At 45.2% G+C, this 144,179-nt stretch overlaps 2 protein-coding genes and 1 long non-coding RNA gene across 3 annotated transcripts; 2 read left to right on the top strand and 1 right to left on the bottom strand.

Moving 5' to 3' along the window:
* Positions 1 to 17,315: 17,315 nt before the first annotated feature.
* LOC149467196 (uncharacterized) lies at positions 17,316 to 17,945 on the top strand. Its single transcript, XR_016312002.1, has 3 exons — positions 17,316 to 17,376; positions 17,471 to 17,566; positions 17,672 to 17,945. It is a non-coding gene; the product is annotated as an uncharacterized LOC149467196 (long non-coding RNA).
* Positions 17,946 to 66,769: 48,824 nt separating this feature from the next.
* Positions 66,770 to 73,859, top strand: TMEM229A (transmembrane protein 229A). The gene has a single exon (XM_089672150.1). It carries the CDS (start codon positions 67,034 to 67,036, stop codon positions 67,976 to 67,978), a length of 945 nt encoding a protein of 314 aa, XP_089528276.1. The 5' UTR covers positions 66,770 to 67,033; the 3' UTR covers positions 67,979 to 73,859.
* A 10,985-nt stretch (positions 73,860 to 84,844) lies between these two features.
* On the bottom strand, positions 84,845 to 135,672 carry LOC149467194 (ADP-ribosylation factor-like protein 8B-A). The gene is made up of 7 exons (XM_089672149.1): positions 135,349 to 135,672; positions 118,337 to 118,417; positions 104,130 to 104,203; positions 102,882 to 102,975; positions 94,802 to 94,869; positions 89,601 to 89,671; positions 84,845 to 86,333 (listed from the first exon to the last, which is right to left on the bottom strand). Exons 1-7 carry the CDS (start codon positions 135,469 to 135,471, stop codon positions 86,284 to 86,286), a joined length of 561 nt encoding a protein of 186 aa, XP_089528275.1. The 5' UTR covers positions 135,472 to 135,672; the 3' UTR covers positions 84,845 to 86,283.
* Positions 135,673 to 144,179: the final 8,507 nt, after the last annotated feature.

Genomic DNA, 144,179 nt, shown 5'->3' with positions numbered 1-144,179 from the left:
CCGTACACCCATACACTGATTCCTGCTCTTTTAGGGTAATAACGGGTAAGGTGTGGTAGCTTAGTTGTGCCCGCCAGTAGGTAAATTACTACACCTTCTACCTTCATCCATCAGGAGGCGCCGTGCTGTGCAGCACAAGGGTCTCAGCCTTTGGGCTGGGTGTATGTAAATTTACTGTATGTTCTCAGCATTTGTGGTTGTGTTTATTTGCAACATCTAAGTAAAATTCTATTGTGGCAAAAGCTGGTGTTGGGGTTGCTTTCCTTGTTCGTGACTTCACGGTATCCTGGGGAGCCCACCCCGGTACATAAGGATGCCCCATCGTTTGATGGGAATGAAAATTATCAACCTACAGGAGGACTGAGTTCAAAGACCGAAAATCAAAGTGCAAAAATGATGCAGCAGGCTAGTTAATTTTGCTGAAATTTCATTGCAGCAACTCAAAATGGTACTCAGTAGTTTGTAAAGCCTCCACATGCTTGTATGCATGCCTAACAACGTCGGGGCATGCTCCTAATGAGATGATGGATGGTGTCCTGGGGTATTTCCTCCCAGATCTGGACCAGGGCATCACTGAGCTCCTGGACAGTCTGAGGTACAACCTGGCGGTGTCGGATGGCCTGAACATGATATCCCAGAGGTGTTCTAATGGATTTTGGCAAGGCGAGGTCCATTCAATGGTATCAATTCCTTCAACCTCCAGGAACTGCCTGCATACTCTCTCCACATGAGGCCAGGCATTGTCGAACACCAGGAGGAACGCACCAGCGTAGGGTCTGACAATGGGTCCAAGGATTTCATCCCGATATTTAATGACAGTCAGGATGCCATTGTCTAGCCTGTAGAGGTCTGTGTGTCCCTCCATGGATATGACTCCCTAGACCATCACTGACCCACCACCAAAACGGTCATGCTGAATGATGTTACAGGCAGCATAACATTCTCCATGGCTTCTCCAGACCCTTTCACGTCTGTCACATGTGCTCAGTGTGAACCTGCTTTCATCTGTGAAAAGCACAGGGTGCTAGTGGCAGACCTGCCAATTCTCGTGTTCAATGGCAAATGCCAATCAAGCTCTATTGTCAGGAATCAAGGAGTGACCAGAAAGGTGTGGACTGACACAGGGAAACGCAGGTTTCAGGTATAGTATAATACAGGTTATTATTAGCCACCCAGATATATATATATATATATATATATATATATATATATATAAACGCACAGTGAGCAAACTAACCTTCCACTAATCTTAGGAGGTGCAGGAACACAGGCGTAGTCAGGGCTGGAGAGGTGGAATGGTCGGGCCGGCCGTAGGGTTCTGTAACGACTGCCTGGTGGTACCTCTAGCGGTCCTCAGGGCAGGATTCCCCAGGGCGCGGAGTCTAAGTCCCAGTCTGCTATTCACCAGGGCCCCTGATGGTGGGGATGGACTTGGAGCAGACAGGAACCAGGTCACGGCCCCTGAGTACACCTGCTAGTGATAGAGGGATCCGCCAGAGGTATGTGCAGGTACAGCTGGATCCGTGCAGGATGGATGGATGGCAGAGTAGTGAGCGTGGTCAGACGGGCCAAGTCAGCAACGTGCGGGCAGCAAGGTATCAAAGGAGCAGGCAGAGAATGGTCAAGGTCACAAGCCGGGTTCAGTAACTCACGGACAGCGCAGTACAGAGGATCAGGCAGAAGGATGGTCAGGGATGAGCCAGTAGTCAGAACAGGAGACGGTCAACAGGAATCAGAATCAGGCAGGGTCGGCAACAAGGTATCTTCTCACAGGAACAGGATACAGGGGCTCATGGGGAAACATACACCAAGGCCCAGAGCACAGGCCTGGTCATGCCTTATATACACCTTTCTGTAATCAGCCCCAGGTTTGGCTGATTGTGAGCTTCTGGCTGCTAAGAGCACCCGCTGGTCAGCTCTGGTACTGCAGCCCACACGGCAGGAGAGTCCCACCACCAGTGCTGAGAGCACCCGCTGGTCAGCTCTGGTACTGCAGCCCACACGGCAGGAGAGTCCCACCACCAGTGCTGAGAGCACCCGCTGGTCAGCTCTGGTACTGCAGCCCACACGGCAGGAGAGTCCCACCACCAGTGCTGAGAGCACCCGCTGGTCAGCTCTGGTACTGCAGCCCACACGGCAGGAGAGTCCCACCACCAGTGCTGAATCCATTCCTGACATCTATAGTGCTAAGCAGTGAGAACAGGACCCATTAGAGGATGTTGGTCCTTCAGGTCACCCTCATGAAGTCTGTTTCTGATTGCTTAATCTGAGACATTCACATCAGTCGCCTGCTGGAGGTCATTTTGTAGGGCTCTGGCAGTGCTCATCCTGTTTCTCCTTGCACAAATGAGCGATACTGGTCCTGCTGATGGGTTAAGGACCTTCTATGGCCCTGTCCAGCTCTCCTAGAGTAACTGCCTGCCTCCTGGAATCTCCTCCATGCTCTTGAGACTGTTCTGGGAGACACAGCAAACCTTCTGGCAATGGCTCATATTGATGTGCCATCCTGGAGGAGTTGGACTGCCTGTGCAACCAGGTATTGCCTCATGCCACCAGTAGTGACACTGACCCTAACCAAATGCAAAACTAGTGAAAAACAGTCAGAAATCATGAATAGGGAAAAAAATGCCAGTGGCCTCCACCTAGGGCTTTAGATAATGGGGTGGGGGGGGTCAGGGGGGTCTGAACCCCACCAGAGGAGAGTTGACAACCATCCCTGCAGGCTGCAGCCCTCAAAATTTCCACTCCCCAGCAAGTGGAAATAAGGGGGTGGCGAGCAGTGCCGGGACTAGGGGTGTGTGGGAGGGGTAGCGGTGGGGGCAGTGACAAGCAGCTATCTCCTGTACAGCTTTCAATGAAGCTTCTCCTCCTCTCCCTCCCGCTGTTTCCAGCTGCTTTATTGAAAGCCATACAGGAAATCGCTGCTTGTCACTGCCCCCACCGCTGCACAGAACGGTTCAGTTTTCTTTCTGCCCCCCTCCCTCCCACTACCTCTGTGTTCTTCTCACTGCCCAGCCCCTCCATCCTCCGCATCAATAGGAGAGGAGGGGAGAGAGTGTGGATCTGCTCTGCCTCCCCCCTGTGCCCACACACACTCCAGTCTGTGCAGCTTCAGAGAATGTGTGGGCGGAAAATTGAACACAGCAGTTGACAGCTCTGATGCTTCTGAAGTAAGTCATGGTAGGTCTGTCCTAACCTTCCTTCTTTCCACCCACCCCTTCCTTTCTTCCACCCACCCCTCCCTTCCTTCCAATCACCCCTTCCATGCTCCCTTCCTTCCACCCTTCCCTCACTTCCTCCCTTCCTTCCTTCCTTCCTTCAACCTACCCCTCCCTCACTTCCTTCCAATCACCCCTCCCTTCCTTTCACTCACTCTTCCCTCTCTTCCTTCTACCCGCCCCTCTCTTCCTTCCACCCATTCCACATTTCCTTTCTCCCACCCTTCCTTCCACCTACCCCTCCATCCCTTCCTTCCACCCACCTCTTTATTCTTTCCACCCCTCCCATCCTTCCTTCCAGCCTCCCTTCCTTCCACCCACCCCACCCTTCCACCCACCCCTTCCTTCCACCCACCCCTTCCTTCCCTTCCTTCCACCCACCCCTTCCTTCTTTCCATCCACCCCTTCCTTCCTTCCACCCACCCCTTCTTTCCTTCCTTCCATCCACTTTTTCCTTCAGCCTTCAACCCACCCCTTCCTTCCTTCCACCCACCCTTCCAACCACCCCTCCCTTCCTTCCATCCACCCCTTCCTTCCACTCACCCTTCCATCCATCCACCCTTTCCTTCCATCCAGCCACCCCTTCCTTCCACCCACCCCTTCTTTCCTTCTGTCACGTACCTGATTAGAGACTGAAATGCCGAGGTCGGCCTCACTTGTGTCACTAGCCCTGACCCCACTGGAAGTGGAACAGAAGGTATCTAGGGACCAGGGGGACAAGAGTGCCAGCAGATGTTGTTTGCAGCTCTTGCAGCTGGAGACTTTGGAAGACAGATGAACCTCCGATTCAGGATCAGTAGTGATATGCAGAGCTGGTATGGTAGATCATCAGGTGTGCACCAGAGCAAGGCAGGAAGTTGGGATGGGAGACAGGACCAATGTCATAGGAATAGCCAGGGTCATCAATGGGCGGACAGCAAGGTACCAAATCATAAGCAAGCCGAACTCAGGAACAAGTATCAAGCAGGAGAGTAATCAGAGTCAGGTCAGGAACAAGCCGGGTCAGCAACAAGGAAATCACACAGAAATGAGCAGGAAACAGGGAACAGCTGAAGACCAGTCAGCACTCAGCACAGGCAGAGGCACCTTTTAAATAGTACGTCTGGCGCAAATCTTCACTCTGTGTGTGCGTGTGAGCAATCGTGCATTTCTGTGCATGCGCACGTCTATTCGCCAGCCGTCTCACGGGAATTCCCTTACACCTTCCTTCAAGTGGGAGAAGTGGGGGGGGGGTGTAAAAATGCAGCTCAGCTGTGAGCTGAACGCCCCTAGAAAAAAAATATCTATAGCCCTGCCTCCACGTGTAAAACCATTCCTGTTGGGGGTCGTCTCATTGTTGCCCATCTAGTACACCTGTTTTTAATGTCATTACCACCAAAGCAGCTGAAACTGATTAACAACCCCCTCAGCTACTTAACTGACCAGATCAATATCGCAGGAGTTTAATTGACTTGATGCTATACTCTGATTAAAAGGTGTTCCTTTAATTTTTTGAGCAGTGTATTAACACTCCACTTCCAGCATGCATGCTATTGTGGGAAAAAAAATAAAGTCATTCCATGGTACAACTTTTAGCAATATACTGTGTATCTACTTCCATAAAGAAGTAAAACAATATTATATAGTAAATCCAGCACCTCTGGCGGGCGTGATGATGTCAATGGAGGTGAAGTGTTGGTACAATATGCCTGCTGATGTGTCCTGTGGTTCCTAAGTGTATTTGAAGCATCTTGCTGCTATGATCCTTACTGATGTCCCTGATGGTCTCTGAGCTTTGGGTGGATGATCCCTGATACAGAGTGCTATTTTAGACCACCTGTACTTTGGGGTCTACCCAACTGGTAAGAGGCTGCATGTTTTAGTGGTGGTAAAGCTCACTGAAGTACTGCTACTAATTACATGTGGAGGATACACAGTTCGCAGTTGTGGAGGAGTGTTGGAACTCTCCTGTATTCACAAGCTTTATATTTGTATCTAAACTTTATTTGATACATGGAACCTACTGACTGTATGTTTATTATGTACTTAGCAATGGTATTTTTACTGCACTGTTGAAATAGTGGTGAGACCCACTGGGTTATATATTGCTGTATTAGCCTTATTCAGGGAATTATAGCAAAAGTGGTGGCACTCACATTTATTTTTATTTTGTTTGATGTGATTTGTAAATTTTAAAAACACAGTTCAATATTATGTTGCATTTCATTTATTATGCACTAGTGTTTAGATGTGTCTGAATGCAGCTGTGGAAAGTATTTATCTTTTACCACGAGTAGCACAGCCTTTTTGTTTTTAATATTGCCATTTGCTTATACCCATGTAAGGTAGGTCACATTGTATACTGTACACTGGAGTTTGAAGAAATTCATTGTCACTGACTGTGGTAACCAGCGTGGTCTGATGAATCTCAACAGATGCCGAATGAATGAAACGAGAACAAACAATTCTGTGTCCTTGTTTTGAGTTCAGCTATAAACTGAATCCTAATGAACCCACTCATGGACTTGTGCTGTAACTTGACTTGTTTCATCTCAGTAATGGTTACTGGGATTGAGCACAAAAAAGGCAGAGACACCAAACTGTGGGTAAAAAAGAAATGAAAAGCTTAGGACTTGGAGTGATGCCACCTAGTAACTGCATAAGACAAAAGGACTCAGAAGAATGACCTGAGTTATAGGACTAAATGTTTACACATTACAAGCATCTGCTGGACTAAACCACCACTATTCTAGGTTTTATTTCTTTATCTAGCAAACATTATTACTGAAAAGTAACAAAAGAACAACATTCGCATACCAAAGCAAACCTCTTAAAGGCTAAGTTCACTTAAAAAAAATTAAGTGCATAGTTTTTGCAGGTAAAAAATTTGCCTTTATTATTTTATTTTATCAATGGAGCCTTCAGAGCATTGCACCCTTGACCACCAGATTGCGGGTGCAATGCCAAGCTACTGCAGACTCTCAGTATAGCTCTTACTGAAGTCCAGTTACTGAAGCTACAAGTCATCTGTAGTGTTAGTCTACATGTTCGAGTGCACCCTTACAGTGCATGGTGATTGGCCAAAGCATAGCACCTGACCATAGATCAGGTGCTATGCTTTGGCCAATCACAGGGCATGATGACATCACAAGGGGTGGGGGCAATCCAGCCCCCTTGTGATGTCATCATCCTATTTAAGAACTGTCATCCCAACACAGCTGTCATACAGCGGGAGCCAGCGTGGAGGGCAGAGTGGGTTTTTTTCTTTTTCTTTTTCCAGGTAGCGGCACATTGTGTTTGATCTACTTCAGGGGATATTTTTATTATTTAATAAAGGACTTGTCAAAGACTGTCTCCTGTAATTTTTTACACTACACTTTCTTTTTTTTGTGAATGGGTAGCGATACCATATACCCCATACTCATTCACATGGGGGAGGGGAGGGCGGGATATGGGGGCCCCCTTGTTAAAGGGGGCTTCAAGATTCCGATAAGCCCCCCTGCCTGCAGAAACCCAAAACCACCGGCCAGGGTTGTGGAGAAGAGGCCCTTGACCTCATCGGCATGAGGACACTGTCCCAATGCCAACAGCACGTGGCCTTGTAAGGCCCGGGGGGGGGTGCTCACTGTCCCCCCCCACGTTTCTGTGTTCAGATCAAGGGTCTAGTAGGAATTTGGGGGAAACTCACACTATTTTCCCCCCAGTTTTGGGGGAGTGGGGATTCCCTTAAAAGTCCTACCAGGACTAAAGGACCTGGTGTGGCTTTTAGGGGGAACCCCATGCACTTTTTTTAAATTTTGTACTGTGGGGTCCCTCCTAACCTTCCTACCAGACCTAAAGGATCTTGTATAGATAAGGGAGGGGGAGGGGATCCCACCCTGTTTTTTGTTTCGTTTTAATGAAAATTTCATTTTTTTTTTCTAAATGTCAGTCCTGCTGCAGCAGGTTCTATACATCGCACAGGTGGGCAACTTTGCAGGTAGTTTAAGGGACCCCCCGGCATGATATTTAACCACATGCCGCCCAGCCACTGTAGAAATATGGCGGCAGGGCGGCATGGCTGGGCGAAACCACGTTTTAAAAACGTGTGTTTTCAAAAAAACAATTAAAAATCCCAGTATCTTTCCCGCCATTTGTAAACGCTATAACTTTCACGTAAACCAATTAATTTACACGTATTGGGTTTTTTGTAGCAAGACATGTCGCAGAATGCATTTTGGCAGAAATGACTAAATTTGATTTTTACATTTTTTTTTACTGGACATGTTTCATAGCAAAAAGTCCAAAATATTGTTTTTTTCCTCAAAATTGTCAGCCTTTTTTTTTATAGCACAAAAAAAAAAAAAAACGCACAGGCGATCAAATACCACCGAAAGAAAGCTCAATTTGTGGGGATTGCATGACCGCGCAATTGTCCGTTAAACTAGCGCAGTGCTGTATAGCAAAAAAAGGGTGTAAATTGCAGTATCTATACCATAGTTTGTAGACACTATAACTTTCACACAAAGCAATCAATATACACATATTAGGATTTTTTTTTACCAAAAACATGGAGCAGAATGCATTTTGGCCTAAATTTATAACTAACTTTGAGTTTACTATATATTTTTTATAGCTGAAAGTAAAAAATATCATTTTTCTTCAAAATTTTTGGTCTTTTTTTGTTTATAGCGTGAAAAATAAAAAGTGCACAGGTGATCAAAGGACGTAAATTTTGTTTGGAAGCAGCATTGCATGACCGCGCAATTATTAGTTGAATTAGTGCAGCGCCGAGTAGCAAAAAGAGGCCTGGTCTTTAAGGGGGGTAAATCCTCAGGAGGGCAAGTGGTTAAGGGTACAAAGAAAGCAATTGTTTCTTCTATGCCCCGTTCACACCAGAACAAAACAGTGATGTGCAGTGTGGTGGCCTGCAAAAAATGTGGACGTGCTGCAGCACATCGCACAACACCACTTGTGACCACACTGCAGCACAATGCGCTGCAGCGTACATACTTCAATGAAGTGACAGTTTGTGACACTTAAAAATTGTTTTATTTTTAAAGAAACAGTGCGATGCACTGAAAAAAAGTGCACTGCATGGTCCCTCACTGGACTTCACAGGAACAGTGGTCCAGATGCTAAACCACAGCATCTTAGTGTGTAGCAAAGTGTAAACAAGCCTTAGACAAAAAATTGCTAAGCATACCATCATTGATATACACCGTTTCAAATTATTATGCAAATTATATTTTTCTCATTTACCTAAATAATTGATGTAAATAACAGTCAGCATAATTCTCATGTTATCAACTATTAAGAGTACAATTCAAATTTTATTGAACAAACCTCCTAATGATAACAGTATTTTTTTTTAAACATAAAACACTTACAATGCACTGTTCCAAATTATTACCCACAGTAAGTTTCAAAACACTTTATAGGTTGTAAAGAACTGAAAATTGTCATTTGTTGTGTTTGCAGCATATTTACTGAAATCAAAAGCTATTTCAATCAAACTTTAAACAACATTTTAACTTTTTAAACATTTTAACAGATCACGTTACATTTTAACATAGGACCCCTTATTTGATAGCAGCTTCACAAGTCTTACATCCATTGAACTTGTGAGTTTTGGACAGTTTCTTCTTGAATTTGTTTGCAAGATGTCAGAATAGCCTCCCAGAGCTCTGGTCGAGTCAGGAGGAGTTGAAGCCTCCTATTCTGTTAATAAAAAGCACTGATACTGTACTAATGACACTGAAGACTCATAGGGTTAACTGTGTGCTGTTGTTTACACACAGGTCTCTCCCTGTCAGCTACTCGGCGATCTGTGGGTGCCGGCTGGGAATCTCCGGTGATTGACATCCCTAGTGGTGGCGGCATGGGTAGGGTGCGCGCCCCCCCGACCTGGAAATGCAAATCATGTATGTATGTATATATATATAAGCTCTAACGAGCAGGGCCCTCTGTTTCCTCTTGTACAAAATTGTATTGTAACCAAGGGTGGACTGACCATTTGGAAACTCGGGCACTGCTGAGGGCCCGGGGTCAGTAGGGGGCCCCGTGAGATGCCCCTGGTACCTTTTTCATAGGCTTTTTTGAGTTTGGGCAAGGACACAGGGGCCCCATGATCCCCTATTGCCCGGGGGCCCCATGAGTTGTCAGTCCGCCCCTGATTGTAACTGTAATGGCTACCTTCATTTTGTAAAGTGCTGTGCAAACTGTTGGTGCTATATAAATCCTGTATAATATATATAAAGGGTAAAGTTTAAAATTGTGAATTAACCGCTTGCCCGACACCCTATAGTAGAACTACTGCTACAGGGTGGCAGGGCTGCACAAAATCATATTTGTGTACACACACACACACACAATTTTGTGGCAGCCCTGCCGCCCTGTAGCAGTAGTTCTACTATAGGGTGGCTGGCAAGTGGTTAATTCACAATTTTAACCTTTACCCTTCACTCCAATTCACACCTGAGCGATCTGTTGCTCATATCCAGAGAGCACGATAATGCTCAACATGAAAATTCCCATTATATTCGATACATAAGCTTTTTCTGGCAGAATTTCATGTTTTGGTCCCATAGACTTTAATGACAGCACTTGAAAATTTGTGACTCAGATATTTTACCGTATTTTTGCATTTTGTGGGGGACCCAACCACTGCTTTTCTCTTTCTAGCAACTTCAGGCCAGTGAACAAAGTAGGGGATTCAGGAGTGCCCATGTTGGATGTGGAAACTTTCATCCATCTGGTGAGAGCCCAGAAGAACCTCTGTGACCCCAGTGACAAGAACCGTGGTAAGCGGTAAGGGGCCTGAGAAGAAACTGGCATAGCGGACATGGCTCAAGAGCTGTAATAGCAAAAGACACCACAAGACCAGGAAGTACTGTATATGATGCCACAGATAACACTGCTATTCCGTGACTAAAACTAACATTCCTGAAGCTTGAACACACATGATAAACATTTCAAAAATGCAAGGTTGTGAAAAAATAATGCACAGAAGAATCTTTAAAAATGACCTGAAAACGCCTCAAGGTTTCTTGGTCTTTCTGCAGTCAATAAAATAGTTTAGTGCAAGCATTACAAAAGCTGGGTAAGCTGCAGTAGGTGATCGCAGTTTACTGAAAAACGTAAGAATGTGAAAACTGGGACACAGTCAGGTTCTCATTCATTCAGTGTCTGCTTCAGCCAGTCTTTACTTCAGTAAGGCTACGTTCACACTAGCCTTGTGTGCAGGCGGCAGAGAGGCGTTTGGGAAGCGTTTTTACTGCTTCCCAAACGCCTCTGCCAATTCTGCACATTACAGCACATGGTGCTGTTCTAACAGGAGCGTTTGCGTCGCGGCAAAACGGACGCCTCTGGTCGAGTCAGGAGGCTTTGAAGCCTCCTATTCTCGTCTATGGTGCCGCTCCGCAAACGCCCGGCCGGCGTTTGCGGTGCGGTTGCGGGGCGTTTGCGGAGCGGTAACACCACTCAAATGCATTATAGGCGTTTGTGGGGCGTTATTAACGCTCGGCAAATGCCTAGCAACCGCCGCTAAACCGCGCATGCGGCGTTTGCGGAGCGTTTGCTGAGCATTAAAAACGCTCCGCAAACACCGGACCAACGCTTGCCAAACGTTATAGGGGCGTTTGGCAAGCGTTGGCAAAACAGCCTAGTGTGAACGAGCCCTAAGATACTGTATTTTGTTGTGTAAAAATGGCCATTAAAAATATCTGTTTATATAGACTCCAATGTATTCCTAAATCCGCTGGATATAAAGAGCTATATATTTATTGGAAATTGCTCCAAATATAACCAAGTAATACTGCGGCCCATGCCACAATGGTCACCATATAATTTATGTTGTAAGTGATCACCATAGTGACATTTTTCTTTTCCTTTTTATACCCTTTCTGCTTTTCAAAGGCTTGTATGCTGGTAATTTGTTTATTTAGCAAGGCCATCCTGTGGCAAGGTAGTTTATTGTATTCTGCTGCTTAGCCATAGGGCAAAAGTGTTTACATCTGTGTGTGTTTTACAAAAGCGCTTTTATACCCAGTATGCAAAGACTATGCGTATTACTTCTGTGCTATTGACAGACCGCAGTGTAAATGTTTACCAGTGTTTACTTATTCCATTTATGCTGGCTGGTGATGACAAGGCTTCAGCTAGCTAATGTTCCGAAACTTTCTCTACAGATTAATCCTATAATTAGATAGCCATAAATGGGAATATTTTAGACCGGTTTATTTAGAATTTTACAAAATGTATTGTACCTGTATCAGGGGCAGACTGACAACTCATGGGGCCCCCGGGCAATAGGGCCCCTGTATCCTTGTCCAAACTAAAAAAAAGCCTATGAAAAAGGTACCAGGGGAATCTCATGGGGCCCCCTACTGACCCCGGGCCCTCAGGCACTGCCCGAGTTTCCAAATGGTCAGTCCGCCCCTGACCTGTATAACACTTTATATAGAAATGAGACAGAGGAACTTTATTTCAGCTTTGCCTTTTTTTGTTTTCTGTGTATAACAGGATTCATTAAAGCTGAATTCCAGGTATATTTTTCATATAATCCATCTGCTGATAGTACAGAGCCCTAGGAGTCACTCTGCACATGCTCAGTTTAGTGTGTATGGTTAGAGAGATTTTTTTCCTTTGGGAGCGTGCATGTGATCAGCACAGGGCCAATCAACACTGTCCAGACAGAGGGTTAGGGGGCATGTATTATTTAAAGAAAAACAGAAAAGAGGGTTACTTATAATCAGTTTAGCCTACTCACTTGTTAAGTGTTGCCGGAATAACCAAAACTAGCATACAAAAAAAAATATCCTAACCAGAAGAAGATAAAGCCCCCTGGGCAGGCGAAGAGGTTACATTACCGGCAAACAAGGCTTTTAAAAAAAGGCAAAAGCCTTGTTTGTCGGTAATGTAACCTCTTCGCCTACCCAGGGGGCTTTATCTTCTGGTTAGGATATTTTTTGTATATCAGGGGTCATATAGCCTCATAGGACAGTCAGAGCAGAACGAAAACCCCTCCTACAAGATTAACCATTAATTGCATTTCCATGTTCTGTGTTTTGTGGGAATGCAGGGTTCTGGGTTTAGTAACACTGTAATGTCTTCCAAATCCCATGCTGAGCAGCTGCCCTTCTTCACAGAAAACACAGGTGGTTGGTCACTACACAGGTGCCATTCAGAAAACACATTGTAATTCTCAATGACAGCAAGGCATTTTCTGATTGGTCTAGGTGGACATCATGAAGTCACCTTTCCACCTCTGCACCTGCTCCAATCAGATAATGCTTTGCTTTCATTGAGAAATGCAAACCATTCTCTAAATGGTGTCTGTGCCAAGTGAGTGACCCCCTGTGTTCACTATGCAGGAGGGCAGCTGCATGGTATGCGATCTGGAAGACAGCAAGGATCACTGTGGTGGTGGCTGCTACAGTGATTCTAAGCTTCCACAGGAGTCAGCTAGGTATGGAATATGGTTACTTTTTCCAGGTTGGACCAATGTAACTATGCAAAAATAACCGTATTCAGGCAAACTGTTTTCAGAGGGACATGTCTGTGTGCTTCTTTCATGCTCAGAAGATACATAAATTTAGAAACTGAGCCTGATTGAGAAATCTACTAGCATCATGTGAAAACTATGCACTGTCAAGTTAAAAAAATTACTTAGGTGAAGTGCTAGCATGATGGAATTGCTTCAGTGTGTGAGTCAGTGCCCCTCATGACCAGAGGCCAAAACTACTATGCCCGGTCCAGAACTGGGAACTTTTTTTATCACTTGCCAGGGCCACTTATCCCAGCACTAACTACAGTTATTTTGAGTGAAATAGCATTGAACACCGATTTTCCTCCACCAGCCTTTTTACACATTACACATCACACTACACTTCAGTCCAAAGGCATGGAGGGAAGCTGTTGTATACTTCATGAGTCCTTGCATATCCATGGTCCAGGTGCAGTCTATAGGAGTGTTCCTTTATGCAGTAGGCCCTAATACAGGGACCCTGCCATTTAAAAGAGTAGACCATACAGCCAACAGTCCAACCCTCTGATGGACCCTCCGTCAACGAGTTGGCTGCTCCTCCATTTTACTACTGGCTCTCCATCACCCTGAGATTAATATCCCCATTCACTGAAGGACCTCACTTCCACTTTCTGTTCAGAGTAACTCCAACCAGTCATTTTTAGTTAACCACTTCCCATCCGGCCGCTGTATATAAACGGCCGGACGGTGGCAGTCCAGAGGAGGGTTGCCGTTCATAAACGGCGCCCGCCATTTTGGACTGTGCGCGATCCCTGGGAGCGCACAGCACCGCGATCCAGTGCCCGCTGTGTCCTCTGGACACAGTAGAACACAGATCGTCATACAGGACCTCTGTGCGAGGTCCCGATCATGTGATCACTGATTGGCCAATCAGTGAGCACATGCAGAGTAGTAAGCAAGATGTCACTTCTGACATCATTGCTTACTACGTGTGAAATCTGTGAATGATCACAGAGGTCACATGGTACAAGGCTATTCACAACAGCCTTGTACCATGTGACAAACTGTGACCAATCACAGCTCACACAGTATTTCTCAATGGCTGCAAGAATGCAGCCAGAGAGAAGGAGAAATGATTGCTTTTACAGCCTTTATGGGTGTAAAAGCAATGAGTGTAAAAAAAAAAATCTTCATCACCCCCCACAAGTAGTACAGTGTCACCATGGTTACACTGTACTGTTAGGGTGACAGTATGTAAAAAAAAAAACATAATAATATAGAAAAACAGATAAAAATGTAAAAAAAAATGTGAAATTATAATTATTTTTGGTTATAAACTAATTTGGGTTATTTTTTTTTTTTACTAAAAAGATAACTGAATACATTTTGGCCAAGATTTATGAAGAAATATTATTTATTTGCAAAATTGTATAGGAAAAAAACACCTTTTTTCAAAATGTTTGGACTTTTTCATTTACATAGCAAAAAAAAATAAAAATCCCAGTGGTGAATAAATACCAAAATAAAGCTTTATCTGTCTCAAAAAAATGCTGAAAAATTCATATGGGTACAGTGTTGCATGACCGTGCAATTGTCATTCAAAGTGTGATAGCACTGAAAGCTGAAAGTTGACCTGGACAGGAAGGGGGTGAAAGTCTCCGGACTTGAAGTGGTTAATCAAAACTCTCTTTACTTGAATAAAGGCAACAAGTAACAGTTCCTTTTCATCTCCACATTACAGTTAACATTAGTCTCATAACCAATGTTACAGTTTAACAAACGTGGTGTTCCTTGTTTCCCTTTTTATATACTAAGCTGGACTTGGGCTATGAGGTGGTGTTCCCATCTATAACTTGTAGTAATTTCCAACCAATGGTGCATTGTTTCAGGGTCCCACTAAGAGGCAACATCTCGACATGTATTGTTCTTCTCACTTCCATGTCCAGCCAACCGACCCTGGCCCAACCCCTTCCTGTTTAAATATCCCCAAGTACAGGAAGCCCCACAGGCCAAAAGGCAGATGTTAATTTTAAAGTCATCAGACATTAACCCCATAAGAGACAATCAAAAATTAGCATTCTAGGCACTTGCCTACAAATGCTATCCCACTGCAAGGTCATTACAAGCCTTACTGCCAAGGAAGCTCTTGAATTGCCCTAGTTACAATCGATAAGACGTGTCCCTTGTGAATGCCCCCACCCTCTCCACACTCCTGAAAACAGAGGGAAGTTTGCTTATATTGAAGCAGGAAGTTGGTTAGTAGGGCCACACAGAGCCTGAAGGCCCATAAGGGCAGAAAAAACACTCTATGTTGCCAAGGGATGTTGTTAGGGACACAGTTTTCACTTGAATGAGCTTATCCACCAGCTCCATAATAAAAGATCCATGTCAAAAATGAATAACACTAAACGCATTTACAGCAATTACGTCTTTGTTTTCAAGACAGTAAAAAAAGAAGTACATTTGCCAAATTCATGTACAGTACATATTAATGTGTGCCTCTTTTATACTGAAATGAGAATATAATGAAATGTGGGCCCATCGCATACTTACGTATGAACCTAAATCAAGCCCCGCCTGCAGAAACTTCAGAATGTGACAGATTTGTGAAGATCCCAGTGTAAAACGTTGATCAGCAGCAATCCTGTGAATTTATATCATATTCTACTAAAGACACTGTTAGTGCTGTTCTTCTTTGCTTTCATAAGAGTATTCACAACCTTTCTAGAGAACTCAAGAACTATTAGCCTCTGCCTCTCAAGACCCAAGCCATGAGCTTGAGTCTGTCAGGTGCTGGATGAATGGGACTTTAGGGAAGATCCGATCTTACCAGCAGAGGGAGTGGAGAGTGGATCCTTGACACTCATTAGGAGGGGCAGAGGGTACCAAGGCCCCTTCGACCAATCTGGGATCACCACCAGAACTATCACATTCCCCTGCCACAGCTTCAGCAGGAAGCTGAGAATCAGAGGGAGAGGATGAAAGGTATAAGCTGTCCTGGAGATCCACTCTGCGATCAGCAGCTCCACCCAGATTGCTTGTGGATGCTGGACCCTGGAATAGAAGTTCAGCAACTTGGTGTTGACTGGGGATGTGAACAAGTCTACCTCTGGAAGAGATTATCAAGCCCCTTTGTTCTCAAAAGACTTACAGTGGTCTGGACCATTCATTGTCGTCCAGGGTTGACCTGGACAAATTTTTGCCTAAAGATTCTTCCGACCGGGTACACAGGCCGCAGATAGCTGCAGGATATTGACTTTGGCAAACTCTAGAATCAGAGAAACCTCCTTTAGGAGGGAGACACTGAGTGCCCCCTTGTTTCCAGATGAAGGTAACAGTCTGTGTGCTGTCTAACATCACCAGGACAGGTCCACCCTGGATGAGGTGACTGAAGGCTAGGAGAGCCTGAAATTACATTCTTAACTCCAGGATTTTGGACACGATCTTGGACTCTTCAAAAAGGCCATTTGTCCTGAGCCCATTTCTCCTGAATTAGGGCTCTCCAACTATTTTGCTGGTGTCTTACTGCATCAGCAGCCACTTGGTAATCAGATGGAAATAACATTGCAGAAGATTCAGCTTCTCCAACCACAAGTTTAGGTTCGCTTTCATACAGGGCGTAATCCATATCTTCTGACCTAGACCCTCTGACTGCTACCAGTCCAGAAACCCGACTTGAAAGGAGGTGAGAGTTCAACTGAACTATGAAATATGAATCTAACTATGCAATCTTCTCTATTCCTTTTGGGTGGTGAGCATGATAATAATAGGACTGATATTTGAGATCCTGGTGGCTGGACCTGGTCTTGATGTTTCCCAGTGTGAACAAGAAATATGTTTATAATAATCTCCTTTTTATTATCCTCTTAGAGGATGATTTGATCTATAGCAATTAGGCTCCTCTTGTATATCCAGCAATCATTCTTTTAAAATTCAAGATATGTGTTTTAATTCACTTTGGATATTCTCAGTGTAGTGATATTCTTTCAACACAAGATGGCGAGGTGGAGACTACTTGGTATGCAATTAGTGCACCATATAAGGCGAAGGATTGAAGTCCCCTCCCAGTTCTGACGAAGTCTGCGGTGATTGGCGGACGAAACGCGTCAACGTATTGACGTCACTACGCTCGGCGTCTTCACTGGGTGCGGCGCCCACGAGGCGGGAAGGAACGGCGGTGTCACAGCTCCCTGCTAGGAAGGCCCAAGACCCTCTGAGAACTACCACTGGGCTACTATTACAGCGGTTCGCAAAACGGCAATCCCTCAGGGAAACATACCTTCCACCGGTGGCAAGTTATTTAAAGCTTACGGCTGTTGAGATTTATAGAGCCTATATGGTGGCAATAGGGCATGTTTTATGGGCCTAATTTACCCTGTATACTCGGGGAATTTTTTGGAAACCCTCTTTGGAGGATAATCTACATGTATATATTATACGCTATCCTATTCAGGCATTTTTTGCTGTGACATAGCCACATCCTTATAAAACCGCAATAACCTTCTCTAATTGAGCAATTTTTGGAAACCCTGTATTGGGTATATTAAACTCAGGTATCTACGGCCTGCTATATGCTACATACACACTATATATGTGTTTGGAATCCACGCACTGTGACTACCTGGCTCCTCACCCCCATATGCATTTTTGTAAAAGCATCAAGGACCTGATCCTATTTCAAGTTGACAGGAGTCTTCTTGATCTTTATTGATGGTAATATATCCACATTTTGTGTGTGTTTTGTTTTCGGGGTCACTTGATGCCTATGATCTATATATTTATCATTTTTCTCTATATATATCCTCAGAATCATTTGGTACTGTGGACCTTGTTTTACTTGGGGTGGCTATCCAGGAAGTCCCTACATTTGAGAAGCGGGCATGATAGTCTCATTATTGAGAAGGTAATAGTAGTATCCATTGACTAATGTGGAGGGAGGCCTGGTGATTTTTGGATGTGAATTGGTTTTCATATTCCTATACATACATTATGTATTTTTGTGTTCCAGCTCTTACATTCCAGGAGGTCCCTGACATATATGGGGAACACATCTGTTGAACACATGGTTTACTCGAATTTAAGTGGGAAACCCACGGAAATCCAGGATAACTATCGCATCATTACACAACTCTGCCTTATATGGTGCTCTATTTGCTAAGATGACCCTAAATTGAAGACGCTAAGTGTTTTTTAACATGATTTTATTTTTTTCATATGTACACCGTGCTTATGTTTAACCTCCCTATGATCTATGTGATCAAATAAAGTATTGTTAAAATTCTTTTGAATTCATATTACTCCGCGTGGATCATCTAGTAACCTGCTTTTTTAGGTAGGGGTGTTCTTGTCACACTACCATATTGTTTAGTATGTAGTTTTTGGGTTTTTGTATCCACACTTATACAAGTGAGTCGGAGATATGCTAATGACACCGGTAATTTGTGTCATTTTTGGTGGCCTGTTTTTGCTTTATTGTTGTGAGAGTTCAACTGAGCCTAACTGGCCTGCTGGAGTGAGGTGATTTATGCAGCCAATCTAAGACGGACATGCAGAATGAAAGATCTCCCAAATATTTCCTGAAATGCACGACTTGAGTGACCATGTGTCCATCACCAAAGCTGTAACTATGTCCAAAGAGGAGCCACCAAGTGCCCATAAGACATATATGGATAGCACAATGCCCAAAATACCAGCAAGCATCCTGATATGAAGCTCTTTGCTGACTTCTTGGATTATGTGCTTGTTTTTTCTACCAGCCAGAAATGCAGAAGCCACCCTCTCTGGAGTGAGCGTGGAAACTGACTCTTGAACTTCAGTCTTCTTTAACTCAACAGATGTTCATCTTGAGGCAGGAAACCAAACTGAGCACTATTAATTTAAGCTTCACCTTCTAAGATCAAGAACAATATGGTGATTGAGTAACTCCTTGAAGGCCACAGCATCTTCTAGCAGTAAAGTCACGTATCTGGCCAGTTCGATAAGGGGCACACTGACCAAAGGGATGATTCAAACCTCTTGACATCCTGCTGTGACAACATGCTCCAATCTTGTAGAATGAGCACTTGATTCAGTCTCCATAAAGGTAGTTGTCAAGCCATCCTCTGGAGGCACTTGAAATACTTCCATAGCTTTGCTTCTATTTAATAATTTAATCAACCTTACAATAGGAGGAGTCAAAAATCTGGACAAAGGTCACCCTCAAATTCTTGTTCAGAAGGGACGGAAGATGATTTATTGGCTTGAGAAGACTCTGAGACCAGTTATAATGGTCCTAAAAGGAAGACTGGACATTGCCAGAATGGATGGCCCTTGCGGAAGGATAATTCAGCAATTCCTTTAAAGTGTCTTGACCACATGCTTAATGAATTGTGACAATTTGGTCACTATCATCCTAACCACTGTCTACTTGAACAAAGCAGGAATCAGACAGTCATGTTCATCCACATGTTCTTTGGATGAATCTGGCAAGGGCTGATTTGCCTGAGAAGGTTCTGAGACTGCTGATTGGCAAAATAGATGACCCCTTCACAAGGTGAGAGGAAGCAACTCATTTAGAATGTATTGACCACATGGTCGATGAATTTGATAACTTGTTAGGTGTCAACTTCTTTATCCCTGGCTGTTTGAACCAGCAGGGCCCATACAATCATGCTCTTCTGATTCTTTTGGAAGAGTCTAAAAAGGATTGTTTGCCAGGAAGGCCAGGAGACTGCGCATTGATAGAATAGATAACCCCTTCAAAGTGTGAGTGCAAACATTCCTTTAGATTGTATTAGCTCCATGTGACAACCTGTTAGGTGTCATCATCTTTATCCTTGGTTGCTTGAACAAAGCAGTACTCATGCAGTCATGTCCAACCGCATCATCCTCTGTGGAAACTATCAAGAGGGATTTTTTGCTTGGGAAGGCTAGGCCGCTTCTCATTGCCAAAGCAGATAACCCTTTCAAAGGGTAAGTGGAAATTAATCCTTTAGAGTGTACTGACAATTTTTTTATTGAATGTGACATCCTGTTAGGTGTCATCATCTCTATCCCTGGCTGCTTAAACCAGCAGGATACATACAGTTATGCCTGTCTGCATCTTCCTGGTCATAGAGTCTGAAGAGGCTGTCTTGCCTGCACTGCTGAGACTTCTAACTGCCAGAACATTTAACCCTTTCACAGGGTGAGTGGAAACAACTCCTTTTGAGTGTACTGGCTACCTGTTTAATGAATGTGACAACAAGTTAGGTGTCATCATCCTCATTTCTGGTTGCTTGAACAAGCAAGATTCATACCATCATGTTCATCTGTCTCTTCCCCTCTGGAGAGTCTGAAGAGGCTGTTTTGCCTTGGAAAGGCTATGAGACTGCTCATTGCTAGAACATATAGCACCTTTACAGGGTGAGTGAAACACCTACTTTATTGTTCATCATACAGTCATATTCATCTGTGTCATCTTTTTTAAAAGTCTGAAGAGGGTTGTTTTGTTTGGGAAAGCTCTGAGACTGCACATTGCCAAACTAGATAATCCTTTCACAGCGTTTTGCCTGACACTTAAGAAGCTAAAGAAAAACAAAATAGTAATAATGTAAAGAAGTAGAAAATAGCTTGCTTAGTAACAAACCCTAAAAGGTTAACAACTGCTAGATGGTGGTTGATACTGCAGCTTACAAACACAGCCAGATTTCATTAGTTGGTTAATGAACCAAACTTTGCCCTGCTAGAGGCAAGGTAATGAAAATGTTGTTAAGAAGAGCAACAAAAGGTAGGAATATGCAACAGTATTACAATAATATTCTGCAATGTACACAAACCATCCAAGGGAATTGTTGACATCAACTTCTGGCTACAGTAGTCATCTACAGGTGACTCCTCTAACTTCTCTGGGAATGCTGGTCTTTTCAGGGGGTTGGCATAATGGCACAACAGTAAAGCAAACAAGAGAAAGAGAAGGCTCCAACAGTATTATTTTGTGCACCTGTTATGCAGAGTACTCTGTGGAGGAGCTCAGGGTATGCAAAGCAGCTGCAGGGAGCAAGGCATAACAATACCTAGCAATGCAGTATTCATTTGGATACAAAGCATTTTTAAATTTAGCTCACCCAACCTCCGACATCCGACTGTAAACACTGGTACTGTGTGGGTGTACATGCCTAGGGGAGATTCTGCTGACACCACTGCCCTCTTCACATGGACCCAACAGACCCCAGACAAGGCTGTTAGCCATGGTAAAAGACACCCTGAAGATCAGCAGCGGGGCTCCCTGGATTATGAGTCATTTTGCTGGTAAACCAGGGACCAATTCCAGCTGAAACCCACGTGCATGGATGGACAGCTAGCCCTTTAGACCAGCTAGGTAGAGGAGAACGCCTAGGTCCTGTAAATGGGAGGAAAAAAAAGAGGAACACTGAGGCTGCAGGTGGGCTCAAATTTATGAGTTAGGTCCTGGAAGCATGGGGGGGCAGGGCCAGGGGCGGACTGACAACTCATCGGGCCCCCGGGCAATAGGGGATCATGGGGCCCCTGTGTCCTTGCCCAAACTCAAAAAAGCCTATGAAAAAGGTACCAGGGGCATCTCATGGGGCCCCCTACTGACCCCGGGCCCTCGGGCAGTGCCCAAGTTTCCAAATGGTCAGTCCGCCCCTGGGCAGGGCCCTTACCCAGCTGTGCTGACATGGAGCTCTCAGGAAACTGGCTATCACATTTGGAGAGAGCCTAACATTCTGGAAAGTTTACAGTTAAAAAAAGGTAAAAAGAACCCACAAATAAAAAAAAAAAACTAAAAAACAAAAATAGTTGTCATTTTATTGAGTTACTGTTTCATTATTAAACATAGAAAAGTGAAAAAAGAACAAGTGGGAGTGGTCCATTGAGTCTGTCCGTGTTTTTTTTTCTTTTTGGGGGGGGGGGGGGGGAGTTGTTTTTTTTTGTTAACTTTTGTCTGAGTATAGATCTATGCTTGCCCCAAGCATGTTTGAAACTATTTATTGTTGACTGGCTAACTACCTCTGATTAGTTTAGAGAAGTTTAATCTCAGAAAGTACTATTTTACTGAAAGAGTAGTTGATGCCTGAAATACTTTCCTCCAGTTAACCATTGTTGTTTTCTTTGCAGGAATGCCATCCAGCTGCAGCACCAATCTGTTTATTCTAACTGCAACAGGGTGTGCTCCCACAATATACATCAATGTGTGTGTCAGGGCTCCCGGGTATGACCAGAGGTGTGTGACTGACGCAGGGAAACGCAGACTTCAGATATGTTATAAACAATATAATTTATTAACACTAACAATACAAACATAAACGCAGTGCAATACTAAAACATAACACAGTGCAAACAAACCAAACCAACCACCCACAGATGACAGTACATACAATGCAAGCGTCGTCAGGCAGGCCGGGTCAATATCAATCGGGCAGGTAGGTACAGGGGGAGCAAGCGGAGAATGGTCGGGGTCACAAGCCAGGTTCAGCAGGTAGCGGGCAGCGTGGTAAAGAGGGTCAGGCAGAGGAGAATGGTCAGACAAGCCAGGGATCAGGAGCAGGAGAATGGTCAGACAAAGCCAGGGATCAGAGCAGGGTCAGCAACGAATCAGACAGGAACAAGGAGCAGGAACAGGATACAGGGCCCAGGAGAAACACACACCAAGGCAGAGTCTGCAGGTCTGGCCATCCCTTAAATACACCAGTATAATCAGTTCCAGGTGTTTGACTGGCTGCAAGGTTGAGTCTCTGATTGCTGGGAGCACCCGCTGGCCAGCCCTGGTACTGCAGCTCATAAGGCAGGTGAGTCCCACCATTGCTGGCCAGTCCATTCCTGACAGTACCCCCCCCCTCAGGACGCTCCAAACAGTCCTAGCTGGGCAAAATGTTCCACCGCCCGGGTCTGGTAACTGGCGGGATATCAAAGACTGGCACACCGGGCAGGACTCCGGGCAGCGGTACACCGGGCAGGGGCACACCGGGCAGAGCACACCGGGCTGGACTCCGGGCAGAGGCACACCGGGATGGACTCCGGGCAGAGGCACATCGGGATGGACTCCGGGCAGAGGCACATCGGGCTGGACCCTGGGCAGAGGCACATCGGGCTGGACTCCGGGCAGAGGCACATCGGGCTGGACTCCGGGCAGAGGCACATCGGATTACCAGGCGAAGCAGCAGGCAGTGGGCCACCAGGCGGAGCAGCAGGCACCGGGCCACCAGGCGGAGCAGCAGGCACTGGGCCCCCGGGCGGGGCGACAGGCGCCGGGCCCCCAGGCGGAGCAACAGGTCTCGGGCCCCCAGGCAGAGCGGCGGGCGCCGGACCCCCAGGCGAAGCGACAGGTCTCGGGCCCCCAGGCGGAGCGGCGGGCGCCGGACCCCCAGGCGGAGCGACAGGTCTCGGGCCCCCAGGCAGGGCGACAGGCATCGGGCCCCCAGGCGGGGCAACAGGCATCGGGCCCCCAGGCGGAGCGGCGGGCGCCGGACCCCCAGGCGGAGCGACAGGTCTCGGACCCCCAGGCGGAGCGGCGGGCGCCGGACCCCCAGGCGGAGCGACAGGTCTCGGGCCCCCAGGTGGAGCGGCGGGCGCTGGACCCCCAGGCGGAGCGACAGGTCTCAGGCCCCCAGGCGGAGCGACAGGTCTCAGGCCCCCAGGCGGAGCGGCGGGCGCCAGACCCCCAGGCGGAGCGACAGGTCTCGGGTCCCCAGGCGGAGCGGCGGGCGCCGGACCCCCAGGCGAGCGACAGGTCTCGGGCCCCCAGGCGGAGTGGCGGGCGCCGGACCCCCAGGCGAAGCGACAGGTCTCGGGCCCCCGGGCGGGGCGACAGGCATCGGGCCCCCAGGAGGGGCGACAGGCATCGGGCCCCCAGGCGGGGCGACAGGCATCGAGCCCCCAGGCGGGGCGACAGGCATCGGGCCCCCAGGCGGGGCAACAGGCATCGGGCCCCCAGGTGGAGCAGCGGGCCCCGGACCCCCAGGCGGAGCGGCGGGCGCCGGACCCCCAGGCGGAGCGGCGGGCGCCGGACCCCCAGGCGGAGCAACAGGTCTCGGGCCCCCAGGCGGGGCGACAGGCATCGGGCCCCCAGGCGGGGCAACAGGCATTGGGCCCCCAGGCGGAGCGGCGGGCGCCGGACCCCCAGGCGGAGCGACAGGTCTCGGACCCCCAGGCGGAGCGGCGGGCGCTGGACCCCCAGGCGGAGCGACAGGTCTCAGGCCCCCAGGCGGAGCGACAGGTCTCAGGCCCCCAGGCGGAGCGGCGGGCGCCAGACCCCCAGGCGGAGCGACAGGTCTCGGGCCCCCAGGTGGAGCGGCGGGCGCCGGACCCCCAGGCGGAGCGGCGGGCGCCGGACCCCCAGGCGGAGCGGCGGGCGCCGGACCCCAGGCGAAGCGACAGGTCTCGGGCCCCCAGGCGGGGCGACAGGCATCGGGCCCCCAGGAGGGGCGACAGGCATCGGGCCCCCAGGTGGGGCGACAGGCATCGGGCCCCCAGGCGGGGCGACAGGCATCGGGCCCCCAGGCGGGGCGACAGGCATCGGGCCCCAGGCGGGGCGACAGGCATCGGGCCCCCAGGCGGAGCGACAGGTCTCGGGCCCCCAGGCGGAGCGACAGGTCTCGGGCCCCCAGGCGGAGCGACAGGTCTCAGGCCCCCAGGCGGAGCGACAGGTCTCAGGCCCCCAGGCGGAGCGGCGGGCACTGGACCCCCAGGCGGAACGACAGGTCTCGGGCCCCCAGGCGGAGCGGCGGGTACCGAGTCACCAGGCACGACAGTGGGCTCCGAGTCAACTGGCATGACCGCTGGCACTGGGTCAGACATTGGATCGTCTGGCTGGACAGCGGGCATCGGGTCACCCGGCATCAGGTCATTTGGCTCGACAGCAGGCACCGCGTCATCTGGCAAGGCAGTGGGCTCCGAGTCAACTGGTATGACCGCGGGCACTGGGTCAGACATTGGATCGTCTGGCTGGACAGCGGGCATCGGGTCACCAGGCATCAGGTCATGTGGCTCGACAGCGGGCACCGCGTCATCTGGCAAGACAGTGGGCACCAAGTCACCAGGCACGACAGTGGGCTCTGAGTCAATTGGCACGACAGCGGGCACCGGGTCATCAGGTACCGGATTGTCTGGCTCGACAGCGGGCATCGGGTCACCAGGTATGACAGCGGGCACTGGGTCACCAGGCATCAGGTCATTTGGCTTGCCAGCGGGCACCGCGTCATCTGGCAAGGCAGTGGGCACCGGGTCACCAGGCATTGGATCGTCTGGCTCGACAGCGGGCATCGGGTCACCAGGCATCAGGTCATTTGGCTCGACAGCGGGTACCGCGTCATCGGGCAAGGCAGTGGGCTCCGAGTCAACTGGTATGACCGCTGGCACTGGGTCAGACATTGGATCGTCTGGCTGGACAGCGGGCATCGGGTCACCAGGCATCAGGTCATTTGGCTCAACAGCGGGCACCACGTCATCTGGCAAGGCAGTGGGCACCGGGTCACCAGGCATTGGATCGTCTGGCTCGACAGCGGGCATTGGGTCACCAGGTATGACAGCGGGCACTGGGTCACCAGGCATCAGGTCATGTGGCTCGCCAGCGGGCACCGCGTCATCTGGCAAGGCAGTGGGCACCGAGTCACCAGGTACGACAGCGGGCTCTGAGTCAATTGGCACGACAGCGGGCACCGGATCAGGTACCGGATTATCTGGATCAACAGCGGGCATCGAGTCAACTGGCCTAATAGGATCATCAGGCTGGATCAGTTCATCATGCTGGGTAGAGGCATCAGGCTGAGTGGAGGCATCAGGCTGAGTAGAGGCATCAGGCTGAAGAGAGGCATTAGGCTGAAGAGAGGCATCAGGCTGAAGAGAGGCATCAGGCTGAAGACAGGCATCAGGCTGAAGACAGGCATCAGGCTGGGTACAGGCATCAGGCTGGGTACAGGCATCAGGCTGGGTAAAGACCTCAGGCTGAAGTGCGGGTGCCGAGGCACCAGGCTGAACCACGGAAGGCAGGTTCTCAGATGGCAGGCTGACCGGTTTGGATACTGGCAGGATGGTATTGGTTGGAAAGAATTTTCGCTTTTTTCTGGTTTTAACTACTGGAGCACTGCAAGTAAACGCAGGTCTGCAAACGAATGGAGCAGCTGGAGACAGAGAAGAGCTGGAGGATGGAACAGAGGAGGGAGCAGTTGCTACAGAGGGCTTTTTTATAGGGTTAAAGGCAGGATAGGTGCAGCGAGTGGGAACAGGGTACTGACATGCGGTAGATAGCAGGGCAGGAGGAGCTGTTGGGAATGCAGGAATAGAGCTTTGAGGAAATAGATTAGAAGCAGGACTGGGTTTTTGTAGGCTGACTGAGGCTGGGTGCAACAAATCTGTCCATGTCTGCAGTATGGGTTGAACAAAGCTGAGCTTACACAAAGCCTGTCTGACCAAAGACTGCACTGCGTTTATACAATCTCTTAGTATCTGTGGTGAACATGCAGCATAATGCTCCAAGAAGCAATCCACATCATCCTCTAATAACCATACCAGGGACTCTACCTGGTCAGCACTAAATGGCGGCAAAAATTCATCCCTGCTTTCGGGGGTACCAGATGAAACCAACTCCGCACAAATCTGAATCAATGGCTGCACCTCAGAGAATTCTGTGCCCTGATCTACTAGAACATGAGCGAGCCGTATACATTCTAGCAGTTCATCCCGGGGATACTCCTTCAGAGTTTGATAAGCATACTCTCTGTCATCAAACACTAGCAGATATAAATACACAACCTCATCAAGATCCATCCTTCCCATCAACAAACCAAGATGGCTTCCCTGTGCAGCCACTTCTGGTCAGGATTGGCCTTGGTGTAATGTCAGGGCTCCCGGGTATGACCAGAGGTGTGTGACTGACGCAGGGAAACGCAGACTTCAGATATGTTATAAACAATGTAATTTATTAACACTAACCATACAAACATAAACGCAGTGCAATACTAAAACATAACACAGTGCAAACAAACCAACCAACCACCCACAGATAACAGTACATACAATGCAAGCGTCGTCAGGCAGGCCGGGTCAATATCAATCGGGCAGGTAGGTACAGGGGGAGCAAGCGGAGAATGGTCGGGGTCACAAGCCAGGTTCAGCAGGTAGCGGGCAGTGTGGTACAGAGGGTCAGGCAGAGGAGAATGGTCAGACAAGCCAGGGATCAGGAGCAGGAGAATGGTCAGACAAAGCCAGGGATCAGAGCAGGGTCAGCAACGAATCAGACAGGAACAGGAACAGGAAGCAGGAACAGGATACAGGGCCCAGGAGAAACACACACCAAGGCAGAGTCTGCAGGTCTGGCCATCCCTTAAATACACCAGTATAATCAGTTCCAGGTGTTTGACTTGCTGCAAGGTTGAGTCTCTGATTGCTGGGAGCACCCGCTGGCCAGCCCTGGTACTGCAGCTCATAAGGCAGGTGAGTCCCACCATTGCTGGCCAGTCCATTCCTGACAGTGTGCAGCGCTGCTGGATGAGATTTTGAATCCAGTTAAAAAAGAACATATATGCCCAAGCATAGGGGACTGGGTAGGTCGGTGGGTGGATCGCTCCTATGCTCCTATATTTAAAAATTTAAAAAATTTTGGCAGCAATTTCTCCATCCACATCGATCGATGTGCCTAGAAGAATCTGTTGGGTTCATACATTTCATGTATGCCCAACATTAGAAGTGGGTGGATGCAGGGTGATATGTTCGAATGGTGGGTGTACCACACACTTTTTCTGGCAGACATTTCTTCTTTTTTTTTTCAATCATGCCTTCAAAATTTGAATTTTGAATAGAATGAATTTGAACAGAATATATTAGAATAAAATATAAAATGATAGAAAAGAGTAGAAAAGATTAGAAAAGACTAAAATACTTTACAAAAAATTGTGAGCTGGGCTATGGTGACGTCAGTAGTGATCAACAAAGGCACTGTGAAAATTTAGCTGAAATAGAAATTTCCAATATGGTCATGCAACTTTTCATATAGCCCATATACCATCAAAAGCACATATGGATTGTGAATTGGAACGTTGGAATTATTATCGAATCTATTAGAATTCTTTTCAAATCCATTGGAATTATTTTCGAATCCATTTGAAATTTCGAACTCAGTCAAATTTGAATAAATGAAACGAATTCCGAAAAATGAATTAAATTAATTTAACTAATCAGACGAAACAAAGTTAGTCAAACAACGAATCAAAATAAAACAAAAACATTTTTTCATTTTGCACATGTCTATATAACACACTCGCCTCAGTATAGTTCTCCAGCGTCATCCAATAAGCCCCGCCCCTACGCATTTTGTTGCCAATTACGTGACTTCCAAAGGAACTAGGTGAGAGCAACCCTTGATCTGTCTGATCACACAAGAGCACACAGTATTTTAAGAGACATTTATTTCAATTGGTGGAACATATAACACACTGTCAGGAATGGACTTGCCAGTAATGGTGGAACTCACCTGCCTTGTGGGCTGCAGTACCAGGGCTGGCCAGCGGGTGCTCTCAGCAATCAGAGACTCAACCCTGCAGCCAGCCAAACACCTGAAACTGATTATGCAGGTGTATTTAAGGGATGACCAGACCTGCAGTCTGGGCCTTGGTGTGTGCTTTTCTATGGGCCCCTGTTCCTGTTCCTGTTCCTGTCTGACTGATTCGTTGCTGACCCTGCCTGATCCGGACCTCTGCTGACTTCTCCTGTTTGATCCCTGGCTTGTGACCCCGACCATTCTCTGCCTGACCCCCTGTACCTACCTGCCCGTTAGTTGCTGTACCCGGCTTGTGACCTGACTACTCTCTGCCTGATCCTTCTGTTCCTACCTGCCCGATTGTTATTGACCCGGCCGGCCTGACTACGCTCGCACTGTATGTTTTGTTATCTGTGGGTGGTTTGGTTCGTTTGCACTGTGTTATGTTTTAGTATTGCACTGCGTTTATGTTTGTATTGTTAGTCTTTAATAAATTATATTGTTTATAACTTATCTGAAGCCTGCATTTCCCTGCGTCAGTTCACATACCTCTGGTCATACCCGGAGCCCTGACATTACACCAAGGCCAATCCTGACCAGAAGTGGCTGCACAGGGAAGCCATCTTGGCTTGTTGCTGGGAAGGATGGATCTGGATGAGGTTGTGTATTTATATCTGCTAGTGTTTGATGACAGAGAGTATGCTTATCAGACTCTGAAGGAGTATCCCCGGGATCAACTACTAGAGTGTATACGGATCGCTCATGTTCTAGTAGATCAGGGCACAGAATTCTCTGAGGTGCAGCCATTTATTCAGGTTTGTGCTGAGTTGGTTTCATCTGGTACCCCCGAATGCAGGGATGAATTTTTGCCGCCATTTAGTGCCGACCAGGTAGAGTCCCTGGTATGGTTATTAGAGGATGATGTGGATTACTTTCTGGAGCGTTATTCTGCATGTTCACCACAGGCACTAAGAGATTGTATAAACGCAGTGCAGTCTTTGACCAGACAGGCTTTGTGTAAGCGGAGCTTTGTTCAACCCATACTGCAGACATGGTCAGACTTGTTGCACCCAGCCTCAGTCAGCTTACAACATCATTCCTCCACTCAAGGCACTCTTCCTGCATCCCCGACAGCACCCCCAGTGATGGCCCAGTATACTCTAACTACCACATACCAGTCCTCTGCTCCCACTCGCTGCACCTATCCTTTCTTTAACCCGGTAAAGAAGTCCTCTGTAGCAACTGCTCCCTCCTCTGTTCCATCTTCCAGCTCTTCTCTGTCCTCAGCTGCTTCATTCGTTTGCAGACCTGCGTTTACTTGCAGTGCCCCAGTAGTTAAAACCAGAAAAAAGTGGAAATTCTTTCCAACCAGTACCATCCTGCCAGTATCCAAACCGGTGAGCCTGCCGTCTGAGAACCTGCCTTCCGTGGTTCAGCCTGGTGCCTCGGCACCCGCACTTCAGCCTGATGTCTGTACCCAGCCTGATGTCTGTACCCAGCCTGATGAACTGATCCAGGCTGATGATCCTATCACGCCTGATGACCCAGTGCCCGCTGTCGATCCAGACGATCCGGTACCTGATGACCCAGTGCCTGCTGTCATGCCTGGTGACCCGATGCCCGCTGTAGAGCCAGACGATCCAGCGCCAGATGACCCGGTGCCCGCTGTCGTGCCAATTGACTCAGAGCCCACTGTTGTGCCTGGTGACTCGGTGCCCACTGCCTTGCCAGATGACGCGGTGCCCGCTGTCGAGCCAAATGACCTGATGCCTGGTGACCCGATGCCCGCTGTCGAGCCAGACGATCCAATGTCTGACCCAGTGCCTGCGGTCATGCCTGGTGACTCGGAGCCAACTGTCATACCTGGTGACCTGATGCCCGCTGTCGAGCCAGACAATCCAATGCCTGATGACCCAGTGCCCGCTGTCATGCCTGGTGACCCGATGCCCGCTGTTGAGCCAGACGATCCAGCGCCAGATGACCCGGTGCCTGCTGTCAAGCCAGACGATCCGGTACCTGATGATCCGGTGCCCACTGCCGTGCCAATTGACTCAGAGCCCACTGTCGTGCCTGGTGACTCGGTGCCCACTGCCTTGCCAGATGACGCGGTGCCCGCTGTCGAGCCAAATGACCTGATGCCTGGTGACCCGATGCCCGCTGTCGAGCCAGACGATCCAATGTCTGACCCAGTGCCCGCGGTCATGCCAGTTGACTCGGAGCCCACTGTCGTGCCTGGTGACTCGGTGCCCACTGCCTTGCCAGATGACGCGGTGCCCACTGGCGAGCCAAATGACCTGATGCCTGGTGACCCGATGCCCGTTGTCGTGCCTGATGACCCGGGGCCCGCCGCTCCGCCTGGGGGCCCGGTGTCTGCCGTCCCTCCTGGGGGCCCGGTGCCTGCCGTCCCTCCTGGGGGCCCGGTGCCTGCCGCCCCTCCTGGGGGCCCGGTGCCTGCCGCCCTGCCTGAGGGCCCAATGCCCGCCGCTCCGCCTGGGGGCCCGGCGCCCTGCCTGGGGGCCCGATGCCTGTCACTCCGCCTTGGGGCCCGATGCCTGTCGCCCCGCCTGGGGGCCCGATGCCTGTCGCCCCTCCTGGGGGCCCGGCACCCGCCGCTCCACCTGGGGGCCCGGCGCCCGACGCCCCGCCTGGGGGCCCGATGCCTGTCGCCCCTCCTGGGGGCCTGGCGCCCGCCGCTCCGCCTGGGGGCCCGGCGCCCCGCCTAAGGGCCCGATGCCTGTCACCCCGCCTGGGGGCCCAATGCCTGTCGCCCCGCCTGGGGGCCCGATGCCTGTCGCCCCTCCTGGGGGCCCGGTGCCTGCCGCTCCGCCTGGGGGCCCGGCGCCCGCCGCCCCGCCTGGGGGCCCGATGCCTGTCGCTCCACCTGGTGGCCCGGTGCCTGCTGCCCCGCCGTGGAACCCGGCGCCCGCCGCTCCGCCTGGGGGCCTGGCGCCCGCTGCTCCGCCTGGTGGCCCGTGCCCGCTGCTCCGCCTGGTGGCCGGTGCCTGCTGCTCCGCCTGGTGGCCCGGTCCCTGCTGCTCCGCCTGGTGATCTGGTGTCCAGCCCAATGTGCCGCTGTCCGGAGTCCTGCCCGATGTGCCGCTGCCCGGAGTCCTGCCCGATGTGCCGCTGCCCGGAGTCCTGCCCGATGTGCCAGTCTTTGATATCCCGCCAATTACCAGACCCGGGCGGTGGAACATTTTGCCCAGCTAGGACTGTTTGGAGCGTCCTGAGGCCGCTCCTTGAGGGGGGGGGGGGTACTGTCAGGAATGGACTTGCCAGTAATGGTGGGACTCACCTGCCTTGTGGGCTGCAGTACCAGGGCTGGCCAGCGGGTGCTCTCAGCAATCAGAGACTCAACCCTGCAGCCAGCCAAACACCTGAAACTGATTATGCAGGTGTATTTAAGGGATGACCAGACCTGCAGTCTGGGCCTTGGTGTGTGCTTTTCTATGGGCCCCTGTTCCTGTCTGACTGATTCGTTGCTGACCCTGCCTGATCCGGACCTCTGCTGACTTCTCCTGTTTGATCCCTGGCTTGTGACCCCGACCATTCTCTGCCTGACCCCCTGTACCTACCTGCCCGTTAGTTGCTGTACCCGGCTTGTGACCTGACTACTCTCTGCCTGATCCTTCTGTTCCTACCTGCCCGATTGTTATTGACCCGGCCGGCCTGACTACGCTCGCACTGTATGTTTTGTTATCTGTGGGTGTTTTGGTTTGGTTCGTTTGCACTGTGTTATGTTTTAGTATTGCACTGCGTTTATGTTTTGTATTGTTAGTCTTTAATAAATTATATTGTTTATAACTTATCTGAAGCCTGCGTTTCCCTGCGTCAGTTCACATACCTCTGGTCATACCCGGAGCCCTGACACACACACAGTTTTCTGTTTGTTATATAGCGCTGCACTATTTGTTGGTAATATGGTATTGGAGCGTGAGAGTGTGTTAGGGTGATAGCAGCTGTACATAGGGGCAATCATTAGCAGCTCACAAGATACACATTGATATAGGTTCATAATAAATTATTGTTTGTATAGCTATTATAATGCTGCTGTTACTTTATAACAAATTAGTTTTCACTTTTAGTCACTTTATTTTTACAGTTGACAATTGTCTGTTTTGGAAAATATTTATCTGTAAATATTTCTTGAATGCATTTTTGTTTTTTTGAGGAATTTTTGGGGTATGAACTGAAATAATAGCCGAGAGTTACAGACATATGCCCTGAGTAAATAGCATAAACTGTGATTTCCATTTGGATCAGACCATCTTGTACAGATCACATGATAAAGTGTGAACAAGCAAGATCCACTAAGGTGATGCACAATAATACCTGATGCTACGTTTTCATACATTGTAAACATAAGGAAAGAATAAGGACAGGAACTGAAGTCAGGATGAAGGGAGAGGGGAATTGTACAGAGTAGTCTGGTTAGGAGGCAGGGCAAGTGGGGATACGGCTAGCTGGTTAGGTTAAATAAAGGGGGGGTGGATAGTATGGGGGGCTAGAGAGAGGTGCCAGATTCCTCATCTTAGGGTAGAACAGGAGGAGGAGAGGGGGCGGAATGTAAGGCTGAGAGTGCAATATGTCACAATTGTCCTTGAGGGTTGTCTGGTAACATGATTAAATGATCAGCTTCTTTGAAGGTCCTCTTCACAAACTTAATTCAAAGGATTGGAGAAAGGGGATATTTGCTGGGGGTATTGCTTGGGGGAGGGGTTTGCTAAGGGGAGGATATTTGCAGAATGGGCCAGTTTTGGTCTGTTTGTCTGTACAGACCCGTGGCTGATGCTGGAACCAGAAGTGATTCATTTACCAGCAGTATTACTACCGCCACTAATGAATCACTCCTTGGTCTGACCACTGGCTTGTTTCACATAGTAAACAAGCCAGCTTGGAGATCCCTTGTAATATCAGTGACCACATCCACCATTTAGGACAGCACAACGTTTTTGACATTGCAGTGCCCAAGGGTGCCCCAGGTCCTATGTGCCTAGGGCTGCACATTACTGCACAGGAAGAGTATACCCCAGGCTTACATATAGCAGTTTAGCAAGAGTCATATGAGTGTATGCCTGCTTGTGAGTGTATGAGTGTCCAGATCAGAAAATGTTTCTGTATGCCCTATACTCATTCTGTGTGTGGGGCACATTCAATGTAACTCTTGCTGCAAACTGCTATATAGAAGATGTCACGGACTGCCAGTGCCTCTCTCATCCCCCGCCATATTCCTTCACCCCTCCCTTCCCCCTTATACATTAGAAGGTCTGTGGGGCTTCCATGGACAGGGCTGGGCCAGCCGTTGCCGAGGCAACCTAGCCGCGTCCCACATGATCTTCAAGAGACCCACACAGGAAGCAGCCTTCCTTTTTGTTCCTGGCCATGTGAGTAGAATCATCCTGCTCCCAGAAAGATGCTGGGAGGCTCGGGTGAGGGGGACCGAGTCTCCCCAGCCATCCCCCCTGCGCGCTCTGCAGACCCCCAAAAGGTCAGGACTGTAGCCCTCTGCAATACCTCGGGGTTGGGAGTCTCCACAGCTCTGCATGAGCCTTCTCCTCAAAGGTCAGACCCCACAACTGAGACCCTGCCAGTCTGTAAGCCTGTCTACTGAGCACCCTTGCACCCTGTCTGCTGCTGAGTGCCCTGGGAGTTGTTGCTGAGGGGGCCTGCATACTATCCGTGGCTGCGTGTCCCTGGAGGCTGTCTTCTGCTGAGTGCCCTGGGAGCTACTACTGTCTGCTGATCGCTGGTTGTCCCTGGAACGCTGACCGCTGGTCATCCCTGTCTGGAGCCGCCTGCCGCTGAGGGTCTGCAAGCTGCTTACCGTGAATGCCCTGAACTGTTCCTGTTGTGCGCACTGACCACCTGTGTCCTGAACTGTTCCTGTTGTGCGCACTGACTACCTGTGTCCTGAACTGTTCCTGTTGTGCGCACTGACCACCCGTGTCCTGAATTGTCCCCGCTGGGTGCACTGACCACCTGTGTCCTGAACTGTTCCTGTTGCGTGCACTGACCACCCGTGTCCTGAACTGTTCCTGTTGTGCGCACTGACCACCCGTGTCCTGAACTGTTCCTGTTGTGCGCACTGACCACCCGTGTCCTGAACTGTCCCCGCTGTGTGCACTGACCACCTGTGTCCTGAACTGTTCCTGTTGCGTGCACTGACCACCCGTGTCCTGAACTGTTCCTGCTGTGTGCACTGACCACCCGTGTCCTGAACTGTCCCCGATGTGTGCACCGACCACCCGTGTTCCGAACCGCCCCGCTGTGTGTGCACTGACCACCCGTGTCCTGATGGCATGCCCAGAGTATAGCTACCTGTGGTGCCCCTGAGTGCTTGAGCCATCGCTACCTGTTGAGTCCCCGTGAACCCAATGACCCTAGAAAGCTGGGTGGGAGCTGTGCTGTGGCCAGCCTCCACAGCTAGAGTCCCGTTGAGTCCCCGAGGCCCCTGCCCAGTGGTAGGTTGCTGTCTGTTGCCCGAGGCCCCTGCCCAGTGGTAGGTTGCTGTCTGTTGCCCGAGCCCCTGTTGAGGGGTAGATTGCTGTCTGTTGCCCGAGCCCCTGCCCAGTGGTAGGTTGCTGGCTGTTGCCCGAGGCCCCTGCCCAGTGGTAGGTTGCCGTCTGTTGCCCGAGGCCCCTGCCCAGTGGTAGGTTGCTGTCTGTTGCCCGAGCCCCTGCCCAGGGGTAGATTGCCGCCTGTTGCCCGAGGCCCCTGCCCAGTGGTAGGTTGCCGTCTGTTGCCCGAGGCCCCTGCCCAGTGGTAGGTTGCTGTCTGTTGCCCGAGGCCCCTGCCCAGTGGTAGGTTGCCGTCTGTTGCCCGAGCCCCTGTTGAGGGGTAGATTGCCTTCTGTTGCCCGAGGCCCCTGCCCAGTGGTAGGTTGCCGTCTGTTGCCCGAGGCCCCTGCCCAGTGGTAGGTTGCCGTCTGTTGCCCGAGCCCCTGTTGAGGGGTAGATTGCCTTCTGTTGCCCGAGGCCCCTGCCCAGTGGTAGGTTGCCGTCTGTTGCCCGAGCCCCTGCCCAGGGGTAGATTGTCGCCTATTGCCCGAGTCTCCAATCCGCTGTCCAGTCACGGAGGGAGCCCGGCTGAGGCCCCAAGCCTAAAGGGGGGAGATTGCCTGAAGACCCCCCTGTGCCTGGAATTGTCCCTGGTTTGCGCACACATCACCCCTCCCTGCCATTTCCCTATTGAGTGTCTGTCAATTTGTTGTTTCAATAAAGTTTTGTGTGTTCCCCATCTTCTCCGTGTGCTCTGTCCTGCCTACGCTTCCGTTACAGAAGACTTATGTATGCTTTTTCTGTAAAGCAAGGCAGCATCCAGTCTTGGGAATGAGTTGCATGGAAGCCACAAAACATAGAGTGTGCTCAAAATAAAAATATGGACCAGGTCAGCAGCAGCACTGTGTTGTTTTTATATATATATATTTTTTTATAATAATTTATATAGCGCCAACAGTTTGCTCAGCGCTTTACAATTTAAAGGGAGACAATACAGCAACAATACAGTTCAATACAAGAGGGTTAGGAGGGCCCTGCTCCTTGGAGCTAACAATCTAAGAGGAAGGGGCTGGTGGTAGTCAGATATATTGGAGTAGAGAGTTCCAGAGGATGGGGGAGGCTCTGGAGAAGTCCTGGAGACGAGCATGGGAGGAGGAGACAAGGGAGCTAGAGAGGAGGAGGTCGTTGGAGGAGCGGAGAGTACAGTTTTGGGTGATATTTGGAGACAAGATTGGTGATGTAATTTGGGGCAGAGTTATAAATGGCTTTATATGTTATTGTTAATATTTGAATTTTATTCGTTGGGCAATAGGAAGCAAGTGGAGGGATTGGCAGAGAGGGATGACATATATATATAAAAACTGAAGCTCAGCACCTCGTGCTGTAAGGGCTCTTTACATGGCAGCCAGGGGTGGTAAAAACAGGCAGTGGTCATGCTGATATCATGATGCTTTGCTTTAAGGTCACAGCATTTATAACTCGCCTGGTACCATGGCACCTCCTTTCAAATTCATCCATTGAGCTCAATGGGGCCACATTAAGGGTAGGTTCACACCTATGCAGGTTGCGTTTTGAGCCATTCTGCATTGCATTTTTGCACCTGCATTTGACACATTTTTGCCGTGTTTTTTGATGCGTTTTGCAGGGGGGTTTCATTTTATTTTCCTTGTTGCTAGGCAGATTTAAAATTCAAGAATGCAGCAAAAACGCAGCAAAAACACACTACATGCTTTTCAGCAGCATTTCCATTGAAGTCTATAGAACCAAAAACGCAACTTTTTGCGTTCAAAAAAGACCCTGACCCTTTCCAAAAAAAACGCGTCGGGTGAAAACACTGTGATGTGAATGTGTCCCATAGGAAATCATGTTAAATGGACTGTAGTGTGTTTCTGCAAAATGCAGAACACTGCAGAAAACATTTGGGTGTGAACCTAGGGTAAGGCTGGGTTCACACCTATGCAGGTTGTGTTTGAGACGTTTCTGCATTGTGTTTGCACCTGCGTTTTTGACACGTTTTTGCCGCGTTTTGCATTTTTTTAAAATTAATTTTCCTTGTTGCTAGGCAAATTTAAAACGCATCATGAATGCAGTAAAAACATACTACCTGCTTTTCTGCAGCATTTCCATTGCAGTCTATAGAACCAAAAACAACTTTTTGCGTTCAAAAAAGTCCCTGACCCTTTCCAAAAAATGCACTGGGTGAAAACATTGAGAAGTGAACGTGTCCCATAGGACATCATGTTAAATTGACTGTAGTGCATGTGCAAAATGCTTAGGTGTGAACCTATTCTAGTAGCGTGTTTGGGTCTCTGTTCTGACCTGTATTGACAAGTCCCACCTGAGATGTTAATGGCTGCAGGAGCAGCAGGGTGCTCAGAGAGATAATGCTCCAATAGGCTGAAAGCCTTGTATAGCCCAAGCTGGGCATCGCTATAGCTAAGGGGCTAAATAATGATGTTATTCTGGTTACTTTGTGGTGGGTGATGGTAGGAACACTGCAAGGGTAACCCTTTGTAGAAGAATTTCTGCCATTCAATAAATGTGGGTGGAAGGCCCTTAAATTCTAACTGATAAGTGGATTAAGTCATTGAAGGTAAAATCACACTATATATACAGTGTGTATATGTATATATATATATATATATATATATATATATATATAAAATTTGGAATGATGAAAGCATCTTTGCATGCAGTGCATAGGCTGTGACTTGGTGTTACTTCCACGTTTATTAGCAAGAACTTCTATTATAAAACCGTATGAAGCTAAGGGAAACATTTGTTTTAACATACTTCCCCTTTTATTATGAAGCAACCATGGAGTCCATTTCAATAGTGAAAGAAGAAGCAAACTGTTCTACTCATATCCTTATATATGGGATATCTATTACCAAATGGCTGGAACTGACTCTGTGATTAGCTGATGCTCATGCAGGCACAGATGAAATAGCTGACAGCTCAGTATTAACAATACCATTTTCCTCCGGCAGATCACATTTGAACTTTAGTACTCATGCACACGGGACGCTTTGATAATGCTGGTAACGTTAGCTGTGTAAAGTCACATTAAGCTTTTTTAAGCTTTTTTGCATTAGCGTTTAGCGCCGTTGTCCCTCATTTGCATTTTAGCATTTTTTTACCCTAAAAAATTTTTTTTTTGGCAAAAAAATGGCCAAACACGCCGGTTTGCAGAGGTTTACCGTGTTTTGCTGCAGTTTTCAGCGTTAGAGCGTTTTTTACAGCTAAAAAACTCCTTTAGAAACCCACTAGTCCTGGGTTTTCTTTCCAGCCAAAAAACATCCCAGCAAAAAACCTTGATTACAGTCTATGTGTGCATGGACACATAGGATAACATGCTGGGGGGATTACTAGCTGTAGAAAAAAACATCAAAAGTCAAAACCAGCCGCTGTAAAAACGTCAAGTGTGCATGAGGACTTAATGCTACTATGGCAGATACACAGTATTTTCCAGTCACTCTTTTTAGGCCACCTTAAAAAAAATAAATAAAAGTTAGCAGTTACAAAAACTGTAGCTGCTGACTTTAAAAATACAGTCACTTACCTGTCCCTCGGTCCAGCGGTGTCCTCACCACCGTGGGTTTCACCAGCCATCTTCTCTCCCTGGTGCCGGCATCTTCAGTGTGGGCACCCAGCTGTGACAGCTTGCGGCTTCACTGCCAGGTGCCCACTGTGCATGCGCGAGAAGCGCTGTGTTTTGTGAATGGCCCCATAGTCTTCTGGGACCTGTCACGTCTCCCAGAAGACTATGAGGAGGGAGGGGGGAGGACAGCTTCCACTTCCGATTGCCTAGGCGATCGCAGAGAAAGTGGGAGCGGGTACCTGTCAAATTCGGGTACCCGCTCCCCAAAAGTGCCAATCCTTAATGGGGAGCGGGGGACAAAGGCTTAAAGAGGAACCGACCCTTTTGTGTGGAGCTCCGCTTTAAGTATAGGAGGGGGGGAGGCTGGGCTCATCCTGTGGCACAGAAGGGTTTTTTTTCACCCTAATGCAGAGAATGCATTAAAGTATAACTAAGCAAAACTTTTTTTGAGAGATGGATTATAACACTTGTTAGTTTTTATTGTTGTCTGTGCCCCCGTAGGATATTCACCCCATTTGTCCTGTTTACCATTATCGTTGAAAGTGAAAGTAAAAGAAAATCCCCAATTTTGGGTTGCCCCCAGAAAAGTAATAGAGAGGAAATCTTCCAATAGGGACACTAGTTAAAGTATCTTTTAAACTTGCGGTGTTTAGGACATATTCACACTGGATGCCACCAGTAATGTCACCAGCACATGCACTCTCAAGGGATGGTATACTCATGCCATCCCTTCAGATCTCTGTGTCGTAAACTGTGACTTCCATGCAAATGCGCGGGAGCTAAGGTAAACTGAATCCCTATGACTACGAGCCATAGCTCGAAACGCGTCAGAGTATAGCTACAGCTGATTGACACTACACCGCCGGCACCACGAGGAGTCCCGGCGGCCATACTGATTGTCAGTATTACTCTTTTATACCCATCTGCCTGAACTTTGGAATAAATATCCTTGACATACTACACTATTGGCTTCCTCTGTTTTTTGAGCCCCTGTGGGAGCTCATCATGATTGCAGAGCATATGCTATTGGAGTATGCATTATGAAGCAGTGGAGGCTACATGACCAGATCTGACCAGACCTATGTGAGGGCGTCTGATGCGTTTTTATGAGATACAAATGCGCATAAAGATTGCGTATCTGGTGAGTGTGCAATCTTTACCTTATTTTCTCACCTTTTTCACATTTCCGGTTATTGGACGCCTGAAGATCATCAGCGATCTTGTTCACATTTTTTGGACTCATTTAGATCTTGTACATCTGGTTATAGATCTTTCATGATATTAGCCACATAATATAGTGGCTAGAGATGAGCGAATCGAAGTATCCGAAGTGGAATTCGAGTCGAATATCGGAAAAATTTCGATTCGTGCCGAATCCGAAAAACAGCCTAATTCGGACGCGCGAATCGAAATTTTTCCGAAAATGGCGGCTGACATGTGCGGCGACGGAGCGGGGATGTCGGGGAAGGCGCGCAGACAAGGCGCGCTGCCCCATAATGCATTCCTCAACGACATGTGATCGCATCAGCCAATCAGCAGCCAGCCAGCCAGCACTGTGTAATGGTCGAGGTATATATAGCGGCCATTTTGGAAATCTTCATTTGCCTGCAGTCATTGAACAGAGGCAGACCGCTCTGTACTAGGGACAGGGACAGAGTTAGGGCCACAGAAACGAGAATTGGGGACAGAGAGAAGTTACTTAGGGACAGAGAACCATTACTCAGGGACACAGACTTGTTAATGAGGGCCACAGAATCGTTATTTAGGGACAAAGAAACGCTAGTTAGGGCCACAGAATTCATACTCAGGGACAGACAGAATTGTTACTCAGTGCCAGAGAATTGTTACTTAGGGCCACAGAAACGTTATTAGGGCCACAGAATTTTTACTCAGGGACAGACAGAATTGTTACTGAGTGCCAGAGAATTGTTACTCAGGGACAGACAGAATTGTTACTGAGTGCCAGAGAATTCTTAGGGCCACAGAATTCATTCTCAGGGACAGACAGAATTGTTACTCAGGGACAGACAGAATTGTTACTGAGTGCCAGAGAATTGTTACTCAGGGACAGACAGAATTGTTACTGAGTGCCAGAGAATTGTTACTCAGGGACAGACAGAATTGTTACTGAGTGCCAGAGAATTGTTACTCAGGGACAGACAGAATTGTTACTGAGTGCCAGAGAATTGTTACTCAGGGACAGACAGAATTGTTACTGAGTGCCAGAGAATTGTTACTCAGGGACAGACAGAATTGTTACTGAGTGCCAGAGAATTGTTACTCAGGGACAGACAGAATTGTTACTGAGTGCCAGAGAATTGTTACTCAGGGACAGACAGAATTGTTACTGAGTGCCAGAGAATTGTTACTCGCACAGACACAAAATTGTTACTTGCACAGACAGAATTGTTACTCGCACAGACACAGAATTGTTACTCAGGGCCACAGAATTCATACTCAGGGACAGACAGAATTGTTACTGAGTGCCAGAGAATTGTTACTCAGGGACAGACAGAATTGTTACTGAGTGCCAGAGAATTGTTACTCAGGGACAGACAGAATTGTTACTGAGTGCCAGAGAATTGTTACTCGCACAGACACAAAATTGTTACTTGCACAGACACAGAATTGTTACTCGCACAGACACAGAATTGTTACTCAGGGCCACAGAATTCATACTCAGGGACAGACAGAATTGTTACTGAGTGCCAGAGAATTGTTACTCAGGGACAGACAGAATTGTTACTGAGTGCCAGAGAATTGTTACTCAGGGACAGACAGAATTGTTACTGAGTGCCAGAGAATTGTTACTCGCACAGACACAAAATTGTTACTTGCACAGACACAGAATTGTTACTCGCACAGACACAGAATTGTTACTCAGGGCCACAGAATTCATACTCAGGGATAGACAGAATTGTTACTGAGTGCCAGAGAATTGTTACTCAGGGACAGACAGAATTGTTACTGAGTGCCAGAGAATTGTTACTCAGGGACAGACAGAATTGTTACTGAGTGCCAGAGAATTGTTACTCGCACAGACACAAAATTGTTACTTGCACAGACACAGAATTGTTACTCGCACAGACACAGAATTGTTACTCAGGGCCACAGAATTCATACTCAGGGACAGACAGAATTGTTACTGAGTGCCAGAGAATTGTTACTCAGGGACAGACAGAATTGTTACTGAGTGCCAGAGAATTGTTACTCAGGGACAGACAGAATTGTTACTGAGTGCCAGAGATTTGTTACTCGCACAGACACAAAATTGTTACTTGCACAGACACAGAATTGTTACTCGCACAGACACAGAATTGTTACTCAGGGCCACAGAATTCATACTCAGGGACAGACAGAATTGTTACTGAGTGCCAGAGAATTGTTACTCAGGGACAGACAGAATTGTTACTGAGTGCCAGAGAATTGTTACTCAGGGACAGACAGAATTGTTACTGAGTGCCAGAGAATTGTTACTCAGGGACAGACAGAATTGTTACTGAGTGCCAGAGAATTGTTACTCAGGGACAGACAGAATTGTTACTGAGTGCCAGAGAATTGTTACTCGCACAGACACAAAATTGTTACTTGCACAGACACAGAATTGTTACTCGCACAGACACAGAATTGTTACTCAGGGCCACAGAATTCATACTCAGGGATAGACAGAATTGTTACTGAGTGCCAGAGAATTGTTACTCAGGGACAGACAGAATTGTTACTGAGTGCCAGAGAATTGTTACTCAGGGACAGACAGAATTGTTACTGAGTGCCAGAGAATTGTTACTCGCACAGACACAAAATTGTTACTTGCACAGACACAGAATTGTTACTCGCACAGACACAGAATTGTTACTCAGGGCCACAGAATTCATACTCAGGGATAGACAGAATTGTTACTGAGTGCCAGAGAATTGTTACTCAGGGACAGACAGAATTGTTACTGAGTGCCAGAGAATTGTTACTCAGGGACAGACAGAATTGTTACTGAGTGCCAGAGAATTGTTACTCGCACAGACACAAAATTGTTACTTGCACAGACACAGAATTGTTACTCGCACAGACACAGAATTGTTACTCAGGGCCACAGAATTCATACTCAGGGACAGACAGAATTGTTACTGAGTGCCAGAGAATTGTTACTCAGGGACAGACAGAATTGTTACTGAGTGCCAGAGAATTGTTACTCAGGGACAGACAGAATTGTTACTGAGTGCCAGAGAATTGTTACTCGCACAGACACAAAATTGTTACTTGCACAGACACAGAATTGTTACTCGCACAGACACAGAATTGTTACTCAGGGCCACAGAATTCATACTCAGGGACAGACAGAATTGTTACTGAGTGCCAGAGAATTGTTACTCAGGGACAGACAGAATTGTTACTGAGTGCCAGAGAATTGTTACTCAGGGACAGACAGAATTGTTACTGAGTGCCAGAGAATTGTTACTCGCACAGACACAAAATTGTTACTTGCACAGACACAGAATTGTTACTCGCACAGACACAGAATTGTTACTCAGGGCCACAGAATTCATACTCAGGGATAGACAGAATTGTTACTGAGTGCCAGAGAATTGTTACTCAGGGACAGACAGAATTGTTACTGAGTGCCAGAGAATTGTTACTCAGGGACAGACAGAATTGTTACTGAGTGCCAGAGAATTGTTACTCGCACAGACACAAAATTGTTACTTGCACAGACACAGAATTGTTACTCGCACAGACACAGAATTGTTACTCAGGGCCACAGAATTCATACTCAGGGACAGACAGAATTGTTACTGAGTGCCAGAGAATTGTTACTCAGGGACAGACAGAATTGTTACTGAGTGCCAGAGAATTGTTACTCAGGGACAGACAGAATTGTTACTGAGTGCCAGAGATTTGTTACTCGCACAGACACAAAATTGTTACTTGCACAGACACAGAATTGTTACTCGCACAGACACAGAATTGTTACTCAGGGCCACAGAATTCATACTCAGGGACAGACAGAATTGTTACTGAGTGCCAGAGAATTGTTACTCAGGGACAGACAGAATTGTTACTGAGTGCCAGAGAATTGTTACTCAGGGACAGACAGAATTGTTACTGAGTGCCAGAGAATTGTTACTCAGGGACAGACAGAATTGTTACTGAGTGCCAGAGAATTGTTACTCAGGGACAGACAGAATTGTTACTGAGTGCCAGAGAATTGTTACTCGCACAGACACAAAATTGTTACTTGCACAGACACAGAATTGTTACTCGCACAGACACAGAATTGTTACTCAGGGCCACAGAATTCATACTCAGGGATAGACAGAATTGTTACTGAGTGCCAGAGAATTGTTACTCAGGGACAGACAGAATTGTTACTGAGTGCCAGAGAATTGTTACTCAGGGACAGACAGAATTGTTACTGAGTGCCAGAGAATTGTTACTCGCACAGACACAAAATTGTTACTTGCACAGACACAGAATTGTTACTCGCACAGACACAGAATTGTTACTCAGGGCCACAGAATTCATACTCAGGGATAGACAGAATTGTTACTGAGTGCCAGAGAATTGTTACTCAGGGACAGACAGAATTGTTACTGAGTGCCAGAGAATTGTTACTCAGGGACAGACAGAATTGTTACTGAGTGCCAGAGAATTGTTACTCGCACAGACACAAAATTGTTACTTGCACAGACACAGAATTGTTACTCGCACAGACACAGAATTGTTACTCAGGGCCACAGAATTCATACTCAGGGACAGACAGAATTGTTACTGAGTGCCAGAGAATTGTTACTCAGGGACAGACAGAATTGTTACTGAGTGCCAGAGAATTGTTACTCAGGGACAGACAGAATTGTTACTGAGTGCCAGAGAATTGTTACTCGCACAGACACAAAATTGTTACTTGCACAGACACAGAATTGTTACTCGCACAGACACAGAATTGTTACTCAGGGCCACAGAATTCATACTCAGGGACAGACAGAATTGTTACTGAGTGCCAGAGAATTGTTACTCAGGGACAGACAGAATTGTTACTGAGTGCCAGAGAATTGTTACTCGCACAGACACAAAATTGTTACTTGCACAGACACAGAATTGTTACTCGCACAGACACAGAATTGTTACTCAGGGCCACAGAATTCATACTCAGGGACAGACAGAATTGTTACTGAGTGCCAGAGAATTGTTACTCAGGGACAGACAGAATTGTTACTGAGTGCCAGAGAATTGTTACTCGCACAGACACAAAATTGTTACTTGCACAGACACAGAATTGTTACTCGCACAGACACAGAATTGTTACTCGCACAGACACATAATTGTTACTCAGGGCCACAGAATTCATACTCAGGGACAGACAGAATTGTTACTGAGTGCCAGAGAATTGTTACTCAGGGACACCTAATCGTTGAATTAAATAGTATGTCAGACAACATGCAGAGGAGTGGCAGAGGAGGCAATGTTTTAGGAGCGAGCAGACGTGGCAGCAGAGGAAGGGGTCGAGGCAGCAGTATTCGCAGCCAGAGGCCAGTGCTCCCGGTGTCATCCAGCGGTCGTGTCTCCACCGACAACCCTGCCGTCATTGATTGGTTGGCTCGGTCGTCTTCCTCTTCCCAGGTCACCTCTGACACCTACAGCCAACGGTCGGTGGGTACGTCAGACACAACCGTTAGTTGGCATGGCCCGGGACCAAGCCCACTGAAATCACGTGTCCTCTACCTGCCCCTGTCCTTTGCTGTTCCCTCACCAAGCGAAGTATCGCATGCTGTGGGCTCAGCCCCACTGTACAGTGAGGAAGAGCTAACAGAGGGCGGTCAGGAACGGGGGGAGACATCGGCCTTTTCAGCAGCCAAGCGAACAAGTACTGGCGAGGAGAGTGGCTCGGTAGCCGGTCTAGAGACAGGTCTGTCTCCTGACCCAGACGCAGCCGAGGGGGCTAGTAGTGAGGCGGAGACCCTACTTGATGATGAGGAGGTTGATCGCACTTGGCAGCCTCGTCGTCATCAGGCAATTTCTTCCGCATCATCAGGAGAAGAGGGTGGCAGCTTGGCAGCGAGCAAAACAGTCGGTGGGTTGCCCAGGAGACAGCAGCAGGGTCGCATCAGTGTCAGTGGAGCCAAACGTCCACGGAGTAGAGCACCAGCTCCACTGCAGCCTACCACCACGGCCAGTAGTGGTGCCGTTGCGCACGGAGGAAGTAGCAGTCAGCCAGTGAAGAGTAGCGGGGGCAAAGTTTCCTACTCGGTGGTGTGGCAATTTTTCCTCAAGCCGCCCGAGGAAGTAAACGTAGCCGTATGTCGACTATGTGGCCAGAAATGCAAGCGTGGCCAGGGGGCCCATGTTGGGACTACAGCGTTGCGTCAGCATATGCAGCGTCACCATTCGGTGGCCTGGGAAAACCGTGATAAACATACGGCGGTTCTGCCTGCCCCAGCCCCCGCTCCATCACCCGCTCCGTTACTTGCTCCGTCACCCGACGTCGTCAATCGCCCTCTATCAGCCAGTCAAGGCTCCAACACCTCTGCTGAGGGGAGTTGTCGCTCATTGGCATCTTCCGCTCGTTCAGATGCTCCTTCTCCTGCTACTCCTCTTCTCGGATTCCGTCAACAGTCTTTCTTGGAATCCGTATCCAAGAGACAACAGTTTGCGAGCACGCACCCGACGGTGCAAAAGCTGAACGTCCTCCTGTCCAAGTTGCTGGTGCTGCAGTCCCTCCCTTTCCAACTGGTGGACTCAGCACCTTTCCGAGAAATGATGGCTTGTGCCGCGCCGCGGTGGAGAGTGCCAAGCCGTCATTTCTTTGCCCAAAAGGCAGTGCCAGCCCTGCATTCACATGTAGAAGAGATGGTGGGCCAGTCTTTGAGCATGTCGGTCTCTGCCAAAGTGCACGGCAGCGCCGACGTGTGGAGCTGTAACTACGGTCAGGGACAGTACATGTCATTTACGGCCCACTGGGTGAACGTGGTGCCGGCACAGCCGCACCAGCAACTTGGACAGGTCACGACGCTTTTGCCTCCACGTTTGCACGTCCTTGGTCCAGCAAGCATGTCCGCCTCTACCACCTCTTTTTCCGCCGTGTCCTCAGCCGCCACCCCCGTGCCAAGTCCCATTACCCGACCGGCATATCACATGTGCAGGGCGCAACGGTGTCACGCTGTGCTGCACCTGGTATGCCTTGGCGAACGTAGTCACACAGGGGAGGAACTGCTGAGTGTAATGAACAGAGAAATCGACAGATGGCTGTCTCCGCGCAAACTAAAAATCGGAACCATGTTGACTGACAACGGAAAGAACATGGTGTCTGCTCTGCGTCAAGGAAGGTTGTGCCATGCGCCATGCATGGCTCACGTGTTCAATCTGGTTGTCAAGCGGTTCCTAAAATCCACCATCCCACTGCAAGACATCCTTAAAATGTCACGTAAACTGTGCATGCATTTCAGCCATTCCTACACCGCAAAGAACACCCTCATTGAGCTGCAGCGGCAGAACGGAATTCCACAGCATCGCCTGATCTGCGACGTTGCAACAAGGTGGAATTCAACCCTACACATGTTAGACCGCCTTTACGAGCAGCGAAAGGCCATCACCGATTTCCTGATGTTACAAGCGGATAAAGGTACTCCCCTGTGTAACTTAGATGTCAGCCATTGGCAGCTCATGCGTGACACCTGCCGCTTGCTCAGGCCCTTTGAGGAGGCCACGCTATTCGTGAGTCGGCAGGACTATGGGATGAACGACGTCATTCCTCTGTTGCACGTCCTGGAACAAATGCTGTTAACAATGGCTGGTCAGGGTGCGGTAGACGTGGCGCACAGATCTCAACGCCACATGACCCCTGTGGGGGCAGGACAGGAAGAAGAGGAGGAGGTAGAGGAGGACATTTGTGCTCAGGAATTATTGAGTGAAATGGGTGGTTTTTCCACTCAGCGGACAGGAGTGGAGGAGCAGGAGCATCTGGTAGAGGAGGAGGAGGAGGAGACAGAGGACCCAGACGCACCGTGGCAGTATGCTGTGGAGATGGAGGCAGGGAGTCCCTCGCATTCCTTGGCACAAATGGCCCATAGCATGCTCGGTTGCTTGCGTAGCGACAGCCGAATAATAACCATCAGACAGAGGGATGACTTTTGGCTGTCCACCTTGTTGGACCCTCGCTACCGGTCCAAAATGGTGGCCTTTTTCACACCTGCTGAGAGGGAGGCCAAAATTACGTACTATAAAAACCACCTATGTAGTCAGTTGGTCTCTGCCTTTGTGCGCCAACGTCCATCCTCAGACACTGTGGGCCCTGTGCGCTCGCGTTCCGCTGGCATGGCAGCAGGGGAGGGGTGGGGTGGTAGGAGCAGTGGCAGCTCCACCAGCAGTGGCTGCCTCAGTCTGCAGTCGATGATGAGTAGCTTTCTTCACCAGCGCAGTGAGGAAACTACTAACCAGCCGCAGCAGCAGCAGCAGCATCAGGTGGACCTGGAGCAGGAGCTCAAACAACAGGCTTGGGCCTACTTGGACAGCACCCTGCCAACCGAGGTAGACAATCCCCTTGACTACTGGGCAACGAAACTTGACCTTTGGCCCCAACTAGCTGAATTTGCCCTTGAAAGGCTGTCATGCCCGGCCAGTAGCGTGGCATCGGAGCGCGTGTTTAGTGCGGCAGGAGGTATTGTAACTCCGCGGAGGACACGACTGTCCACCCAAAGTGTGGAGAGACTCACGTTTGTGAAAATGAATCAGGCGTGGATTAGTCTGGATTTCAAACCACCAGTTCCTGACACAACTGACTAAATCCGCCATGAATCATGCCTCAAACATGTGCCACTTTCAGGTCTCCTCACACTGCTGGTGTGTTTAATTTTTTGACATAGGGTGCTGGCAGATTACGGGCCTCCTATAGCTGCTGCCAGGCCCCTAATCTGCCATGGGCCCCTATATACCGCCTCCTCATGCTGCTGCCAAGTCCAGAGTCTGTCATGGGTCCCTGTATGGCCTCCCATTGCTGCTGTCTCCATCGCCACACTCTGCTGCCATGTGCCACTTTCAGGTCTCTTCACACTGCTGGTGTGTTAAATTTTTTGACATAGGGTGCAGGCAGATTACGGGCCTCACATAGCTGCTGCCAGGCCCCTAATCTGCCATGGGCCCCTATATACCGCCTCCTCATGCTGCTGCCAAGTCTAGAGTCTGTCATGGGTCCCTGTACGGCCTCCCATTGCTGCTGTCTCCATCGCCACACTCTGCTGCCATGTGCCACTTTCAGGTCTCCTCACACTGCTGGTGTGTAGAATTTTTTGACATAGGGTGCTGGCAGATTATGGGCCTCCTATAGCTGCTGCCAGGCCCCTAATCTGCCATAGGCCCCTATATACCGCCTCCTCATGCTGCTGCCAGGTCCAGAGTCTCTCATGGGTCCCTGTACGGCCTCCCATTGCTGCTGTCTCCATCGCCACACTCTGCCATGTGCCACTTTCAGGTCTCCTCACACACTGCTGGTGTGTAGAATTTTTTGACATAGGGTGCTGGCAGATTATGGGCCTCCTATAGCTGCTGCCAGGCCCCTAATCTGCCATAGGCCCCTATATACCGCTTCCTCATGCTGCTGCCAGGTCCAGAGTCTCTCATGGGTCCCTGTACGGCCTCCCATTGCTGCTGTCTCCATCGCCACACTCTGCTGCCATGTGCCACTTTCAGGTCTCTTCACACTGCTGGTGTGTTAAATTTTTTGACATAGGGTGCAGGCAGATTACGGGCCTCACATAGCTGCTGCCAGGCCCCTAATCTGCCATGGGCCCCTATATACCGCCTCCTCATGCTGCTGCCAAGTCCAGAGTCTGTCATGGGTCCCTGTATGGCCTCCCATTGCTGCTGTCTCCATCGCCACACTCTGCTGCCATGTGCCACTTTCAGGTCTCTTCACACTGCTGGTGTGTTAAATTTTTTGACATAGGGTGCAGGCAGATTACGGGCCTCACATAGCTGCTGCCAGGCCCCTAATCTGCCATGGGCCCCTATATACCGCCTCCTCATGCTGCTGCCAAGTCTAGAGTCTGTCATGGGTCCCTGTACGGCCTCCCATTGCTGCTGTCTCCATCGCCACACTCTGCTGCCATGTGCCACTTTCAGGTCTCCTCACACTGCTGGTGTGTAGAATTTTTTGACATAGGGTGCTGGCAGATTATGGGCCTCCTATAGCTGCTGCCAGGCCCCTAATCTGCCATGGGCCCCTATATACCGCCTCCTCATGCTGCTGCCAAGTCTAGAGTCTCTCATGGGTCCCTGTACGGCCTCCCATTGCTGCTGTCTCCATCGCCACACTCTGCTGCCATGTGCCACTTTCAGGTCTCTTCACACTGCTGGTGTGTTAAATTTTTTGACATAGGGTGCAGGCAGATTACGGGCCTCACATAGCTGCTGCCAGGCCCCTAATCTGCCATGGGCCCCTATATACCGCCTCCTCATGCTGCTGCCAAGTCTAGAGTCTCTCATGGGTCCCTGTACGGCCTCCCATTGCTGCTGTCTCCATCGCCACACTCTGCTGCCATGTGCCACTTTCAGGTCTCTTCACACTGCTGGTGTGTTAAATTTTTTGACATAGGGTGCAGGCAGATTACGAGCCTCACATAGCTGCTGCCAGGCCCCTAATCTGCCATGGGCCCCTATATACCGCCTCCTCATGCTGCTGCCAAGTCCAGAGTCTGTCATGGGTCCCTGTATGGCCTCCCATTGCTGCTGTCTCCATCGCCACACTCTGCTGCCATGTGCCACTTTCAGGTCTCTTCACACTGCTGGTGTGTTAAATTTTTTGACATAGGGTGCAGGCAGATTACGGGCCTCACATAGCTGCTGCCAGGCCCCTAATCTGCCATGGGCCCCTATATACCGCCTCCTCATGCTGCTGCCAAGTCTAGAGTCTGTCATGGGTCCCTGTACGGCCTCCCATTGCTGCTGTCTCCATCGCCACACTCTGCTGCCATGTGCCACTTTCAGGTCTCCTCACACTGCTGGTGTGTAGAATTTTTTGACATAAGGTGCTGGCAGATTATGGGCCTCCTATAGCTGCTGCCAGGCCCCTAATCTGCCATGGGCCCCTATATACCGCCTCCTCATGCTGCTGCCAAGTCTAGAGTCTCTCATGGGTCCCTGTACGGCCTCCCATTGCTGCTGTCTCCATCGCCACACTCTGCTGCCATGTGCCACTTTCAGGTCTCTTCACACTGCTGGTGTGTTAAATTTTTTGACATAGGGTGCAGGCAGATTACGGGCCTCACATAGCTGCTGCCAGGCCCCTAATCTGCCATGGGCCCCTATATACCGCCTCCTCATGCTGCTGCCAAGTCTAGAGTCTGTCATGGGTCCCTGTACGGCCTCCCATTGCTGCTGTCTCCATCGCCACACTCTGCTGCCATGTGCCACTTTCAGGTCTCTTCACACTGCTGGTGTGTTAAATTTTTTGACATAGGGTGCAGGCAGATTACGGGCCTCACATAGCTGCTGCCAGGCCCCTAATCTGCCATGGGCCCCTATATACCGCCTCCTCATGCTGCTGCCAAGTCCAGAGTCTGTCATGGGTCCCTGTATGGCCTCCCATTGCTGCTGTCTCCATCGCCACACTCTGCTGCCATGTGCCACTTTCAGGTCTCTTCACACTGCTGGTGTGTTAAATTTTTTGACATAGGGTGCAGGCAGATTACGGGCCTCACATAGCTGCTGCCAGGCCCCTAATCTGCCATGGGCCCCTATATACCGCCTCCTCATGCTGCTGCCAAGTCTAGAGTCTGTCATGGGTCCCTGTACGGCCTCCCATTGCTGCTGTCTCCATCGCCACACTCTGCTGCCATGTGCCACTTTCAGGTCTCCTCACACTGCTGGTGTGTAGAATTTTTTGACATAGGGTGCTGGCAGATTATGGGCCTCCTATAGCTGCTGCCAGGCCCCTAATCTGCCATAGGCCCCTATATACCGCCTCCTCATGCTGCTGCCAGGTCCAGAGTCTCTCATGGGTCCCTGTACGGCCTCCCATTGCTGCTGTCTCCATCGCCACACTCTGCCATGTGCCACTTTCAGGTCTCCTCACACACTGCTGGTGTGTAGAATTTTTTGACATAGGGTGCTGGCAGATTATGGGCCTCCTATAGCTGCTGCCAGGCCCCTAATCTGCCATAGGCCCCTATATACCGCTTCCTCATGCTGCTGCCAGGTCCAGAGTCTCTCATGGGTCCCTGTACGGCCTCCCATTGCTGCTGTCTCCATCGCCACACTCTGCTGCCATGTGCCACTTTCAGGTCTCTTCACACTGCTGGTGTGTTAAATTTTTTGACATAGGGTGCAGGCAGATTACGGGCCTCACATAGCTGCTGCCAGGCCCCTAATCTGCCATGGGCCCCTATATACCGCCTCCTCATGCTGCTGCCAAGTCCAGAGTCTGTCATGGGTCCCTGTATGGCCTCCCATTGCTGCTGTCTCCATCGCCACACTCTGCTGCCATGTGCCACTTTCAGGTCTCTTCACACTGCTGGTGTGTTAAATTTTTTGACATAGGGTGCAGGCAGATTACGGGCCTCACATAGCTGCTGCCAGGCCCCTAATCTGCCATGGGCCCCTATATACCGCCTCCTCATGCTGCTGCCAAGTCTAGAGTCTGTCATGGGTCCCTGTACGGCCTCCCATTGCTGCTGTCTCCATCGCCACACTCTGCTGCCATGTGCCACTTTCAGGTCTCCTCACACTGCTGGTGTGTAGAATTTTTTGACATAGGGTGCTGGCAGATTATGGGCCTCCTATAGCTGCTGCCAGGCCCCTAATCTGCCATGGGCCCCTATATACCGCCTCCTCATGCTGCTGCCAAGTCTAGAGTCTCTCATGGGTCCCTGTACGGCCTCCCATTGCTGCTGTCTCCATCGCCACACTCTGCTGCCATGTGCCACTTTCAGGTCTCTTCACACTGCTGGTGTGTTAAATTTTTTGACATAGGGTGCAGGCAGATTACGGGCCTCACATAGCTGCTGCCAGGCCCCTAATCTGCCATGGGCCCCTATATACCGCCTCCTCATGCTGCTGCCAAGTCTAGAGTCTCTCATGGGTCCCTGTACGGCCTCCCATTGCTGCTGTCTCCATCGCCACACTCTGCTGCCATGTGCCACTTTCAGGTCTCTTCACACTGCTGGTGTGTTAAATTTTTTGACATAGGGTGCAGGCAGATTACGGGCCTCACATAGCTGCTGCCAGGCCCCTAATCTGCCATGGGCCCCTATATACCGCCTCCTCATGCTGCTGCCAAGTCCAGAGTCTGTCATGGGTCCCTGTATGGCCTCCCATTGCTGCTGTCTCCATCGCCACACTCTGCTGCCATGTGCCACTTTCAGGTCTCTTCACACTGCTGGTGTGTTAAATTTTTTGACATAGGGTGCAGGCAGATTACGGGCCTCACATAGCTGCTGCCAGGCCCCTAATCTGCCATGGGCCCCTATATACCGCCTCCTCATGCTGCTGCCAAGTCTAGAGTCTCTCATGGGTCCCTGTACGGCCTCCCATTGCTGCTGTCTCCATCGCCACACTCTGCTGCCATGTGCCACTTTCAGGTCTCTTCACACTGCTGGTGTGTTAAATTTTTTGACATAGGGTGCAGGCAGATTACGGGCCTCACATAGCTGCTGCCAGGCCCCTAATCTGCCATGGGCCCCTATATACCGCCTCCTCATGCTGCTGCCAAGTCCAGAGTCTGTCATGGGTCCCTGTATGGCCTCCCATTGCTGCTGTCTCCATCGCCACACTCTGCTGCCATGTGCCACTTTCAGGTCTCTTCACACTGCTGGTGTGTTAAATTTTTTGACATAGGGTGCAGGCAGATTACGGGCCTCACATAGCTGCTGCCAGGCCCCTAATCTGCCATGGGCCCCTATATACCGCCTCCTCATGCTGCTGCCAAGTCTAGAGTCTCTCATGGGTCCCTGTACGGCCTCCCATTGCTGCTGTCTCCATCGCCACACTCTGCTGCCATGTGCCACTTTCAGGTCTCTTCACACTGCTGGTGTGTTAAATTTTTTGACATAGGGTGCAGGCAGATTACGGGCCTCACATAGCTGCTGCCAGGCCCCTAATCTGCCATGGGCCCCTATATACCGCCTCCTCATGCTGCTGCCAAGTCCAGAGTCTGTCATGGGTCCCTGTATGGCCTCCCATTGCTGCTGTCTCCATCGCCACACTCTGCTGCCATGTGCCACTTTCAGGTCTCTTCACACTGCTGGTGTGTTAAATTTTTTGACATAGGGTGCAGGCAGATTACGGGCCTCACATAGCTGCTGCCAGGCCCCTAATCTGCCATGGGCCCCTATATACCGCCTCCTCATGCTGCTGCCAAGTCTAGAGTCTGTCATGGGTCCCTGTACGGCCTCCCATTGCTGCTGTCTCCATCGCCACACTCTGCTGCCATGTGCCACTTTCAGGTCTCCTCACACTGCTGGTGTGTAGAATTTTTTGACATAGGGTGCTGGCAGATTATGGGCCTCCTATAGCTGCTGCCAGGCCCCTAATCTGCCATAGGCCCCTATATACCGCCTCCTCATGCTGCTGCCAGGTCCAGAGTCTCTCATGGGTCCCTGTACGGCCTCCCATTGCTGCTGTCTCCATCGCCACACTCTGCCATGTGCCACTTTCAGGTCTCCTCACACACTGCTGGTGTGTAGAATTTTTTGACATAGGGTGCTGGCAGATTATGGGCCTCCTATAGCTGCTGCCAGGCCCCTAATCTGCCATAGGCCCCTATATACCGCTTCCTCATGCTGCTGTCAGGTCCAGAGTCTCTCATGGGTCCCTGTACGGCCTCCCATTGCTGCTGTCTCCATCGCCACACTCTGCCATGTGCCACTTTCAGGTCTCCTCACACACTGCTGGTGTGTTAAATTTTTTGACATAGGGTGCAGGCAGATTACGGGCCTCACATAGCTGCTGCAAGGCCCCTAATCTGCCATGGGCCCCTATATACCGCCTCCTCATGCTGCTGCCAAGTCTAGAGTCTCTCATGGGTCCCTGTACGGCCTCCCATTGCTGCTGTCTCCATCGCCACACTCTGCTGCCATGTGCCACTTTCAGGTCTCTTCACACTGCTGGTGTGTTAAATTTTTTGACATAGGGTGCAGGCAGATTACGGGCCTCACATAGCTGCTGCCAGGCCCCTAATCTGCCATGGGCCCCTATATACCGCCTCCTCATGCTGCTGCCAAGTCCAGAGTCTGTCATGGGTCCCTGTATGGCCTCCCATTGCTGCTGTCTCCATCGCCACACTCTGCTGCCATGTGCCACTTTCAGGTCTCTTCACACTGCTGGTGTGTTAAATTTTTTGACATAGGGTGCAGGCAGATTACGGGCCTCACATAGCTGCTGCCAGGCCCCTAATCTGCCATGGGCCCCTATATACCGCCTCCTCATGCTGCTGCCAAGTCTAGAGTCTCTCATGGGTCCCTGTACGGCCTCCCATTGCTGCTGTCTCCATCGCCACACTCTGCTGCCATGTGCCACTTTCAGGTCTCTTCACACTGCTGGTGTGTTAAATTTTTTGACATAGGGTGCAGGCAGATTACGGGCCTCACATAGCTGCTGCCAGACATGTAATCTGCCATGGGCCCCCGTACCGACTCCTCATGCTGTGACGTTGCAACAAGGTGGAATTCAACCCTACATATGTTAGACCGCCTTTACGAACAGCTAAAGGCCATCACAGATTTCCTGATGTTAAAAGCGGATAAAGGTACTCCCTGTGTAACTTAGATGTCAGCCATTGGCAGCTCATGTGTGACACCTGCGCTTGCTCAGGCCCTTTGAGGAGGCCACGCTATTCGTGAGTCGGCAGGACTATGGGATGAATGAGGTCAAATCGGCCATGGGCCCCCGTACCGCCTGTTCACGCTGATGCTGGTCCCACAGTGTGACCTGGGTCCCTGTACGGCCTTCCATTGCTTCCACTCTGCCATGTGCCACTTTGAAATCTCCTCACACTCCTGCGGTTGTCCATTTTGTCATAGGTTGCTGGCAGATTACAGGCCTTCCATAGGTGCCACCAAGCCCCATATCGGCCATGGGCCCCCGTACCGCCTGGTCACGCTGCTGCTGGGCCCATAGTGTGACCTGGGTCCCTGTACCGCCTCCCATTGCTCCCACTCTGCCATGTGCCACTTTCAGGTCTCCTCACGCTCCTGCTGGTTTCCATTTTGTCATAGGTTGCTGTATGGCCTCCCATTGCTGCTGCCTCCACCGCCACACTGTGGCTCCAAACACTGGTTTTGGCCCCGTGACTGGCCAAAGGAGTGAAGTGTGCAGTGATTCTAAGATCGACGGCACTCATCTGCATGTCATACTGACAGACAGTATTATTTCTCTTCCCCAGCAGACTCCAAGGGCATTTAAATTAAAGGTACAGTGTTCTGCACTAATATTAAGTCTCTCTGAAGCCTAGAAACACCCTTTTTTAAGTTAAATTCACAGCGAATTTATTCGACTCGAATCGAATATTGTCCACGAATTCGCCGAATCAGTCGAATCGAATTTTTCATTTCTTCGCTCATCTCTAATAGTGGCATATATGCTTGCACAATGTCACCTTACTTATCTATTTATATACGAGGCTCATTAATTTGTGGACATCTATGCGTCCGTCTGTGATTTCAACCACACTGTCACCTTTTGGTATGCTCAAAATTTTATTTTTTTTATTTATTTTTTTTTTTTGTTTTGCAATATTAGTCACAGATTTTAGTTGCATATGAATTTGCACAATGTCACCTTATTGATGATTAATTATCTATTTATGAATTTAGCATATATACATTATATTTGTGATTTTTACCAGCGCTGAACCCTTTTAGTATATTAATGATGAGACTTTTAGTTCACCAACAGCTGGAGGGCCACAGTTGCCCACCCCTGCCTTATGCTGTTGCCTTGCAGGGGATTTTTTTTTTTTATATATTCCCAGTTTACTACCGCTTTAAGGTGAAAAAATTATTCCACTCATAACAATTAGAGAAAACATCTCAATAATAACTCAAAATATGTGCTTATTTAAGTTTACTATATTTCCCCTTAACTGCTGACTTACCTGCTTAAACTTTTTCTAGTGCTAATGTAGTATAAATAAAGATTGGTGTAAAAGGGGTGATCAGTCTCTTTTTGCTGCTATAACCCCTGTTCCTGCATTCTGAATATCCTATGCATTCTGAAATGAAATACTTCTGCTACATAGTTAGTCTGGCTGAAAAAAGACAAAAGTCCATCTAGTTCAACAATAAAAAAAAATTTTAAAAAAAGGTTATATTTCCTATACCAACAGTTGATCCAGAGGAAGGCAAAAAAAACAGCAAAGCATGATCCAATCTGCTCCTGCTGGGAAAAACTTCCTTCCTGATCCCCTGAGAGATCAACTTGACTTATAAATGTTAGTATCCAGTTATATTCTGTGTATCTAGGAAAGAATCCAGGCCTTTTTTAAAGCCATCCACTGAGCTGGCCAGAACCAACTTTTGAGGGAGTCCATTCCACATTTTCACAGCTCTTACTGTGCTATGCTATCATTTTTTCATTAGTTCTTTCCTGTAATATGCTGTCACCATATGAAGAATAGATCCTAATGATCTAAAAAGAGGTCACACCAGTGTCAGTGAACTGAATCCCTATTTATACACTGGTTCTATGCAAATACTATTTCCTACTAAATTTATCAGCCCTGAACATAAATAAAGTCTTATTTCTAAAAGTGACAGTAGATCTTTAAATTGTAACAATGTCTCCTTTTTCAAAACATCAATTATTGCAACTTTTCTCCTCCTATCACTTATTTAAATCTCTTAAAATGAAAATGCTGTTTAGTTACAAAGGTACAAGACATGAGCTCAAATATAACTAAAGAAACCACAGCCTGTGTCCATGGCTAGAATCAATTGCCAGAACACAGTCAATGCACTGCTTGTTAATCTTCTGAGCAAAGATATTGGCCTAGTTTCATTAAAGAGTAAGCATTAACACTCCTTATTCCCCAAAGGGAGAGCAACTGAGTGCCTAGATTTAGCATGATTTAATAAATCTAGGCCACTGCTCTTGCATGTCTTTGAATAGGAGAAAACCAGTACACTGGTCATTACTGTACTTTAATGTAAATCCTAACCATTGTATTAATTCCATTTACATTTGAAAGAATATTGAAGTTGAACACTATGCACCTTTTCACTTTATATGCACAATAGGTATTATAATAAAAATTGTATGATTTGTCCAAATAAAGAATAACTAAACAGACATTTGTTTGGTATGACTCCATAGAACTCTTTTACTTGATTGCCATCATGCCCCTTCCTTGATTATGGCCAGATTTAGACTTTGAGGCACCCGGGGCATTTCTGGGGGGGGGCTGATTCACAGAGTTGGCTTACATTCTCAATGAAAGTTTTAAAATGTCATTCTGAGGTCACGTATGCGCACACACACGCAGTCATAGGCCACTTTCCTTAAGAATGTAAGTGATCTATGTGTGGTTTGCTTGAGCTGTCAAAATTTGTTTTTAAAAACAATACAATATCCCAGTCCAGAGTAAAAACATTTTTACAGATGTTGGGAACCAAAATATTCCCAAGATTTAATTTTTTTTTATTAAATATTTAATTATTTTATATAATGTTTTAATATTGTTTATATTATTTTGTATAGGAGGCCCCCCTCTGTCAGGGGGCCCAGAACAGTTTCCCCTTTTGCCTCCTAGAAATTCAGCCCTCCCTGTGATGATGCTTTCTTTTCTATAAATGAACAATCATCTATCTGTACTCTGCAGAATGAGAGGAGCACCTGCACACCATGTCCCAGTCTACTGTAGGGTCATTCCACTATGTCATCAAAGCTACTTTCTACAGGACCCAAATTGTTCAGCATGGGAATACTGCAGTGGGCAGCATAATGTCATTTCAGCATACCGGTATGTCCAATTAAAGGAAAGGCCAACTTTGCCAGAGTCACTATTGAATCCTGATCCTTGGAAGAGTCACAAGACCCAGGTTTGCATGTGTTTATTAAAGTTGAACTCCAGGCAAGTTGAAAAAAAAGTGTATTTGGTACCCTCTTCCCACATCCTATACCAATCTGACATTTTTCTTTTGAAAATTATCACTAACAGCCCAATTTTCTAACCTGAGTATGTAGTCACATAACCATCAGCAGTTTAATTTTCTTCTTTTGATCCAAAGACAGTGACACGGGTACTATGGATATGGATCCATAGGCAATGACATTAGTGCTAGCCACCATACTACATATCCTATGGTGCATCACAGTAGCTTTATTTTGTAGATACCTCCATAGGCTGATAGGTGAGTTTGCAGACAGACTTATGCCCTGTACACACGATAAGAAAATTGTATGAAACATTTTGCGGAACCACTGATCGAAAAATTTTCTCTTTGTTGATGAGCAGGATGATTTAACCGATAACGATATTGTGAACGAAAAAAATCGTGTTGAACAACAGTGAAAAATGTTGTCGTTTCGCATACGAATGACTGATTTTCTATGTGGTGGTATGACGGTCGTACGAAAAAAATCTATCAAGCGCTATCACGCATGAGCGGAAACAGAAGATGACTCGGATATTTATGTCCAAGGAATCTTCGTAAACATGAACGAAAAATCCAAATGTTAAAAGTAGATTGGCCTAATGAGATAATGAAACCAGAATTCTGCATATTATATTTTTATGTATCACTGTTTATGTATATAGTTAATGTAATAAACTATATTATACTCATTGTTGTTAATTGTTGTGTATATCACTTACATAGGTAATGTATATAGTAATGTAATAAACTATATTATACTCATTGTTGTTAATTGTTGTGTATATCACTTATATAGGTAATGTATATAGTAATGTAATAAACTATATTATACTCATTGTTGTTAATTGTTGTGTATATCACTTATATAGGTAATGTATATAGTAATGTAATAAACTATATTATACTCATTGTTGTTAATTGTTGTGTATATCACTTATATAGGTAATGTATATAGGTAATGTAATAAACTATATTATATTCATTGCTGTTAATTGTTGTGTATATTGCTCGTTCTGGCCAGAAGGGTGTGGATACAAGGTCACACGCACACTGCATCACTTCCACTTGTACGGAAGACGTCAACACTACGAATTGCCCGACGAACGATTTTTTTTAGATTGGTTAATGTGGACCACGATTTCAAGCAATGAACGAATGCCTCTCGGTCATCGGATGACCGATCAGTCGATTTTCTAATCGTGTATTTTTTTAAAAGTATCACCGTCATTCCTTCCATCTGTGGGCAGATATTGAAAGGTGTCCTGCTGGTGGGGAGTAAGCAGGGAAGTTTTTCACTGCTTTATCGCTGATTCATGCAACTTCTCAGGTAGCTCTGTGTGACACTGTCACCTCCATAGTAGATGGGGAAGCTGAGAGTCATTCAGCAGTATTATCCCTACAAAACACAGCAAATGTAAATGAAATTCTACTTTACAAGTAATAGTAAAAGTTCTTGGACACATGCATTATATATGGCAACATGGCACTCCCCTGACTTAAAGCTGAACTCCATGTCATTTTTTGTCCCAAGCAGTGGGGCTGTGCCCGCACTGCATGGGTTAACAGCTTGTTTAGTCCAGGGGGCCCTCAAAAGGCTATACTTACCTTGTCATTCGAACCTCCCCAAAACAGCGCTCACCCACGTCCAGCAGTGGACTGTTCCTGCCGTTCTCATGCCTGGAGTAGGTCTATGGGAGTGATGCCAGGAACAGTCTATTCACAAGACCGCTCGCGTGGGGGGGGGGGGTAGAAGCTGCAGGGACTGGTCTTGCGCTCGGAGGATCGGTGGAATAGGTAAGTATATCTTTGCTCTTGTCACCCCTAGACACAAACGAGCAGTTAACCCATGCATTGCAGGCACAGCCCTACTGGATGGTACAAATTTTTTAATTCTGCTTTAAAGATTTAAAAGTCTCCTTCTGATAGGGGGGGGGAGGGCCTCTGAAGATAGTCTCTCTGATAACAGGGCAATCCATACTTGTTGTGACTCCTGGTATAATGGTTACACATTGATGTAACATGCAGCAATTTTTGTACATGGCACACTCTCTTGTAACATAGCAGCACTCTCTGATAACAAATTGGACCATCTCTCATTTACCAGGTGCATATGTAGAAATGTTCTACTTTCTTGCCGTTTATGGAACCAAATACCTTAAAGTTGGCAATGCATACCGTAAAGTAAGATTGTATTATTATTATAATAAAGGATTTATCTAGCGCCAACAGTTTGCACAGTGTTTTACAACGTGAAGGCCGATATTACAGTTACAATACAATTCAATGTAGGGGGAATCAGATGGCCCTGCTCATTAGAGCTTCCAATCTAACATGGAGGGTCAAGTGATACAAAAAGGTAATAACTGTGGAGGATGAGCTGATGGAGAAAATAAAAGTACAGTTGTTAGGTGGGACAGGATCGGCCTCTCTGAAGAGATGGGTTTATGTTGTGGTTCTTAGAAAACATTTTGCATTGTACCTTAATTAGAGTTGGGTTCACATTTTAGACCTTGACCTTGGGCAGCAGCATAGCTAGGAACAGCCATAGAACAAGCTAGAACTAGCTAAGTGCTGACATTCGAATTCATCTTTAGCTCTTCTGGTGAAGTTACATTCTTTAACTAATGCATAGTGAAACTTACACACAAGGGAGATCCCCCTTCTGCATATATGCTGGTATTTGCAAAGCATCTCTTAAGACCACTATAATGCTTTCTATTTTTTAAGCAGACTCATCTGTGAATTGCTGAATGACAAGAAATTCTTAAAATGATTCTCACCATTTCTTTAGCTACACCATCAAAAAGTGCACGTGACTATAAGATTTTGTGAGTTCCTTATTGCTCTCTCTTATGTCACAACCCTCTAGCAATCCCTAGATGGCAGCTGTAAAAATGGACTTTACCATTGGCTGTAATTGTATAATTCTTTTTTTTTTTTTTATTTTATTGGCTGACCTCAGTAAATAGGGAAAAACTGCAAGCTGAAAGGAAAGCAGGGGTTGTGTTATTGTATTCAGGCCGATTCAGATATATATTGTTTATATATACAGTGTGTGTGATTGATATATATATATATAGTTTGTATATTTTTTTTTTTTTACTGAAGGGTACACCCATGACACCAACATCACAAGCATTATATTATTATGCTGATCTCCTCCGGCCTTTTTGCAGTCACTTAATATCTACTAGGGATAAGCTGGGGTTCAATACAAACCCATTTCAGCTGAACCTAAATGGAAGCTCTCAATGCTGACCCAATCTGAAGGAAGCTGTCAGTGCCAGCCCACAACTGACTGGGCTGATAATGTCCATTTGGGTTCAGCCAAACATTGGTTTAGAACAATCCTTAACTGCTCTCTACTATCTAGAACACATACCTGCACTCCAACAACTGATGCATGTCATTTGTTAGGGCAGGTTCTCTTATGGTGACAAAGTGATTCATGCCTATGCAACGTGAATCATCATGGCTGCTTGTAGACTCCAGTGGATTGCATGACAGGGTGACAACACAGCAGCAGAATTGGGAGGTGGACATAGCATTGTCACCCTAAGACAGGACGTACCTGCACAAGGACTGTCTTGGCAGGATCACTAGAACAATATAGAAAATTCCTTTTGAAATCACTTTAACATGTTAAATCCTACACGAGTATAGGTGATATTTAAGCGATTGAGCCTAATTGAGCGATTGACCAGCCAAGCATAATTCATTCAAGTGAATGAGGCCCCTCTGCAAGTGCCCTGCAACCTTGTGCAGTACAGCAAACAAGGGGTTAAACAGGCAGTGGTATGTCGCTTTCTCACCACCTACTTTAACCCCTTGGACCCTGCAGAAGCATACAGTTGTGGGGTGCCCGCAGAGTGACCCCCTTTACTTGAATGGATTATGAATGTCAGGCAGTAGCACCCACCAAAAGCAACAGGGGGGTGTAATTCCTGCTATGGCATGTGCACACCTTTTGCTGTTGCCCCAGCAGCTAAAGGAGGTAGGGACTGGGGGCAGTAAAACCATGACTCAACAGTGAATGCAACTTAGGGCTCATTCACAAGTGAAGTAGGCACTGCTGCTCCTCTGAAAAGCAATCCGAGTGTGTTTGGCAGCTGGTGAGGAGGAGATATGTTGCCTCCTTACCACTTGATGTAAACTCCTGATTGCCCTGCAATGCACGTGATAGTGACAAGGCAATTAGAGATATCAATCAAGTGTGAGGAGGCAACACTGTCCCCGCTGATCTTTTCTCATGGTAGATCTCCACCTTGTTAAGGTTGCCTACTCCTGAATTAAGCCATGTGAGTCCTCATGCACACTGGACGTTATTACTGATGTTTTTGGACTTTTTCTGACAAAAAAAGTTTTTTTTTGTTAAAAAAGCCCGCAAACGTGGTAAAACGCCACAAAATGTAGTAAAACGCTAATGCAAAAACGCTAAAAAAAAGCTGAAAACATGACTTTACACAGCTAACGTTACCAGCGTTATCAAAACACCCAGTGTGCATGGAGACTTAGAATGCCTCCACTCTGGGTGAAGGAGCACAGCGGCACATTTGAAAAGCAGCATTGTCAGTCTGGAGGTGTTAGATGTACTAGCAGATTTAGATACACTAAACAAATTGATGCCAAACTCCAGCTAATATATTATAAGCAGTTGTTTGGAGGGATAAAAGTGTTATATAAATAAAAGATGATCATTGTAAGCACCCCTGTCAGTGGTAAATGCAGGGCCCGATCTAGCCTGTCAGAAGGGAGGTGCAGTAAAAAATGTCAGGGGGACAGAGGATGGGAGGTCAGCAGGGCAGTGTACAGGGGTTCAGCAGGGCAGAGGACAGAGGGCAGCCAGGCAGTGTACAGGGAGTCAGCAGGGCAAAAGATGGAAGGTCAGCAAAGGACAAGCAGGATGGAGGACAGGTGGTCAGTGCTGCAGGGCAGAGGACAGGGATCACCACTGGAGAGACAGATGACAGGGATTTCTGCTAGAGAAGCATACCAAAGGGATCACCACTGGCAAGGCACAGGGCAGGGATCACCAATGGAGAGGCAAAGGACAGGGATCACCCTTGGAGAGTCAGAGGACAGGGATCACCGCTGGGGAGTAAGAAGACAGGGATTGCTGCTGGAGAGTCAGAGGACAGGGATCACCAATGGAGAGACAGATGACAGGGATCACTGCTGGAGAAGCATAGCACAGGGATCACCACTGGCAAGGCAGAGGGCAGGGATCACCACTGGAGAGGCAAAGGAGAGGGATCACCAATAGAGAGGAAGAGGACAGGGATTACAGCTGGCGAGGGAGAGGAGAGGGATCACCCCCAGAGAGTCAGAGGACAGGAATCACTGCTGACAAGGCACTTTGCAGAGCTCCTTTCCCATCTTAGCACTGTAAACAGCTCCTACTCCCCACACTACAGAGCTGAAATCACATTCTTTTACACACAGCCAGTCAACCACAATCTTCACAGGGTGTAGGTGGCTGCTATGTTGCCATTCTGACCTGTGAAATTCCCTGGTCAGAACAGCAGTGTAGCTGCAGTAGCCACCTACACCCTATGAAGATCATGGCTGTGTGTAAAGAAATGTGATTTCAGCTCTTTGTAGTGAGGGGAGGAGGATCTGTGTACAGTGCTAACATGGGAAAGGAGCTCAGTGGCCAGGAAAATCTCCCAGGGTGGAGGGGAGGGGGCTTGTAAGGGGGCTCTGGGGGGGGGGGGGGGCACCTGCTGAGATCTGGAGGGGCGCAGCCCACCCTAGCACCCCCCCCCCCCCAGATCCATAAATGGGTAATTTGTCTCAACGCTCTAACTGCTACATCTTTAGAACCACTTGTTCTGTTGAAAAACAACAGACTTACTTGCTAGATCACCAGGTGAAAATAAATGAAGCCACCACATCTAAAAATGAGATAGCTGTGTGATGCCCCCCCCCCCCCTTCCTTTTCTTCCCTTCTCTGCTCCCTTTCTTCCTCTTTGCAGCTGCAGCTCTTCTGTAACTTTATGTTTAAAACTTGAAGGAGCCTTGGCACACCATATTGGTATCTTCCTGACTCATTAATACATTGTAACATTTTCACCATCTAGTAGAAGCTGATTATTCTGTACGGTTGGACCGCACTATTCTTGTGTCTGTCTTTTAATGGCTCTGTACTACTTGCTTTCAAAATAAAAACTTTTGAACAGAACAAATTGGTAAGCTGCAAAATAATAAATGTTGCTTTAGGGGTTAATACCGCCTGAAGCTTTAAAGCTGACTGGCTGCATAAGCAAACATTGTTTACATACAAGAGTCATGTGTAGGTGTCTCCAGATCGGTGCAGTAATGTGAAACTTTGAAAGGTAACATCTGGGTTTGCAATAACATTTGGTCCACGTGAAGTGGATTTACATCCATTGTAGCTATTAAGGATCATAGTTTCATGAGGGTTGTTTTTCCCGAAGTAGAGCTTTAATACTACTTTAAATGTGAAGGTTTATCTGTACAATCCAATCAAAGCAAAGTTGCCTACAGCAATGAATTTTCAGCAAAAAAAAAAAATCTGATTTGTATGAAGGAGCACAGGAGCAACGTGGGGAAAGGGGGATGTTAGGTGTATTAGCAGATTTAGATACACTAACAAATTGAAGTCCAACTCCAGCTATTACTGCAGTTACAGCAACAGATTTTTTTTTTATCTTTGTAAGCACCCCCACTTAGAAAGAAAAGAAAAAGAGAACTTATACAGCTATCACATCTAAGAATTGGTAAGCTGCAGTGTCTGCTCTTGGATTTAATACCATGTTCATACTACTTGAAGGTTTATCTGTACAATCCAATCAAAGAAAATAGTCCATAGCAATGATATTTCAGAGAAAATGTAATCAGATTTGTTGGCATGTTACTGATCTTTGTGTTTGAAAATATATTCTGTATTCCTTCCTAAGCTTGTCAAGACACTTTCATATCAAGTCTAGTATGTAATGGTCTGTACACCAGGTCAGTGACCATATGGAGTTCAGCAGACTATTATTGGTCAGGTCCATCTCCCAGGTCCAGAAACCATTATTGGTCAGGTCCATCTCCCAGGTCCAGAAACCATTATTGGTCAGGTCCATCTCCTAGGTACAGGACCATTATTGGTCAGGTCCACATCCCAGGTCCAGGATCATTATTGGTCAGGTCCATCTTCTAGGTACAGGACCATTATTGGTCAGGTCCATCTCCCAGGTCCAGGATCATTATTGGTCAGGTCCATTTCCCAGGTACAGGACCATTATTAGTCAGGTCCATTTCCCAGATCCAGGACCACAATTGTTCATGTCCATCTCCTATGTCCAGGATCTTTATCGGTCAGGTCCATCTCCCAGATCCAGGACCATTATCAGTCAGGTCCATTATTGTGTAGGTCCATCTTCTAGGTACAGGACTAATATTGTTCATGTCCAACTCCTAGGTCCAAGACCATTATTGGTCAGGTCCATCTTCTAGGTACAGGACCATTATCAGTCAGGTCCATCTCCCAGGTGACCATTATTGGTCATGTCCACCTATTAGGTACAGGATCATTATTGGTCATATCCACTTATTAGGTACAGGACCATTATTGTTCATGTCCACATATTAGGTACAGGAGCATTATTGGTCATGTCCACTTATTAGATACATGACCATTATTGGTCAGGTCCACCTCTTAGGTACAGGACCATTATTGGTCAGGTCCACCTCTTAGGTACAGGACCATTATTGGTCAGGTCCACCTCTTAGGTACAGGACCATTAATGGTCAGGTCCACCTCTTAGGTACAGGACCATTATTGGTCAGGTCCACCTCTTAGGTACAGGACCATTATTGGTCAGGTCCACCTCTTAGGTACAGGACCATTAATGGTCAGGTCCACCTCTTAGGTACAGGACCAATATTGGTCAGGTCCATCTCCTAGGTCCAGGACCATTATTGGTCAGGTCCATCTCCTAGGTCCAGGATCATTATTGGTCAGGTCCATCTCCTAGGTCCAGTATAATTTTTGGTCAGGTCCATCTCCCAGGTCCAGGACCATTATTGTTCATGTCCATTTCCTAGGTCCAGTATCATTATTGGTCAGGTCCAGGACCATTATTGGTCAGGTCCATCTCCCAGGTACAGGACTAGTATTGTTCATGTCCATTTCCTAGGTCCAGAATCATTATTGGTCAGGTCCATCTCCTAGGTACAGGACCATTATTGGTCAGGTCCATCTCCCAGGTCCAGGATCATTTTTGGTCAGGTCCATTTCCCAGATCCAGGACCACAATTGTTCATGTCCATCTCCTAGGTACAGGACTAGTATTGTTCATGTCCATCTCCTAGGTCCGGTATCATTATCGGTCAGGTCCTTCTCCCAGGTCCAGGACCATTATTGTGTCGGTCCATCTCCCAGATCCTCCTGCCTCCTTGTACGTACAGAGTCTCCAGTGCGTGCCAAGCCCTGGTGATGTACTCCGCCAGTGTCCTGGCTCAGTAAACCGTTCAGTTGGGTGATTAGTGAAGTGGAGGCAGCGATTGGCTGCGCAGAGCTTTCTAATCCAGAGAAGCTGAAAGTCTGGGCTTGGACTACAAAGGCTGGTTGCATGGGGAGAAGGGAGTTGAGGTGAATGGGGTGGGGGTGTTGTCTTCTCCTGACAAGTACGGTGCACACAAGGAGGGGCGCTGGATGCAGTGCCAGGCGCCGGTCCTGCTCAGGACCACAACCCAAAGGGGAGCACTATGCGGCTCTGACAGCTGCCAATAGGGCGATATGGGCAGGAATCAGGGCGCCTGGAGACGTCCGCTTGGCAGAGCCCGCATCAAGGCTCCATCGGTGGCCGTTTGGCAGCCCCTTCCCGTCTGGATGAGACTGTATTTCTACGGCATGCATGGCCTGACCCTGGACGTGGTGAGCTCGTCCCTCCGGCGCCTCCCGACCAGCCCGGACTACAGCCTGCTGGGCTTCTCATCGCCCTACCGCTGCCTGCTGCACGCCCTGGCCCACCTGGCCCTGGAGAAGATCTACCTGCAGAAGAAGAGCTTCCCGGACAATGGCTTGGCGTTCCACTTCGTCTTCTACCCGTCCGTGTTCGTGGGCCTGCAGATCCTGCTCCGGAAGACGCTGCTGCAGTGCTGCCCCCACGAGCGGCCGCTGAGTGCGGCGGAGCTGGGGCTGCAGTACGGACTGGCCGTCTATTACTGCCAAGGCTTTCTCCGGAGCTTCCTCCGACTCCACTACAGCCCCAACCTGGAGGGACCCGGAGCCGCCGACTGTGCCAGCGCCGGACACCGGCTGCCTCTGCTGCTGCGCTTCGTCTTCTTCGGCATGCACGGCTTCCTGGACGAAGTGTTCTTCACGTCCGTCTTCAATGTGATGGAGAATGCGGGCCAACCTCTGAGCGGACACACGTCCCTCTGGTCCTTCTTCATCTACGGCAGCTGCAGCCTGGTGGTGGAGAAGCTCTACTTCTACCTGGGTTCCAGCAGAGGATGGGGCGCCTGGAGGAGGCTGCCGGTCTACATCGTCTTTGTCTACACCTGGGAGTTCTCCTGGGGCTTGGGACTGCGGACATGGAACGCCTGTTCCTGGGATTACTCGCACTACCCTTTGAATTTTATGGGGCTGGTGACCCTCATGTACCTACCGGGCTGGATATTTCTGAGCTTTTACCAGGACCTGCTGTCCAAGGTGCTGATGAGGATACGCTACGTGTAGGATGTGCTGGGGTGGATGTGCTGGGACTTCTGCAGTCATCACACCGATAAATAGGGACTGCAACCATTTCTACAGCCAGGAAAGGGACGACTAGAACCCTACAGAACGATTCTTAGCTGAAGCCAGGCCAACCTTAAATCATGTCTCCAGGCAAAACCTTTTATTTGAAGTTTTGGTAGTATGGGGAAGGGTTCTTTCAGACAAGTGGTGTCCCTTCCAGGCAGCAGAGGATTCGGAACAGATCATCTGCTGAATGGATGGGACTTCTGTGTTCCTTCAGTTTATTCCTGCATCCTATAACAGACCCAGGTTAAAGCAGAGTTCCAGCTGGAAACAAAAAATAAAAGTCAGCAGCTACAAAAACTGTAGCTGCTGACTTGTTAAATACAGCCAGTCACCTGTCCCTCGGTCCAGCGGTGTCCTCACCATCGCTGGTTTCACCGGCCGTCTTCTCTCCCTGGTGCCGGCATCTTTAGTGTGGGCACCCGGCTGTGACAGCTTGCGGCTTCATAGCCGGGTGCCCACTGTGCATGCACGAGAAGTGCTGCGCTTTGTGAATGGCCCCGTAGTCTTCTGGGACCTGTCACGTGTCCCAGAAGACTATGGGGAGGGAGGGGGGAGGACAGCTTCTGCGTCCGATCTCCTAGGCGATCGCAGTGGAAGTGGGAACCTGTCAAGTTTGGGTACCCGTTCCCCGAAGGTGCCAATCCTCAATGGGGAGCGGGGGACAAAGCATTAGAGGAACTTCTTTTGGGTGGAGCTCCGCTTTAAAGAGGACCACTATCCCCCCTCCCCCCCTAGAATAATAATTAAAAACACTGTAGTTGCTGACTTTTAACCACTTGCCCTCCTGAGGATTTACCCCCCTTCCTGACCAGGCCATTTTTTGCGATATGACTCTGCGTTACTTTAACTGACAATTGCGCGGTCATACAACACTGCACCCAAATGAAATTTACGTCCTTTTTTTCCCACTAATTGAGCTTTCTTTCAGTGGTATTTGATCTCCTGTGCGGTTTTTATTTTTTGTGCTATAAAAAAAAGCAACAATTTTGAGAGAAAAAACAATATTTTTGACTTTTTGCTTTTAAACATGTCCAGTAAAAAAAATGTTAAAAATCAAAATTCGTCATAAAATTTAGGCCAAAATGTATTCTGTTTCATGTCTTTGCTAAAAAGAATCCTAATACGTGTAAATTAATTGGTTTACATGAAAGGTAGAGCATTTAAAAATGGCGGTATATATACTGGGATTTTTTTTTTCACTAGTAATGGCAGCCATCAGCGACTTATAGTGGGACTGCAGCAGACATTCTGACACTGGGGGGAACTGCCTTGGTGTCACTGATAGCTTCAGTGACACCAATACAGTGATCAGTGCTAAAAAAAAAAAAAAAAAAAAAAGCACTGATGCTGCAGTATTGGCACTGGGCAGGAAGGAGTTAACATGAGGGGCAATCAAAAGGTTAACTGAGTGCTGGGAGTGTATTACTAGGGGGTGGTGTCAGTGTGCTTCACTGTAATCACACTGCTCTGGATGGCTGTGCTGAGCACAGCCATCCAAAGCAGTGTGCCGAGCGGACGAGGAGAAGTGCCAGTAATCATCGCCCAGGACCCGGTGATTGACAGCCGTGGCCGCAAATGGCGGCGCATGTGTGGCCCTTACCCAGAACTGCAAAATCACGTATATACACCTGATTTTGCGCACCCGTGCCTCCCTGTAGCAGTATTTCTGCTATAGGGCAGTTGGGAAGCTGTTAATATAAGGACACTTACCTGTCCAGGGATCTAGCAATGTCCTCACCTGAGTCACATCTTCAATTGGCTTTGGATGCAGGCAGCAGCATCTTAGGTAAGGGAAACCGGCAGTGAGGCCTCCTTGCTTCACAGCCGGTTTACTACTGGAACCCATGATGGGACCCGGAAGGAGCAGGGGATGAACATCACCACAGAGATCTGACCAGAAGTGGGAGCAGGTACCTGTCAAAACCAGATACCCGCACCCACCCTCCTCCCCAAAAAAGTGTCAAATGTGGCAGCTAAGGGGGAAGGGGGGGGGAGGGGAGGATGCAAACAAGCAGAATGTCCCCTTTAGGGTTTACTCCTCTTCAAGTCTATGAGCAGGCAGGTGTAAAAAGATATGTAACCTTTTACCTCCAACCCATCACCCTAATTCTGGCCATACACATAGATTTTTGGATGAGAATATTCGTACCAAAATACATACAAAATGTTTTGTACATTCGATGAATGAACGAACGTCATTAGAAAATTTCACTTGCTTTTAACATTCAGTTTTGAAATGAATGTAATTTCTGAATGAAAATCACATACACTATTGGACAATTCATTAGACTGAGAAAAGTTTTCTGTTCTGCTCCTTCACATTTTCCCATCAATGAACGTTGATTTGACCGCACTAACCGTGATATAATCGAATGAACATTCTTAAAACAAAACTGTTCAAACTATACATGTATGGCCAGCATTAGGTCTGATAAAACAGAACAGGAGGCAAGCTTTTGGCCCCTTTCATACTGGCGTTGTCCAGCTGGATCAGTAAAGGATGTATGAACAGATTCTCTTCTGAATCAGAGCAGAAATGAACAGACTTACCCCTTTTTACCTCTGACCCATCACCTTTAGGTCTGGAAAAACAATAGAATAGGACAAACCTTTGGCCCCTTTCACACAGTTGCTTCCTGGACTGATCAGCAAGGGATGTATGAACAGATTCCATGTAGAATTATAGCAGAATGGAACAGATGTGACATTTTATGACATCTGTGTCCATTTAATTTTTCCCTCCTGGAGCTTTCTGGGCACTTTAGATCTATGGGCAGCCAGATGTAAAGGGACTACCTCGGATCCATCATATTTAGGTTGGAAAATGCAAAAAAGGATTGTTTGTTTTTTTCCAGATCTAGAAGTAAATGGGCACTTACATTGGGCCACCCATAGACTAACATGGAGCTTTGAATCAGGTCTGTCTGAAAAATAGACAGGGGGAACTGATTGGCGTGACCATGTGAAATGAGCCTTTTCCATTTTTTTTCTTAGACTTAGGACTCAGACGTAGTCAGATGTAAACGGACAAACATCTGCCTTCATGTAGACCAGTGTTTCTCAACTCCAGTCCTCATGGACCCCCAACAGGTCATGTTTTCAGGATTTCCCTCAGATGAAACAGCTGTGGTAATTACTAAGGCAGTGAAACTGATCAAATCACCTGTGCAAAATAATGGAAATCCTGAAAACATGACCTGTTGGGGGTCCATGAGGACTGGAGTTGAGAAACACTGATGTAGACTAACATTGAGCTCCCATTCAGATCTGCCTGAAAAAAATGACAGGAGGATCTCATCAGAATGCCTGTCTGAAAGGACCCTTAGACCTTCTGTCAAGTTTTAATTGCTGTCCATGTCCCCACTGGAGACATTCATCCTTTATTTGTTGACAATGCTCACCAGTACAAAGAAAGTTAAAGCATAACCAAAATGTTAGAGATGTTTTGGGGGGCAACTGGAGAATCTCTCTTGCTTGAGTCTCCATGCACACTAGCGTTTCCTTAAGCTCCTAGAAGTCATTAGCATTTTTTTCTGCTCCTAGAAGCTAGTGTTATCCTATGTGTCCATACACAACATTTGAGGCTAGTAGTATTTTTCAAGCTTCAGCAATTAGGAGCAGAAAAAAATGTTTTTGTATGGTTTTGGGAGCGTTTTTCCTGCAGGAAAAAAAAAACACACTAAATGCTATTAAACGCTACTAAAATGCTCCTAACAGCTTTTTTGTTTCTTGCATGTACTGTAAAAACACAAATAAAATGCTAACGCTCCTAAATGCTACTAAAAACTATTACCCGCATTTTTTATCCAGCATTTTTTACAGCGTTTTATGAGCTTAAAAAACGCTCTTGTGCTTGGAGCCTAAAGTTGAACTCCAGGAATTAAAAACAATTTATAGATATTTGCTTTGTAAAACTAAATTCATTCTAATATGTGTCTCATGTGTAGGGATGCTGAAGCATTATCTAAAACTTTTTTCATTTTATTCATCCTGTCACTAGTCAAACTTTTGGTGCTAAAACTTGCAGTTCCAGTTCTCTAATACATTGGAGGATAGTGGGCTATTTGCACTCCACCTCATCCATTTACAAAATGCTTGACATTTTTTTTTTTCAAAGAAAACAAGGCGTTGTTTGATTGGAGAAGGGGAGATCCTGATGTTCATATGCCCCTCCACTCTCCAATCAAAGAATGCCTTGTGAGAAGAATACAAAACATTTTGTTTTAGCAGTGCAGTTTCAGCTCTCATATAGTGTATAAATTGAAGGTAAATTTTCTGTTCCAGTTCTCTAATACATCGAAGGATAGTGGGCTATTTGCACTCCACCTCTTCCATTCACAAAATGCTTTACATTTTCTTTTCAAAGAATACAAGCTGTTCTTTGATGGGAGAGGGGAGGGGTAGATGAATGTCAGGATCTCCCTTTCTCCAATCATAGAATGCCTTGTGAGAAGAATACAAAACATTTTGTTCCAGCTCTCACATAGTGTATACATTGAAGGTAAATTTCCAGTTCTCTATTACATTGAAGGATAGTGAGTTGTTTGCATTCTACCTTGTCTGTTCACAAAAGGCTTTGCATTTAAAAGAAAAAAAAGGTGTTTTGTGATTGAAGAGGGGAGGCTCAGATTAGGGGTGTCAAACTCAATTTCATGGCGGGCTGCATCAGCATTATGGTTGCCCTCAAAGTGCCAGTTGTACCTGTAAGACTAGATGTCCTGAACACCCCACCCTCCCCTACATCACAGTACACCCCCCTTACCTGCTGCTGCCAGGAAGAAATTGGAGGAGTAGCTGGGAAGTAAAAGGTGCAGGGGATGGAGGAGGAGCAGAGGGCTGGAGTCTGCTGAATGCCTAGACCAGGGGAGTTAGAGAAGGGCGTGCTGCGGCTGCACAGGATCTGTAGGAGGAGTTCTGTCCTCTCTGCTGCCAACTGCTGAGACCAGGGGTAGGGGGTTGCAGAGATGAGCCTCCCACGGGTGCATGGAGAAGTGCAGAATTTGGCGAAGGAGTTGTGTCCTCCCTTCTGCCGACTGCTGAGACAAGGTGGAGACGAAGGGGGTGCCACAGCTGCAGGAAAGGTCTGAAGGCCACATGAAATGGCCTGGAGGGCCAGATTCGGCCCTCAAGCCTTGTGTTTGACACCTATGGCTTAGAGGAACATCAGGATCTCCCCTTCTCCAACCACAGAAAACCTAGTGAGAATAATACTAAACATTTTGTGGATAGACAAGGTGGAGTGTGAGCAATGCAGTATTCTTCACTGTATGTACTTGATGAGAGCCAGAACTGTAAGTTTTCGTTTTCTGAAGTTTAACGCTTACACTAGTGATGGAATGAATTAAACGTACAGTTTTTGATGATGCAGCCGCATCCCCACACATGGGACATACATTACTGGAGGTCATTTGTTTTTACAAAGCAAATATATCAATGTATTTTTTTTTCCAGGAGTTCAGCTTTACGGAGATTTCTTAAAACTTCCTGTTGCATATTTCAGATAGGATGTGAAGGGAAATTCCCCGAATAGAACGTGGACAGCAAAAAAAAAAATAAGCTGGCTGGGTTTTAACCCTTTCCTACCGAAACGTTTTGGTTATACATACACTTATCAAGAGTTCAACAAGCAAGTCAGGCTTTTTATACCAAACTAATGGACATTGACAAAGTAGTTCTCCAATACATAGACTGAATCTTTTGGATGGAAACATTAGGTGTATGACCTATTCATATGTTTTCGTACCTGATTGATTATACAAAGTTTGTAATGTGCTTGTAAACTTTTACCCGATGAATTAAAAGAGGACCAATTCTAGACTGTGATTCAGCTGTGCTGTAAGTACAGTGATGAAAACCTTGAAAAGGAGCTCAGAGCCTGTCAGACAATGGTCCCTTTATATGAGCTACTGCATTATTATCTGATAATGGCAATTGGCCTGCAGTCACAGTGGCACACCTGTTTTAGTTCATTCATTCATAATAGTTATGAAGTAACTGCAGGATTCATGCATTTTTTTTCTTTCAGCTTTTAACATCATTTCTACCAATTTCTCTTAAAACTGTGATATATACTTTGTAAAGCTGTTAAGGCAGTAGTAAAATCTGGGAAATAAAAAATCTTCCCACTACAAGTCAATGGCATAATGTGATGCATACTAGCACATTATGATAGACTTATCTTAAAACAAAGCCCTCCGGTAGCGCACTGTCACCGCTGACAGGGCTTCCACCTTCACCTGGTCTTCCTTTAGGCAAGGTTCAGATCTGTGTGGGTGGTGCCATTGCGGATCCGTGCAGCCACACCACCCACACAGAGGAATGTGGACCCGCAGGCGGGTGCCATTAATTCTAAAGGCATGCCACCCACACTGAAAATCGCAACCGCACTGGGAACGGAGGTTCCCATGCAGACTGCGGTTTCCAAAGAAGTGCAGGGACTTTCCCTGCGTGTCCTGGGGCACAGGAGTCCATTCAAATGAATGGGCTCTTGTGCTCGAGCAAAACGTGGCCCGCAGGAATGCGGATATGTGAAACGGGTCAGTGTGCACAGGAGCCATGATCGCGGCATTGTGCTGTGAATGGATGGCACACTTAGTATGCCATCCATTCAGAGTGTATCCTCTGGTGATGTCACTGGCTTCAGAAATAGTGAATATCTGCTAAACGGTGCACGTTTAGGAGATATTCCTTGTACCTACAGGTAAGCGTTATTAACATCTTACCTGTAGGTACAAGTTATAAGTGGTGCTTACTACAGCTTTAAGTTGTCCTCACAATTTGCACTCTGACTGTGCTATTAGGTTTAGGTTTTGGCACCATGATATCAACTCTGTAGGGTTCTTGAGTAAGAACAGTAGAGATCCGCTATGGGGTGCTTTGAACTCCTATAATGGAATTATTCAGCATTAGTAAAATATTGGAAGTTTGCATTTATTCCTAGCAATTTTGAAGCATTTTTTCCAAAGTGTTTTTCAGGCATTTTACTGGAATATTTTAGGCATATTACATTTTTGCACATGTATGAAGCTCCATGAGTGTGTTCCCTGTGCTGGGCAAGTAGTAGAGACCGGCTCCATAGGAGGTGAAGAATTCTTCAGCAGTAAGCTTAGGTTCACAGCGATGCAGGTTGCGTTTGAGCGGTTTCTGCATTGCGTTTTGTATTTTTGCACCTGTGTTTTTGCCATGTTTTTTGTTGCTTTTTTTTCTTGTTGCTAGGCAGATTTAAAATGCCGCAAAAAACACACTACATGCTTTTCTGCAGCATTTCCATTGAAGTCTATAGAACCAAAAAACGCAACTTTTTGCATTAGAAAAAGTCCAGGAACCCTTTCCAAAAAAATGCACCAGGTGAAACCGCTGAGATGTGAACTTGTGCCATAGGAAATCATGTTAAATGGACTGTGCTGCATTTCTGCAAAATGCTGTGGAAAAGGTGTGAACCTAAGGCAAGGCTGCATTCACACCTGCGTGTCTCCTAGACATGTGACAAAACACACAAAACTGTGCTTTTTGATGTCCAATTTGAAAATGTGCTGCAATCGCAGTTCACACTTGCAGTGCCAATAGTTGTTAATGGCACCCCAGGCACGGGCGGTGGATGAATGTTTTGCCGCATATTTGTCACTCACCAAAACGTGCACTGGAATAATGACCCAAAAGGTTCTGGAGCTATTTTGGGGTGTTTACACTCATAGGGCAGCCCATTCAAGTGAATAGGCTGCCCTAGGAGCGATGTGCATTACATGAAAAACGTGCAAAAAACACAAGTGGGAATGCATGTTCCCAGTATGCGGAGGTGTGAATGAGGCCTTAAAAACACACATATAACAATGTTTACAGGGGCTCCCTTTGAAATCTATGGAACCAAAAATGCCTGAATACACTGGGAAAAGCTCATGTACTTTTTTTGAGCGTAGGGCATAGAGCATAGGGTGACTGAGTGTACAAGTGTGACCAGGGACAGTTAGGAAGAATGCGATTTTGTGTAGTAAGGCATCAGGAAATGAGCAGAAAATATGTGAATTGGAGTTAAAGCAGAACTCCAGCCAAACAAAAATAAATAGCCTGTTACAGGACGAAATAACAAAAGCAACTTTGGCTACAATATTCACTTCAAACCAGAGATTTCGCCTGCAGTACCTTTTTTTATTTTGCTATAAGATGTCCTCAGTTTGTAAACCAGTATTTTTCAACTTGCCTCTGAGCTTGGATCCTTTTAGACCCACTCCAGCCTTTGACCAGACAGTGAAAGCAGAAGCAGCACAGTGGTGAGGTAATCTCCCTGTCACTCTGCTTTCTCCTTCTATCAGCATGCTACTGGTCAGAGCATGAACGGATTAGCTCCTCTTAAGGACTGCAAGTCAAATTCAGGTATTAACACTGGTTGCTTTTAAAAAATACATTTAATAATATATTAATGAGCTGTATTAAATTGTGTTTTTTAAATATGCCTAGAGTTCAGCTTTAAATGTAGGCAAAGCATTGGACATATTGTTCTTTACTTCTGAAAATACAAGTTGTTTAGCAGTCATGCTGATTATTGGCTCCAATAATTTGAATAACTGACCTGTACAAGTTTAAAAAAAAAAAAAAAAAAGGATTTTGGCCTTTCATCCTACTCTGAATTTGTGGCTCAGAAGTACTGAAGCCTGACAGAGCCAGCCATTATAAAATATTAATTGCACTTTTAAATGCAGTTAATACCTGACTGAGTTGACACCAGTACACAAATATCCAGAATGGGGCCAAAGCTTTATTAAGCAATTACATTATAACATCTGAAGCAACGTTTCTGAGCTATGTAGAACCCCTTCATCAGGCATGTGACATCACAACCTGCGTAACTCTGAAACGTTGCTTCAGACGTTATGATGTGATCAATGAATAAAGCTTTGGACCTGTTCTGGATAGCCATGGTGTGCTGGTGACATACGTTCGCTCTGACTGTGTTCGCTTTCACAGCCTTCTTGCAGGAATGTGTGCGTTGGGAATAGTGTGTGTGAATTTGACTTGGGGCCAGTTCACACCAGAACGCAGCGCGGGATTCCACATTCTGTGTTTTTCCTGCACAGGTTCAAAATGCACTACAGTTACGATCTGCAGCCATGTTACGTTAACGACCCCAGTGCATTTGCCTACATCGGATTGTATTATATAGTAGTACCATGCTGTGCATTTTTTTTTTTTTTTTTTTTTTTTGAAGTAGTGCATACACTACTTTTGGTGCGGTCTAGCACAGTTTAAATCTATTCAAATGATTGGCCTGAGATCACACTGCACCTGGATCACATGTGAATCACACAGGAATGCATCGTATGTTCCTGTGGGATTCATGGTGTGAACCAGCCCTCAGCCTCTTGTAATCCCTTGTACAGTAGCAAACTGGGAGGAGGGGCAGCACTAAGGACTAATAAGGAATACTTACATAAGCTGTTAAGAAACATTCTGCCAAGCAGCCATCATTGGCCATTCACAGGCAAGGTACAGGGAGGTGATATTCTGTTTTTTTTTTTTTTTTTCTTTGTTCAATAACAGTAGAAAAAAAAATTAGGTCACCATCCTAACCCTTATATCTGGTAGGACTGTTTATTATTCAGAATGCGATATATCTATTTATCTATCTATATACACACACATATATACAAACACAGACACAGACTTCTGCAGGTAAAACAGCTCCTTTATATGCATTTCAACTGTATACATGGGTGTAGCATCAGGGGTCAAAATTGTGACCCTGCTCATGCTCCGGGGGGGGGGGGGGGGGGCCCATGTTGTTTCCATCACTACGATGGGCAAAGCGGAATCCAGAGCAAAAGCGGAAGCTCTGAGCTTTGGGCTCCATTTTCAAGTCCTGAGCCGGAGAGTAGCAGAGAAAGGACGGGGTGAGGCGAGCCCTGCTGGACAGGAAAGTGTCAGTGCTGACAACCAGGCGGGGATGGACACTGAGCTGTCACCAGGCTGAGAGGAGGCGAGCACTGTCCAGGAGCTAGTACTGCTGTCATTAGGGAGGTAAAAAGATATCAGTTGGGATCCATGCAGAGAACAGACACATACAAATATCTGTCATCTGGTGGGGATCATCAGTCATTACCAGGAGGGGGTCATCTATGATTAGCTGAAATGGGGGCTCTTGCAGGAGGGGTCATCTATCAATACCGAGCAGGAGGGCATGTGTCATCACCAGAAAGGGAGATGGTACTTTTCCCTAATATCCTGCACCTCCATATCACTGCAGCCTGGCCATGAGAGAGGTAACTGGGTGCTGTTTATTAACGTGTAAACGAAAGGTTTTTTTTTTTTTCAATTTAAAGTATGATATCTGCAGCGGCATCTCTCTAACCCCCCCCCCCCCACAGGGTGGGGGTAGGCAGGCCACACTGTGAGCTGCTGGGTGAAAGCAGTGGGCTTGCATGTGGCTCTGAGTTTCCTCCTTTACATACAAACCTACTGCTTTCACCCAACAGCTCAGAGTGTGGCCGGCCTACCTGCCCCCAGCTTGTGTGTACGTGCGAATGGCAGCAGGCGAGAGAGACAGCCACCATATCTTGGCGCACTACCTTCTGGTAGTGAGAGGCCCCGGGTCAACTTTTGCATCAGGGCCCACAAGCTTCAACCCTGACTGTATATTTAGCCTGAAGTTCAGTTATAAGTTTAGTGTTAAAAGAAAGATTTTTTTTGTTTTTTTTTAAACACACAGGCTACCATTGCTGAATTGTTAAAATTCCAGTTTCCTTTGTCGTCATGTGGTCCTCCTTGCTTCAATAATTTGAATTTACTGATCTGGACCAAATGTCCCCATAAGGACATCTGATGTTACTGAGCTGCATACTTGTCTCAGGGGTGTAATTCAAGCGTTAGTAAGGTAGTTTAACCTCTTGCCAACCATGCTATAGCTGAATGACGGCTACAGCATGGTTGTCCAGTTCTGTGAGGGCGTCATGACGTCCTCCCAGAACGCACCCACCTGCACACCCGGCAATCTCAGTGATCGCTGTGTCCTACGGCCACAGCTGATCACGAGGAGGAAAAAGGCCAATCACAGCGGCCTTTTCCACGTGATCAGATGTGTCCGAAGACACAGCAGATCACCAAGTAAATACAGTTGCTGGTTATCGGCAGCACTTTCCTCATGCTGTCACAGCGTGAGGAAAGTACTGCCAATAACCGGCAATGGTCATAGAACAGATTGGCACTGATGATCAATGCCCAGCAGTGCTGCCAGTCAGTGGTGCCCAGCAGTGCAGCCTGATCAACACACACCAGTGAAGGAGAAAAAATTACTGGTTTGCTAAATTTTATAATAGAAAGAAAACTTTTTTTTCAAATTTTTTTTCTCGTTTATAGCGCAAAAAATAAAAAACACCCAGTGGTGATTAAATACCACCAAAAGAAAGCTCTATTTGTGTGAAAAAAGATTAAAATTTCATATGGGTACAATGTTGCATGCCTATATTAGATATCCAGCACTAACCTACTCTAACTAAAATACCCCACCAAGTCACTTTAACCGTCCTTCCCCGGAAGTACATACATAAATCAATCAATCTTTAAGCACACTTGGTTACAGAAAACTCAATATTGGTGTATAAAGTCCCAAAATAAGTCCCAAAAATCTATATTAGTGTATAAAGTCCCAAAATAAGAGTCCAAAAATCAAAGTCCAAATAAATCCCAAAGAGATTATCTCTAAGTCAATACTTTCTTAAATCTTCGTGTCTCCAAACCGCCTTTTTGGTGTACTCCAAAAATAAATCTTCATATACCTCAAAGAAAAAAACTCAACAGTGCTTTATCCAAATAATATCAAAAATATAATAAAAGTGCCACACGTGTTACATGCAAAAACACTACCGTGCCACAGCAACCGTGAGATCAAATACCTCTGCCTTAAATGTTATTCACTGCACACAAATAACAGAAGTGCATAATTACCCTCAAGGTAGTAACACAAGCCATAGATGAGATTATTTCCAACCTTTTTCCTTCAGCCTTTCCAACCACTTCCCACAGACCTCAAACAGACCAGGGATCAGTGTATATAATAAATAATCACAGTACTTTATTATAGCAACTTACATTAAAATAAGAAGAGATCAGCTTCCACACACAAAGCGATTGATTCCACAATCGAGCCTCTCCTCAGTGGTGTTAAAATATCCTCAGCATACCACTTCAGAGAAGGAATAGGAAATTGGTGATAAGTTCCCCACTACCCATACACCTGTATGGAGGATTCCAGGGCATACACAGCCGCGTGTTCCAGGAACAAAAATGGCCACCACAGCACTTCCGGAAGAGCGTCAGAACGTCACGTGCCCCGGACGCGTTTCATCACATCCGGACTTTGTCAACAGGGATCGCTGTTGACAAAGTCCGGATGTGACGAAACGCGTCCGGGGCATGTGACGTGGTGACGTTCTGATGCTCTTCCGGAAGTGCTGTGGTGGCCATTTTTGTTCCTGGAACACGCGGCTGTGTATGCCCTGGAATCCTCCATACAGGTGTATGGGTAGTGGGGAACTTATCACCAATTTCCTATTCCTTCTCTGAAGTGGTATGCTGAGGATATTTTAACACCACTGAGGAGAGGCTCGATTGTGGAATCAATCGCTTTGTGTGTGGAAGCTGATCTCTTCTTATTTTAATGTAAGTTGCTATAATAAAGTACTGTGATTATTTATTATATACACTGATCCCTGGTCTGTTTATGAGGTCTGTGGGAAGTGGTTGGAAAGGCTGAAGGAAAAAGGTTGGAAATAATCTCATCTATGGCTTGTGTTACTACCTTGAGGGTAATTATGCACTTCTGTTATTTGTGTGCAGTGAATAACATTTAAGGCAGAGGTATTTGATCTCACGGTTGCTGTGGCACGGTAGTGTTTTTGCATGTAACACGTATGGCACTTTTATTATATTTTTGATATTATTTGGATAAAGCACTGTTGAGTTTTTTTCTTTGAGGTATATGAAGATTTATTTTTGGAGTACACCAAAAAGGCGGTTTGGAGACACGAAGATTTAAGAAAGTATTGACTTAGAGATAATCTCTTTGGGATTTATTTGGACTTTGATTTTTGGACTCTTATTTTGGGACTTTATACACTAAGTTAGATTTTTGGGACTTTATACACCAATATTGAGTTCTCTGTAACCAAGTGTGCTTAAAGATTGATTGATTAATGTTGCATGCCTGCGCAATTGTCAAAGTGCAACACCGTTGAAAGCTGAAAATTGGCCTAGGCAAGAAGGGGGTAAAAGTCCCCGGTAGGCAACACACACACACACACACACAAACACACTTTATTGCATTTGTTTGCCCTAAAATGCACTTAATTACCTACATTTTTGGTAACTAACAGACAAGGTTGTGCTGAGTAGATAGATAACAAACACGCCAAACCTTAAATTTGTGTGGCGCGTGCAATTGCATCAAACTTCAATACCCTATATTTTCTATACACGCTTCAAAAGCCCCTGTAGGTCATCAGTTTAGCATTACGGAGAAGGTCTGGTGCTAGAATTATTGCTCTCACTCCACCGTGTTCAGCAATATGCAACGTGTATTGCCTGTCAGGGTTTTTTTTTTTTTATATACACACACAATCCCGGTGGCTGCAGTCACTGGATTGTGTATAAACCCCCCCCACACCTGTCAGGTCTGTACATTGTACGGACCTGGCAGCAAAAGGATTAAAGCTGAACTCTAGGCAGATCCAAAGATACACTTTAAAGTGGGGGTGAATCTTTACATTATACCCAGTGAAGTGACTATTCTCAGGTGATACACAGAGATGAAACAAATCCTCCTACTCAAGGTGTACCTGTTTATCTGCAGCCATGTTTCTATGTAGAGCCCTCAAAAACACAAGGGATTTTTCTCAGCAGCAAAAAGCAGGGGGTGGCGATTTGATGTCACACGAGAGTGTCCGTATGACTATAGTAGGGAAGTCTAAAAATAACAGTGTCAGGTAAGCATGAAATATTGCATAAGTAATCTGTTGAGCAGGTGCTGCAATTGAGTTTATTATGAATGTGCTATAATTTAATTTGCTATTAAAAACACTCACAGAATTGAATAGTTACAGGAGGGACACCACACTGTCTTCTTGCACACAGGGCTGAGGGGGAAGTACACTATATTATATTTTTTTTCAAAAGAGAATAGGCAGGTTCCATCACAGTCAATTACATAAATACTGAAGGAAACAGCTTAATACAAAACATGACTTCCATGACTGCGCAAAGTGACAGATACATTACAATATTAAGGTAAGGAAGACCTCATATCAGAACCTCCAAGAGGGGTGTGCAGACCAGTTGAGTCTGCACCAGGTTCATGCTATGGTATATTGTGCTTCGGCAACTCTTTCCTTTGAATGGGCTGCCGGATGCACCAGTAAAGAAGCATGTAATTTTTTTTTTTTTTACTCTAAGGCACAGGTGTCAAACCGGCAGCCCTCCAGCTGTTGCCAAACTACAAGTCCCATGAAGCATTGCAAAACTGATAGTTGCAAGCCTGACTCCTAAAGGCAGAGGCATGATGGGACTTGTAGTTTCACAACAGCTGCAGGGCCGCCAGCTTGACACCCCTGCTCTAAGGCCTCGTGCACACAGGTCATTTTAAAAACAGCTTCTCCTCTTGGCAGCATTTTGCCAGAAAAAAAAAAAAAAAAACCACCTAACGCTTGTCAAAGTGTCTAATGCTTTTACAATCGTTTAGGTGCATTTACAGGCACCAAGTGCTTGGACATTAACTTCATTGGCCAGAATAATAATTTATTCTGGCCATTGAAATGAATTAATGCCCAAGTGTTTAACGCATGTAGCTTCTTTTTTTTTTTCCCGCCAAAAAAGCTGCTGCTCCTGGATGCACTGGCCCAGGGTATTTTTTTCCTGCTGGTAAAAGCTACTGCTACTAAAAACTTCTAAAAGTACAGGTGTGCATGGACACATAGGATAACATGAAGGGCCATTTAGAACCAGGAAAAACTAATGCAGTCACCACATCTAATGATTGGTAAGTTGTAATATATTTAGTCTTGGGTTTAATACCGCTTTAAGCCAAATCTTCTGGTTTAAAACACAACCCTAGCAGGGCTTGTATGGACTGGATGAATTAAAGTTACAAACATTGCAATATTCAAAGAAATGCTTTTTTTTTTTTAAATATTTGGATTTCTACAGTTTATTTTTTTTAAAGACCTGATCTATTGCTTTGGAGCGTTACAATGTATAGCAAAAATTAAAGTGGTTATAAAGTCAAATTTTTTTACACCTTAACCCACACCAAAAAAAAAATAAAAAAATTCCTCTGCAAGATAATGTCATAATGTGCTAGTATGCATTGCATACTAGCACACTATGAAAAACTTGCCTTAAAGTGAACACCTCTAGCGGCACGCTGTCACCACTGCAGAGGCTTCCATCTTCACTGGGTCCTCCTTCCAATTTTTGCAAGCTCCGGTCGTCTGCTGGCCGAGTCATGATGACGTCACTCCCGTGCATGGGCGTCTCAGGCCATGGCACACGGCTCTGAAGGAACAGCACAGGTATGCCATTTTTTCAGAGCGCATGCGCCGGCTGTCAAAAAGCGAATATCTCCTGAACAGTGCACGTTTAGGAGGTATTCACTTTATCTATAGGTAAGCTTTATCATAAGCTTACCTGTAGGAAAAAGTATACAAAAAGAGTTAACTACCACTTTAATACATTTTCTGCAAGCGGTTGTAAAGGCAATTTTTTTTTGAAAATAAAATTAGAAAATATGTTCTGCTTACCTGATCTGTGCAATGGAGATCCCCTGCTGATAAATTCCACTTCTCTTCCCCGAGTGCCCCATAGCAAGCTGCTTGCTATGGGGGCACTCATACAGGAGCTGTCCCAAACCAGACCATGTGTGCGCGCACACACACACCGCAGCTCAGCCCCGTCCCCCTGATTTCTCTTCTCCGAGTGCCCCATAGCAAGCTGCTTGCTATGGGGGCACTCATACAGGAGCTGTCCCAAACCAGACCGTACACACACACACACCGCAGCTCAGCCCCACCCCCCGATTTTCTGCTCACAGGATTTGATGGACAGTAGCAGGAAACAATGGCTTCACCTGAGTTTGCAAAGTCTGAGAATGGGGAGAGAAAAGAGACCACATGCAGCCGGGCACAGCACTGGATCGATACAGGCACATGTTGGGGGGGCACAGCAAATGCTACAACATTTCTGCAGGGAATGCATTAAGGTAAGAAAACTTTAAGAAAAAAAAGTCCCATTACCTATCAGCAGCCAATGCTCTTTTATGCAGAAGTGATATAAGTAGCTATGCAGCCACTCGATCACTGCTATAGGTGGCGGAAGGAGGTGCCCCCCCCCCACCACTACCTTTCCTGGGCTTTCCCATCTCATCAGGGAGCCTGGAACGGATCCGACTGGTGGCAGAAATACACAGCGAGTTCCTTTCTGTGTGTATTTACTCAGCAGAACATCTTTTATATTTTATCAAAAAAATACAATATAATAATGTGTTTGTGTGCACTAAGTGCACAAAAAAAAAAAAAACAAACACCTCACACTTGTGGGGGGGAAATGCTGGCCATGGCTGCCTACATCTATGCATTTTAACTTTTTTTTTTGTTTTGTTTTAAATAAAAAAAAAGGAGGTATACTCTAAAGGAAACCATAACATTAACAAAGGAAGTCAACCAAAAAAAAAAACGTGCAAAGTGTGAGTCACGTCAGAAGTCTTTAAAAAATTAGGTAAACCGGGGGGAGGCACAAAAAAAAGTACAAACTGGGATCACAGAAAACTGTCCACCTTTTTTATTGAAATAAAGTTCATCCAAATATAACAATTAATAGAAGCTGACATGCATGGACAAACATCAATATTTCATAGTTTTGTCATAATTTATAACCATAGTATAATGGAGTTGAGCTTGGTGCCCCGGGGCAGGTTGTTAAAGAGCAGCAAGTTAATATAGGCTCAGACAATCATTTTCACTACATCCACATACTGTACTACAACAGGGATGCCACAAATAAACTAACTCTATGTCCATAATGAATGTGAATTACTGCCTTGAGAACAATGCATAGAAAAACAAGGGAAAGAGTTTTAAAGTGCTTTTCCATAATAGTGGCAAATTGGTTTCAAATTACAGAAATAACAGATGCCTCTTCTAGCAAGATGAACATTTACTTCTGAAGACTTCAATAAAATTATTCACCAATTTGTCTCACAAAAATTCAATTTGCACCAAAGACAGTTACTACTTGTGGTGTAGGTTTAAAAGGGATAGGACTAGGCAACAGGAAAGACTTTCTGGTTATAATTAAGAAAGTAGAGTGACACAGCTGCAAAGAGTTGCAAGGGGGTATAAAAATAGCATTATTCAACATTCTACACGCAGTACTGTAAGGATGTTTATATATTACTGTAAAATGTGAAAAATAACTAGAAAAGATAACCTGTAAACATAATCTAGACTTTACTCCCAATGATTGAAAATCTCAAGAAAATACCTTTGGCAGACACACACCATTATGCATAATACATTTAAGGCAACCCTGATGAGTTATATTAATATTTACAGCAACTTAATTAAAAAAGTTTCCAAGGCAAATACATACACATTCAAGTTCAACCTGCCGTTGGTTTTTATATAGCATAAGATGTTCTGACAGAAAAAAAAAAAAATACAAAAAAATAAAATAAAATAGATTTGGTAGAGTGGAACAATATCATGAAGTGCTTATATATAGGCAAAACATAAAAATCCAGTACAGGGAAAGAGTGGAAAAGTAATTATGTTTTTTTTAAAGAGCAGTAAATACACAAGGAAAAAAACAGGTCTGCAATGGTAGATGAAAAAACAAAACAAAAAACTGAATAAAGGAAGTGCATCATCTCACATTGCTACTACCAGAACACAGAGCAGAGCAAACTGTAAGTGGCTAACTTTAGACATGCACCAAATTTAGCTGAACAAGTAATCCAATAAATTTAAACGTTGCCCTGAAAATCCTTTAGTGCTAAAAAGGGGTTGAAAAAGTATAAAATATGAACAAACCATGTGTCTGATCTCATACTGAAGAACAAAGAAAAAATGGTAGGTGAAGTTTGCATAAACTGCTCCAAATGATGTGTGAATTCTAGTAGCAACCGCCTTCATTCGCCTTTCTGCCGGTACAGGAGGGGCAGAATGCAAAAGACGCTGGGAAAAGAAGGTTCAGGTGCTGGGACCTCAATAATGCCTGGACTTGGAATGCTGAATAAGCCACTGCAATGTAATGTCTGAAAAAGGAAGATAAAAGGATGAACACTTGTAATTACAAACAGGAAACAGAAGTGTACATTTGGTTCAAGCTGCCTCTATTAACGAGATCTGAACGATCAATTTTGCATCCACCTAGGTGGATTATGCATGTTATTTTGAAATCCTGTACTTTTATTGATAAATAGGCTTAAAAAAAAAAAAACCCAAACAGTATTCAAGAACCACTTTAGGAATATAATAATTTTTTTTTAATGACCCACATTATGAAAAAAAAAAAAAAAGTTAACTGCAGCATGGCCCAGGCAGAGAGCGGGGCTAGGCTGAAGCAGGTCATTTGTCCTGTGACGTTGCCTCAGTTTTTCAGATGCTCCCCCAGGTAATGCAAATGGAGTGGAGCCATCAGTCAAGGATCCACTCATCAACACCTTTGGGTGGATCAGATCATTGACTTGCATCTTCAGACCACTTTAAACAGCTTGGGGGGGATCCTGAAAAGAGGCAATGCCACATGACGTGACCTGCTATGGTTTAGCACAGACTCCAGCCCAGGCAATAGTGTCAGCCAACTATGGAATCTCCTGCACTAAAAGCAGTGTAGAAAAACGGCTTACTGATAATGAAGAAAGACAGCCTGCGCACTGTGGTGTGAATACCTGCACCGCTACACCAGCTGCGTGGGCATTGCCAGCTCATCACCCACTGAGGTCAGTACAGTGGGGATGAGGGGTGGGAAGAGTGTAAGGGTGGAGTCCATCTTTTCATTACTTCTGAAAAGGTCAACCCTTTAAATTAAATTTTTTGCATTAAATTCTAAATTACAGTAACGTGAAAAGGTAAGTAGACTGCACTGAAAAATTGTTGACTTTCAATATTTACCCCTATATTTGCCACTACAAATCCATGAAATTAGAATCAAGTGTTCCAGGTTAGAACCTGCTATTGATGTGTGGTGTCATAATGCCAAGATCAAGAAAGGTCCTTAGAAAAAGTTATGAATAACTACAAGTCTGGCAAGGGATTAAAAAAGATCTCCAAATGACTTGGCAGCAATCATTTCACAGTGAAGAAAATAAACCTACAAGTGATGAATAAACAAACCATTGCCAATTTGTCCCCGACTGGCGCTTGAGCAAATTTAACTCATCAAGAGCAGACCTTTGATGTTAAAGTCTCCAAAAAACCCAAAATGTAAGTGTGTTCAGACAACACTTGCACTAGCATGTACAATCATAAAAATATTGCGCCAATTTAATCTTCATAACAGTGCTGGAGCAGGATTCCAAGGAACAAGGCTAGAGTTGTCTGCAACAAAAATGTCTACTTTTACTGTGGTCAAACCAAAAAACAGCATTTTAAAAAGAGAAAAACCTCTAACAACTGTGACATGTGGTGAAAATGTTATAGTATGGAGTTGCTTTGCTGCTGCTGAACAGCACGCAGTCAGTGAGTCAACTATATATTCTTCATCATAACAAAGTGTCAAAAAGTGTATTTGATGAGAATGACCATCTATCCAATCTTGCAACTGAAGGAATTTTGCATACAAGTGCCATTGGGCATTTAAACAAAATAACTACAAATTATTTCTTCTCCAGGGATTTTGATGCCAAGGGTGTACTGTGAAAAAAAACTTTTGTTGAGTTATTGAAAAGGTAAAATGTTTGTGTACTTTGTTAATAAACATTAGATCTTCACTCAAACGGTGTCAAAGTCAACAAATTTTCATGTGGGCTACTTCACATGACTATATTCCTATTATGTGCTTTTGAACCTCCTGAGTTCACACAATTTAAACACACTCATTCTTAAGACAGCAATCATTGGGGCAACCTCAACCCACCCAATAAAACCCTCACTGACTTTTTAGCAATTAGTTTGAAAGAGTTCAGAGCTTTTGGATGTCAGGAAGGCTTGTGACTGCACAGTCTAATGCTGGCAAGAGGAGACACTTTTGTTGTACAACAAGCTGGTTGAACAAAAAACTGACCTGATTCACCCATCCACATATGGGGAGAATACATTGATCAGCACTACAGTCTATACCCTGCAGCACTGATCAAGAAGCTAAAATCTGACAAGGTGGTTTAACAGAAGACAATCAATCAGTAGGTTGACTTTTGTTCAACCAAAGAGGCCATAGAATCCAAATTAAGCCAGTCTCTGCTGAACTAGCTGGATTTCGATCCTCAACATCACCCTTCAACCAGAAATGTCCGTGAGGATATGCCATTTACAGTCTGGTTTTGCATGCTTTAATACTTGAAAAGGAACAAAGCTTTTAGTTTGATGACATATTAACTATATTTGTTGCCCTTCTCCCAATTGCAGTGAATCACCGATTTGACTATGGTCACTGGGATAGCATGTGATTTAAAAAAAAAAAAAAAAAAGCAAAATTGTCTAACCATTCATTAAACTTATTTTTCAATGTTCCAATCTTGGAAGGCTTTTTTAACCTTAATATACAGAGAACAAATCAAGGTGAAAACCTTTAGTCTTTACAACCAAATTCTAAAGAATTGTGTTTTACAGCACTATATTGAAAAAAAAAAAAAAAATCCAAATTAGGCCAAGGTTAAAAATACTTTGGTAAGGGGTGTACAGAGCTGGAGTGAAACATGACAAAAAGTGATTTTAAAAGTTCTGTTTTTTTTCAAAAAACAAAAATGGCACACTTAAATCCTCAATGATTTTTCAGAGTAGCCCTGATCCTCTTCTTGGGTCCTCCAGCACCCCACCCACCACAGCAAGATGCTTGTTATGGAAGCACTTGTGCGGGTTTGCTCGCTCTATGTGCTGAAAAGACACACAGTGTGACCCAGCAAATCCCCTCCTCACTTGCTGTGACTGACAGCAGCAGGAACCAATGGCTCCCGCTGCTGTCTCCAAGCCAATGAAAAGTGATGGAGCCGAAAGAATTCCAGCTCTTGTGCACATTGCTGGATCAGGCTCAGGTGAGTACAAGAGAGGGGCTGAAGGTAAGCTTCACTCAGAAGGCATGACGATAAAACAGCCTTCTACCTTTACAACCAATTTAAAGGCCATTATGACTAACCTATATAAAAGTTCACTGAACCTCATAAAAACCTAATGAATGTTTGGGGTCTTAAAAAAAAAAAAAAAATGAAAAAAAAAAAAATTATAGCACAGTATCCCTACAAAAAACTTGTGAACAGAAAATACTAACATCTTGCCTAGAGAAATGTGTGCAACATTTACTAAAAAACAGCCATTATAATAGGCAGAAATCAATTGGAGGACATTTGTAAATAACCAAAACCTACCTATATTATCTTTTTCTTTACACGAAATAGAATAACAACAAATTTCTCGATCTTGAATAGCCGAAAGATTTCTACAAGAAAAAGATGTAAAATTATAAAAAAAAAAAAAAAAAAAAAAAGCACCATACAATTATATACCATTAAAAAGTCTCAATTCATTCTATAAAGTCTTTATTTCTTAATCATTCTATTTAAAAAAAAAAAAAAAAATCACCAGAGCAAAAAATATTTATTGAATCAAATAAGTGGCCAAGTGTTGTCCTATTCAGATCTGTGCTGTGGTTGGAAAATAAAGGCACGTTTCTTTCTACCTGTACCAACTTTCAGCTTCTCCTCAGGGCCGAGGTTTAAATTATGGGTGTTCCTATGGGGAAAGCTACAGCAAAGTACCTACTGCCCCCTTTTCAGTTTCATTTAGCTGAATATGGTGTGCCCCTTCTGATTGTTAGCATCTCCTCCACCATCTGCAGTTCTGCTATCTTCTAGCCCTGTGCATCTCTTATCAGTACAATAGAGCAGTGTTTTTCAACCATTTTTCAGTCAAGGCACCTTTTAGGATTGCGCACAAACTTGGGGCACACCAGTTTAAACGCTCATCCACCCCAGAAAGTGTGTCCGAGCACAAAACGCTTTTTTGCAGGATCTCAAGTTTCGCATTTTTCAATGGGCTGTCCTATGCGTGTGAAACATGTAAAAAAGATTTTTTAAATTGCGCTGCACCAAAATGTGTGGTACTGTGGTACCATGTGTTTAGCAGGTGTACATGCAAAAACGCACATTTTCTAGAGGTTTGGGGGTGCCATTAAAAAAAAGAGCATTTTTGTGCAGTGTGGAAAAATGCGCAACAAGCCCAAAAAATTAAGTTTATGAGACTGTCATCTGTAGGTTGTATGCAGAGTTCAGTAGTTTGTAATGGAGAATTAAGAGATCAGAAGTTTGTAATGCAGAGAAATCTGCCCTTCAATCTACTGAACTATGCTTTACTAACTACATAACTGTGCCTTACTAACTACTGAATCATGCTTTAGATGTGTCCATAGATGAATCAAAATTTGACGGGTTCAGCAGGGACCAGCCAAAGTGAGTCAGGCGGCTTCAGGACTGGAGAGTCTGATTCGGAGACAGGAGTTCATCTGACGTTTCTCCTCTGGAAAGAACACCCTGGAAAATTGGTCTAGTTCTGGACACAGGTCAGACTAGAAGATCAATCTGTTTCAATGACAAATGTGACAGTTGAGGATTTATATCCACAGTCAACATTGTTGTTGGGGGGGGGGGGGATTTGCGTCAAGAGTTTTCTCAAAAGGTTGTCCAAGTATCCCACAATGGGGATGCCAGTAACTTGCAACAGAGCCAATATAAGCACCAGCACCTTGGTAAATTTTTGAAGGGGGGAGGGCAAAGGGCAAGGCCATGAACTGGTAGTCTAGAGGTTTCACAACAAAGCAGAGGAATTACTAATGTGCTGAAAAGACAGGGACATGTAACTAAGTATATGATGTCCACTTAAGGCAGTAGGTCCCTCTGTTGAGGGTAGGAGATGATAGATTTGAAGATTCCATGCAAGCTTTCAGGACTTGATTTAAGACATTTAGAACTTTGAGATCCAGAATGGGGCACAATCTCCCTCTGTGCTTTGGAACAGTGAACTGGTTGGAGTAAAACCCCCAATACTGTTCTGCCACTGGAACAATGGCACCTTTATCCAGAAGAACAGAGAGCTTGATGAAAATCTACTATTCTGTTTAGTTACACAGAAAAAATTGGAGGTGAGGAACATCGGAAGTGGCAAGGAGGGAAAATGGGACACATCCTTCTGCACGCGTCTGAAATTAAAGTGTCCGCAAACAGTAAAACACCCACTAACTGTGGATTGTGACTGCACACCTTCATGCTGGTCTGCCTCAGACTCAAGCATTCTGATGCCTCGGAAGCCCCTAAGGTGGTGGAGGCAAATCTGATATAGAATTTATGACCTATGCCATCAGAAATTGCAAGTAACTGGGTAATTTGGGACATAAGGTTTTCCCATGACCCCTGAGCCGAGTTAGGAGAGGGCTCAGCCATGCTAGACGGAGCCAAGGAGGTCTCTAAGGATGAAACAGACTCAAATAGAGTATAACATGTACTTAGGCTGCAGACATCAGCACCATGAGAAGAAGTGCTGCAAAATGTTTAAGAACTGTTAGTAGAATGTGAGCTAGGGGCACCCACCAAACAGAGGAAGTGTCTCCTCACGTATAGAATCGTTGCACTTACATGGCAGTATGGCAACACAGGCTCAGACTAAAAGGCAAGACCTCGGGTTATGCCCAAAACCTGCCATCAACGGAAAAATGTGCCAAACCCCAACGTCACCATTCACAAAACACCAAGCATTAGCTGGATCTCACTGCCATGTTTTTAGTATTGCTACAGCAAACAAAATTTCTAATCATACAGAACACTGCACATTAAGGCAAAGGCAGCTGAGAAAGGAGAGGACACTAACCTCAACTTTACTGAATCATCAACACTCAACCTCACTAATGCCACCTTTTGCAAGTTTGTGGCAGGAAAAAAAAAAAAGGAGGAGGAATTCAACCACAGATTTTAGAAGTTTGCTGGAAAAATTAATCCAGAGTATAAGGATTACAAAATCTGCACAGCTGAAAGCAAACCATTTTCACAGACCTATGTGTTTAGTATTGGCCCAAGAAGCAGGTCAACACTGGTATAACAGTGTATACAGTTGTGCTCAAAAGTTTGCATACCCTCAGAAAATTGTAATACAACATATACCATATTTAAAGAAACCGTGAGTAAATCAGCCAAAACACATTTCTTTTATTTCTTATGGGATTCATATTCAACTGAAGGTCATAGCAGATTGGCACAAACATAACACAAAATATGGCAACAAATAAAATGACCCCTGTTCAAAAGTCTGCATAACCTTAGTTCCTAATACTGTGTACTACCCCCTTTAGCATCAATGACAGCATGCAGTCTTTTGTAATAATTGTCTATGATGTCCGAATTCTTGTAGGTGGTATAGCTGCCCATTCATCTTCGCAAAATGCCTCCAGGTCATGCAAAGTCTTTAGTTGTCTTTTATGAACTGCATGTTTGGGATCTACCCAGAATGGCTCGATGTTAAGGTCAGGAGACTGATGGCTACTCCAGAACCTTCATCTCTTTCTGCTGCAAGCACTGGAGGGTCAGCTTGGCCTTGTGCTTCGGGTCTTGTCGTGCTGAAAAGTCCGAGAGCATCTCATGCGCAGCTTTCGTGCAGAAAAATGTAAAAAGTCTCCCAGCATTTTCTAATAACATGGTGCGTTCATCTTGCCATCAATTTTCACAAGTTTCCCTCTGCCATTAGAGCTCACACACCCCCGTGGTTCACAGTGGTGATGGTATTCTTGTAGATTTTGACCACACTCTAAACATAGCTATTATGGTTGTGAACATAAAGCTCAATTTTGGTCTCGTCACATCAGATTATAGTGTGTCAGAAGCTGAGAGGTGTGTCACTGTGTTGTCAGGCATATTATAACCAGGCTTTTCATGGCATTGGTGCAGCAAATGCTTCTATCAACTCGACCATAAAGCTCATTTTTGTTCAAGTATCGTCATATTGTGCTCCTTAAAACAACCACAGTGTTTTTCCAGAGCAGCCTGCATTTTTTCTGAAGTTACCTGTGGGATTTTTTTGTAGTCAGAACAATTCTTCTGGCAGTTGTGGCTATAATTTTTCTTCTTCTACCCAACCTTGGCTTGCCATCAAGGGATCCTTAAGTTTTCCACTTCTTAAGTGACTGAACAATACAGACTGCCATATTCAAGGTTTTGGATGCTTTTTTATATCCTGTTCCATCTTTATAAAAGTTCTATTACTTTTTTACGCAGGTCTTTTGACAGTTTTTTCTGCTTCACATGGCTCAGTACATCCACGTGAGAGCCACTGACTGACTATTTATACACAGACACTAACAGCAATTTAGGATGTGAGAAATTAACCTTTATAATGCCATTCTAACCTGTGTCACCTTGTGTGTCTTTACCAAGGCAAAACATTAAATGGTATGTAAACTTTTGATGAAGGCCATTTGGGTGATTTTTGTTATGCATTAAAAAGGAGCAAAGCAAATGTGATAATAAATGGCTTCATATGATCACTATCCTTAAATAAATGTCAATTTTTTTGGCCTGATCAGTTGTATTTTCAATATGAATTGCCAAAATTTAATGATTTCTCCCAGGGTATGCAAACATTTGAGCACGACTGTATATATATTGTGATATACTGCATACATTGAGATTTTGTGTGCTGAATGTCAATATATACTGAACCCTACACTTTTTTTATGCTACACTCCTTTTGGCATTCATGCATATGACGTTAAAAAGTGGGTTCCAGCAGTTACCTCAATATCTACTGTTGACATACATGTGACTTCATTTGCATGAACTTTTAAATATGTATTCCTTCAAAGCTGGCTTTATAAGACTTTGCAGAATAGTAGAGATAAGCACAAAGCCTCACCACTATTCACTTTATAGGTTAAGCTCTGAAAGAGCAAAGCAATAGCAACATTGCTATTTTTCTACCAAATTCTCAGATGTAACAGTGTTACAAAATGCAAGTAAATACATGAAAAACTTCTAGACAAAAAACAAGAAATCTTGTAAAGGGACCAGTCACACTGCTTGCACACTAAACCAAAGCAGTTTAGTGTGCGGACCTTTCCCAGTTTTGGCTGCAGTAAACAATGGTGATGGGTCGGTGTTATGTGCATTTCAGCGCATTACACAGCACCCTTTTCTTTTTTTCCCCTCAACATTGTTTTAAACGCACAAAGTGACACTCCAATTCACGTCACCGCACTGCAGTGCAGAGCATTGCGCTGATGTGCAGTGCCATTCAGGGCGCTGCAATAAAATTCAGCACGTCTGCATTTTATTGCAGCACACTGCACCTCTGGGCTGCATTGCAGTGCAAAGAGGGCACATTTTCTCTGTGCTCTAGCAGTGACTGGCACTTTTCCAGTGCAGATAAATACCAGTCACCACACGTGAACAGGGCCTAAATTAAAGCTTCCAAAAATTGTACACAATATTTATACCGATACATTGTGGTCAAAAACTAAATTAGCACACTAATGTAAATCAAACTGAGCACCATAATCAAGATTTTAATACCAAAATGTCAGATTACTCACAGTTTTTCAATAAGCTGTTTTTCATCCAAAGCCCCAGGAAGATCTCTCTTGTTTCCAAGTACTAAAACCTAACAGAGAAATAAAAAAAAAAAAAAAAAAAAAAGGAAAAAAAAAAAGAAAGAAGGAAGAAGGAGAATAAGAGTTCAATTCTATTGTAACATTTTGCAAATAAATCTTTCTACACAAACTCAGGCTAAAGTGTATTCTGCTACAAGTCTTTGGTAAAACAAACCCAAATCAGTGTATTAGTCCACAAACTATGGTATATATCTAAAAAGTGATAAATCCTGATGAACTAGCGGCAGATCTAATTTCTTGAGACCATAAAAATGCCCGGACAGTACAGATACTCCCAAAATGACCGCTTTTCAGAAAGTATACAGTCAAGAGGTGTTTGGAAAGCGGCATAGAAAATTTTTTTAAGTTGTCATTTTTTGTGAAAAATGAAAAAAGGAAGAAAAAAACAAAAATGAAGATTCACTTTTTTTTTTTATCATATAACTAACTGATGCGGCGGTGATCAGGGACACCGACTGGTGACAGTGGGGGAGAAAAAAAAAAAAAAAAAAGATTCTATTCCTGCGACCAGAACACCACAATGTTACCATAACATTGTACTACTCTTGGCAAAGGATCAAGAATTTATTTATTTATTTTTTTAATTACACTTTAGGGATGCTTATACCAACTAATTTCATTGGTAAAAGCAAGCATTTTTACTGAATTAAACTAATTCACTCAGATGTTTTTGTTGTGATCAGCTGTGATTGGCCATAGCTGATCACATGCTACAGATGAGCTGTGATTGGCCCAGTGTGTACATGTGATCACTGTGACCAATCACAGCACAGTTGTAAGCAATAAATGGCATGAAAGGAAGCCATTCATTGTTTATAAATGTCATGTGATCTGCTGTGATTGGTCACTGCAATCATATGACACTGGCAGCAGGCCGGTGTAGTGATCTGTTATCGGCTGTGTCCCATGGACATAGCCGGTGACAGATCATGCCAGAGTGCGACCCATGAGGCATGATCCTGGGAGGACATCATATGACATCCTCCCAGGATAATAGATTCCCACTCGGCTGTCATATCACATTAGGCTGGGCGGGAAGGAGTTCAAGCGGTATTAAACCTAAAAACAAAAAGATATATTGCAGGTCAACAATACTTAAAAGTGGTTCTAACCACTTCCATACAGGGCACTGTTACCCCCTTCCTGCCCAGGACAATTTTCAGGTCTCAGCGCTCTCACACTTTGATTGACAATTGCACGGTCATACAACACTGTAGCCAAACTAAAATTTTATAACTTTCTTCACACGACTAGAACCTTCTTTTGGTGGTATTTAATCACCACTGGGGTTTTTAGTTTTTGCTAAATTAACAAAAAATTTGGGGAAAAAACAAAACTCCACATTCTGCGTTTGTTATAAAAGTTTGCAAATAAATAATTGTTCTTCATAAAATTTAGGCCAAGATGTATTTTGCTACATGTCTTTGGTGAAAAAACCCCAAATTAGTATGTATTATTTAGTTTGTAGGAAAGTTATAGAGTTCACAAACTATGGGATATATCTGAAAATTGATCAATCCTGAAGTACTGACGGCCAAACTAATTTCTTGAGGTCCAAGAATGTCAGAATAGTACAGATATCCCCCAAATGACCCCCTTTTGCAAAGTAGACAGTATGACGTATTTCATAACAAGCATGGTGAGTTTTTTGAAGTTGTAATTTTGTCATCATTTTTCAAAAAATGAAGAAATTAAAAAAATGATTTTCTCCATTTTTTTTTTTTTTTTTAACACACATACTGTCACCAGTACCGCATTATCATATAACTGGCATGGCGGTGATCAGGGACACTGGTGACGAAAAAAAAAATTGATAATTTCTCTTATATTTTTTTCTCTTTAAGATTTTTTTTCCATATTGCACTATGACCAAAGTAGTATAATGCTACTATGGTAACATTGTACTACTTTGGGGAAGTGATCAGTATTTTTTTTTTTTTTTTTTTTTTTTTTTTTTTACACACACACAATTTGCTTATAGCAAAGTATTACTTTGCTATAAGCAAGCATTTACCTGAATGAAATGGATTCATTCAGGGTTTTTGTGATTAGCTGCGATTTGGCCATGGATAATCATATGACACAGCTGGGCTGTAATTGGTCCAGCTTGCGCATGTAATCGCTGTGACCATTCACAGCTAGACACACTTGTATACAATGGATGGCTTCCTTTCATGCCATCCATTGTATACAACTGTCATGTGACCTGCTGTGATTGGTCACAGCAGGTCACATGGTACTGGCAACAGGGCTGGTACACAGATCGGTCATCGGCTGTGGCATACGCATTCCAGAAAGGACGCCATATGGCGTCCACCCGGAGGGACGAGCTGTTTGCCCCACCGCCATCTGGCTATAGGCCAGGCATCAGCTGGTTAAAAGTCTTAAAAAAAAAAAAAAAAAAAAAAAAAGGGGGAATGAAATGGCAGAATCAGCATATTTATTGTGTACTTGCAGTACTGTACATAGGTTTACTGGTATCAGAGCTTAAATTTGTAAATCACCCCCTCTAGTGGTCAGAAGTAGCATAGCTACAGTGTAATGTATCCAGATCAATTCCTTGTTTGAGGAACACATACCAAACTTTGTACAACCCCTATATTACATACAATTCCCAACATGCTACCAGGATGCAGCTGGTTTCATCAAATATTGCCCTTCATGCCATAGCTTTAGAGAACCTATTTATAACGTCCAGACTAGAGATAAAAATGTTATTTTGAAGACATGAGGAAAAAAACAAAAAACAAAAACATTTTACATAAAGTCTCAGAAGTCTTCATGTTATATAGTTTGAATACCATGTCAAATATATTATTATTGTAAAATAACATCTCTTTTTTTCTCTAATTATTCCACTCCTCTTGGCAGATCCTCGCCAAGTCTTTAAGGTTTGGTGGCTGACATTTGGCAACTCGAACTTTCAGCTCCCTCCACAGATTTTCAATCAGATTAAGGTCTGGAGATTGGCTAGGCCACTCCAGGACCTTAATGTGCTTCTTCTTGAGCCACTCCTTTGTTGCCTTGGCCGTGTGTTTTGGGTCATTGTCATGCTGGAACACCCATCCACGACCCATTTTCAATGCTCTGGCTGAGGGAAGAAGGTTCTCACCCAAGATTTGATGGTACATTGCCCTGTCCATCGTCCCTTTGATGTGGTGCAGTTGTCCTGTCCTCTTAGCAGAAAAACACCCCCAAACCAGAATGTTTCCACCATCATGTTTGACAGTTGGGATGGTGTTCTTTGGGTCATAGGCAGCATTCCGCCTCCTCCAAACACAGTGAGTTGAATTGATGCCAAAGAGCTCGATTTTGGTCTCATCTGACCACAACACTTTCAACCAGTCCTCCTCTGCATCATTCAGATGTTTAGTGGCAAACTTCAGACGGGCCTGAACATGTGCTTACTTGAGCAGATGGACCTTGTGGGCACTGTAGGATTTCAATCCTTGTCGGCATAGTGTGTTACCACTTGTTTTCTTGGTGACTGTGGTCCCAGCTTCCTGGAGATCATTGACAAGATCCTCACGTGTAGTTCTGGGATGATTCCTCACTGTTCTCACGATCATTGACACTCCACAAGGTGAGATCATGCATGGTGCACCAGACCTAGGGAGACTGACAGTTGTTTTGGGTTTCTTCCATTTGCGAATGATTCCAGCAACTGTTGTCACATTCTCACCAAGCTGCTTGGTGATAGTTTGGTAGCCCAGTCCAGCCTTATGTAGGTCTACAATTTTGTCCCTGACATCCTTGGACAGCTCTTTGGTCTTTGCCACGGTGGAGAGTTTGGAATCTGATTGTTTGATTGCTCCCGTGGACAGGTGTCTTTTATACAGGTAACAAAATGAAATTAGCAGCACTCCCTTTAAGAGACTGCTTCTAATCTCAGCTTGTTACCTGTATGAAAGACACCTGGTAGCCAGAAATCCTGCTGAATGATAGGGGATCAAAAAATTATTTCCCTCATGAACATGCAAATCAGTGCATAATTTGTTAGACATGCATTTCTTTTGAATTTTCTGTTGCTATTCTGTCTCTCAGTGTTACAATACACCTACCATTCGATTTTTAGACTGTTCTTTTCTTTGAGTGGGCAAACATTCAAAATCAGCAGGGGATCAAATACTTATTTCCTTCACTGTATTTCCACCAGCTGCTCCATTGATAGAAACTGCACTACAGTTTCTATGAATGCAACAGGATCTGTGACTAAAATGACGGGCAGAAGATAGATGGGTTGCACCCATCAATTGATAGATCCTGAATTACTGCTCCTGTAGGCAGAATTAATTCCACCTGGTGTGATCAGCACTGTGCATTGCTGGCCAGAAACGAACTACAGGTGCATCTCAAACTAGATCATCAAAAAGTTAATTTCAGTAACTCAATTCAGTAAGTGAAACTCAAAATGATAGAGATTCATTATAAACAGAGTGACATTGCAAGCATTTCTTTTAATTGAGGATTATGGCTTACAGCTAGTGAAACCCAAAATTCAGTAACTCAAAGTTAGATTACACAAGAACAATAAAAAAGGATTTGTAATATAGAAATGTTGGTTTACTGAAAACGCATGTCCCTGTACAGTATAGTATAAACTCAATACTTGATCTGGCTCCTTTTGCATGAATTACTGCATCAATTCGGCGTGACATGGAGGCAATCCGCCAGTGGCACTGCTGAGGTGTTATGGACACCCAGGTTGCTTTGATAGTGGCCTTCAGCTCGTCTGCATTGTTGGGTCTGGTGTCTCATCTTCCTCTTGACAATACCCCACAGATTCTCTATGGGGTTTAAGTGAGGGGAGTATGCTGGCCCATCAAGCACAGTGATACCATAATCATTAAACCAATATCGGTACTTTTGGCAGTGTGGGCAGGTGCCAAGTCCTGCTGGAAAATGAAATCAGCATCTCCATTAGGATGGTGAGCAGAGGGAAGCATGAAGTGCTCTACATTTTCCTGGTAGAGGGATGTACTGAGTTTGGACTTGATAAAACACAGTGAACCAACACCAGCAGATGACATGGCTCCCCAAATCCTCACTGACTGGAAATTTCACACTGGACCTCATGCAGCTTGGATTCTGTGCCTCTCCACTATTCCTCTAGACTCTGGAACCTTGACTTCCAAATGAAATGCAAAAATTTACTTCAAAGAGAGGACTTTGGACCACTGAGCAATAGTCCAGTCCTTTTTCTCCTTAGCCCAGGTAAGACTCTTCTGATGTTGTATCTGGTTCAGGAGTGTCTTGACACAAGGAATGCAACAGTTGTAGCCCATGTCCTGGATACGTCCGTGTGTGGTGTCTCTTGAAGCAGTCCACTCCTTGTGAATCTCCCCCCAAATTCTTGAATGGCCTTTGCTTCACAATCCTTTCAAGGATGAGGTTATCCCTGTTGCTTGTGCACCTTTTTCAACCACATTTTTTCCTTCCACTCAATTTTCCATTAATATGCTTAGATACAGCACTCTGAACAGCCAGCTTCTTTAGCAATGGCCTTTTGTGACTTACCCTCCTTGCGGAGGGTGTCAATGACTGTCTTTTGGATATGTTTCAAGTCAGCAGTCTTCTCCATGATTGTGTAACCTACTGAACCAGACAGACACCATTTAAAGGCTCAAGAAACCTTTACAGGTGTTTTGAGTTAATTAGCTGATTAGAGTGTAACACCATGAGTCCACAACATTGAACTTTCACAATATGCTAATTTTCGGAGATACTGAATGTTTGGTTGTAGCTGTAAGCCATAATCAACAAAATTAAAATAAATAAATTCTTGAAAATATATCACTCAGTGTGTAATGGATTGCTATAATATAGGTTTCACTTTTTGAACTGAATTAATGAAATAAATGAACTTTTTGATGATATTCTAATTTATTGAAATGCATCTGTACATCTGCCCCTACCATTTCGTTTTTGCTACAAAGGACTTGACTTCCTGTTGGTGAAATTAAACCAGACCCCAATTGACAGCTCCTGTCTAATAAGCACCGTAACTGGCCTTTATCAACACTAAACCCATTTTTAGTTACTGGGAGTGAGCATGCAGTGGTATTAACATAGCAACAGGGCAGCATGTGGGGGTTGCTAACTGATGGTTTTGGCTAGGCTTTCAGGGTGTCCCAAATAACCTACAGGTATGACAAGTTTAATCAACATTTTACACAGCAGTTTTTTTTGTTTTTTTGTTTTTTTAATATTTACTGGGCCTGTGACGATCGCAGCATCAAACCCAGCCCTTCTCACCAAACTCGTGACTGAAGGACTAGCCAATCTAAAACCGCGCTATCACGTGCGTAACAATGCCACACCCAGCTGCACCCTGCACAAAGTTTTTCCAGCTAATGGACTACAATCTGTGTATTTGCAGCCTGAGAGCGATTGTTACTGGGTCAGGTTAATTACGCAATTAACCCTTCACACTGCCACCACCTCCGTTTTGTACAGAGAAAGAGGAAACTCGGCAATATTAGCAAAAAGCCTATAATGGTTGGATAATGGTCTGTATACCACTGTCACCGCAGGCAGGTTATAGAGTAGCGCTCTTCAGAGGCAGGAATTCGTAGTTTGCATTAAAGAGCGTTAGAAACAGTTCAAACACTTTCAGAAAGTAAGATCTATTACTAAAAAAAAGGTCAAAAGGGTGCAATAAAAATATTTACAGAAAAAGATGTAGCCAATATATATATATATATATATATATATATATACACATATACAGAGAACAACAGCACAGCAAAGAGATAACAGAAAAGTTTAGATAGATAAAGTACTTGACAAAAGCCTTGGGTTAAGCAGCTTCAAGTTTTCTGAGCAAAAGGGCATTTTCTTCCAAAAGTTGGTTCCGATGTTAAAGGGAGAATCTTCAACTCTCACACACTCAGCTCAGACTAGCTTAGCTTATTCTAGCAATTCCACAGGGTGTCTCCCTGGAGCAGTAAACCAATCGCCTCATTTGGGGCGGGAATTGTAGGTGGAGACCTCAGGCTATGACCAAAGCCTGCACAAATTATATTATGGTTCATAATTTACCCTGGATACATACAACATCCTATCCATGAGTAGATTATTACGCAGAATCACTTGCTGAACGGTTAGACTTGAAACACAAAATATTTGCTTGAATGGTTCAGGAGATATAATTTTCTGCTCTCCTGTATATGTCAGATAGGGGATGTAATATATGAGGAGAATGGCCTTAAAATGAGCCGTCCGAATATGGGCTCCATGTTTAGGTAATTATGTCCTACGTGAAGATATCAACTTATATGAAAGAGTGAGTTTTTAAATGTAAGTCTGTTTTTACTACACCCTGGAATGCCTTTGAGCTCAGTGAAGGACTTTGTTTATGGCTTGACGAGCCCTTCGCTAGCAAGAGTTTCCTAGACAGAGGGGCACCAGATAGTGAGTGATTTATAACCATGACGCCCTCCCAATGAGTTTGCTGCCTGTGATCTGCATCAAACAGACCACGTCACTCAAGAGAGAGGGAGGGGGGGGATGAGGAAAGCTGATTTGGGAGTAGGACATGATAGAAGACCCTCAACAAGATGGAGGACCGCGTCCATCTTTGTATGCATGATTGCTACAGGGCCCTTTTACTGTAGAGGTGACCTCAGCCTTTCACAATGGTGCTTTTCTATATCGAAAACTGCTGCAATCCCTTTGTTAATTAGACACAGAGCCCCAGAGTCAGTTTTATTTCACGAGAATCTTCCACAGGTGGCGCAGATAACCTAAACAAAATTTATCTGCTTTGGTATTGTGGCACATGCCACTGGCATCAATTAAATTACCAGCAGTAAAATAAAGTTTAGAGATTACCCATTACTTGGCTTGATCCAATATGCATATTTATATGTTAGATTTCTTCATGAGACATAAAAATGTTGTAAATGAACCTAAAAAATGCTACATTATAATAATGTACATATTCATAGGTTTAATAATGTATTACTTTTTTTTTTACAGGCAAATGCAAAACATTACTTACAGGAATTCCATGCAACTGTGGTTTGTCTAGCAAGTTGTGCAATTCATATTTAGATGCTTCCACTTTGTCCAAGTCTGCTGCATCTACCATGTACCTGAAAACAAAAAAGCAATCATCTCACTGCAGCAATACATTGTGTTCAAGAAAAAAAACAAAAAAACACAGCAGTATTACTCCAGATCTGGAAATGAGAAATAAAATCTCTCCTTACACTACATCACTTAGGCAGCTCAAAGATGAGGCTGAAGAAACAAAAATCTGACTTAATTTCCCCATCCACACACTATGTGGATGGGGAATCCTCCCCGCTGAGAGCAGGAGGAGAATTCTGACAGCAAGGAAACTTCATTGCCATCAGAATACACTGATCAGTGTTGCAGGCTATAGCCTGCAGAGCTGATAGAGCGGGGAAATTCCAACAGGGTGGTAGTACAGAAGTCATCTGGTAGATCGACTCTCTACAACCTCCCATCCCACGCTGAATCAGCCAAATTTTGATTCATGTATGGCTGGTTTTAAAGTGTGTCTATTACGACAAAAAATTCTAAGAGGCTCTATGTGATCCAACATCTAATTTGTCTCCTAAAATCATCACATATTTACATGTATTAGATGTTTACAGAAACATCCACCTCCTACAGCAAACAGTTACTGTACATGAGCCTACAAACTTACATTCACTTAGATGCAGAAGAATTTTTTTAAAAATCAGCTACGCATGGAAACTGGTTGTCCTCACACATCACCTTCTTTGCATTTTATATGCTGTGCTTATTGTTATGAACCACTTGGACAGCATTCTATATGTAGCAAGTATATGATCTTTAGCACTAACAGAAAAGGACTTTTGCCAGGAACTCCTTAACTGCATAGTCTGGTCTTGAGCAGATCTCAGTAGGGACAAAAAAGGCGCTCATACCAATTTTCGCTGCAGCAGAATGTCTTCTACAGCATTACATTCTCTCCCAAGGTGCATCCAGTTAGCAAGATAACTTTGTGTAAAAGTACAAGAACTGAATTTCCTGTACTTCTTGGATCAATCTATTGCTTTTTGTTGACCCCCATGGAACTATACAGTGTTTACATTTACATGTTTAGCATACTACTGGTGGTAATACAAATAGAACAGTGAAATTTTAATGCTGCAGCACCTCTGGCTAAACCTTTTAAAGAAAGTATCCATCTTTATGAATGCCACTTTTATCACAGCAAAACCTGAATGGCGAGTTTTAGGAATTGACCACTTACACAACCGCATTAACACCTCTACAGTAACGCTCCCACATACTGCGAAATCTTGGCTGACCGCCAATATCCCAAACCTAAAAATGAATAAAATACAGAAGTTATCAAGGTTAAAAAAGCAAAAAACCCTATAACATCAATAAATCAAATACATGCAGACAAATGTATTTTTAAACCTGTGTTTAAAATTATTAAATGGGTTTATATTTTAAACCTAGGAAAACCTCACATCAAATCACTTGTCTTCTACAAATGTAATACCTAATAAAATGGCTTACAGAAATACATAGGAAAAGAGATTCACTTTCCATTTACAAAACAGTTGAAAAGATTTACAGGTGGCATGTATTAGGATAGAAAGATGCATCATTCATAAAATAGTATATTGGTAGATACTATACTCAGGGCGGGCACACACACGCCAATCAGCAACAACAAGAAGAAAATTGAACAACATTGATTGTTCAATTGTAGCACCAGAAAAGTATGTAGGATATCTATCTAATATATATATATGCGCAGCAGGTGAACAAAATGCCCCTGAAGTTGAGGTGTTGAAAGCAGGGGAAAAAAAAAAAAATGGGCAGGTGTAAGGATTTGAGTGACTGACAATTGTTAAATTATAATAGCTAGACAACGGAGTCAGAGCATCTGCAAAACTGCAAGTCTTGTGAGATGTTCCTGGTCTGCTGTAGTCGAAACCTACCAAATATAGTCCAAGGAAGGAAAACCAGGTGATAAAATAGCACCTTGAACCCACCAAAACAAGCTGAAAGGTATATTACCTTTAAGGGAAAATCCCTACATTTTGACATGGTAAACAAGAACTGGAGTCAAGGCCCTTGTAGGAAAAGCCATTGGATAAGGAACCTTGGAAAATAATCACTGGAAAAAGACCTGTCAGACTAAGCCTCTACTCATCTAACTACATAAGGGTCAAAAGAGATTGTCAGAACAGACCACCACCTTACAAAGTGAGACTCAACAGGGGTACAATAAGGGCGTGAGGGATTTCTGACTCCACCAGGGAACCCTGGATTTGATTCCACAAAGTCTGCCTGTTTAACATGTTAGGTGTATGAATCTACCCCTAAAACTAAAAACTACTTCTAAACCGGTGACATAGCTACTGTAATGGAGCATAGGTTGACACTAGACACCCTCACACCAGTACAACAGAGGCCTCTCTGGGATAAGTTCTAAGAGGGATCCTGCTGAAAAACAAATCTGATGCCCCCCCAAACTCTAGGACGACTGCGAATTGATGCCTGAGATCCAACGAAGCAGCAATTTGTGAACAAAGGAAAAGTCCCATCCAAACAGCAAATTCCATTCACCCAAGTGGATCCAAAACAGCATCAGAAGGGGATGCTACAAGGAGTCTGAAGCAGTTCAGGAGGAAAAAAAACAAAAACAAAAAAAACAAACCACACAACACACCACACACTTTTTACCACCCCTAGCACCACCTTCCCAAACCTATGCTGACAGTAATTTTTCCCACCATACCTTGTGAAGCCAGCAGGGGTCCGCTCATCTAGTGTTGTGATGGAACCCTGTGACTGTCAGTCCTCTACCGTACCTCTGATGACATCAGTCCTCCTCTCTCCTGAAAGAGAACCCGCTGATGGCCATCCAAATATTAGTGTCCACGTCACGCAGGCAGTGACGTGGACACCAAAAGAGGTACCCCAAGCAGGAAGTAAACAGAAGAGAAGATTCAGGGCTGTGGTTTAAGAAAACACGGACATTAGATTAGTTTGAGATTAGAATTGATCCCAAAAGGAGAAAAAAAAATATATATAAATAAATACAAATCCCAAGTGGAGCTTTAAATAAACCTGCTATGGAAGTTCAGAATTCAGCCTCAGAGGTGACAAAACTCAATATTTGGTCAATTTAAAATAAGTGTTAGCTGGAGTTTGGCTGTAAATACAGTGGCGGAGTGAATGTTGCCTGGGTGTCGGGAAATTTTTCTTTTTTTGTTTTTGTGCATTTAGCCCTGTTTAGAACCAAATGGATGGTTCTCTTGTAAAAGCAATCTGAATGGCCAACTAGCCGCTGGATCGCTCTTGCAAGCAACAGTAGGGGACTCTCCCAAACAACCCACCCCAACCCCCCACCACTTTTTGCAGCCTGTCCTGTACCACCAGGACACCCAATCAATCAGCTGATCCCTTATGAATAAGTCGATGACGAAACGCGTCAAGGGAAGTGACGTCAAGACGCACACCAGAAGCTGACTGGTGGCCATTTTGGAGAAGGCCAAAGATCATATCTGATCACCTGGACGTTTCCTGGATGGCAGAGAAGTTTCCTTCATTTATATATTAAGAGATTTTACAGGCTAATAATGTGAGCAGTTTTAATAAAGTTGATATTGTAATGTGATTGGCGGTATTACACTATTATTGTCCCTCATGTTTTATCTCTGGATGGAGTGAAGCGTTTGGAAACACTTGGAGTACTGTGACTAAGGAATCCAGGCAGTGCCGTGGAGACTACATATGCCTGGGGAAGAACCACAGGAGGGCTATCTTGTTCAGTTCCTGGATGATTAGAGGCATGATCTATTGGGATTGTTGGTAAGGGTATCCTTACTATAAATTAGAAGTGCACACCGGTTTGAACTGTTTCTTTTTTGCGTGGCACTGAAGAGCGATTCACAAACACAGTGATTTCACTGATTGTTTCACATTTTTCTCACTATTTTTCACAAATATTCACTGCATAATTGCATGGGGTATTCACTAGAGTGGTTTATTTAAAGAAAAAAAAAAAAAAAAAAAAAAAAAAAAAAAAAGGTAATGCACTATATATTTCTTTTTTAGGTGTATACATCGTGGATATCGTTAGAAGGATTGATTTTATCATATTTCACTTTTGGACTTTATTTTTCACTGTGTTGACACAGGAAGGTTATGGTTCATATTTGATGGATTGATTAGGGATTGGACTTCACTGTTGTTGTATATGATTTTTCTTAATAGCACTTTCATATTATATTAAAAAAAAATAAAATAAAAACATCAATTCAGCCATTTAGGCCAAAATGTATTGGCCTATTGCTAAAAAAAAATTCCAATACGTGTAAATTGATTGGTTTACGTGAAAGTTATAGTGTTTACATTTAAATGGCGGTATAGACACAGGAATTTTTTTTTAACTTATTAGTAATGGTGGCGATTAGCAACTTATAGCAGGACTGCGGCGGGCATTCTGACATTGGGGGGGAACTTACTTGGTGTCACCGACATCCTCAATGACACCAATACAGTGATCAGTGCTAATAAAAAAGCACTGATACTGTACTACACTGGGCAGGAAGGGGTTAACATGTGGGACAATCAAAGGGTTAACTGTACGCTGGGTGTGTTTTACTATAGGGCTGTATGTCTGCTTCACTGTAAGCAAACTGCTTTGCATGGTTGTGCTATGCACAGCTATTCAAAGCAGTATGCACGAGCTGACAGGGAGGAGAACTGTTTTGTTTGCCAACAGTTCTCTCCCCCCCCCCCCCCCAATTGGAGATCCTCGGCAATCATCGGGCGCCGGAGAGCAATCACCGCCCGGGACCCAGTGATTGACAGCTGCGGCCACGAATGGCAGGGGAGACACACACACACACACACACACACACACACACACACACACACACACACACACACACACACACACACACACACACACACACACACACACACACACACACACACACACACACACACACACACACACACACACACACACACACAGAGAGAGAGAGAGAGAAACTCAAAAAATTAGAATATCGTGCAAAAGTTCATTTATTTCAGTAATGCAACTTAAAAGGTGAAACTAATATATGAGAGAGACTCATTACATGCAAAGCAAGATAGTTCAAGCTGTGATTTGTCATAATTGTGATGATTATGGATTACAGCTCATGAAAACCCCAAATCCACAAACTCAGAAAATTAGAATATTGTGAAAAGCTGCAATATTCTAGGCTCAAAGTGTCCCACTCTAATCAGCTAATTAAGCCATAACACCTGCAAAGGGTTCCTGAGCCTTTAAATGGTCTCTCAGTCTGGTTCAGTAGGAATCACAATCATGGGAAAGACTGCTGACCTAACAGTTGTGCAGAAAACCATCACTGACACCCTCCATAAGGAGGGAAAGCATCAAAAGGTAATTGCAAAAGAAGTTGGATGTTCCCAAAGTGCTGTATCAAAGCACATTAATAGAAAGTTATGTGGAAGGGGAAAATGTGGAAGAAAAAGGTGCACAAGCAGCAGGGATGAGAGCAGCCTGGAGAGGATTGTCAGGAAAAGGCCATTCAAAAGTGTTGGGGACTTTCACAAGGAGTGGACTGAGGCTGGAGTCAGTGCATCAAGAGCCACCACACACAGACGGATCCTGGACATGGGCTTCAAATGTCGTATTCCTCTTGTCAAGCAGCTCCTGAACAACAAACATCAGAAGCGTCTTACCTGGGCTAAAGAAAAAAAAACATACCTGGTCTGTTGCTCAGTGGTCCAAAGTCCTCTTTTCTAATGAGAGCAACTTTTGCATCTCATTTGGAAACCAAGAACCCAGAGTATGGAGGAAGAATGGAGAGGCACACACTGCAAGATGCTTGAAGTCCAGTGTGAAGCTTCCACAGTCTGTGTTGATTTGGGGAGCCATGTCATCTGCTGGTGTTGGTCCACTGTGCTTCATTAAGTCCAGGGTCAACGCAGCCGTCTACTAGAAGATTTTCCTTCCGCAGACGAGCTTTATGGGGATGCTGACTTCATTTTTCAGCAGGACTTGGCACCTGTCCACACTGCCAAAAGCACCAAAACCTGGTTCAATGACCGTGGGATTACTGTGCTTGATTGGCCAGCAAACTCGCCTGACCTGAACCCCATAGAGAATCTATGGGGCATTGCCAAGAGAAAGATGAGAGACATGAGACCGAACAATGCAGAAGAGCTGAAGGCCGCTATTGAAGCATCCTGGTCTTCCATAACACCTCAGCAGTGCCACAGGCTGGTAGCTTCCATGCCACGCCGCACTGAGGCAGTAATTGCTGCAAGAGGGGCCCAAACCAAGTACTGAGTACATATGCATGCTTATATTTTTCAGAGGTCCGGTATTGTTCTATGTACAATCCTTGTTTTATTGATTGCATGTAATATTCAAATTTTTTGAGATTATGGTTTACAGATCATGAAAACCCCAAATCCACAATCATCACAATTATGACAAATCACGGCTTGAACTACCGTATTTTTCGCACCATAAGTTGCACTTTTTTCCCCCCCAAAAAGGGGGGAAAATGTCAGTGCGTCTTATGGAGCGAATATAAAGCGGCCGGTCCGGTATTTTTGCGGCCACCATGTCAGAATACCGGGCCGGCCGCTCAGCTGTTGTCTCCTGCAGGGCCTTACCTGTTCCTCGCTCCAGCGCTGCACAGTCTTCCCGCGCTGGCTTCTGTGACAGCCGGGTGCCCACTGCGCATGTGCTGCGCTTTGTGAATGATCCGGTGTCTTCTGGGACACATGAAAGGTCCCAGAAGGCGCCGGCCCATTCACAAAGCGAAGCGCTTCTCGCACCTGCGCAGTGGGCACCCGGCTGTCACAGAAGCCGGCCTGGGAAGAAGAGGGAAGGCAACTCCGCGGAAGTGGGAGCGGGTACCTGTCAAATTCAGGTACCCGCTCCCCCTCCCTCCCTAAAGGTCAGCAGTCTCTGGTCATCTCCTGCACTGTGTCCGCAGTCTCTGGTCATCTCCTGCACTGTGTCCGCAGTCTCTGGTCATCTCCTGCACTGTGTCCGCAGTCTCTGGTCATCTCCTGCACTGTGTCCGCAGTCTCTGGTCATCTCCTGCACTGTGTCCGCAGTCTCTGGTCATCTCCTGCACTGTGTCCGCAGTCTCTGGTCATCTCCTGCACTGTGTCCGCAGTCTCTGGTCATCTCCTGCACTGTGTCCGCAGTCTCTGGTCATCCCCTGTACTGTGTCTGCAGTCCATTGATTCAGAATATTTTTTTTTTCTTGTTTTTCACCTCTAAAACCTAGGTGCGTCTTATGGTTAGGTGCGTCTTATGGAGCGAAAAATACGGTATCTTGCTTGCATGTAATGAGTCGATCTCATATTAGTTTCACCTTTTAAGTTGCATTACTGAAATAAATGAACTTTTGCACGATATTCTAATTTTTCGAGTTACACCTGTGTACACACACACACACACACACACACACACACACACACTCGGAGATCGTCGCGCCGCTGGTCCCGGCGCAGGCGCAGTACACCTCCCTGTACGCGAGCGCCGGGACTTGGCCGACCGCGGCAATCAGGTTCGCGCATGCACAGTAGTGACCGCGGGCGCGCGCCTGGCACCAATGACAGCGCAGGGCGGGATATTTAAACGGCCCTGAGCTGTCATTCAGTGCCTTTTGGTCTTTTGTATCCTGTGAACCTGTCTGAAGTAAGTTGCTGACCCGGATTGTGCCCTGACCTTGCTGTTTTCTCCTGTTTTGACCCTTGCTTGCCTGACCTCTCTCCTGAATGCCCCCTATTGGATCTGACCTGCTGTTGCTGACCTGGCGTGTGACCCGACTATTCTCTGCCCGCTGCTCTGTACCGCACCGTCGCCATAGTTACCGACCCGGCTTGTATGACCCTGCTCCTGCTCAGCCATCCATCCCTCTCTACGGGGTCTCCAGACCTCCTCATACCTGGCTCTCTCCCGTGGGAGCCCCTGGCGAATACCCCTACCACTGACGGGTGTCCTCAGTAGTCACGACCTGGTCCTAGGGTACTCCAAGTCCATCCCCACCATCAGGGGCTCTGGTGAACAAGTACCCTGGGGCTTAGACTCCGTGCGCTGGGAACATCCGACCAGTGGAGTGCTAGTGGTACCGCCGGGCGGTCCCTTACACACACACACACACACACACACACACACACACACACACACACACACACACACACACACACACACACACACACACACACACACACACACACACACACACACACACACACACACACACACACACACACACACACACACACGATTTTGCTGCCCTGTAGCAATAAATCTGCTATGGGGCGGATGGGTAGCGGTTAAAACTGAGTACACAAAATCCGAATATCAGCCCATTCAGCAGGAACTGACCGACATTCGGACGATGTGTAAAAGGCATGTCTGACAGAAGGGACATGCTGAAAAACCAGCATCTCATCGGTACAGTGACCCCTCAGTTTGTGTGTTTTTTTTTTTTTTAGTCAGACTACTGAATGTGTATATCAAGCTTAAAATGACAGCAAGTGCAAGTAGCTTGTGTCGCAAAAACTGCGCAAAACACAGTGAAGTACGCAGTTCAACCATTCTGTAGGCACCTCCATCTTGGTATGGAGTATATATTGTGTGTCTCATTTCTCATTATCCTTCCCCCTCCCTTCCTGAGAGGCACAGTGACAGATTGTGTGTTAAAAGTGTCACTGACAGGTGGAGCAGCAGGGGGCCCAGAGCTACAAAGCCCCCCAAGAGAGACAGAGACTAGCTGCCCAAGAACATGTGTAATTTCTCACTTCGTAACTGAGATAAAGCAGCTTTTCCCAGGAATTGAAAGATTGTAACCTCATAAAACCTATCAGCATAGGTGACAAAATTAAATGAACATTCCTCATTTCAGTTTGTCCCCTATGTTTCATATCATGGATTATGACAGATGTTGGTTCTAATTCAGAGTCTGCCCGACGATCCCTTCCTAAACAGAGTATTGGTCAGTTACTCAGAGCCACCCCCCTGCTGGGGGACTTTAAAACACAGGCTAGCAGGCCTAAAAAGTTAAGTTGAAGACTTCTCCCATTTTTTCCATGGTAACAGCGGGAGATCAAAGCACCATTCTGCTCTGCAACTTGGATCTGCTTACATCAAAGGCTTAAATGGCAAGTAACTTAACCCTATAACTTCCTTCCTATTATCTCTCTGCTGTGCTATGGTTCTGTGTGTCAATATATATATATATATATATATATATATCTTAGTTACATCTTTTTCTGTAAATATTTTATTGCATCTGTTTGACTCTTTTAGTAATTAACACTTTCAGAAAGAAAGATTTAACGGTTTCTAAAGCGCTTAATTGCAATTTACGAATTCCTGCCTCTAAAGAGACGCTATTGTGTTTGTTTAATCCTCTGCCCAATCGGACTGCGGTGACCGTATTGGACAGACGACTTTTCAACCATTACAGTGTATATTTGATAAAGAGAGTTTCCCCTTTCTCTGTACAAAAAGGGGTGGTGGCAGTGAAGGGTTAGTTACGTAATTAACCCGACCCAGTAACAATCGCTCAGGCTGACGGCACATCGATCGGTTGACCATTAACTGGAAAAATCGCTGTGTAGGGTGCAGCTGGGTGTGGCATTGTTACGCGATTCACAAAAGGAGCTTCAGAGGTAAGTTAGCTGTGCCTTGTAGTTCCACGAGTAATGCAGCTCTGGAAAGCCATTCATATGGGGATTTCTGCCTGGGGCTAGGTGGGAACTCCCCTGCTGGGAAGAGTCAACACAGGCCTGATAGGACTAATGGCCTATCCCCAGGTGACTGGAAGCCTGAAAGCCTGTCAGTTGATCTGACTTGTCATGGTGTGTCAACAGACAGACAGATGTCATAAGCAGAGACCGCACGCTTGGATTGGGGGTGCAAGGGGCCTTATTGGGGTGGATGCTTGGATTACAGAGAGAGGGCTGCAGTCCTCAAATCCAATCACCCCTTCCTGCCCCTCAGGTTCCGAAGCTGCTGGAAATGCCTCGGATAGATGTCCTGATTCAGGAGGTGCAGGCTGACTGGGGCACAGAGACCAAGGGAATGGCACAGTCAGGAATCCAGGGGTCAGCTAGAGTCTGGGCATCCCCGGTAGTTGCGGTCCTTAAGCAGGATACGATGACCAGACTTTCTGAGGACCTTGGAAAACTGAACGCCAGCCCTGTGGTTGTGGCCTACCCCATGCCCAGGAGCCATGAGGACATGGAGCATCCGGAGGGTGCCCGCTGTTTTACCATCATGAACCTGAGCAAGGGGTATGGGCCACCTTCTCTAACCCAGCAGGCTCAGGACAAGCCAGCCTTTGCTAACCCATGTGGCTTTCCTGAATCCACGGGAAAACTAGTATGGGTTGAGAACGCACCGACCCCCTCTCCAGCGGTCAGGAATGGCCTGCAATGCGGAGTGGAACTGGGTGCAGTTGCCCACTTTAGGGGTCTTGCAGTGTTCGGCTCCGTCTGGGAAGAGCAACTTGGGCCCCTGTCCCTAGTTAGGAACCAACTGCCCGCGCCTAGCCTGACAGTCGAGAAGGTTAACTGTCAGAGGGGCAGGTCAGTGGTTTAGTTCTGGAACACACCAGTAGGAAGAGAACCCCAGAGGTCTAGGCATGGGGAGACTGAGGCAGTTGTGGCCTGGTCTGCTCCCCAGGCCAAAAAGCAGGTTACGTCAGTCATGGGTGCCACTGGCTATGGTAGGACGCCTGGATGCAACTATCATGGCTCAGCTGGACCTGTGACAGACCTAGCAGACAGGAAACTGGAGGAACTGGTGTCCTGGATGCTAACAGGTAACGAGGACTGTCCATCTTGGATGAAGGTACCTGTGGACCCCACTGGGAAGCGAGTTCCAGAATTCGCCTGTCCGGTTCCGGTGCACACAGGCGCTACTACCTTCAGATCAGATGTAGTCCTGGGCCTGAGGAAGAAGGTGGGAGAGGGGAATCACCTTTTTTACCTCGACAAGAAGCTACATATTAATATGTTAGCAGGTGACCCCCCTCAGCCGAAGTGCTCTGTGAACAGGTGGGCACCCCAGCAGTGGCCGCGGTATTCGGACAGACACAGCCGACTGGTGCCCACCCGTGACCACCACTTGGTCGGCATAGCAGTGTTCCTGGGGGAGAACGGCTTCCCTGTCAGACGGAACTCGGTTCTCCCACAGTGTAGCGGTACCAGGTCAACCCGAGGTGAACCTCTGGACAGAGGTCGGTTGCATCAGGAGGGAGATTGTAGTTCCCTCCCATGCAACCACCTGGAGGGGAGGTGTTGCAAAAACTGCGCAAAACACAGTGAAGTACGCAGTTCAACCATTTTTGCGACAGCTTGTATCAAGCTACCTGCCCTTTGACCAGGGAGCCTGTCATGCTTAATATTATATTACAGTCCTGTCTGAAAATCTGCAAAAACAGCATTTAAGGTCTTTATAAATTTTTTTTCCTTTAACCCCTTGACGCCGACATAACACAAATATCCGGCCTCACGGAACTGGGCTTTTTTCATGTTGATCCATAGAAATACACTGCTATCCATTTCTCATTTGTGAATGGACGGATAAAGGAAATAAATATGGACAGATGGTCCAACCGAGTGAAATGGGCCTTATTGACAGCATCTGGTGAACTAGGAGGGGGAAAAAAGAAAAAAAAAAAAAAAAAAAAAAAAAAAAGGGGAAGGACCTTGCAATTTATCCTAAGCCAGAACAACGTCAACACAACTGCACAGGACAATTCAAATACTGTATTATCAGGGGTATTGCATTAAAATTGACAAGAGGTCCAATCAGAAAAATTGTTACAGCAGAGATCTAATTTGCATGTTTGTGCGATGACTCAGAACCTTCACTTAACAGCCCATAAAAAAAACCCCAAAATTTCTCTCTTTATGAGGGGGCTGGGAAGCTGTGTTTTCCATAATTAAAAAAGGATAATATATGAAGAGTTTAGTGATTGCCTATGCCCGAAGGATTAGGTTACGTTATTATCAACACTCTTCACTTCAGTAAGAAGCAGTGTGCGCACTTGTAAAATGATCGGTGAGGGAATTCAAGACAACTTATGCTAGGGAAACCTAAAAGACACTCTGACAAGGTGGTTTCTTGAAGCGATCAAGACTACAAGAGAATCATCTTACGGCAGCATTAGCAAAACATGTCAAATCACTACTCCCATCAACAAGTTAAGGGGAATCTTTGAATACGGAGCTCCTTTACAATAATGATGTTCCTCAGTAACTTTGTAGTAACTACTAAAGTAGGTGGGTATTTAGAGTCAGAGTTGCTCACAGAGGATTCATTTCAACATTTGGATAGTCTAGTCATCGATGAAACTACACCAGACAACTCCAAAACAGTTATGTCCCTCCTCTTACAGAATCCTACCAAGAGTTCCAAAGACTTGGATTTTTCAATTCTACAACAGAGTCTGCACCTAAAGTCAGCCAGACAGGTTGCTTTTTTTTTTTTTTTTTTTTTAAATTCAGCTAGCTGGCCAAAATAAATAAAAAAAAAAAAAACCAAAACAAAACAAAAAAAACCACCCACAATTGGATTCCTCCATTTTAACCATTTTGTCAGTTTTCTGACAGCAGTGCCCACTGTCATCACAATACACTGGCCAGCAGCTGCAGCCACTGAACCACAAATGTTTTCCAGTATACCTTTTTGATAGCAGTCAAACAATCAACTTCTGCTGAGCAAGGAAAGCCGCATACTGATAGAAATTCGGCCTATTCCTGCTGAAACGGTTGAATTCCATCAGTGTATGGCCAAGCTGCAAATCAGCTACAGATTCACCCATCAAGATTAAAGTAATGTTTTACAAGTCCAATTCATCTGTTCTTAGACCTATTTAAATGTTATGCAATATAGTGAAACCTTAAGAATTTCAAGTGGGGAGTGTTGTGGCCCTTCAGTCTTTTGCTTTACTGTCCTTACCATGTGTTGCAACATATATTGATGTTCGTGATATCTGCTAACACCTAGTGGGATGTATGCCGTCACAGGAATTTGTTTTTTGGTACTCCTGTTACTTGCTCTCCCCATTTATCACTAAACAGTCCTAAAGTTGATTCACACCAGATGCAGGGGGACTTCAATGGGCGACTATGCCAGTACAATCACACCATATTACAAGGCAAAATGCCTCGTCTCCTGTTTGCCTAGTTAACACCACTGCATGCACTATTTTTTCCTCAACACAGCAAAAGAAAATTCACCACCTTGCAATGCGCAGCTGGCAACTGAACTTTAAGAAATGTCTGAGTGACATTTCAATAAAGTTCTAAAACCAAAAATTTGCACTATACCTTTAAAAGAACACAACATGTATATCACCCATAAGTGCAAAACATGTGAAGACGTCCATACAGCATTCAATTTAATTGTGATCCAATGATGTAAGGACTTATCCAAGATCCCTTGTAATTCCGCCACCAATAAATGAAATGTTAGCCTCTTACCAAATGAAAAGACCTCAAAGTATAAAGAAGTCAATTCATGTTCAAGGTAAATGCCTGAGGATTTTCAAAGTATTGCCCCTCAAAGGTTGTGGACCACAAGGCACACCAGCAGGATCAATTCAGCTACAGCTCATACCACCACTTAGCAAAGATCAGGATTCCACCTTTCCACGAGAGTTAGAAACCAGTGGTAATCACTGTAGTAGTGGCTGACCAATACAGTGGTTCTCCGTTTCCCTAAAACTGTGCATTATGTGTGTTGGGACTGGATCCAGCCTGTGTGAAAGGGGCCTTACTTTGTTGGTGTCTGCTCTCTACAGTATATGTCTGTCTGCACAGCCCCAATCACCACACATACACACAGAACCTGGCCAGTATATTCAACCCCCTGCATGGGGAGTATTCTAGTGATGGCTGGGAGAGCAGATGGCACAGATCTTGACTACCCTTCCTTTGTTTTTCCTTATCTTTTCTTTCCCCTCCCTACCATTGCTTCTCCTCCTTCCTTTTCTCTATTACCCCCCCCCCCCTTTTTTTTGTTTAAAAATTTGCCCTATGGCTCGGCTTGCATTTTATTGCCATTGCCTGAGATTTTAAATTAGGGAGCCTTCTTGCCCCTTGGCTAGGTTTAGTCTTTATATGAATAGTTCCAGTGTTATATGACTAGGGAGAAGGTCTTTAACCTGGTGGGGTTAGCGTTTCTGTATTTGCCTCAACAGGCATAGTGGGGTGGCTCTTCTTCCTCCATTGAATTATCTGTAATTAGCTCACGAACGTACAGCTGCTAATTTCTACTGGTGCTCTCAAGACTATTACTATGTTATTCCTGAAGCTTACTGTTCTAAAATGGCATTAAAGTAAAAACATCAGGAGGAGAGAGAGAAAGAAAAAAAAAAAAAAAAAAAAAACCACCACACAACCCACACCACACACAAATAACAAAAACTGCTTCTTTAAATAAGTATTAGTCATCTGAAGAACTAGCTCATACAACAGACATTTATAAGACAACTAGTGCACATGATCTAAGATTACAAATCATATGACTGAATACTGATGGATCAGCAAGATCTCAGCCACTACACATCAGTCTCAGGATTACAGTTTCAAAAAGGAGTGTAAATTTTGGTAAAAAAAAATAAATAGTAGTATCAAGACAGGAAACTACTACTTATGTCAAATGTGGCATTTATACTACAATGGACAATAATAGTTTAAAAAGGTGTTTCCACTTATAGTACATGGCTAAATGCTCATAACGCCTATAACCAACTACACTGAACAGTTCCTGAATGCCAGGGCAGTGTACACACACACTTGAGAGGCAAGTATAACTGAAAAATTAGACAATCAGCACATATATTTACCATTATGCACAAAGTCACCTAACACTGCTGGTATTAGTTTAACATAGCCCAATATTGCCTCAAAAGGCCAGAAGGATTTCTCCTGAAGCTGACAGCTTGTACCACACAATCATGGGTCACTGCACACTCTTGGTATATACACTCCTCTAGATACTCTTTAATTCTGGTTTAAAAAGTGGAACTCCAGGAGCTGCATTACGTTTAAAAATAGGCTGAGTTATAAAAGGGTTAAGTCCAGCAAGGTGAATACTACTTCATAGACCTCTCTTATTTACTATATGCACTTTGTGAGCGCCAGGAATACAGCTTTCGGTAAACTCCCAAATCTCTAACCCACGAAAAGTCCTCTGCTGCAGAGATGCCACTCTGCTTCTCCTCCCCCCACCCCAATTGTCCAATCACAAAATTGTTTGCAGTTTGTGATTGGGGGTCACATAATACATAACCTACTATGCAAAAGTAGATGGGGGGTGGGGGGAGGGGGAGAAGAGGCATGCAGAACAGCTGCAAACCACTCTGCAGCTGCTGTATTAGAGACCTGAAGGTCCAGTGACTGGTAAACCCAGATACCCCAGAAAAATCTTACCTTGATAGTGACATTGCCTTTGGTAACTTTTCTCATGTTGAAGCCAACAGTAGGAATCATGTCTTCTGTGAACTGACCTGACTAAAGAGAGAAACACAAAATTATTTCCTTGTATTGAAAGTAAAAAAAAAAAAAAAGAAGGGGGAAAAGAAAACCCTTCACACACTTAGCTTGGAAAACACACTACGATATGCCTACTTTATTAAACTATATGAAGTTATAAGCCCTTTCATTCTACAGTGTGACAAGGAGAACATATGACTACTATGGACAATATTGTCCTTCATTATTTATAAATATATTCTGTAGTTTGATTGCCAATTTGAGGATATTTCACAGTATATGAATTAATAGAACTCATGGTGAACTATTGTGTACATACTGGTATACACACACACTTCCAATCATTGGATTCAGGTGTTCCAATCACCTCCATGGCCACAGGTGTATAAAGTCAGGTACCTAGGCATGCAGACTGCTTCTACAAACATTTGTGAAAGAATGGGTCGCTCTCAGGAGCTCAGTGAATTTAAGCATGGTGCCGTGATAGGTTGCCACCTGTGCAATAAGTCCATTCATAAATTTCCTTGCTACTAAATATTCCACGGTCAGCTGTAAGTGGTATTATAACATAGTGGAAGCAACTGTGAAAAACAATTCAGCCACGAAAAATAACAGAGCAGGGTCAGCGCATGCTGAAGTGCACAAGTTGCTGTCTGCAGAGTCAATCGCATAAGACCTCCAAACTTCATGTGGCCTTCAGATTAGCACAACAGTGCATAGAGAGCTTCATGGAATGGGTTTCCATGGCTGAGCAGCTGCATCCAAGCCTTATATCACTAAGTGCAATGTAAAGTGTCGTAGTGGTGCAAAGTACACCGTCACTGGACTCTAGAGCAATGAAGACTTGTTTGCTGTAGTGATCAATTATGCTTCTCTGTCTGGAAATCCGAGGGACGTGTCTGTGTTTGATGGTTGCCAATAGAACGGTACTTGCCTGACTGCATTGTACCAAGTGTAAAGTTTGGTGGAGGGGGAATTATGGTGTGGACCTTGGCTCCTTAGTTCCAGTGAAGGGAACTCTTAAGGCATCAGCATACCAAAACATTGTGGACAAATTTCATGCTCCCAACTTTGTGGGAACAGTTTGGGGATGGCCCTTTCCTGTTCCAACATGACTGCACACCAGTGCACAAAGCAATGTCCATAAAGATACAGATGAGCAAGTTCCTGCAGGCCAGTCAAGTTCCTCTACCTCAGAGTCCTAAAATAAAAGTAGAAATCTGTGTCACACTCCAAATAAAATTTGGATATAAAAATATACCCTGCTAAATGTGCTTAATTAATGTTGCAATTAATATCCGTATACAAGTGCGTAATCCATTAAATACACCAAAAGACAATCATCAATTATTAAACAAAATTTGTTTAAAAAATTAATAAAATCAAAATAAATAGAAAAAAAAAGTAAAAAAAAAAAAAATTATAATATTATATATATATATATATATATATATATATATATATATATATATATATATATATATATATATATATATATATATATATATATAGTGCCAAAGTTAGTGTAAAACAGTGTTCACTTCATGAAATTTGCTCTGAAGACTTTAACCACTTGCCTACCGGACACTTATACCCCCTTCTTTGCCGGGCCAATTTTCAGCTTTCAGCGCTGTCATGCAAGATTGTACCCATATGAAATTTTTATCTTTTTTTCTCACAAATAGAGATTTCTTTTGGTGGTATTTAATTGCCGCTGGGCGCTTTACTTTTTGCGGTATAAACAAAAAAAAAAAAAAAAGTGCAAAAAATTTTGAAAAAAAAAAAAAAAAAAAAAAAAAAAAAAAAAGGAAGGACGCCCTCCCAGAACTGGCCGGCCACAGTGTAGCCGTCATTTTCAGCTATCTGCGGTTGGCAAGTAGTTAATTATATTATGCGCTCACCTTAATCAAAGCCTAACATTCAATTAGCCCAGTGTTTCTCAACTCCAGTCCTCATGGACCCCCAACAGGTCATGTTTTCAGGATTTCCCTCAGATGAAACAGCTGTGGTAATTACTAAGGCAGTGAAACTGATCAAATCACCTATGCAAAATAATGGAAATCCTGAAAACATGACCTGTTGGGGGTCCATGAGGACTGGAATTGAGAAACACTGAATTAGGCCAACACTGCTTTATGTCCTAATAGATATAAAAGGATATTTCAACTTCACTATGTTTACATTTTATCTGGGTTGTATGGTGTAATACAGCAATTCTCCCACCGGGGGTTCCTAGGTATTCTGATCCTTAAATATGGACTGATAAGTGGATCTCTCCCTCTGTCCTTCAGGGGTCTAAGGGTCTCCTTCTCCTCAATTCTCCACAGTAAGATCACATGAAAGGAAAAAAGATATAGTGCCTTATCCTCAAAACACCGTTAATTCATAACCAGTTGTCTATGCACTCACATTATCAACATAAAATTGCACTTTGTAATTAACACATGGAGCCTCCTCTATGTGTGCTATGCACACTTCCTATACTCGTCGTCTGGTTCCCGAGTGCGTGGTGACATCAGAGCCCCTCCCCTACGTGTTGCGCCACGTGGCTTCGTCAGGGGATATATATACATACATACATAAATACATACACTTAATGGATTACGCACTTATATACGGATATTAATTGCAACATTAATTAAGCACATTTAGCACGGTATATTTATATCCAAATTTTACTTTTATTTTATTTGGAGCGCGACACAGATTCTAGTTTTATTTTGGGATTAATTTACACATGAATATGAGTATGTGCAACAGTGTCAGCGAACCATAATAGTATAATCATAATCACATTTATATGTCACATTATAGAGATAGTATAGTGGCTCACAAGCACTTATTATTACTTTATAGTATTGATATACACCCCAGAGTCCTGACCTCAATCCGACACAACACCTTTGGGATGAATTAGAGTGAAGACTGCAAGCCAGGCCTCATCCAACATCAGTGCCTGACCTCATGAATGTGCTTCTGGAAGAATGGTCAAACATTCCCATAGACACACTCCTAAACCTTTTTGACAGCCTTCCCAGAAGAGTTGTAGCTGCTATAGCTGCAAAGGGTGGGTCCTACGGACTAAAAATGGGATGCCATTAAATTTCATGTGCGTGTAAAGGCATGCATCCCAATACTTTTGGTAATATAGTGTATATACATATAAAGTGGAAATAAAAAAAAAAAAAAAAATACACACCCTTGTTAAAATGTCAGCGGTTATGTGTAAAAAAAAAATAAAAAAAAAAAAAAAGACAAAGAAATCATTTCAGACTTTTTCTACCTTTAATGTGACCTCTAAAAACTGTAAAACTCAACTGAAAAACAAAACAAACTGAAATCTTTTGGGTGGGTGGGTGGAGGAGTAAACATAAAAAACTAAAATAATGTGGTTGCATAAGTGTGCACGCCCTCTTATAACTGGGGCTGTAGCTGTGTTCAGAATTAAGCAATCACATTCAAAATCATGTTAAATAGGAGTCAGTACACACCTGCCATCATTTAAAGTGCTTCTGATTAACCCCAAATAAAGTTAAGTTGTTCTAGAAGGTCTTTCCTGGCATTTTTTTTTTAAGTCGCATCCTACAGCAAAAGCCATTGCCCATATAGAATTCCAAAGCTTCCGAGGGATCTCATTATTATTAAAAAGGTATCAGTCAGGAGAAGGGTACAAAAGAATTTCCAAGGCATTCGATATACCATGGAACACAGTGAAGACAGTCATCAAGTGGAGAAAATATAGTGCAACAGTGACATTACCAAGAACTGGACGTCCCTCCAAAATTGATGAAAAGATGAAAAGAAAACTGGTCTGGGAGGCTGCCAAGAGGCCTACAGCAACATTAAAGGAGCTGCAGGAATATCTGGAAAGTATTGGCTGTGTGGTACATGTGACAACAATCTCCCGTATTCTTCATATGTCTGGGCTATGGGGTAGAGTGGCAAAACAGAAGCCTTTTCTTATGAAGAAAAACATCCAAGCCCGGCTAAATTTAGCTAAAAACACATCTGAAGTCTCCCAAAAGCATATTAGAACATGTGTTATGGTCTGATGAAACCAAGGTTGAACTTCTTGGCCATAATGCCAAAAGATATGTTTGGAGCAAAAAACACTGCACATCACCAAAAGAACACCAATCCCACAGTGAAGCATGGTGTTGGGAGCATCATGCTTTGGGGCTGTTTTTCTTCAGCTGGAACTGGGGCCTTAGTCAAGGTAGAGGGAATTATAAACAGTTCCAAAGACCAGTCAATATTGCCACAAAACCTTCAGGCTTCTGCTAGAAAGCTAAACATGAAGAGGAACTTCATCTTTCAGCATGACAACCCAAAGCATACATCCAAATCAACAAAGGAATGGCTTCACCAGAAGATTAAAGTGTTGGAATGGCCCAGCCGGAGCCCAGACCTGAATCCAAAGGAAAATCTGTGGGGTGATCTGAAGAGGGCTGTGCACAGGAGATGCCCTCACAATCTGACAGATTTGCAGGGAGAATATTGCCAAAGTCAAGATGTGCCATGCTGATGGATTCATATCCAAAAAGACTGAGTGCTGTAATAAACAAATACTTTGTTGAAGCACCTTTTGAATTTAATGGTGTGCACACTTATGCAACCATATTATTTAATTTTCCATTTTCACTTCCCTCCACCTAAAAGATTTCAGCTTGTTGTTCAACTGAGTTGTACAGTTTATAGGTTACATTAAAAAGGTGGAAAAAGATCTGAAAGGATTTATCTGTAATTTTTTTACATCACAGAAACCTGACATTTTAACAGATGTGTGTAGACTTTTTATGCCGTGTGCGCACGCACACACACACTAAAACCTGCAGATATCTACAGAAGACTTCAGGTACAGTATAGTGATGAGATTCTCCGCTGCAGTAAGACATTTGAATGGTGTAAACATTACAAACATGGCCCTACGTCCCTCAGTGACAATTCCAGTCATGGAGGTTCCCAGCCCACAGCAGTCACTCCTGTGAACATGCAGTGCTTGAAACACCTGATCCTGGATAATCAACGCATAACCTGTCGTGAAATTTCACCCCAAAAAGAGTTCCTTTGAGGTCAGCATTTTGCCACCGATGACGAAGTGAAGCAAGCATTCCTAGGATGGTTCAGACATACTGACACGCATTAGTTAAACACTGAGATAATTTGAAATTTGCTCTTTTACTATTTAACTCAAATGTCCCAGTTTAACGTGAACGCCCCATGAGTGTGAAAATATATATATATATATATATATATAAAATTATATTTCTATACATACAGATAAAAAAAAAAAAAAAAAGGGGGGGGGGGGTTTGGTTGGTTTATATTTCTCTGCTCCCTGCAACAGCATTGCACAGAGCAGCCCCTTACCTCTTCTGAGGACCCCCACCGGTGCTGTCCATTCCTACTCTCCTGCTTGTGCCCCCCACAGCAAGCCGTGTGCTATGGGGGCATAAATGTGGCCATACTCCTGAGCCAGGCTGTGTGTGTACATGACAAACAAAGGGAGGCTTGGGCATATACCCCCTCCCCCAGCTCTCTACTCAAAGAATTTGACTCACAGCAGGTAGCAGCATGAGCCAATGGCTGCAATGGAGGGGGGGGGGGGGGTGGAGGGACACAACAGCTGCTATGATGACTGCGAAGGATGAAAGATTTGGTTCCACTAAATTTTAAAGGATAAGTTTACTTTTGGGAACATGTTACATGTTCCACCTGCCGATCCCTTCCCGATGACAGCACTATGGGGAGAAGTTCCCCATACTAGCAGTCCCCTTTTAAAAACAGCTTGGCCGTGCTGGGCTCCACTCACATGGACGCATCATTCATTTGCAGACTTCTGTGAATGAATGAACTACAAGTCCCAACATCCTTTGCAGCTGTCGGCTTGTAGTTCTCGAACTATCACAGTGCTGTTGAGTCTTCCTTTCAGACTGTATTTGCTTGCCCGGGATGTATGGGCACAGATACACTGACAGGTTTGCAGGAGTTCTACATGGCAATACTTTCCAGGCTCCAAAATGTAGTAAAAAACACTTTTTTTTACATTAATACTAGTGACAGACGTTTTAATATGTATATAAGTGATACTAAACCCAGGACTCTGCATTCACTATATCTGGTCTCCCACAGTACACACAGCGTGGAAATGCAAATATTTTAGTAAATATAAACTGCCAAATACCTTTTATTAGCAGTTAAAGCAGTCTTGGGACTTCAGCAGATAAATCGATTAAAACTTGTAGGAGGAATTTTGTTTCTGCTCTAGGAGGATGTGAAACCCCTGACCCTCTGTCTGGACAGTGCTGATCACATGCACTCTCCCAAGAAAAAAAAAAAACCCCTCTCTAGCAACACACACCAAACTGAGCATGTGCATGTGACTACGGATTCAGTCTGTATCCGGTGGTCATTTCAACGAGGGGCAGAGAAGAAAGAATCAAACTTTCTTTTTACACAATGCAGAGGATTAACCCCTTAGATTCCATTCCACAGTGAGTATAACAAGCACGCTTTACTGCATATATAGACTGATTTTACTGTTGTGGGTTTAGTAACACTTTAACACAGCAGTCAGTTTTCCTCCCTGGTAACAGTTTTATATCTGGCGATCCAACCAGAAAGTCTGTTTTTCCTACTCCTATTAAACAGCCCAAGCTGCCCAGCAAGGGTGGCTGTTAGAGGGTTGAAGAAAACAATTTAAAACTGAAAGGATGCTTACAACTGCCAGCTTTGATTAGTTTATCCCAACAGAAAAAAAAAAAAAGACTGTAACTGCTTAATAAGAGCTAGCTGAAGTTCAGCTTTAAAGTAGTTGTAAAGCAGGGGTGCTCAAACTTTTGAACAGCAAGTGCTACCTGAGCGATTTGACAACCAATCACAGGCCACAATGTAAATGAGCCCTTACTGTCCCCCTAGAAGGCCCCTTTCACACAGGCAGACTCTGCTTGCTCAGCAAGGGATTGGTCCACTGACCCCCACTGAATAGACCGGAGACAGAAACAGCACACTCTGCTCTAGGGGCCCTCCAATCTGCACAGACTGAGAATGGATCCCCTTCCATTTTTTTTTTAGCGGATTGGTGGTAAACAGACACTAGTCAGTTTACATCCATCGCTCCACAGAGGTGAATGGAGGGTCCAAATGGGTCAAAAATTTTCATTTAAAATTGAGTTGTTTTTTTTTTATCAAACTTTAGTAAAAATGCTTTTGGAGTAACAGTCTACAGTGCATCCATAAAGTATTCACAGCACTTAACTTTTGTTACGTTACAGCCTTATTCCAAAATGGATTAAATTCATTTTTTTTCCCTCAGCATTCTACAAACAATACCCCATAATGCCAGCGTGAAAGAAGTTAGTATTGAAATCTTTGCAATGTATTACAAAAAAAAAAAAAACCCACCACATGTACATAAGTATTCATGGCCTTTGCTCAATACTTTGTTGAAGCACCTTTAGCACCAATTACAACCTCAAGTCGTTTTTAGTATGATCCTACAAGCTTGGCACACCTATTTTTGGGCAATTTCTCCCATTCTTCTTTGCAGTACTTCTCAAGCTTTATCAGGTTAGTTGTGGAGCATCGGTGCACAACCATTTTCAGATCTCTCCAGAGATGTTCAATCGGGTTCAAGTCTGGGCCACTCCAGGACATTCACAGAGTTGGCCCGTAGCCACTCCTTTTGTTATGTGGGCTGTTTGCTAAGGGTCGTTGTTCTGTTGAAAGATGAACTGTCGCCCCAGTCTAAGGTCCAGAGTGCTCTGGAACAGGTTTTCATCAAGGATGTCTCTGTACATTTCTGCATTTATCACCACCATGGTTCATTGTAGAGATGGTATTGGCCAGGTGGTGAGCAGTGCCTGGTTTCCTCCAGGCACAATGCTTGGCATTCAGGCCAAAGAGTTCAATTTTTGTTTCATCAGACCAGAGTTTTATTTCTCATGGTCAGAGTCCCTCAGGTGCCTTTTGACAAACTCCAGGTGGATTGCCATTTGCCTTTTACTGAGGAGTGGCTTCCGTCTGGCCACTCTACCATACAGGCCTGATTGGTGGAGTGCTGCAGAGATGGTTGTTCTTCTGGAAGGTTCTCCTCTCTCCACAGAGAAACGCTGGAGCTCTCTCAGAGTGATCATTGGGTGCTTGGATACCTCCCTTGCTAAGGCCCTTCTCCCTCAAACGCTGATTTTGGCCGGGTGGCCCACTCTAGGAAGATTCCTGGTAGTTCCAAACTTCTTACATTTACGGATGATGGAAACCACTGTGCTCATTGGGACCTTCAATGCTGCAGAAATTTTTCTGTACCCTTCCCCAGATCTGTGCCTTGATACAATCCTGTCTCGGAGGTCTACTGACAATTCCTTTGACTTCATGGCTTGGATTGTGCTCTGACATACACTGATAACTGTGGGACCTTATATAAACAGGTTTATGCCTTTCCTAATCATGTCCAGTCAACTGAATTTCCCTCTGGTGGACTCCAAACAAGTTGTGGAAACATCTCAACGATGATCAGTGGGAACAGGATGCACCAGAACTCAAATTTTAAGTGTCATGGCAAAGGCTGTGAATACTTATGTGCATTTTTTTCATTTGTAATAAATTGCAAAGGTTTCCAAACAAAACTTCTTTCACGTTGTCATTATGGAGTATTGTTTGTAGAATGTTGATAAAAAAAAAAAAAAAAATATGTAATCTATTGTTATAATGCTGTAACAAACTTGCAAACGTTAAGCGCTGTGAATACTTTCTGGATGCACTGTATTGGAAGATAGTTTTCTATTTAAGATACAATAATAATTTAGTTTATTTAGCATGAAATGGAGCATGAGGCTGTATATTCTGCAATATTTAAATTTTTGGTAAACTCGTTCAATTAATCCAAGCTCTGCAAGCTGAGATAACATGGACTGCATTGGTGCATTCACACAATTTCATAGTAACCATGAGGAAAAAAAACATGAAATAAAAGAATTTGAGTAGTTCAACTATGTGTGATTAACCTAAAATCGGTTCTGATATTGCCGTTTTACTAACCTGACAGCATCCATCATGGTAGTGCCTGTTAACAGGCATCTACTCACCTGCTGCCGCCACGTCCCTCACTTTGTGTCACTGCCACATCACCAGCCGCCCCATTAAAGTGAATAGGACGGTCAGTGAGTAAACAGCGGGTCGGAGGAAGAGCCACTGCGGGACAAAGATGACAGTTGCTCTTTAAAAATTATAATTTAAATTGAGCCTTTTCACTAGTGATTTAAATCAAATCGACCCTGCTTTCCACAGCACATTCTAGTCACACTGCAAGTTAACAACACCCTAAATGCAGGTCAGAAACGCAGTGTGTTTGCCCCCACTGGATCGCATGGCACAAAAATACCATGTGATCCGGCTGCCATCTACATTTCACAAAGTAGTACATGTACTACTTTTGGTGCTGTACAGTGCAATTTCAGCCTATTCAAAATGAATGGGGCTGAAATCACACTGCAACCATACAACAATCTTGTGCAATTCACATGCAGTTCCTAGTGTGAAAAGGGCCTTAAAAAGGTTTTTACCTGAATGGATTATCTGCATTAAAAAAGGTAAAACACAAAACAAAAAAAGAAAAACAAAAAAACCAACAACACCTTTAGGTGCACCCCCCCCCCCCCCAAATACTTATCTGGGCCCAATCTAGGTCCGGCGCTGCTCTCTCTCCCCCTCTTCACTAGGCTCAGCATCAGGCAAATCTAGTGACGAGGGAATGGGGGGGGGGGGGGGCAGCACCCAGCCACACCATGTGCAGCTTGGGATTGAGCACGCCCAAGTGCCTCCCTAGCAGTCCAGGAATGCCTGAGGGGGACCCGACAAGAGAAGGATCAGGGATGCTCGGTGCAAAACCATTGCACAAAGCAAGTAAACTTTTTTTTTTTGCACAAGCATAACACCTATATAAAAGTTCATCTAAATCTACTAGGCTAACACCACCCTCCCCAACTGACTGACAATGCTGTTGCCCAAAGGTGACTGACTACTTTGCTCCTCCACAGATACAGTGGAGGAGTGAATGTAACACATTCAGGAGGATTGCCAATCACCAGATGATTAAAAGCTTGAGAAAAGAAAGCTTACGCAGCCACCACATCCAATCATTTAGCTATATATCAAACTTTTATTTATGGGTTTTGTTACACTTTAAACAATTATACTTTAGGAAGGCTGCAGGCAGATAGGCCTGTCAAAGCTTTACCAGATTGCATGAAAACTACCCCACTGCTGCTACCAGGACAACTTTGATAAGGTGGATAATGTTCCATGTGATGGGGAAGGATATTTACTTTTTGCCATAACATGATGTCATAAAAAGTAAAAGGAGCAATTCCTGATATGAGAAATGATGGATCTGACATGACATTATTCAGAAGATACACAGCTGGGGTGACTGAGTATAGTAACTTAATAAAATTAGAATTTATTGCACAAATTTAACTTTGATAAAATAAGCAGGCAAGGGGGCAGATAAATGTGGTGCATCATCTATTTTTATGTCCCTGTTCCAGCACTGTAAAACCCAACAAAGTGTACCATATATTTCAGAGTATGAGAGGTTTCCAATAGACTGAGGCTCAACACACAGCCAAGCCAAAAAGGTAGCCGTGGATTAGTGGGCCCCAGAAAGACAGGAAAGATCACCACTGAAGCAGAAAAAGCTGTGTTCTGATTTATGGAAAAGCAAGAGCACAAAAAAAAAAAAAAAAAAAAAAAGCCTCTACAGAAGGTCATATTGTACACATACAAAAATCCACAAACCAATAACTTCCATTTACTGATATGGAAGACCAAAAAAGTTAGATTCCTTTTACTGCACTTCAATCTGTAAAACAGGGGAAGAGGGAACCATGAAGTGCATGTCAAGCCACAGATTTTTGTTTTAGTTTTGCACAGTATAGAGGATGATTTGAACCTGTCAGGTTTTTACTGCCATTAATATGCTCATAAAAAGAAAAAAAAAAGTGATTATATTAGCACTAAACTTAAACTTTTTTCATTTTGGATACAGTAAAGCTTCTTTCACACGGGTGTTCCGTATGTCCATTTTTCATCTGTCCGTTTATGGATGAAAAACAGATATCCATGTATTTCTATGTACTAGCGAATGATCATATGTTTACATCTTTTTTGAATGGAAGAAAACCCTATTTTTCTTCTTGTTTAAAATAAACAATAACATATGGAATGGACTGAAAAATGGACCCGTTTTTTCTTTGAAAAAACGTGACTGAACTGATGTGAAAAAAAAAAACCCAAAAAAAAAAAAAAAAAAAAAAACAACCACACACGGAACGCCCGTGTGAAAGGACCCCAAGAGAGGAATGTCAAGCTTGACAATTTTTGCCATCTGTATCTCATTGAGATCTCCCTTTACTTCCTGCCCCATAGCCAAAATAGGAGGAAAGCCCTGCAAAGTAATGGAATCCCTGGTTATCCACAGGGTCAGTAGGACTAATGTCCCCATTGGAAGATTTCTCCTCTAAACCCCTGCTGGCGACACCCAAAATGTGTTTATTTTCACTTTTGCTGATAAATGGTAAACAGGACAAATAGAGAGGGTGAATCTCCTTAATGAGAGCACAGACAGCAATAAAAAAATGGCAGATGTTCTAATCCTTCTCCACTCTGCCCCCCAAAAAAAGTTGTGTCTTTAGTTATACTTTAAATGCATCAAACTGAAAGTGACAAAAGCAAAGAATCGATTTTGTGATCTTCTGATCAATTTTTACTTTGCCACATCAACCATCCATGGCAGAATTAACAATTGTTTCTGATCAAACATCTGCAAAGTATTAGCGTGCCAATTGTAATCCAGATTGATCAAATGATTGTTTTTAATAGAACATTGAGGTTTTTTTTGTTTTGGTTATACAACCCCCTGTGAAGGCACATTCTGTAGATAAAACAAAAAATATGCATTTGTTAATTCCTTGGATTAAGAGCTGAATCACACGTGTGGTGCAGATTGAAGCTCAGGTTTCACAGCTAATTGACAGTAGTTGTTCAGCAGTTCATGTCAGGCTTACACCAGGTTCTGGACAGGATTTTATCCTCTTCACACATGTGCGGTTTAGAAACGGTTCCCATAGAAGTCAACAGCCTGTAATTTGCACCTGAACCTGACGACACTGCTCAGAAATCATACATTACTTTTTCAAACCACACTGTCAGTGCACCTTGACATATGTGAACAGGCAACATAGGAAGCAATGTTATTTCACATATCATGCGGTTCAAACCCCATCCAATCCGCATACGTGAACTGGCATTCGGGCCTGCAGAACATTGTACCTGCAATCACTCCATCTCTGGTGCAACCTACAAACTCATGCATGGTTTACAACCAAGCACAGTGGCTAAATGGTTAGCACTTCCACCTGGCAGTACTAGGGTCGTTGGTTCGCATCCCAAATACGGCACCACCTGCCTGGAGTTTGCATGTTCTTCCTGTGCCTGCGTGGGTTTCCTCTGGGTACTCCAGTTTCCTCTCACACTCCAAAGACATGCTGGTAGGTTAATTGGGTCCTGTCTAAATTGGCCCCAGTATGTAGAAGTATGAATGTAAATTAGGGACCTTAGATTGTACGCCCCTTGAGGGTTAGGGACTGATGTGAATGTACAATATATATGTAAAGCACTGTGTAAATTGACAGCGCTATAGAAGTACCTGTCATAAATAAAAATAAATAATAAGCCCAAACTCCGTTCGGAAGTATGGATCTACCACTATGGGGATGGAGGAAAACCTATAACAGCATGATGGCACCACACTTGTGCTCCAAATCTACAAATCCCTCTGTGTCGGCAGGTCTATGAATGGATGATGTGGGTGGAGCAATGCACAGCTGGGTCAAATTTAAACACAGACACAAGGCTGCAGGGAGAAGCACCCCGTCATTCAGTTAAAGGGGGGGTGGAATATGACTCAGTTTTATGGTACACCCATATTTAAAAAAGTGAAGCAAGCCTTTAAGTCCACCCACGCAGAGTGTACATTTGAAGGAAAGGGCTGGGAAAGAAAGAACATGATAGACCATAAAAAACATGCAGCCAGGACCGTATTTTGATACCACATTGCCCTAAGCACTCGTAAATGCATCTGACGTACTAATGCCAGTGCTTGTATCATGCGATTATGAAAAACTGATACTAGAAAGCACTATTAAAGCAGACCTTCACTTCCCTTTCTTCTTTGAAGAACCTTGCTCCTTCCTTTATCCTTTAATTAAAGATGTGGTATTTTTAGGGGAGCACAGTTTACACTTCCATCTGTCTCCCCTAAGCAAGAATAACATCCCCAGCTGTCCAAAGCCTCCTGAAATACTCACATCATGCATCCCAGGAGGTTTCAAGGGGTACTGCAGGAGACACTGTGCACGCGCTGCCATGTGTCATCGGAGGGCCAGCTGCAGGAACCCAGAACATACAGCCAACTCCTGGTGACACAAGTGAAGATGGAAGTGTGGGACTCACTGTACGGCAGCCTTCCACAGGTAACAGCAAGCCAGTGCTTGGATGTGCAAGTAACTAGGTGGGATGGGGGGACATTCCTCTCTAAAGTTTGCATGGGGTCTACTTTATCATGCATAGTGGTCTATACAAGTACAATGTACATATAAAAAGGAGAAATGGTGTTATTGCTCCTGAACTATAATAAAAAAAAAAAAAAAAGGGTATTTGGCATCCCCTGCAGCTTTCTTGCTAAATTTAAAAGATAAGTTCACATTTGAAACAGGTTACACATTCCACCCGTTTTTAGGGTGGAACAGAGGGTAGAACATGTAACATGTTCCAGACCCTGCCCCTGTTCCCCCCTCCCTATGACAGCTGGCAGGGGTTCTTCTCCCCTCACCCACTATGACTTTTTAAAAATAGCAGGCTCAGCAGAGCTTTACCCACACAGCCGCATTATTTATTCACAGATTCCTGTGACTGAATAAACTACAAGTACCGTCTTCCACTGTGGCAGACAGACTTGTAGTTTCAATGACCTGCAGATGTGCTGATCAGAATACACCCATAGTTCATTCACATTGCCTACAGCTCTGAAAATGCTTGGGAAGGATAGAAGAAACGCCAGGTATCCAAAAACCGTAACTTTGATGTGTAGTATGTATCCTTGAAAACTCATCTCTTCCAAATGCCCCACCCTATTAGATTGTAAGCTCTTATGAGCAGGGCCTTCTTAATCCTCTTGTTTTGATTCTATTGTAGCTGTATTGTCTCCCTTTACATTGTAAAATGCTGAGCAAACTGTTGGCGCCATATATGTCCTGTATTATAATAATATTATTAGTTAATGTACATGTTTACACTTTTCGCAAACATCATACACACCATACTTCAAAGTTGCAGCTTTTTGGACATCGGGTGCTCCTTCTATCCTACCCAAATCTTCTCACTGAAATGATCACAGGCCCGTATTGGAAAGGTAACAGGCCAAGCCCCTAGGAGGGTCAGCCACCATTGTCAGGCATATTTCACTGGAAAGGATTTCTTCCTCTTTGCCCAAAATCATTCACCCACAACCAGTGAGTGATCCAGTCAGTCCAGCACAAGCCAGATACAACTGACAGCCAGTACACAAGTACGGGCAAAAGAGCTGTAGGCAGTGTATGCAGGAGCCTGCTGATCCTGGGTGCAATACTTTGCAGGGTCCTGTATTAAAAATAAAAATGCACTTTTTTTTAACCTGCAAAAATATGTGCATTTATTATTTTTTATGTAACGTGAACCACAAATGAGGCTAAAAATTCTCCCTTGTAGTGGGGCTGCCCCAGAACTGCAAGGGTTAACTGCTAATTTTGTCTAAGCGGGCAGTAAAAGCTAACAGATCCTTTGCTTCCCCAACAGAAGGCACTCTGGCAGTGGCCTGTCCCTCAGCATCCTCATGTCCAATGCAGGGCTATGGTCCTGTATCAGTCTGGATGACCTTAGACCACTGAAGCATGGGGGAGGAGGAGGCTGCAGAGAGGAACCTGCAGGAGTGGAGGATCGGGCAATTAAAAAATGATTTTCCTAATTCCCCTGGACCAGGGGTCTCCAAACTTTCCAAAGAAAGGGCCAGTTTACAGTCCTTCAGACTTTAGGAGGGGGGGAGGGGGGCAGAGTGTGCCCAGTGGGAGTAAACAATGCCCAATTTTTTGGTATTAGGGAGAGAAATAGTTGTTGCTGGTGGCAGCAAACCTGCCCCGCCATGCCGGCAGCAAACCTGCCCCGCCGCTGGCAGCAACCCTGCCCCGCCGCTGGCGCCTCTCTGGTAGAAACCCTGCCCCGCCGCTCTGGTAGCAACCCGGCCCGCCGGCAGCAACCCTGCCCCGCCACGCTGGCGCCGCCGGCAGCAACCCTGCCCCGCCACGCTGGCGCCGCCGGCAGCAACCCTGCCCCGCCACGCTGGCGCCGCCGGCAGCAACCCTGCCCCGCCACGCTGGCGCCGCCGGCAGCAACCCTGCCCCGCCACGCTGGCGCCGCCGGCAGCAACCCTGCCCCGCCACGCTGGCGCCGCCGGCAGCAACCCTGCCCCGCCACGCTGGCGCCGCCGGCAGCAACCCTGCCCCGCCACGCTGGCGCCGCCGGCAGCAACCCTGCCCCGCCGCTCTGGTAGCAACCCGGCCCGCCGGCAGCAACCCTGCCCCGCCGCTGGCGCCGCTCTGGTAGAAACCCTGCCCCGCCGCTCTGGTAGCAACCCGGCCCGCCGGCAGCAACCCTGCCCCGCCACGCTGGCGCCGCCGGCAGCAACCCTGCCCCGCCACGCTGGCGCCGCCGGCAGCAACCCTGCCCCGCCACGCTGGCGCCGCCGGCAGCAACCCTGCCCCGCCACGCTGGCGCCGCCGGCAGCAACCCTGCCCCGCCACGCTGGCGCCGCCGGCAGCAACCCTGCCCCGCCACGCTGGCGCCGCTCTGGTAGAAACCCTGCCCCGCCGCTCTGGTAGCAACCCGGCCCGCCGGCAGCAACCCTGCCCCGCCGCTGGCGCCGCTCTGGTAGAAACCCTGCCCCGCCGCTCTGGTAGCAACCCGGCCCGCCGGCAGCAACCCTGCCCCGCCACGCTGGCGCCGCCGGCAGCAACCCTGCCCCGCTGGCGCCGCCGGCAGCAACCCTGCCCCGCTGGCGCCGCCGGCAGCAACCCTGCCCCGCTGGCGACGCCGGCAGCAACCCTTTCCTAACACTGGCAACAACCCTGCCCCGCCACGCTGGCGCCGCCGGCAGCAACCCTGCCCCACTGCTGGTGCCGCTGGCAGCAACCCTTTCCTAACACTGGCAACAACCCTGCCCCGCCACGCTGGCAGCAACCCTGCCCCACTGCTGGTGCCGCTGCCAGCAACCCTTCCCTGCCGCTCGCAGCAACCCTGCCCGCAACCCTTCCCTGCCGCTGGCAGCAACCCTGCTCCGCTGCTGGTGCCGCTGGCAGCAACCCTGCCCCGCTGCTGGTGCCGCTGGCAGCAACCCTGCCCCGCCACACTGGCAGCAATCCTGCCCCGTCGATGGTGCCGCTTGGCAGAAGGGCTGCATAAAAGCAAACAAAGGGCCACAGTTTGGAGACCACTGCCCTAGACTAAATGAGCAATTAATCACTCCAGTACAGGCAAGGCCCTACTACAAAGGAAGAGTTTTCAGGTTCCTGGAGATGGGATTGAAAAGTTGGCGGTGGCTCTTCTAGGCTGGTAGCCCTAGGCCCACATTGTGGTGAATAGAGCCCAGTGTACATGAAGGAACACAGGTGGCCCAGGCTGGGGGAGGGCTCAGGTAGGTAGCCAAGTGGGCAAGGCAAAGCTTGGCAATAACCACTCATACAAAGGGGGGGATGGGCGTGGGCACAGGACATTCTCTAGAAGGCTGGGGACAGGAGACATATACAGGCCTAGCAGTCCTCAGTCACACTGCAGTGTTAGCACAGCTGGATGGCTCCCTTTACCGCTATGACGTTGACGAAGGTGGTCTTCCCCGAATACTGCAACCCGACCAGCGTCAGCTCCATCTCCTCCTTCCAGAACAGGGACTTGAACCAGTCCAGCAGCTTGTTGATGAGGGCCAGCATGGTGCCGCCGAGGCAGGAGGACTGTAGACTGCTAAGTGCTGCTGAACGCGGCCGCTCCGACTCCCGGAACCCTACGGCTGCTGCACAGTCCCAAGCGGCCGTCAGTCATATGACTACCGTGACGTCACGGCCCAAAAGCACCGGCTTAGTAATAGCGAGTCAAGAGAGGAAGGAGGCACGGGACCCTGTCACGTGAGCGCGAGATCACATGATGCGCGTGGTACGCCCACTAACAGCAAAGGGCGTGCGGCTGACGTGACGGGTTATGGGAGGGGGTCATGTGCTGTACACTGCGGAGGACCTATGCCAGGGAGACACTTGTGTACAGTGTAAAGGCAGGAGGTGCATGACAGCCAAGGGCAAGGAAGAGCACACATTGACCACTTACCCTTGTGAACAAAAAACATTCACTGGCCACTTTATTAGGTACAATTGTTCAGTTGCTTGGTGACAAAAATTCCTAATCGGCCAATCACATGGAAGCAAGTCAATGCATTTAGGCATCTAGACGTGGTGAAGACGACTTATTATTATTATTATAGAGGATTTATATAGCGCCAACAGTTTGCTCAGCGCTTTACAATATAAGGGAGACAATACAGCAACAATACAGTTCAATACAAGTGGGATAGGAGGGCCTGATCCTTTGAGCTGACAATCTAGGAGGGAGGGACTTGCTGAAGTTCAAGCTGAGCATCAGAAAGGGGATTTAAGTGACTTTGAATGTGACATGGTTGTTGGTGCCAGATGGGCTGGTCTGAGTATTTCAAAAACTGCTGATCTACTGGGATATTCATGCACAACCTTCTCTAGGGTTTACAGAGAATGGTCCAAAAAAGAGAAAATATCCAGTGAGTGGCAGTTGTGTGGATGAAGATGCCTTTCTGATGTCAGGGGAGAATGGGCAGACTGGTTGCTTCCAACATTCAGATGGAAGGGTCAGAATTTGACGTAAACAACATGAAAGCATTGATCCATTCTGCCTCCTATCAACTGCTGGTGGTGTAATGGAGCAGGGGGTATTTTCCTGGCACTAGCAAGGTGTACCTAATAAAATGGCCAGTGTGTACATTCAAAAAACACCTTTAGCACCTTTTTAGACTTTCCGGAATGTTACACCCTTTTACCCTCTCTTCCCACAATCACAGCTGTCTGTATATGTACAGTACTGAGCAAATATTTTAGGCAGGTGTGAATAAATGCTGTAAAGCAAGAATGCTTTCAAAAATATATATTTTAAGTCTTTATTTTTAGCAATTAACAAAATGCAAAGCAAGCAAACAGAAAAAAATCTCAATCAAATCATAATTGGGTGTGACTATCCTTTGGCTTCAAAGCAGCTTCAATTCTTACACCTGCACACTTTGTACACTTGTACAAAGTCCAGGATTTTGTAGGATTAAAGTCAGGTGTATGATGAACCAATTATATTAAGTAGGGGCTAATCATTATCAATTTCATATGTAAGTTGAAACACAGTCATAAACTGAACAGCTGTGTATACGGCTTAAACTGGGTGAGGAACAGCCAGACTCTGCTGCTGAGGTGATGTTGTGGGAGACAGTTTCATGTCACAAGTCATACACCATGGCAAGACTGAGCACTGCAACAAGATACAAGGTGTCTACATCAGCAAGGTTTACCTTGGGAAATATTTCAAAGCAGACTGGGGTTTCAAGATGTACTGTTCAAGCTCTTAAGAAGAAGCACAAAGAAATGGGCAACATTGAGAACTGTAAATGCAATGGTCAGCCATTGAAACTTAATGCAGTAGATAAAAGACACACCATGCTTCCCTTTGACATTGAAAGATGTCCAGCAATGCTATCAGTACAGGACTGGTGGAAACCAATGGGACCCAGGTATACCCATCTACTGTCTGGAGAAGTCTGGCCCAAAATGGTCTTCATGGAAGAATTCTGGCCAAAAAAGACACCTCCAACGTGGAAACAAGGCTAAGCAACTCAACGTAACTTCCCTTTGACATCAGAAGATGTCTAGCAGTGCCATCAGTACAGGGCTGGTGAAAACCAATGGGACCCAGGTACACCCATCTACTGTCCAGAGATGTCTGGCCTGAAGTGGTCTTCATGGAAGAACTGCAGCCAAAAAAGACACCTCCAATGTGGAAACAAGGCTAAGCAACTCAACGCATCTTCCCTTTGACATCAGAAGATGTCTAGCAGTGCCATCAGTACAGGGCTGGTGAAAACCAATGGGACCCAGGTACACCCATCTACTGTCCAGAGATGTCTGGCCTGAAGTGGTCTTCATGGAAGAATTGCAACCAAAAAAGACACCTCCAATGTGGAAACAAGGCTAAGCAACTCAACTATGCATGAAAACATTAGAACTGGGGTGCACAGAAATGGCAACAGGTGCTCTGGACTGATGAGTCAAATGTTGAAATATTTGGCTGTAGCGGTCCTTTAAAACCAAGGAAGCTGCCATCTTAGCCTCTGTTTGATCTGCAGTTTTCATGGTGCTGCAAATGTGGTCAGTTATGATACCAAACATTTGATAGCCTGGCAGTTTGGTTGGGAGTTGACGTAAGCACACTAGTAACTGTAACAGCATCCAATGCATGCTTTGAATGTAACTGCTTTGGAAAACAGTTAAATCCTTGGGTTTAGTTCTGCTTAAGGGCTGGTTCACACCATGCCCGCATCAGAATTGCACAGGAATGCACTGGACGTTCATGTGCGATTTAAACTGCATGCAAAATGCACGACAGTTGAGATCTGCAGTGGCTGTCAATAAAGAGTTAATGACACCTCAAACACAGGTCGCATGTGCAATGCATTTGCCTGCACCAGATTTCATGGTACTTTTGTACCGTGCAATCCGGTTGCAGTTTAAAAAGTAGTGCATGTACTACTTATGGTGTGGTGTGGGGTGATTTCAGCTCATTCAAAATGACCCATGCAGGCATGGTGTGACTTGCAGGCATGGTGTTAACTGGCTCTTAAAGTGGAACTAAACCCTCCAATACTTTACATCCAAGAAAACTGCCAGCTTGGCCACTGTTTGATTTGCAATTGTCATGGTGCTGCACATTTGATCAGTTATGACACCATCTATTTGATAGCTTGACAGTTATTCACGGAATGCCTTGCTTGAACTGTCCAGGGAAACAGGCTTCGTTCACACCATGGTGCAGAGACATCACTTTTGATGCATGTGTTATGCAAGGCCACAAAGAAAGCAATTGATCTTTATGTGCCCTGTTCACACCACAAAACTAGTGTCACGTGTAGATTTTTTTCTGTACAGGAATCTGCAACATGTATAAAACTCACTGAAGCTCGCATGAAAAATTAAATGATGTAAACTTGTGTCTTTGCAAGTGAAATCTGCAAGTTTTTTACATCGGTTTTTCTGCACGTATGGTGTGAACAAGACCTTAAAGTAGTTTTAACCACTTTCCAGCTGCCCTATAGCAGAAGTACAGGGCGGCAGGACTGCGCAAAATCACGTATATATACGTGATTTGCATTTCCAGGTAGGGGGCACCACCCTACCTGTGCCGCTATATAGCAAAGACATGTAGCAGAATACATTTTGGCCTAAATTTATGAAGAAATTAGATTTTTTATTGAATATGTTTTATAGCAAAAAGTCCAAAATATTGTTTTTTTTCAAAATGTCAACTTTTTTTGTTTATAGCGCAAATAAACAACAACGCAAAGGTGATCAAAAACATCGAAAGAAAGCTCTATTTGTGGGAGAAAAAAGACATAAATTTCATACATATACTTATTTTACTCACTGAACTGTGTTTCTTCTGGGTTTGTGGTTGATATTCTCTATCATTCAAAATACACTTATGATAAAAATTATAGACCCTTTTTTCTTTGTAAGTGGGCAAACTTGCAAAATGTGCAGGAGATTAAATAATTATTACTGTATATTCAGTGAAGTGACTGGCCTCAAGTGATACACACAGATGAAAGAAATCTTTCTACATAAGTTGTACCTGTTTAGCTATGGCCATCTTTCCCGTACATCCATTCAAAGTGCACAATTTACTCAGGATCTCTCAGCTCTGAAAAGCTAGGGGTGAAGAGCTGAAATTACACCAGTGAGGAGAGCTCTGAGAGCTGATTGTAGGGGAGGGACACCCCCCCTCCACACAGCTTGCATAAACAGAGCTTAGGCTGTCAATCTGCTGGAGGTCCCTCCCCTGTCATCATTTTTGTCTTGAAGTCGGAGACACTTGCCACAAGTGACTCATGCTGATAGCTGAGGAATGAAGCAGCAAACAAAAATGACACTTATTGCTCTTAATTGAGACAAATATACACTATAGAGGAATATGCTTTGTCCATATATCATGCCTAAGGTTTACAACCACTTTAAATCAATGGGTTTAATCCCTCTTTAACCGCTTTCCGCCCACCCGCAATGTACTGCGGACAGGCGGCAGCTACAGGCAAAGCGAAGTATGGGAGCAGCACTCCGCACCCATGAGTGCTGTGTCAGGAGGACACAGCTAAATGAAGAGACCCAGGACCCAGTGATTGTGTGATCGTTATGCGATCACACGATCACAATGTTAGCAAAGCTGTTATGAATCAATCTGATTCATAACAACTCTGCTTCTCTTCCTAATGAGCTGTGATTGGCCAACATCTGTCACATGATACATGAGGCCAAGCACAGTACCCTGTTCCATGTGACCAGCTCCAGCCAATCACAGATTACTATCTTGAGCTGTCAAAAACCTAACTAAATCTACTATGGTAAAATTGTACTATTCTGATAAAAGTATTTAAAATAAAAAAATAAAAAATACCGTATTGAGAATGAAAAAAAATTAAGTTTTTTTTTAACTAGTTGCCGACTCTTTACCTGCATTTTCTGGGCTCTCGGCAAAGCAACATAATCTTATGTTGCTTTTTATTTTGGGGTGTGAACACGCCTGCGCCCTCTGCTGCCCCCGATCGGTCCAGGGAGAGAAGAGAGGTCACGGCACCAAGTAAAAACACTACATTTTACACACATTAGATTAGCACATTTAACCCTTTGATTGCCCCTATTAACCCTTTGATCGCCCCGTCACCCAGCCAGTGCCATTAGTACAGTGTCAATATATAACATTTTTCACTGATCACTGTATTCCTGCCACTAGTGACATCAGCTAGCTTCAGGGTTAGTTAGCTCCCCTCCCAGACAGGGTCAGCTAGCATTGCCCGCACACTATCACACTCACGTTAGAGGTCGCTGATCACCCCCATTACTAGTATAGTGTTTGTATGGATCAATATAAAGATCATGGACAGAACTATACAAGCATGTCATGTTTAGTATCCATTTACTCAGCGTAACATCATCTTTTATATTTTATCAAACAATTGGGCAATATATTGTGTTTTTCTGAATTAAAATTTTAAAAAGTGTATTTTTCCCAAAAGATTTGCGTTTGCAAATTGCTGCGCAAACACTGTGTGACATAAAAAATTTCAACACCCACCGTTTTATTCTCTAGGTCCCCTGCTTTAAAAAATATATAATGTTTGGGGGTTCATAGCAATTTTCGATCATAAAAAAAGTTTTTTCAAGTGTCAGAAAAAGCTTGGTCTTCAAGAGAATGTTGGCCCTGAAATGCCAGGATAGTAGAATCAACCCCTCCAAATAACCCCTTTTTGGAAAGTAGACACTACAAGGTATTTGGTAAGAGGCATGGTGAGTATTTTGCAGATCTCCTTTGTTGCCACATGTTTTTGGAAAACAGAAAGAAAACAAAAATGTATCTTTTATTTTTCAAAACCCTGTGACAAAAATGATATCTGTAAAATACTGAAGATGCCTCTTATCAACTTCCTTGGGGTGTCTACTTTCCTAAAAGGGGTCATTTGGTGGGTGTTTTTACTATCCTGGCATTTTAGGGCCTCTGAAACTGTGGTAGGTAGTGAGGAAGTGATATCAGGAAATATGTCCTTTGAAAGCCTGAAAGTGGTCATTGGATTTTGGGGACTTGTATGTAGCTAGGCTGCCAAAATGTCTCTTACATGTGGTATCCCCATACTCGGGAGAAGTGGAAGAATGTGTTTTGGGGTGTTATTCCACATATACCCATGGCATGCATAAGCAATATATAATTTAAGTGACCTTAAGGACCTTCCTTCAGCAGTTACCCACAAGGGCAGATTTTGAGGCCTTAGCTAGCCGTGTCGAATCTGCCCTTAGAGGGGAATTACTGGGGCTTTGACAAGAGATCTCAGACATTGACTCGAGATTGCTGGGGGTTGAACGGAACCATGAAGTTTCAGGGCATACACTTGATGACCTACAAAAGACACAATCTGATCTGTCCAACCAAGTACATTTACTTGTGGATGACTTAGAAAACCGTAACCGTAGACAAAATATCAGGCTACGGGAAATACCAGAGGCGATCGCGCAGGCCGAACTGCGTCCCTATGTTGCCTCCATTTTTAATAGATATCTGGATCATCTTTCAGATTCCGAAATCCTCATTGATAGGATCCATAGGCCATTAGGCCCGGTCCCGGCCTCAGCGAAAAACCCACATGATGTATTATGCCGCCTACACGCCTACCGCCTGAAAGAAGAGATCTTACAATATGCCTGGCGAGTGGGAGCACTGGAGTTTGATGGTGCTTCAGTCCACCTACTTCCTGATATCTCTAGGAAAACATTGCTAATGTGTACAGTGAAGGAAATAAGTATTTTATCCCCTGCTGATTTTGAATGTTTGCCCACTCACAAAGAAATGATCAGTCTAAAAATCGAATGGTAGGTGTATTGTAACAATGAGAGACAGAATAGCAACAAAAAATTCCAAAGAAATGCATGTCTAACAAATTATACACTGATTTGCATGCTCACGAGGGAAATAAGTACACCAACCGTCTGACCTGCCAGCACTATTTGCCTTCACTGAAATGGATCCCCTACCGGTTCCAAACTGGCTTACTTTTATTATCACACTTGACCCCACTGAGCAATCACGCCAGAGCCAGCCTCAAAGAATCTGCGTAAATTGCAGATCCAGAAGAAAACATCAGCCAGTGGCACACCATGATGAACTGCCCTGGCGACCCTGGGACACGTTGCACAAGCTTTCACTATGTACACTTCCTCATTGGCCTCTGCATGCAATACAAACCTCTTGTACGAATTGTTTAATTAAACTTCCTACCTGCAGTATACCTCTAGTGGGGTTTGGGGTATTTATGCTACCCGATTGGCCCTGCGACTGTATCCTGCAGTTTCTGGAGTACTGATTTATGTGTACTTTTTCAGTCTGCCTTCGGGTTTCCTGTTGCAGGTCATATGGGCCTCATGCCTTCTTATGCTAATGACTACTCTTTAGTGATAATCCCTACCGCTATTATGGCTATGGCTTGAATTGTTATCTCTTCTGTTCTGTTGGGTGTTCCATAGACTGTTTGACTTACTCATTGTTGTTGGTTTTAGCTGTGCTTCCAGTCTATGTAGGTGCTCCCCACCGTCCCGGGGTGGGAACGTGCTGCCTCCTGTGCCCAGTAGCGTGGATCGTTTTATTTCCATATCCAGTTGCGACAGGAACAGTGGAGAAACACATGCCTGCTTTACTCGACCATCTTGGGACCATGGGGGTGCTGAGCGCCTGCCCTGGGCATGTCAACCCCTATTAGTTGGTCTCCCTCCAGTGCGATCCCAGAGTAGCTGGGGTGGTGACTGGGTAGTTGGTCTTCCTGGGTGCGGTTTGGAGGGGGACTGGGATGCTGTCAACCAAGGATGAATGCTTCCGTTTACCATACCCTCTGATGGGGTGTTAGCCCTATGAAGGTTATAGACACTACCAAGTCATTTCTAGTCCTTATGTAGACGTAGATGGGGGGCCTCCTTGGGTTGGGGATCGACTCCTGCCCGTGCCTTACCACGTCCCCCTCTAGGCGCTTTCTGCCGGGCCGGCAGTAGAACAGCTTGTTAGAGCTTTCCATTAGAAGTTTTTTCCCTGCTATTTTTTCTCCTTTAGCTTTCTTTTCATTTTCTGTGTGGTGCCTTTTTTCTCACTACCTTTTCTTCTTCTCTCTCTTTTCTTTCTTTCTCCTCTCTTTCCCCTTCTTACCCTCATACCCTTCTACCCCTCCTTCCTTTTCACTTACCAGGTTGTGACACAACCGTGTTCCGGCCCTTCGGACGATGGTGGTGAAGTTTGTCTCATGGAATGTCAAGGGCTTAAATGCCCCAGATTTTTCTACAGCCTATCACAGCCCCTCGCAGTCTTCCAAATCTTAGGGGATGAGTATACTGATTGCTAAATCTATCTCCTGGCAATTCCTGGATGAGTACCAAGATCCAGAGGGCAGATTTCTCCTTGTGAAGGGGAAAATTTATGCTCAGACATGCACCCTGCTGAGCATATACCTATCTAATACAAACCAATTGCCAACCTCAGAACTGTTTCTTTCCACCTTCGATTTCTTTTTTGGATGGCACACTTATACTTGGAGGGGATTTTAATTTGACTCTTGACCCTCACAAAGACTCGTCGTGGTACATCTGCCCTTCCTAATCGATTGCGATCACATCTTCGAGATCTTCTTCGCTCAAGACATTTGGTAGATATCTGGAGGATCTTTCACCCTAGTGGCCGAGACCACACGTATTTCTCTCCCTCTCATGGTTTTTATTCTAGAATCAATTTGTTTCTTGTACAGCATTCCTCTATTCCTCTATCTTATAAGACAGACATA

This window comes from Staurois parvus, unplaced genomic scaffold (genome assembly GCF_062004578.1).
Source record: "Staurois parvus isolate SC_StPar_1 unplaced genomic scaffold, SC_StPar_1.0 ptg000120l, whole genome shotgun sequence".
Lineage (NCBI taxonomy): Eukaryota > Metazoa > Chordata > Amphibia > Anura > Ranidae > Staurois > Staurois parvus.
The sequence above is the reverse complement of the archived record's forward strand: the minus strand, read 5'-3'. Positions and strand labels throughout refer to the sequence as shown.

Bases quoted from the DNA above. Each gene is read 5' to 3' on its own strand.
- TMEM229A (XM_089672150.1), top strand. From the start codon at position 67,034: ATGGGCAGGAATCAGGGCGCCTGGAGACGTCCGCTTGGCAGAGCCCGC.
- LOC149467194 (XM_089672149.1), bottom strand. From the start codon at position 135,471: ATGCTGGCCCTCATCAACAAGCTGCTGGACTGGTTCAAGTCCCTGTTC. The intron at 94,870-102,881 runs GTAAGTAATGTT...TTTCTCTGTTAG, and splicing joins CACAGTTGCATGGAATTCCT to GTTTTAGTACTTGGAAACAA. The intron at 86,334-89,600 runs GTAGGTTTTGGT...TTCCTTTTTCAG, and splicing joins TAAAGAAAAAGATAATATAG to ACATTACATTGCAGTGGCTT.